This window comes from Enoplosus armatus, chromosome 4, assembly GCF_043641665.1.
Source record: "Enoplosus armatus isolate fEnoArm2 chromosome 4, fEnoArm2.hap1, whole genome shotgun sequence".
NCBI classification, from domain to species: Eukaryota; Metazoa; Chordata; class Actinopteri; order Centrarchiformes; family Enoplosidae; genus Enoplosus; species Enoplosus armatus.
Genome location: NC_092183.1, coordinates 12,317,732 through 12,461,910, shown reverse-complemented (window position 1 = coordinate 12,461,910; position 144,179 = coordinate 12,317,732). Strand labels below are relative to the sequence as shown.

General features: G+C 40.2%; 4 protein-coding genes across 4 annotated transcripts in view; 2 read left to right on the top strand and 2 right to left on the bottom strand.

The window, feature by feature from the left end:
• The window catches only part of golm1 (golgi membrane protein 1), a 3,777-nt gene extending 3,496 nt beyond the window's left edge, over nt 1-281 (top strand). Inside the window, exon 10 of the mRNA XM_070905067.1 lies at nt 185-281. The gene's annotated coding sequence lies outside the window, so the exon portion shown is untranslated. The remainder of the gene's footprint in view (nt 1-184) is intronic.
• A 4,051-nt stretch (nt 282-4,332) lies between these two features.
• naa35 (N-alpha-acetyltransferase 35, NatC auxiliary subunit) lies at nt 4,333-13,249 on the bottom strand. Its single transcript, XM_070904214.1, has 23 exons — nt 13,196-13,249; nt 11,456-11,581; nt 11,297-11,330; nt 10,798-10,912; nt 10,538-10,612; nt 10,078-10,245; nt 9,735-9,801; nt 9,544-9,587; nt 9,395-9,445; nt 8,778-8,861; nt 8,561-8,675; nt 7,922-8,100; nt 7,630-7,689; nt 7,329-7,435; nt 7,090-7,156; nt 6,796-6,894; nt 6,454-6,632; nt 6,220-6,356; nt 6,016-6,083; nt 5,784-5,924; nt 5,471-5,593; nt 5,052-5,132; nt 4,333-4,844 (listed from the first exon to the last, which is right to left on the bottom strand). The coding sequence occupies exons 2-23, from the start codon at nt 11,574-11,576 to the stop codon at nt 4,785-4,787; spliced, it is 2,175 nt and encodes a 724-aa protein (XP_070760315.1). The 5' UTR covers nt 11,577-11,581; nt 13,196-13,249; the 3' UTR covers nt 4,333-4,784.
• Nucleotides 13,250-15,090: 1,841 nt separating this feature from the next.
• agtpbp1 (ATP/GTP binding carboxypeptidase 1) lies at nt 15,091-39,752 on the top strand. Its single transcript, XM_070904464.1, has 26 exons — nt 15,091-15,150; nt 16,469-16,599; nt 21,043-21,110; nt 21,568-21,631; nt 22,086-22,232; nt 22,842-22,973; nt 23,145-23,238; nt 23,399-23,436; nt 23,718-23,926; nt 24,036-24,213; nt 24,439-24,480; nt 26,943-27,043; nt 27,659-27,775; nt 28,081-28,862; nt 29,434-29,517; nt 29,750-29,839; nt 29,938-30,086; nt 30,310-30,397; nt 30,801-30,945; nt 31,550-31,700; nt 32,388-32,568; nt 32,778-32,907; nt 33,612-33,743; nt 34,598-34,774; nt 36,042-36,193; nt 39,572-39,752. The coding sequence occupies exons 1-26, from the start codon at nt 15,119-15,121 to the stop codon at nt 39,750-39,752; spliced, it is 3,795 nt and encodes a 1,264-aa protein (XP_070760565.1). The 5' UTR covers nt 15,091-15,118.
• A 27,695-nt stretch (nt 39,753-67,447) lies between these two features.
• ntrk2a (neurotrophic tyrosine kinase, receptor, type 2a) lies at nt 67,448-141,392 on the bottom strand. Its single transcript, XM_070903932.1, has 19 exons — nt 141,139-141,392; nt 138,072-138,146; nt 135,954-136,025; nt 135,355-135,423; nt 134,131-134,279; nt 125,643-125,776; nt 124,661-124,793; nt 124,362-124,433; nt 123,944-124,178; nt 122,069-122,095; nt 121,986-122,034; nt 121,624-121,723; nt 90,121-90,309; nt 85,224-85,354; nt 80,309-80,481; nt 79,918-80,073; nt 78,337-78,421; nt 70,094-70,252; nt 67,448-67,633 (listed from the first exon to the last, which is right to left on the bottom strand). The coding sequence occupies exons 1-19, from the start codon at nt 141,390-141,392 to the stop codon at nt 67,448-67,450; spliced, it is 2,448 nt and encodes an 815-aa protein (XP_070760033.1).
• Between the last annotated feature and the right edge of the window lie 2,787 nt (nt 141,393-144,179).

Here is a 144,179-nt window from a genome sequence, read left to right as displayed (position 1 = left end):
TTGTAATGTGACGCACCTTTTTGCCTTGAACACAGTGTTTGATTGTATTTATATTTTTGAAAGTTAATGCAACATTTTTAGATTTTTTGTTAGTTTTAATGTAGGCTTGCTATAGACACTGTGGTGGTATGTTGGTAGTAAATATAAACACAGATGTGCTTGTGTTGTTGAATTTTTTTTGCAGGGCTGGAGTTGGAGAAGGAGCCCACACATCACATTAGGAAGCAGGACCCGTTATACCCCTCAGCACAACAGGTTGATGCAGCCCTCCAAACACAGTGGACACAAAACAAACAAAAGAAAGACTTGTGACATTAGGTTGGGCGGTTGATTTCATAAGCATTTACTTCCTGGAATGTCTTTTATTTGTCATCTTTATTGCATTCAGTACATTTGATCTGATTACATGTCGTTAGATATTTTGTCAGTCGGTATCAAGTTTTAGAGTACTATTTCATATGCAAATGACAGCTAAGCGTGTGCACTCACATTTTCCATTCACATGCACATCACTGTGCACATGAAGCCCTGTGGTGCTTTAATGGTGGTGACTGTGTTCACATTCCTTTCAATATGTTTAGGTGATATCAATATACTCAGTACGTCCAAGTACTTTCATGTCGCCTACTTAGTTCTTTGTGCTCTTATGAAAGGGCAAACACAACTCTCAAGACTTTCACCCTTGACACTCCGTGGCTGTAACTTTAATGCAATGTAAGTGATGATAATGTGCAGACCCTTATAGGGTTGTGAGGTGTGAAATACTGTAGTAAGTGGAAATGATCTAAGCGTTCCAGAGAGAGAACTCCTCCATCAGCACAGGCCTCTTCACTCTCACAGGTTCAACAGCTTCTTAAACAATGCCTTAAGTTACTGCTGAGCCCCCTCCATAGAAAGACTTTGGGTCAATGGCCAGGACATTTTGCTCAACAAAATGTCTGTCATTGAATGTAAATGAGGCTTTCCATAACTGCATCAAATGAAGGAAATGTGCTGATTCTTGTTAGACTTCTGAGTCCAATTGTGTCATTTTTATGCTAAACCCAGTCAAATGGGAACATGAAAACAGCCACGTCTTTAGATTCCCAAAAATGCTGTAAAAAGAAAGGTTGGTTTATACATGTCATTTAACAAACGGGAAAAGTCACCTTCTGGATTATACGCTGATGTGACTTTGTCAGGTTTTAAACTGGACATTTTGGATCAATGAGATACCATTTCTGAAGCGTCACTTTGTTGAATTGCTTTGGCATTTTAGTGCCAACAAGGCTTTTATTCTCCACTGTAGTTCAGATCACAAAGTGTCACAGAGTTGAATGTGTGCTGGGATCAGTATGACAGAAAAACAGTTTTAGATTACAATGAAGGGAATAGTTTGTAATGCCTGGATAATAATTGTAGATCAACAATCTCATTTTATTTTGACGCATGCCTTATCAATTCTGTGTACACCAGTTTTTGTCCCAACGGTCAGTTGCCTCTGACACAGTGAAGGTCGGATGTTGAGCCGTGGTACATCATAACTGATTTTGGACTTTGTGAAATCACTTTGTGGATACTGCCTCTGGTCTGCTGAATTGAATGGACTGTATATTTTGTGGAGAGATTTTTGAGAATTGCTTTAACATTATGAAGGACATTTCCTTGAAGCAGGAACAGCGTGTTTAGGGCTCATGCAATCCAGTAGATGTGAACTACTTGGTAGCTGTGCTAAAATGTATTTGTCCATTCAACTTAAAGCTGCACTAAACTGGAAATTGTGTGGGTGATTATTAAATAATATTAGACATCAGAAATAACACAAAGTTAGTTCAATTTTGTGGTGGGATCTTTTGTTGCCTTGTGTTTTATACAGGACAGATGATTTATTTCATTTTCCAGGTCTGCTTCATTTGTAAGTGGTGACTTTGACTACCCATATTTACTCAGTTGTAGTTGTAATTGCCATAATTTCAGAAATGCTTTGACTTGATCAACGGTCCATTCCAAGAATCCTGAGTCATGTAGTGGAAAGTTATCTTCCTAGAGTTTCATGATTTGGTTATCTGAAATCTGTCTTTAATCTCCTACTGTGATTAGTGTAGTAGGTGGTTAAAATACATTGGGTGTGTTATACTGTATATACAGGTCAGAGAGAACTGACATTTGATCACTGAAAAGTCCCTTGTCCATTTTATTTCCAACGTCTTCAGCTAAGGTTGAAGCTGCTCAGCCGCTCCTCTTTCTCAACATGTCTCTACAGAGGTGAAATACACAAGACTTGTAGAGTTTCCCTTTTGATGTAAAAGTTCAGCCATGTAAAAAAATGGTTTTGGCTTAATAATGCCTTACATTAGCTTCAAAGATGCATATATAGAATATATGGAACATCGAAGCACACAGAGAATAATGGGTGAAACGCTTGATCTCTTATTAGCCTCATAATTACAAAAACATCATCCTAACACTGTACAGTCATGCTTATTTTGAGTGAAGTATTCAAAACAAATTACATTTTTTACACCTTTAGCTTCCCACCAAAAGGTAAAATATCATGGCATTGTACACTCTTTTGTATGTTTCCTTTTATAATTTACAAAATGCTTGAACATGTGTTTGTTATATTGGACCCGATGACGAGTCTGTAAAGTATTGGGAACAACATTTCAGTTCAAGTCCTTCATCAGGTAACTTTCTTTTGAGGACCACAAATAAGAAATAGGATTTCAATTTCAGTGAGAGTTGATATTATCAGCTCAAATGTCAGAGATAATTTCACAGCATCGATTTTGTTAAATTATTTTTTTGTTATTATTTTGTTTTGGTTATCGTGTTTCAAAGTAACCATACAAACGCAGAAGAAGAGTGCTGATGACAGATTCATTGTCTGCCTTTTTGTCGATCTTGCAGGGGAAATATTGTTCCTGAGATTTTTTTTCCCATTATGTGTTTTTATTTTCAAAGTTGCTGTTATTTGTTGTCGGTTTTGTTGTCTGACACTGCAAAGCTTGGACAATCATAGCTTTGTTTTGTCAGAAAGCTCTGTCTGCCTATTTGTGTAAAAAGTCCCATTTTCTGAGCTAGAAGTCTGCGTACCTGGAAATTTTAATGAAAATGAAATGATTTTTATAAATTGGATTCACTTTTTTGTTGATTTCATGTGTTTGAATTTGTATTTTATTCTGAACTGCTGAACAAATTTGTGAAAGGTTTAAATAATCATAGACTTTATTGATGATAGAGAATAAAGAATGTTTTTATTACCACTATGAAGACTTGTGGGAATTATTGTTTGGTGTAACCATTAAAACGGGTAAATTACGCGCATGGTCCTACCAGTGATTAGTACAGTTAAGTACATTTGTCAGGTGCTGCAATAGGGGCCCTTGAGATGAGGATTGTTGCGAGTAAGTCCTGTGACAAGGCGGCAGTACCACGTCCAGACAGTCTGTCCAGAGTGTTTGTGTGTGTTGGGGGTTCCTGTGGAGGCTCTCTGATCAACACCTGCTGGGTCATCACTGCTTCTCACTGTGCAGAACAGTAAGAAACATCTCGCATCCCACATAATGAGGTTTTGATGTGATTCAAATTGATTCGCTTTGGCATCGATATTGTAAAATAGTGACCAGAAATTTGCACGAGATATGTTATAGTAGGTATAGCATAGATTGGTTAAAACACATTTGCAATAGGAAAAAATGACCTTGGTAGATTTGCACAATAAACTACAAGTTAATGTGTCTACTGTCCATAGAGGCTTTGGTACCATTAGGTTGCATCAGAAAATTCAATCAAAAACAGGCTTGTGAAAGTGAAGCTTGGCTCAAATGATGATATGTCACAGCATGGTTCTTTCTTGAAAGGATCATCCAAAATGAGCAAGACATTAAAACTGACCAACAGTTTACCTTCAAAGACGAGGACGAGCATTCCCATGGCACCATGCTCAAAGGATGGTTGTGGATGTGTGCCTTTAAATCTGGTGTGGAGGCTTGCTTTCAAAGCAAACTATTTTATTTATTGATTTTTCTAACCTATTTTCTTCATATGTGGAAATTATCTAACTTCTCTCTTCCTGGGTGACGCAGATTCAGCTGTAGGAAGCACTGCAGATGCTGTGAGTTGTGAATTCTGGATTTCTAAAATCTTAACATTTCAGAAAATCAAATTGCCCTATTTTTTTCAAAGTAACATTTTATGTATATCAGATGAATTTCAAAGGGCCTCTGCACATGCAACTTTACTCTGCACTTAGAAGATCAGAAACATTGTGAGTGGTTCTTCTCTGCAGACTGTCACTCACATGAAACTGGTGCTGCACAAGGTATAACAAGATACTGTCGTCTCTTCAAACTCAACGTTTTTATTCAGATAAACATAAATACATAGGTTTCATACGATTGAATGATATGCACCCATTCTTATTACAGCTGTTCTTCTAAAGCCTTCACAAGACCGTTCTGGAGGCAGCTTATAAAAATTTCCATCAGCCAGTTCTTTGCGCAAACGCACCTTGACTTGTGTCTGACTCTCGCACGAACACACACACACACACACACACACTCAAACAAACAGACGTTCACAGAGGCAGATGTGGATATTGTCACTCATTTAGGTCCAGTTGTGGGTTCTCTGGTCAGGTTTCTCATTCTCGCATTCAAGTGAAAAAAAATTGGGTGTATCAAACACTCCTTTACAAACAGCTTTACAGTTAGTTAGTTAGGTGTATCACGCACATTGTTCAGACATGGACTGGATCAGGGCCATTGCACACTTGTTCACTTGATGTCACTCTGGGAGCAGAATCAGATAATCTTGACCACAGGAAAGTACTTGTGAGCTGAGAAGTCAAATTCTGGGAGCACCTGGGGATGCAGAAAAAAGGTTTTCACCATATGGAAAAGCTGTTACAAAGGACAAATTATATGCATTACTCACTTAAAAAAAACCTCTAATTTTGGGACTGGCACGGCAGAGTGGTAGCAAAACCAAAAACAGTTGCTAATTTAACACGCACATTAACGGTATCCACAAAACCAAATGATAATCCAGGGAATGTCATATTGTGTTACCTTGGTCTCCTTCTTGTGCCCTCCAGCCAGGAGCTTCATGACTACAATGTTGGGCTTGGCCACCTTCAGTATACGGTTCACCTGTTGTCAATCATTAACTGGTTATTGATAATTGAGAACATTGGAAAATGTAAAAACTACAAACAAACCACTTTGTTTAGAGTAATACAGCAGAAAAATATTGTAGAACTGAGGCTGTTGTGCTTTTGAATGATGTTTGAATGTTATGCTGTTATACTAATTGATTTAACACAGGTGCAGACAAGAAAACCTTTTCAGAAATAGATTTTGACAACAACTACATTTGTATTTAAGAATCTGGGGACTCGTAGCTCCTTTGCAAATGAAAATCTAACACCATACAACACAAAATAGGTTTCTTTTAAGAGCAGGCATTTATTTTACAATAGTTTCCTGACCTCAGGGTCTGGGCTGGGCACATTTTCTAGGATGAGCTTGGCCTGCTGGAAGTGTTTGCTGGCGGCCATGTAGAGGTCAGCGGAGCCTGGCGGAGGATTGTACTTCTTCAGATCAGACATCTCCTAGAGAGGGTGACAAGGGCAAAGTCAGAGAGAGCAACACAATTGGAGTGCAAGACAGACAAAGTGCAAAAAAGGAAATTATTCAAAAAGAAAAGATAAAAGGTTGTAATAGAAATATGATGAGGAAATTAAAGGAAGTGAAGAGTGGAGGAGGAAGGGCAAGAATAATGGGGAGAGCATGCTCCAGTACCTTGAACTGGATGTAGTGCACAGGTGGGGGGGTGACCACACTGTTGAAGGGGGCGAAGCGATGCTCGTAGCGAACCTGCTCGCTGTCCAACTCAAACTGAGGCTTACGCACCTTCCCGTCCATATCCAAAGCCACCATAGTCTGAAGAGAGAGACAGAGGCAGAGAGAGGATGGATTATACTGCAGTGTGTCAAATAGGAGAGAAGAGGGGTCATCTGAACCGATGTCCTACCTTGTACATGCCAGCACACATGTTCTGGTATGCTTGACTCATTGTAATCTCTTTGCTGAGAGGGCGAACTGCAGAGGAAAGCCAAACATTATATAATTAAGACAAGCACCTACAGGAAGATCGCACTTCCACATTTAATGAGATTTTTGTGCAGATTTTGGTTAGCATGGTGTGGTCCGCCACGGGCGCTATGTTAGATTGTACCTTTTTTCTTCTTCTTGGTCTTTTTGCTGCTGCGTCCTTTCAGCTGCTCCTCCAGAATCCGCTCCTCTGCCATCTGAGAAGAGTCGGCTCTGCTCAGAGTGGACATCAGCCATGCATACAAGAACTCTGACAGGTACCTTAGGTCAAAAACAAACACATATTCGTTTGTTCCTACCAGTTAGAGCCAGCGATGTTTGCGAACAAACAAACAAACAAACGTGTGTGTGCTCTCACCAGTAGATGTAGTAGTACTCATGCATGCTGTACAGCTCCAGTTCAAAGCCACTCAGCAGGTACTGGATCATGATCCTCAGGTTATGGTAGAGGATCCAGGTGCCGAGACAGGCTAGATGCTGTCGCTGAGGCTCAAGTTTCATCAGCAGGCTATGCAGGGCTGCATCCACCTTCTCTGCCTGCAGAGCACAAAAGAAACACTTCGTGGTCGGTTTGTAAATTATAAAATCACAGCTGCCCTCAGAGTGGGTGAAAGAAACCCTCAACAAAGAGATAAGGTCCAACCTGTTAATTAATATGTTAACTAGAATTTTCTTATCAGTATCTCTGTCTAACACTAACCTCATCCTGCAGTGTGGCAAACTCTTCAAGAATGTGACCCAGCTTGTCTCTCTGTCGAGCTCGGTTGTGTCCGTGGATCTGGATCAGACTGCAGAATGGCTGTAGGGAAAATTGACAAGACACACACACACAAATAAACACACAGCTTCGCCCCACATGCCTGTTCATGTCATGGGTTGATTATAGATTAGCTCAAACTTCTGCTGAAGTGAAAGCAGCCCATTAAGTTCCCTAAGGAGGTATGAGAATGCAGAGAGGCACAGAGAATCATTTTTAACAATACAGGTAACATACCCTGGAGCAGTGCGTAACAAAGGAGTCAATGTAGTCCTTGGCCTGGTGGTTGTTGAACAGACAACACCTGAAGAGACACACACACACAGTCACATACACACAAAATAAGCTTGAGACAGCTGATCTCGAGACACAATAAGCTCACTCACAATAAACTAACTTAAATCACTTAAAAACCTGAATAACATTAAATGATTCACATGTTAAGGGTTTAATAATTTAACCAATGGCAGACTTACTTGTAGGAGAGGACAGGTGGGCTGACAAAGTACCTCAGAGCATCTTTAATCATGTCCTGCATCAGGTGGGTCCCAAACACTTTCTTATTGTCGATCAGGAACGTTGTCTGGATTTAGGAGAACAATCCGTTTAGCTCGCTTTTAAACTGATATGTTTTGAATTAAAACATTATGTGATATCATCCAAAAGTTTTATTAATTGCTACATTTATATAAACTACAAAAGCTGTATGCAAATTTCAAGGAATCTCAGACAAAAAGCAGCGACTCTTTAGAATCAAAAAGGCAATCATGAACTCACCTGAAGCAGAGATCTGGAGAGCACACAGGGAGACTGCTCACTGAACTCACAGAAGAAGTCCTGGTAAAACCACAAACACAATATTCATATCGTTTTAATTCATATGCCTTTATCATTTATAATGTACTGGATAGCATGTCTATGTATGGGGTGATAAACCACTTAAGAATATTAAACCGAATACAGGTAACAAATCCTCTGGGGGCTGGGGAGCATGAACATTGAGATAGCAAACGCTGCTTATTTAAGTCCTGGTTGAGACTGTAAAGTAAAGATCTGGAAATGTGTTTACCAGTATGCCATGCAGGTTGGTGGTATTGATCACGTCACAGACAGTCTTGATGCGTTCTATAAGTTTGCCGAAGTAGGCCACCATGTCCTCCCTCTTAATGATCTTGGCATAGCGAGGAAAGGTAGGCGGCAGCAGTCTCTGGTTTACCAGGGGCTCAAAGCCCATCATGATGGGATGGTCTGCACCATACACAGAAACACCCCCCACAAAGGTTAACACAGGTCACATTTTGTAATTATAAAGTAATCTTCCCTAAGAGGCTGCCTTGGCTTAATGTAGTAGAGTGGAGCAAGATCCCATTTTTTAGCTCTGTGTGGAAATTTGTTGAGGTAGAGGAGGTGCATTTATTGTGCACTGTATTGTAACTGTCTAGGTTGCCATGACAACTACATAACTGAATGGCTGGAGAGCAAGAATGCGTATAATGTATGCACAATTTCATGACTTTTCTTCAATTAGTTGTCCTGACTTATTTCCAAACTGAATCCTACGTGTGTGTGTGTGTGTGTGTGTGTGTGAGTGTGTTTATATGTGTGTGGTCCTTTCGCGCTGTTGGTTTGTAAACTCATGCTCAAGCCAAACTATGTGCTTGACTCTATGGCTGAAAGGTGTGTGTATCAGAGTGTGTGTGAATGTTACCTCCTTTAGTGGTGTCATTTTGTGACTGGATGCCGTGCTGAATACTGGAGTGAATGGCTGATAAGATGTCGGCTGCCTGAGCCACGAGCTTCTGGGCCTCGCCCACCGAGCTGGTCTGATAAAAAGACACAACCATAAATAAAAACACTATATAAACAATAAGCCAAAGATGTGGTAGTCATTATCTTATTGTGTGTGTTTATTGTATGTGTATTACCTCTTTCTTCGTAAAGGTGATCAGTGCAGTCAGTAGAAGCCGTGTGAACTTAATTCTATTGAAAAGTGCCAAACACTGCTGATGCTGGAAAAATAAAGTATGAGAACATTAAACAAGCTCACGTGTACATGCAAATCTATTAATACACATACTTCCTAATTAGTCTTTGAAATTCCACATGGAGCAAGAAATCACAAAAGCTGGATTTTAGTTTTGTTTTGACCACCCAGACAAAGTCCATTTTTGGGTCTGATTTTTTCATCCTTCATTATTATTATTATTGTAATGAAACAGCTGGAAATTCCAGAGTAGAGTCTCCAAAGGTCATGTGAGTCCCACACTCTGATAGACAGTAGATGGAAAACAAATTATAGCAGGCAGAGACTGAGAAGGAGAGTTCCAGGTTCAGTTTGTGGCTGAAATGTTGGGATACTAGGCTTAATTAAAACTGAGTTGGTGCAATCTCATATGGTATTTGTGGTCCTATGTATTTAGTCAAAACCAACTAGTGTTTAGCTTCCAGGTGGTCTAAATGTTATTACAAAAACATGCCTTTAACAAAAAAACAAGTCTGCAGCAAAAACTAAACAGACGTGGAAAGGAATGGCCTGACATACCTCCAGCTCAACCTCCGGGTTTCGCTGCTCACCCTGCCGACTGCGTGTGCTCTGAGGCAGTAGGAGAGAAACCAATAAACAATTTAAAACTCTGCACTATCTCATTGATATTTCAAATGTTGTGGCTTTAACTGGCCATGAACAAATACCTTAACTTTCCTCTGTAGTTCATCCTCCACATCTTTCAGCATACCTGATAGGAAGAACGAATGAGAGAGAAAGATGACGTCAGCTACCTTTGTTCCTCTGAATCAGCAGTATTAATCTGTAATCAATTCAGTTGTCCACAGTATACGTGAGGCAGCAGACTTGATGAACCATCACAATACAGTACTTGTACCTGTCACCCGCAGGTCTGTGACATTATTGGCCATCTTGAAACCATAGGTCATGGCCTGGAAATCCTCCTACAGACAAATACGAGGACAATCATCATTCACTGAGTTATCGATTACCTGATTCACAGGGAATATAAAAGCCTAGGCAATAACTCGAATACTGCCACACACATTTGCACATGAAATAATGTCTTCCATTAATTAAAATGTTGTAGTGATGTGTATCTTCCAGCCATCTCAATGTCCCCTTTTCATATTCAAACAGTGCAGTATCACACACACACACACACACACACACACACACACACACACACACACATTGACAGACTGTAGAAAGTTGCTTACCTCCTCGAATACAGCAGCCTTGTTGACTTTCTCTCTGGCGATGTCACACACCTTCAGGATGCCCAGGGCAAAGGCTTTGAGAGCTGGCTCCTCAATCAGGTCGGGGTTATGGACATACAGACAGGTGAACACAGTCTGTGCCAGGGAGTGGCCCTCCAGCCATGTGATCTAGGAATACACACAAACATGCACACATGAATACTGGGTTTCCTGCAGTGGTGCTGATCTAAAATTCAATGGACTTCAATGACTATGTCAAAACACCTTCATGACTTTTTAATTCAGTTTTTGTTTTCGTTGTTTGTCAGAAAAAAAGAAAAAAAGAAAATAGGTTGGTATACACTTCAAATTGGCTTGCCATAGTGATAATTCAATATATAAAACAGTCAAATGCAAACTTCTAGATTCACATTATGCACAAAACCCTCACCGTTGTGCATTGTGAGTAAGTAAAACTCACCAAACAGCAGAAACATGTGTCTATGATCCCGATGAGTTCAGGAAGACTAAGATCTTTCACTTTGATGGCACCTTCCTAGAACGAACACAAGAGAGTAATACAAATGACTTAGACTTAGGTGGGTAATTGTATTGTTTATATTAAACTAGCCAATACAATCAGAGCTGTACATTCATATTTAGGAAATAAGGCTTTCTGTCTTCATTTCCAAAAATTTACTGTTTTCATTGTACGGCAGTGAGAGGACAACAGTACTGTACCTTGATAGCTTGTTCAAAGTTGAGCACTTTCCTGTTGACCTGGTTACCAATCATTCCTGCGTCCATCTTAGGATCCATCATCTCTATGGCTGACATGGCCTCAAACAGACCAAACCTGCCACCATAGCAGAGCGTTTATTGTCTGGTTTGTATGTGTATGTGTGTGTTTACAATGGTTCAACAAATCTTGGATTTTGAAGACTAATACAATGCTGTTGTTTGTGGACTCATCCAAATCTGATACAGATATCGGTAAAATTAAATTCATGTTTATGTCAAAAATTACAAGGATTTGTATTTCATTGCAATTACTCTGTCTTGTCAATGCTATGATGTCTTTCTATACAGTATTTAGACTTTCAGCACTAATCATTTTTTGTGATGGTAAGCAGGCTGACTCACGTACCATACTTAGCGGTGAGTGAAAAATGTGTTTTTGTAATTTGAGCAAACTGACCCTTTAAAGTGTGAGTTTGCAAAAACATTTTGTCCTACTCACAGTTTGTCATGAAGCAACTCTCCAAGGTTCAACTCTGCATAAATAATGGATGAGGACAAGGAAGAAGAAAAGGAGGAACACGTCAGTCCCTTTCATGACTGCACACATCAATTCACACACACACACACACACACACACACACACTAGCAGAGCCTGTACCTTTGCATGCGCCCTTAAACTCGTGTGTAATATCAACCCAGTTGGCATTGTTCTTCATCTTTTCTGGGATGCCCAGCCCCCAGCCAGCATCATCATCCTCAACTGCCGACTTCATCACCATGGTGACTACAAAAGAGAACCAGGGCAAAGTGTTCAGAATATTACAAAGTATCAGCTATTAGAAACATTTTTTAATTTGCAGAAAATGTCAACATATTTTGTGACAGTGTGGGAATCATGGGCCTGACTGCAAAACATTCATTTAGGGTAATTCACTGTTCACACACTTTAAGAAGACCTCTCTCTTATCAGACATTACCATAACAGGAACTGCACAGGTGTAACTAAGAACATTAATGATGACTCTGATCAGTTTGGGTGTGACAGTGACAATAGCTTGTTAATTCATTGTTATCAATTAAACCTGTATTTTAGAAGTCAAACTGTCCACAGTAAGAAAAGAGACAAAACATCTTTGCACTATGATAGAAGTGCAAACCCAGCATTATATGATTGGTTACCGGTCAACATGACTTGAGTCAATGATACAGTCATTTACTACATTCCTTCACCTTCTCCACTTGACTTGAAGGTTAGCTGACAAACACTCTGCTGGTTGATCAAGCTTTAAACATGCAGTGCGACCAGCATGGTCAGGTCACAGGTATGAGATATATATCCTTTGTACACTGAGCAGATGTTGTAATAGTCAAATGTGGTCCAGTGTACCATTTTCAAGGATCAGTCATAAATATAGCTCCTTGCTTCCCAGAATTAAACTCTTATATTACCCTTTTTCCATGAGATCTAAACACTATGCAAAACCATTACATATTATATCCAACAGGCAATGTGAGATAAACAAACTTAAATGGATACAATTTCCTACAGGGAGCTGCTGTATGTTCTTAGAAACTTTTACACAATAATGTTTATACTTGACCTCCAGTCCTGGAAAGCTGGACAGGCGGTTTATTATGATCTAGGGCGACAGTAGAGGATTAACATCAGCCTCTGTGAACTGACTTTAGAAGCTTAAGTTAGAGCCTAAAAAGGTGCAAATTGCACGCCTGAGTGCACTGAAAAGTCTCAAGCCTTTTAAACCAAGAACATGTCAGTACTGTGAGGCTAAGGGGGAGAGAAAAAAATCACCAAATTCTGTAGGTATATTTACATATTAATGTTTATAGCACATCTATCAGATGTGAGTATACAACTGCAGCCAGTGGTATGTGTGTGTGATATGGACACACAGAAGTCGATTTTACCTGATCACATGCAGGTAAAATGATTACAAGTTAAAGAAGATATTGATGTATTTACTTCAGTCTGTCATTGGGTGTCATCTCATAGAGAGAAAAATAACTTAGCTAACAGTTACATGTCAAACAAATACACGAGAGGCTATTTGGCACTATCAACGTAAGTGTAACTAATGAATTAACCTAAACTTGTACAAAAACCACGAACGTTACAAAACCACTAAGAGCAGGGTGCAGTTCGGGCTACTAATGTAGGTAATTAAAGGCTTGACATGCATGAGACATGTTAGCTAGCTATCAACAACGTCAATGTAGCTTGTAATACCGTGTGCTAACAAGCTATTATTGCCAACAGTGATGTTTACTGTTAACAAAGCCTGAATAACGTCATTTTAACAGGTTACCCAGTTTGATCAGGTATACAAAACACGAATACTGCTATCAGAAAGCCATATTTTCGTTGTAAATTAGCACGTACCTTAGTATTTTGTATTAACCATGTAGCTAATAAAGAGCTCTTCAGAGACTGTAATGATTGGCGCATAATTTGAACGTCATAGGCTATTGTCAACCTGGGAAATGTAGTCATTATGTATCATTATAGAGCCCATGTCCCCAATGAACAGTTTATAGCTTAAAATCTGGCCACTGAAGGTGTCAGTCTATATTACTGTTGTATTTTGGTGAAGTTTATGATGCACTTAGCTCATTCACGAGCTTTCCATCCTCGTCCTAACTGCGCCTAAGACCACACAGAGAAACATACTCTCGCGTTGTTCACCGACAGCCCCCTGACAGTTGGGGCTGTTCTCATCACAACATCATCAGGGCGTTTCAGGCAACGCTCATTCACTCAGCAGCAGTCCCTCTTATCTTGGAATTGGTCCTCCCTGAATGGGACAACAGTTCCTTTCCGTACAGGTTCGTAAAATCCTCGTTCTTGTTAGTATTATACAGGCATATTGCTTCAGCTAACATCGCCTGTGTGCTCTTTATTTAGGATTATTTCTTAGCATATTCCTCCGTTAGCTAGCCCGCTGTCGCAGACAGGCGGTCGTTAATGAGTGACTAGTCCAGCAGGTGCAGCGGCCACCAGCCTCAGCTAGGTTATCTAACGTAGCATCTTGTAAAACAGCCATGACTAGCTGTTTGCTTACAATAGCCTAATAACAGTGACTAACCACAAATTATCTGTGGGCTGGCGACGGTCGCTCACCATGTTTTCTAAATGGATTTTGGATTCTGCAGCCCTACGGGGTTATTGTAGCCAGGCCACCATCTGTCCCATGTAAGCTGGCCTCCACAACATGTCAGTTTTACAATTGCTTTGGAGAAAGCTTCAGATAGATTATCCCTAACATAATGAGGCTCTTTATGGTCTGACCTCTAGCTTCATCTATGCTCCTCCTCAGCCCATACCTACCAAGGCGGGAGCTTAGATCCTCAGGTGTGTTCATCTGTTTGCAAGTTACCTGTCTATTTAGAAATAGTGGTGGGCTTTTGTAGTCTGACTCTGCAGGCTTTGGAAAAAGCCTGACTGAGGAGTTAAGGTTAGGCAGGTAGGTAAGGGCTTTCAACATGTTAGCGTTGTGTATTGGTGTTTCTGGCTTTTAACTACATTGTGTGTTTTATTGGTAAAACTATGTCATTGTCATTTGAGCACATTATAACATCATTGTATATGACTAATCTTATCTCTCCCATAAATGCTCCTGTATTGACTGTCTGACCTAATCTGAAACTCTTGGGAGACCTGTGAAAATACAATACACTGAACTGTTGCTGTAGTCAGTCACTTGCAGACTTTTTGCTGAATTGTCCTGTTATTTTCTTTGAAATAAGTTTTGGCCTGTTGTTGTTCGATGTAATGTAGCTGAATGCCAGTATTGCTTTTTTTTTTTCAAACCCTGTGTTCAAATTACCTTGTCTGAGGGTCTTTTGTCTCTAGACATTTGAGATCTGCAGCATGCAGGGCGGCCCCTTTTGTTTTGTGTAAAATCAGTCAGGAGGTTCTGTGTATCTGATAGTAGTTCTGTCCTGGTACAGTCAATATGAGCCATCTATCTGCTGCTGCAGGTTGTCCCAGCACTCACTGCTAGGCAGCTGCACCCTGGACAGTCACTGGTTTGTTACAGGACTAACACTTACGGGCAGATCAACACATTCACAGCTATGGGCAGTTTAGATTTAGGGTCATCTCGTTTTGGCATAGTTGCATGGCTGACTAGAGCCTGAGATTACAACAGAGGGAGTTCAGTGGGATCTCTTTTTGCACATGGGGCAAAGGTTGATTGTGCTCATTTCTAAAATTGTACAGAATGTTTATGCTTGTCCTTTTCTGTCAGTGAGGTCTTTATTTTCTTTCTCTTGCAGACGACATGAAATGTTAATGTGGTAAAAAATGAACAAACCCAAAATGGCCACAGAGAAAGGGTGAGTTGCTTTGCTATTTGAAGACAGACAAATGCAATTTCATATGCATATACAAACAGACTGCAGGCTGTGATATGTGAGCATGTATTTTTGTGTGAAAGCTGCTCTGTCACAACCATCTGTTCACATATTCTCTCTCTCTCTCTCTCTCTCTCTCTCACTGAGTGCTTACCTTTACCCTCCCTGATGTGATCCTGCTCTTGTAATATTCTGCCTTTTTCTGCCTGGTCTATGCACCAGTGTCCCTGCTGCTCTTCGTCTCGTTGCACAGTCTCTGTGTGAAAGAAAGTGTGTTTGTGCAAGACAGCAAATAATTAGTTGGCCTCGCTTGAACTTTCCATATGTATTTGTCATAATGACTAAAAATAACAACACTCATAATTAATGCAGTGGAAAAAGGCTTGGGAAAAAACCTTTCAGTGTCTTTGTCCTCATCAAGTTTGCATATTTATAATTTTTTCATTTTTTAGTTAATCTGTGTTAATCTATGGGATTTATGCAGTGTGTTTACTTAGGTTTTACTTCAGTGTATTCTTTTTTCCATTATTCATTTTTTCTTTTTCTGTCTCCAGCACACACTCACACACACACACACACACACACACACACACACTCTCTCTCTCTCTCTCTCTCTCTCTCTCTCTCTCTCCCTCCCTCTGTCTTTATAAGGACATATGAGAAACTCAGCTCCACTGGGTTCAATCACAGAGTTTTGATTCTCTCTCCCATGTTTGCCGTTGCTGTACCAACAACTGACCTCTAACCTTGTGTTTCCAGCTGAGTGCCACTGGGCTAAGATTATAAGAGGAGGATGGGTCACTATCCCAGAAATAATGAAGCACTAGCTTTAGCTGGCTTGCAAATTTTTTTTAGCACTGCACTATATTACAGAAACTGCTATTTATGTTAGTTGTTACTGTTTTTGGCTAAGACTTGATACTTGACTCACTGTAGGCATATAAGGGCATTTGTGCATATGAGGGGCTGCTTTATGTTCTCCAGTGTCACCCTGCGCTAGCTCACACACTTCTGTGATAAAACTGATCCATCCTTCTCTTATAATCTTAGACATGGAGCAGCAAATCATGACAGATTTCCGCTTACTGTGTTTGTAAATACAGCATCATGACCCATTACGCTGTGTGTGATGCTTATACCGATTTCTGCCCTTCCCAGATGGACTTTTTGAATATGCAATATGCTTTCTTTATTTATCCTTTCTCCAAAATGCCAATACAGGAATGCATTTATACATTAAGTTACCCTGTGACATACAGTCTTCGTAAAGGTAAAAATGGGTGTGTGTGCGTGTTTCCAGTGTTCCCAGTAACTCCAGGGTGCTGATGCTCCTGGGCCAACTGGAGAGGATGAATGCAGAGGCCATGGTGAGGGATGTTGAAACGGCGAGACAGGTCACTGCAAAGATACTTCATCTCATACAGACACAGGGTAAGCGCAGACACACACACACACACACACACAAAATAACATTCAATTTTCTGTACACAAACGGAAACAATAGAAAAGACTAAATAAAGATTTTTTCATGTATTTATGTAGTTGTTCAGAGACCAAGGGGTGATATCTGTATAGTGATGTGATGTTTAGCTACCTCTTGGTACCTGTAATTCAGTAAGCCTGAAATATCTTTGTTGGCAGTGCCTCATACCTGCACAATATTCATGCATTGTTATTAGTTCAAGTGTAAAGAAGTGAACAGTTGTTGTGTTTATTACATATGCAATATACAATAGAATAGAAGGTCAGACATACAGAAACATCTCCCCTCCACACACGCACACCTATCCACATGTCTCCAATAAATATGACATAATATGATATATATCCACTAGTACTCCCCCACGTCTGTAAACTGACTCTGATGTGTAAAATCGGAGGAGTTCCCCTTTAAATCGTCTTGATGCAAAGCTTCAAGTCAGGTCTAGTCAATCAATTCATTAAAAACACGAGTCAAAGTGTGGCTGGATAGATACAGTGTCCCCCAACCAGGTTCTCTGATTACTCTTTGAAAGGAGAGCAGAGAAGAAGATCTGACAGCAGAAGAAGAAGAAGGCATTGTGCCGCATCGCTATGTGAAACAGACTGAAACATGAGTGTGTCTCTGTTAGCAGGGTGCCTTTTTGAGGTGTTGGGATGAATAGAAATCTCTGATGCAAGCATCATTGCTCTTGTGCTTTAACAGTTAGTTGATTAATGGATTTATCAAACTGACAACAAATTACAGCAGTTTTGATACTTGTTTTATGTCATTTATCAAGCAAAAATGTCAAACATTCTCTGGTTACAACTTCTCAAATGTGAGGATTTGTTTGTAAATTTTATATCTTTGTATTTTAGACTGTTGCTCATACAAAACAAGTAATTTGAAGACATGATCTTGGACTGTTTTGCTATTTTACTTTTATAGTTGACACTTAGAGGCCATTACTTAATCAAGATCCAATCTGTGGTTTCACAAAAACACAATCGGCAAAACAAAAACAACACAACATTCTCCAACGGGAATTTAAGACCCTAGTTTGAGGTGTGCAGTTCATTCCATTTAAAAGGTGCATTGTACCTGAAACCAGATCTGCCAACATTAGTGCATACATGAGGGATATCTACAGTTGAGTAGTTAAGGGATTTAATTGAGAGAAGAGGTGTGAGGTAGTTTGGAAGCTTCAACAGCAGAGCTTTATATATATATATGTGTATTTCTTCTTTACTGTAAAGAAGTCCATCCAACCATGTGAATCATTTGTGATAAAGCATTATGCACTATGATACACAGGGTTTATCTGCTAAAGTGTTGCTGGGGCAGCATGACAATACAGAATATCTCCATAATCAAGGACAGACATGAAGGTTGACTGCACAATAGTTTTACGTTCGTAAGAACACAGACATCATTTAATCCTGCACAAGAAGCCTAGTTTGATTTTAAATTTTCGGGTCGAATGTTGAATATGAATCTTGAATGATAGTCTGCTGTCAAGCCAAAATCCTGACTCAGCAAGAATAGTGTGAGTGTCATTTAAAGTTTTAATGGTAGGATAGTCAGGCCTTGTCTCTGTTGTGGATGGCATTGGAGAGAATTAAAAACAGATTCAGTCCTTGGTTCGCCCCCCAACTATGTTTTAGTGACATGTCTGTCAGCAATAACATTAAATGATTGTGAAAAGTTTTCCAGTGACAGGATCAGTAATAAAGAAAAAGAAAATATTGTCAATGTCAGAGATTGACACATTTTTAAAAATCCTATAATTTCTTGTGGTGATAATTTGAGATTGAGATTTAGGGATTTTAGTGTCTCTGACACAGGCGACGGGACAATGATCACTAACGTCAACGGCAGGGTGTGTGTTGTCGGTTAGTAAGTTTGATATCAATTAATGTGGAGTTAAGAGGACTCTGAACTTGCTTTGAACTTCTTCCCTCTCACTTTTCAATTTTGTCTTTCCTCTGCCCATAATTTGTTGCTTCCCACTTCAAAGGGAACTCGTAGTTAATCCATCATGACTGATGGCCACAGCGGAAATGCTTCTGTCTGTGACCCTGTCAATCTTGATATCAGCTGTTCCTCTCTCATCTGCTGCTTGGCTGTCGGTCACACCCCGCCTCAACTTGAAATGTGTACGAGTGTGACGTTGGTTTGGGGGAAGTAGGGGGTCTGTGACCCTGTTCACAGTAACTATACACCAGAGGACGGACTTTGCTGTACTCTTGTCTCATGTTCAGAGTCTTAGGAGCTTAGGAGGCAGTCAAGAGATACCAAGAGAAAGAACGAAGATGATATTGAGAAAGGAAAGTCAGGAGTTGCAAGGGGTAGCCAAAAACTCATATATCTGATTAAAAAGAAACGAATATAAACAATCGCTCCACAGACCATAGCAGTTTTGGTTTGGTTTAGTGGAGAATAAATTCAGTCTTAGAGGCAATAGCTCTCTTTTTTGCAGTCTCATTTTCAGTCAGAAATTCAGAAATTTTTAGAGCATTGCAGCTCTCCTTTTCCTCAGTGCTGAGTAGGAAAAAGGAGGGAGGCAAGAGAAAGAGGAGAGGACACATGAAGAGAAGTATCCTGTACAGTCTTCTATAGGAGCAGTCGGTGGTTTAGTTTCTGGTAGCGTGGAAAGGGTGGTGGTGGGGTTCTGATTACTACTATAGGTTCATAGTGTCCTGCCTCTAAGCTCAGCGTGTTGGTACACACTGAGATTTGGAGGATTGACCACTTGAGCTGTTCACTTTTAGCCTTAGAGGGATGGAGAAATACCAGTGAAAGTGCCTTTACGCTTCATATAGACTATCAAACTCTTCAGATTCACAGCAGACCTGCACTGCAAACCTGGGATTTTGGAATATAGGACGTCTTTTACCCCAGAACTCTGAGACCTTTTGTTATAAAATGGAGTACCGCTACACCAGGAGATACTGTCAATCTGTGGCCTCCCCAGACCCACCAGGTAGGGTCCAGAATGATGAAAATATAGTAGAAAAGTGTTGTAACTTGTTGAGGTTTAACTCCAACATATAGATGTCCACAATAGTATTATCTATGATGGCAATTCACAGGAACTTGTGTTACATATTTTAAGTATTTCACTTTGCTTGGATCAGATGAGGATGGGAAGTGAAATTAAAACGACTCTGACATCATGTGCAGTACGTTCAGCAGTCAACCTTAGCTGAATAGTAACTACAATCACTAGAAAAGACATAAATGATGGTTAAATTGAAGATAAGATTAAACGTCTGCAATAAATCATTTTTACTTTTTATATACTGTATTTTTCAGTGATGCTCCTGTGTGTAACCCATGGTGGTTTTGTTTTTGAGGATTAGTGTTGAAATGCCATTTTGTTTTGGAGAGCTTTAAAAAGTCTGGCATGACAGAAATGATTTAAGAGGTCTCTGCTCTCCAAGGCGTACGTGTGTGTGTGTGTGTGTGTGTGTGTGTGTGTTCACATGCTCAGATATGCACACAGCTGTGCAAGTGTGGAAAGTGTGTGTGTGTGTGTGTACTGTAACTTTCACCTGCTTTTTTGTGAGAGCTCATTAATCATGAAAGCTGCATGTTGACACCTTTCATTTCCATATTCACCTGCTGTTATGATGCGTTCCTCATCAGTGACAGCGTGTAATGACAGGTAGCTCACAGATCATCACCAAGTAATTTAACTCTGTATTTTGGGTATTTGTGATATGAAGTGAGCACATTTCTGACACAAAATGCTGAGACATCTAAGAGCATTGTTAATATGAAAGTGAAGTCTTTGTAGTATTTTATGTATTTATTTATTTATAGAATCATGTTTCTCTATAATTCTGTGTAAACTGTAATGTCTGTTTCAATAAGTCATATTTAAAGGCTGAAGGACTTCATTAACTGTTACCTACTCTCAGTCCTGTGTTTGTGTTTGGAGAGATTGCATTTGTTTCAGGACAGGAGAGGACAGGACCACTCACTGAGGCCTCTTTAAAGAGGTGGGGAATCTGTCAGCTCCTAAATCACAGGGCAAACACAGGGTCGCTTAAAGAGGTGGGGAGGTGGAGAAAGAGAGAAAGAAAAGAGAGGCCGTAGCAGTTGTAGCAAAACTACCTAACCTTTCATGTCTTGTTGAGTAAGACAGTTTCTGAGAGGAGAAAAATAAAGCTGATGTATGCAGAAGCAAGTATTTGACAAAGTGTACTAATGTGCTGAATGTGATGAAGTATCTATTTATTGTGGTCTTCACACGTTCCAAGATGGTCCTCTGCGATGTTGTCTTTGACCCAAAATATACATGACAACCTGCCCTCATTTTGCTTTGCTCGCGTGTGCAGTTGTTTTGCACAAATGTAGAACTGTTTATTCTCACATTTCTAAAATTTTGACTTTGCTGTGTGTTACAGAGAAGACCGGAAAAGAGGTGATGTCCAAAGGCTCCAGTGGCATGGAGGTCATCCTGGTTTCACTGGAGGTCAGCTCACTACATGACAAAACTTTTACCCTGAGCTTACTCTGTATTTATTATTTCATGTTTGCACAAATGCATAGAGTGGTTTCAGCCGCTGCAAGAAAGCATATTTCCCAAAATGTCAAACTATTACTTTAAGAAGGTGTATTTCCCTCCCTTTGAGTCATCCTTCTTAAACCCAATAGACATCCATGATGTGAGCTTTGCCGGAATTAGCTCACTGTTGCATATAAGAAATGCATCCATGCCTTCTGTATGAGCAGCTGTGGGAAACCCTGCAGCAGATGTCATATTGACGCATTGTTTGATTTGAGATTAAACTGCACACCTAGAACAGAGAACCTCAAGTTCAATAGCGTCTGTCTCTTTGAGAGAAAGAAAAGGTAATTGCACACATGTCTCTAATTCACTATATACACTTTTATATTGTTTTAACAAGTGTACTGTGTGGCTTCGACAGAACTCCCGGGATGTCCAGACCACTCTGAACATTTTGTATATTCTCAGTGAGCTGCTGACTGTGGGTGAGAAGAGTTTTCTCTTTTTTTGATTCAAAATTGATATTGATGAGCAGTTCATGCCCTGATTTTGAGAGCTGATAACAACATTTACTTCCTCGCTGGATAATCACTTAGTGAGCAATTTAACTGTCATTTCTAATTTAGAACAATACATTATTTGGGGGTACATGAAAAGTGTTTACTTTTTCATGACTGTGAGAAGTATTTAACACACTCTAAAAGCATGAAAAATTCATTGTGCCACTCTGATAAATGGTAAAGTGGAAGCAAATTGTAAATTTAGCTGGGATCAATAATGTAGCGATTTTTTTAAGGTTTGTGTTTTCCAGGATTTCATATTCATGGCTGCCTACAGTACCTTAAGGCAATTTATTCTTCTGGCCCCATTTCTGAGATCCCATCATAAATTATGTTTTATCACATCTAATACTGTTTTATCGGTTGTTTTCTGTCTTAGGCAGAGGTCGCAGGGTGGGAGTATTTGTGTCTAAAGGAGGAACAGGGGTATTATTCCAGATTCTGATCACTGCCAGTAAAGAGTTGCCTCCCAGTGAGGAACTCATGCTGCAGCTTCACTCACTGCTGGCCAAGGTTGGCCCAAAAGGTAGGCTTAATGTCACAGTTTAACAAAAACACTCACACAGTACACCAGTGTACACATCGGTGAAGCAACTAATGTTTGTTTTCCTTGAGATTTTATTGAGTTTGCTTTTGTCTCTGTTCTCCACATTTGACTCCTCATTAAGTACGGTCTGTGCTATTAAAGGTGCCCTGTTGAGTTTCTTGTATTTCTCACCAAAACAAATGAGGTCTAACAAACATGTTGAGTGCATTTCCTTCCACATGAAACATTTGCAAAGCTGATTTTTAACCCTAACCCTTGCTATCGGTCTTCTTCACTGCCTTTGCAGTGATGTTGCCATTGCTACATTTCTTTGTGCATTACAGCCACCTGTAGATCAGTGTAACAGTGCAAAACCATTGGATCACACCACCTGTGTGCTTGCATGCAAGCGTGTCCTTGTGCGTGTGTGCAATAAAAACGGCGACTCCTAATAATATTGCTATGTAGTGCTACTTGTAGTCATAAACTCTACAAGTGCCCTGAAGACTGTATTGTTGTTAAGTGTTTTGCAGAAAACACAAGAGACGAAAACTCAAAATCTGACTATGCTCTGCATAGTTAGCGACCTTACAATTTCTGTGTGTTCAGACAGAAAGTTTGGAGTGAAGGCACGTTTGAGCGGAGCTCTGAACGTCACAGTCAACTTAATGAAACAGAACCTACAGAATACCAAACTGCTTCTGCCCTGCCTGCAGGTGCTCAGGGTTTACTCTACAAACTGTAAGTCATCTTAAACTTTGAAGTACACTTCTCAAAAAGGGAGTTCTGGGAGTTCAAGCAGATTAGTACCAAGAAATACAGTAGAATCTCAAACTGATAAAAATCCTGTCTGCACTGTCTATTTGTACTTTTGCCTGATATATCCTCATTTATGTGTCTGTTTTTGTGAAGCGGTGAATGCTATTTCTTTGGGAAAGAACGGAGTGGTGGAACTCATGTTCAAGGTTGTCTCTCCATACACCAAGAAGAACACCAGCCTGCACAAGTAAGCTGTTGATTGTGTTAATGAGCCAGCATGAAGGTTGTGTTGTAACATCCACAGGCTGCATCTTCTTTACGTCTTTCAGACAGAGTTTTTTAACATCTGTCATTGACGTTTGTTCAGCAGACCATGTAACCCGTTCGCCTTGTTTCTAAATCAACAGGGTAGCTCTGGACGCACTGGGAGCACTGCTCAAATCCAGTGAGTAATTTGCTTTGTAGCATTGACTTGTGATTCTTAATTAGTGTTTTTGTCCATGCAGTATTGCTCCTCTCTCACCTCCATCATCATTAACCCTTTGCCTTTCCTTACCGATTCTGTGTTCTGCACTGAAGTAAACACAGTAAATGATCAATTCAACATGACCTCCAACTTACCCTTTCTATACTTTGCTTTCCTTTTACCTTCTTCCATACTTCTCTTCATCCCATCCCACATTCATAATGTACCAATGATCAGTGCTATTCCACTTCCCTGTGCAGAAACGAATGCTCGCCGTGCGGTGGATGGTGGACATGTACCCGTATTGCTAGCTGTGTACCTGGACTGGCATCGCAATGACACACGACATCGCCACATGCTGATTCGCAAAGGGCTGCTGGTCTGCCTCAGGAACATCACCAACATCAAGCTCGGCAGGAAAGCATTCATCGAGGCTGACGGCATGAGGGTCCTCTACAACTCATCCACTGTGAGTGAGAATGTGACATACGCATGGCAAACAATTAAAGCATGCAACTCATATGTACTGCACACACACACTCACCTACTCTCTACTTTCTGCGTGGTTTTATTTCTAGGAATGTCTCCCTGTGCGAACTCTGGATCCTCTCATCAACACTTCCAGTCTCATCATGAGGAAGTGTTTTCCTAAGAACCGTCTTCCTCTGCCCACCATCAAATCAGCCTTCCACTACCAGCTGCCACATGTACCTGCCGCAGGGCCTGTGGCGCAGCTGTACAGCCAGCCACTTGGGGGTGAGAACACAGGACACACTCACACACACACTTCACTAGAGTGTGCCCCGCCTTATCACAGCGTATGCGCACACCTTTCGTTGATGATTATGTACAGACGGACACTTTATTTTTATCGCTACAAGATTCAGCCCTGCATACCACACATAAGAAAATAATGTTTTTAAATCCCTGGAACAACTAAATGGTTAATGGCAACACTGCTGCACACAATGTGCCTTACAGGAAGAAAAATTCATCAGCTCTGCAACAAGCCTTTAAAGAAGGGTAAGACGTACGTAAGACGCAACTCCATCCTCAGAATACAGACTCACTCGCCGCTGCTTTCTTATTCACCTCATGTCACAAACTAACTTCACTAAACTAACACGTGACATGTGTTGGTAATAAAGATGCCCGCTCACTAGTAGACTTACAGTGCATCCGGAAAGTATTCACAGCGCTTCACTTTTTCCACATTTTGTTATGTTGCAGCCTTATACCAAAATGGATTAAATTCATTTTTTTCCTCAAAATTCTACACACAACACCCCATAATGACAACGTGAAAAAAGTTTATTTGAGATTTTTGCAAATTTATTAAAAATAAAAAACCTGAGAAATCACATGTACATAAGTATTCACAGCCTTTGCTCAATACTTTGTTGATGCACCTTTGGCAGCAATTACAGCCTCAAGTCTTTTTGAATATGATGCCACAAGCTTGGCACACCTATCTTTGGGCAGTTTCACCCATTCCTCTTTGCAGCACCTCTCAAGCTCCATCAGGTTGGATGGGAAGCGTCGGTGCACAGCCATTTTCAGATCTCTCCAGAGATGTTCAATCGGATTCAAGTCTGGGCTCTGGCCGGGCCACTCAAGGACATTCACAGAGTTGTCCTGAAGCCACTCCTTTGATATCTTGGCTGTGTGCTTAGGGTCGTTGTCCTGCTGAAAGATAAACCATCGCCCCAGTCTGAGGTCAAGAGCGCTCTGGAGCAGGTTTTCATCCAGGATGTCTCTGTACTTTGCTGCATTCATCTTTCCCTCTATCCTGACTAGTCTCCAAGTTCCTGCCGCTGAAAAACATCCCCACAGCATGATGCTGCCACCACCATGCTTCACTGTAGGGATGGTATTGGCCTGGTGATGAGCGGTGCCTGGTTTCCTCCAAACGTGACGCCTGGCATTCACACCAAAGAGTTCAATCTTTGTCTCATCAGACCAGAGAATTTTGTTTCTCATGGTCTGAGAGTCCTTCAGTTGCCTTTTGGCAAACTCCAGGCGGGCTGCTATGTGCCTTTTACTAAGGAGTGGCTTCCGTCTGGCCACTCTACCATACAGGCCTGATTGGTGGATTGCTGCAGAGATGGTTGTCCTTCTGGAAGGTTCTCCTCTCTCCACAGAGGAACTCTGGAGCTCTGACAGAGTGACCATCGGGTTCTTGGTCACCTCCCTGACTAAGGCCCTTCTCCCCCGATTACTCAGTTTAGATGGCCGGCCAGCTCTAGGAAGAGTCCTGGTGGTTCCGAACTTCTTCCACTTACGGATGATGGAGGCCACTGTGCTCATTGGGACCTTCAAAGCAGCAGAAATTTTTCTGTAACCTTCCAGATTTGTGCCTCGAGACAATCCTGTCTCGGAGGTCTACAGACAATTCCTTTGACTTCATGCTTGGTTTGTGCTCTGACGTGCACTGTCAACTGTGGGACCTTATATAGACAGGTGTGTGCCTTTCCAAATCATGTCCAATCAACTGAATTTACCACAGGTGGACTCCAATTAAGCTGCAGAAACATCTCAAGGATGATCAGTGGAAACAGGATGCACCTGAGCTCAATTTTGAGCTTCATGGCAAAGGCTGTGAATACTTATGTACATGTGATTTCTTAGTTTTTTATTTTTAATAAATTTGCAAAAATTTCAAAAAAACTTTTTTCACATTGTCATTATGGGGTGTTGTGTGTAGAATTTTGAGGAAAAAAATTAATTTAATCCATTTTGGAATAAGGGTGTAACATAACAAAATGTGGAAAAAGTGAAGCGCCGTGAATACTTTCCGGATGCACTGTATGTACTTGCACTGTACTCAACTTTGCTTCCTTGCGTCCATAGGCTGTCTGGTGAAATATTTGAGCCCCTTTGTTTTTCCCTTAATCTGATCTAAAAATAAAACCCGTCCGATCAAATTCGTATTTTTTATGAAGCACTACTGTGTGCTTAATTGAATCTGCTTGATGATGAACATGTTCACACATTTTAGTTAATTTCCTCCTTTTCATGTTTTGCAGAGTTCACAGCTCTAATTGGCAACAGCCGCCCAGTAATTGCCTCAGCCTCAGTGCAAACTCGTGTTGACTCATCTGTATTCCCAAAAACATGTCAGTGATGTCAGTAACCCAACCATGGAGAACAGTATAACAAGCTACTAGACTTGTCAGTGAGATCACCAGCTCGATGTATTTGAAGAAATCTACTCAAAATTTCTTCTGTCCTCTGGATCATGGCTGTTCACATCTTTTTTTTTTTTTTTTTTTTTTTTCTTCATTTTTAAATGTTTTTACATTGTCTCTGTTCCTGTCATTGCAATGACACTCAATGACCAAAATCCGTTGAGTTCTGCCAGTCTGGTTATGTGCCAGCCTTACACACACTTTGGAAGATAATACACTCCCAGCTTGGTAAATATAAGCTAAGTAAGGACAGTCACTTACTAACTTCTATGTGTGTGTGTGTGTGTGTGTACCCAGTGGATGATGTGGTGGATGAAAGTGACGATAACGAGGAGACAGACGCAGACACGGAGAACGATACTGACAATGAAGAAGATGAGAAGGATCAGCGCTCTGCGGTAATACTCTGCACTCACATGCACACTCCATATTTCACATGGCAACATTACGTGTTGCACTCACTGTTTGAAATATTTATTTCTCTGTATGACTGTGGTGTTATGGAGACATCTTAAACATTTGTGCACCATGATTGAACTTCACAAAGGTTCGTGAGATAATATAATTGGCAAAAGGATGTTAATTCATAAATAGGTCACAATTACTTAAATCATTACATTAGCATACCATTATCAAAATTTGGGAAGTTTTGCATCACATAATACTAAATATGTATAGATTGTGTCATTTGTGGACAGAATTTCTCATAGCTGTGTCAGAGTTTCATGTGGAGCTGATGTTGCAATCAAGTTGCATTCTTCTAAATGTCCAACAGAGGGCAGTTATAACTCAGCAGACAGTACCAAACACTCACTGGTATGGTAACTGGTAACAACACTGGTATCACTATGTCAAACATGTCAACCATGTCTCATATGCATTTACAATTACTGTTTTAATGAAAGAGTAAGCAATCCAGAGAGACACTCAAAATGCAAAAATAAGTTTGTACACTCCCACATTTGTTATTTTATCATTAGCTCTCATCAGTCCCTTTGTGTCTCTTTAATCAGAATGATGACATAGAGACGGACCTTAACAAGCTGAATCCCAAAAAGAGCCCTGGACGTCCTTTTGAGGAGTTGAGAGTCTATGAGAGGTTCTTCTTGGAGCTTTCTGAAGACTTCCAGGTCAGTATTTTGTGCACGTTGGCACAATTTCACAGTGAAAAATATTACCAAAACATAATTTTAAACCAACATGAATTCAAGCTGAATTGGTGTATTGACAGTATTAGACGGTGTGTTTGTGCAATACTTTCAGTTATGTAGATATGTTTTTAACATGCACTATTAAAACCTAGTATGAGACATACATTGTCCCCAACATGACCACATAGAAAAATGTTAATAAATGTTAATAAACCTTATATTTTATGAGTTGAGTGTGCATTGCCTCTACCACAACATCTGATCAACATCTCTTATTCCTACAGGGTTATAACTTTGAATGCTCAAAGAGTGCCTCGACCACATCTTCATCATCCTTCTCCTCATCATCATCAGCCTCAATTCAATCCACTCGGCCAATCATAGTGCCCACAGCTCAAGCCCTGTCCCCAAAGCACGTCCCCATACCGAGCTCTCGGGAGGATTGTAACCCTACCAAAGGAAAACACACCCTGCCGTCTCCTTCTGCGCCCACTCCACCTGCTCCTCTAACGCCCCTAGAACTGGACACCATCCACCTCACCAAGGACCAAGACAAGAAAGAGGAGGCCCACATTCCTTCCCCTGACACACATACAACATTGTCCTCCCTCACCAGGCCTCCTTCTCAGGGGCAGATGATCGAACAGGAACTAGCTCATGTGTTGGATTGTGTCTCTCTCGAAGAGGCGGGGCTTCTGAATGCAGAAGGAGGAGGAGGAAGGGGAGTCAAACAAGAAGGATCTCCTCTCAATGCCAGGAGACACATACAGTCTCCTCTGCTCTTGGGGGGTATCGCTACTCGTCGTGTAGGAGGAGGAGGAGGCAGCAACTGGGGTTCAGATTGTGGCTCAGAGGGTGCTGAGGATGAGGGAGGGGAAGGAGCAGTTCTGGAGGTGCCAGACACGGCGCTGCTCCTCCCGCTGCATGACCCCGACCTTTACGTGGAGATGGTGAAGGGAACACACTCTGTACCGCAGTATGCTGAAGTGGCTTACCCAGACTACTTTGGTCATGTCGCCCCAACATTTAGGGAACCCCTTGTGGAGAGAGTTTACGGTGTACAGAGGTGAGATATTTTCAGGGAAACTCATTCAACATACAAACTAAAGAGGGTATTCAGATTATAAAAACTAAGGTACAAATGAGAAACCATGCAATTAAAAGGAATAGAATACAACTGAAAAAGGGGATTAAATACAGTACTGTAGTGTTTTCCATGCCAGGTGAAAATTTAGCAAATATTTTGTATTTAGAATATTTTTAAACTTTTCTAAATCTTTGACTTACACTAATTAAGACCTGACCTGTGTGGCTCCAGACAGACATATTTGGGCCTCAGTAATAGTTTGTTTTAGTAAATGTTTTTTCCAAGGACAAGTCAAGTTCCTGGCACAATTTGGAAAACGTTAAATGCAATCATGTGCATGGTAGTTCAAATTGACTTGAGTCAGTCTCAGTCTTCGTCACAGAATGTGATCTACAGTTTACACTTTCAACTTTGCTCTGTGTGGAAGATTATGGTGACGGGAAAAGGCATTTCTTTTAGCGTATTGTATTCATCCTTGTTAATAGACAATATATTTAATGGAAAACATATTGTGTTAACCATGCGTTTGTTTGTGGTTCTAACCCTGCAGGTCTAAGATATTCCAGGACATTGAGAGGTTGATTCATCCTAATGATATCCTGGATAAAGTAGTTTATGACCTGGACCTTCCCAGGTGAGTTCCTCTTACTGAGCTTGCTAACCTAAAGCATCACATTACATCATTCAGGCTAAATGGAGTTAAAAGAATGACTTTTGCTTCAGTGTTTGTGCTATCCCAGTGACAAAACTCTGATAATGTTAAGAGCTGTGACATTCACAAAGCAGATTAGCTAATTTATCATCCATATACTGAGAAAGGTATAATGTGTCTCTCCTAAATACTGTTGTGTTTTGTTGTGTTTCAGTTGTCCTGTGATTGAAGACAATGGCGAATCACTGAAGTTCAACTCTCAGTTTGAGTCTGGCAACCTCAGGAAGGCAGTTCAAGTTAGGAAGTAAGTATTTATTGTCGCATCAGTTGCAGGAGAATGAGTAAGAGTTCCACAATTAGATGTGCAGTTTTAATTAAATCACATTTTGTGTGTTTCTCCAGATATGAGTATGACCTTGTGCTGAATTCAGACATCAACAGTAATCACTACCACCAGTGGTTCTACTTTGAGATGAGCGGCATGCGTGTTGGGACTACCTACCGCTTCAACATCATCAACTGTGAGAAGTCAAACAGCCAGTTCAACTATGGTGAGATGCACAACAACATGTGGATAAACACAAACGTGTGAAACACCCAACAGTTTGTCATTCTCCATCTGTTTTTCTTTCTCCTGTGTGTGTGTGTGTGTGTGTGTGTGTGTGTGTGTGTGTGTGTGTGTGTGTGTGTGTGTGTGTGTGTGTGTGTGTGTGTGTGTGTGTGTGTGTGTGTGTGTGTGTGTGTGTGTGTGTGTGTGTGTGTGTGTGTGTGTAGGCATGCAGGTGCTGATGTACTCTGTGCAGGAGGCGATCAGTGGCCGACCTCGCTGGGTCAGAACAGGAACAGACATCTGTTACTACAAGTAGGTACACTCAGAATGCCGTGGTCCTATCATACTGTAGTGTATTATATAATGATATATAATTATGTAGATAATACCTTGTATCTTTATACATTTTCTATAGCTATGAAACACTCTCTTGACAACTTTCATAGACAAAGTTATTATGAGCTGCTATTAAAGTACTGCAACGTGGTGCATGTATGATGTTACATACATACACTCAGTGGCCATTTTATTTGACACCTGCACAATATAATGTAATTTGATACAACTGTTCTGCTTTTATGATGCCTGTAATGTTCCGTTTACGTTGACATTGTCATAGAGGTGTCCTCCCTGTTTACATACATACTGCACCTTTTAATATTCCCTCAGTAATAAACATATAATTGACTCAAGAAATATGCCTCCTTCTCCATAGGAATCATTTTGCGAGGAGTTCCATTGCAGCTGGTGGTCAGAAAGGAAAGTCCTATTATACAATGACCTTCAGCACAAGCTTCAGCCACAAGGATGATGTCTGCTACTTTGCCTATCATTACCCTTATACATACTCCACTCTTAAGGTAGTATTATAATACCACTGTTTGCTGTAATCAAGAGAGCATTAACATTTAGCAGTGTGTGTGTGTGTGTGGTAATATATATATATATATAAATAACCATATTGTTAGTTGTATTGGTTTTGGTCCCTTCAAAAAAATGTACATATTCGACATACTCTCTGAATAAGGAAGACCTTTTTGTGATGATCTTGTGGTTCTACTTCATACTGTGTGTTTGCATGTGCTCTTACAGTCATTATTACTTTATTCTCCTTACGGAGAACCCCCAGTGTGGCCCCAGATGCACCTGTTCCACTGTTTTGTTTCAAGTGCTTTTTCATTTATATGTCCTTCAAATTTGAGCTCGGATAACTACTGTACCCTCATCACGTCAATAGTTATTATTAATTACGTTTTGTCTGCTTTCATTTGGAGTGATTATGCAAAATTGTTTATACAAGCAACAATAGTGAAGCCCATTCTGAATCACTTAATTACAAGTGGCTTGATGAACAGCCAGCAGATGTTGAAAGAGGCACCGGGGCTTAAATGGAAATTGTACATAACAATGTTAGTAAGTGAAATGTAAACACTGTAATTTGTTGTTGTGTCATTGCATCCTCAGATGCACCTGTCCAAACTGGAGGCTTTGAGGACCCCTCAGATCTACCTGAGACAGGATGTCCTGTGTGAAACCCTAGGGGGAAACAGCTGTCCCCTTCTCACCATCACTGCCATGCCGGAGTCCAACTCTAATGATCACATCTGTCAGTTTAGTAAGTAAACTGATGTAGGTCTGCGAGCATTTGTCTTTTTATTTGCTCGCTATCACTCTCATACCTGAGCAGAAAAATCTCAGCTGCAGGATTTTTGTATATCCTGGAAAAACTGGAAAATCTATGTAGCTTCAGCAATCACGGTACTGTATGGTATATTATATATTTTTTGTACTCTAATACTCAGTATTGATACTGAATGGATTATCCTGCTGAAAAGAAGTGAATTGAAATTGAATTTAAAAATTTGAAATCAGATTTTAAAGGTCCCACATATTCATCTCATTGACTTCATCCGCAAATTGAGCTCTTTCAGGGCAAACAGTTATTAAGTGCACCTTTTGATTTTTGCAAATAATCTGTAGTTAGTTAAAGCTTCTCTGGGTCTATAATATTTGTGATTCCTCGCTTTTTTCCTGGATAGTTCTCCAAAATGTCCTCTGACAGAAATGTTGCTTCCTCACTAATGCTTGCAAGAACATTAGGATGAATATTACTACATGAGAACAGCCTTGGTTTATCAGGGCATACCAGTACTTCTAAAATAGCTTTATCGTTCTCTGTAGTTCACTGGTGCTGTTTCTCAGCTGTGAAAAACTTTAAATTGAAGACTCTTTTTCTTTTTTTCTTATTCCATCTTCCTGTGTTTGTGTTTGTGCTGTGCTCTCCCTTTTCCTCCCTCTTCAGGGAACCGTCCATTGATCTTCCTGTCGGCCCGAGTGCACCCCGGAGAGACCAACGCCAGCTGGGTAATGAAGGGCACGCTGGAGTTCCTGATGGGCACCAGCGCACTTGCAGCCAGCCTGAGAGAGGCCTACATCTTCAAGATAGTCCCCATGCTCAACCCTGATGGAGTTGTAAATGGAAAGTGAGTAAAAAAGAATCTAGAGAAGTGAACACACATTCACAGCTTTCAAGTATACACACTGAAGATGCACACATCTGCCGAACCTGGGCCTGCACGTTGGTCACAGCTTCTCTTAACACACACAAAATCTTGAAGGATTCTCTAGCTGTTGCTCTGTTCTCCTCCACTCTGTCTCCTTCCCCTCTTCTGCCGTCTCCTTTCTGCTGTAGTCACCGTTGTTCTCTGAGTGGAGAGGATTTGAATCGCCAGTGGCAGAGCCCCAATCCTGAGCTCCACCCCACCATCTACCACACTAAGAGCCTGCTGCAGTACCTTGCACACATACAAAGGGCACCACTGGTATGACCTCTAAGTAACTGGACTTACATTTTGCTTGTTGCTGCATCATCTTTCATTTGGGAAGTACAAAGAATCTCTCCTCACTTCTTGTTAATGGTGGTGCCATTTCTCCTGTTCAGCTGCGTACTCTGTTTGGCCGCATGTCCACTAAATTTCACATCAATAAATCACCACATTAGTTTTAACACATTAATGCAGTGTCCATAAACAACACCCTCTATTGGCCTCTGCACTACGCTTGTGTGTCAGCAAGTTAGATATAATGGGATATTGCTTTTATGGGAGATTTGTTCACTGTACAAAGGGTGATGACTTTACGACCCAAAGCAAGGTGAGGCCGCTGTCCTTCCTCTGAAAACAGACCGAAGAAAATGTCTTTTGAGAAATATGAACAATAACACTGACGCAAGTCACCTTGATAGTGTCATTTATTTACAGCAATTTTAACACAGTATCACAGATAATTTGATGATGATACAGTGAATTTATTTGAGGTATTTTAACTGTCTCTGCTAACAACCCGCCCTATTTGTTAATTTGTATTTTTGTATTTATTATTTTTACATAGCCACTTAAGTAAACACGTTTGTGAAAATAGATGAAGAGGAGATGAAGTCAATTTTGGTTCACTGTGTTTTACTGAAAAATATTTTCCTCTCTCTTATTTCCTGTGTGTGTGTGTGTGTGTGTGTGTCTACGCGCAGGTGTTTTGCGATTACCACGGTCATTCCAGAAAGAAGAATGTGTTCATGTACGGCTGCAGCGTGAAGGAGACAGTCTGGCAGTCCAATATCAGTGCTACGTCCAGTGACTTACAGGAGGACCTTGGATACAGGGTGAACAAACACCCCCACCCCCCCACACACACCCCCACACTAACCCCCACACTTACACACAAATGTGCTGTTCCTATAACACACACACACAAGTAAATACTCACCCTCACCGCTCTCTCAGTCTTCCCCTCTGTTTCAGATCACTGTTCTCACATCACTGAATATTGCTTTATTAAGTGGTTGACTTGTAGCAACATTTTACATTACCTTGCAATATTTTAGCTTTGCACTTTAAAACCGACAGTATCACTTTCTCTCTATTCGTAAATATCCTAACTTATCTTAAAATATCCTGTTTTTAAGTTACCTGCTTCCTGTTTATCTTTCCCTCTGTGTCATTGCTATGGATTTCCTTATTCTGTTTATCTTAATCCCTCTTTATATCTATGATACCTAACCTGTTGGATTTTTTTATGCTGTCAGTAACATGTGTTTCAATACCAGCTCTTATCTGACAAATATGTTAAAATTCTAGTAATTCACCTTGAATGTTACTCTGCAGTGAGGAAGGACTTTTTCTTTCCATTCACCAGTCAAGCTGGTCAGGCCTAGTTTGTTGTTTATCTCTGCATTTGGGAATGCAAAAAAAACATTTTCACTGAGCAGAATGCTAATAAAGACGCCAGTTCAATACAGAGTTTCCTAGTGGACGTGTAGCTTCAGGCTACAAGCCCACAGCAAACATTTTGGATTGCAGCAGTCAATACTGCCGCTTTCCCAAGCAACTGCTCTGTACATAAGCCCGTCTTTGTTGAACACAGTTATTTGTCCCTACTATAAAATGTACTTCATCATCTGCCCACACACTTACACAAAAACACTCAGACATCTCAAACATTTCATGTGTTTTTCAGGCGCTTCCTAAGATCCTGTCCCAGATAGCTCCAGCCTTCAGCATGGCGAGCTGTAGTTTTGTTGTGGAGCGCTCCAAAGAGTCAACCGCCCGCGTTGTTGTGTGGAGAGAGATAGGAGTACAACGCAGCTACACCATGGAGAGCACGCTCTGCGGCTGTGACCAGGGCAAATATAAGGTAAGCTTGTATTTTAGTTTGTTTACAGGGTATGGACAAAAAAAAGACCTGCCCAATGTTCTGCAGTTCAGTACAATAACCTGGAGTTAAATACTCCCTCTGTGCAGCTTCTAATGTTAATTAATATATTTGGGCATTTTGTGCCTTTTTATTATAGAGACAGTAGAGAGAAATTACAGGAACTGAGGGGAGAGAGAGACTGGAAATGACATTCAACAAAGATCAATGGAGAAGATGAACTTGAACCGGTCGTTGTGGTTCATGGTCGGCTAGCAGAGCACCCCAGAGGTGTTATTATTTGCGTATATGCTATTTAATGAGCTGCAGTATGGGAAAGGGGGCAAATTGTCCAGAGATCTTTTCCTTTCTGACAAAATCTCAAGTAACATTATGCCGAGAGTTAATTGCTCGGCTAATGTTTCATGTTTTATCACATTGTACAGGTGTTTTATTGTATCCACCCCCTGTGAGTGAGAGGGAGGTGACCCTATAAATCTCCAAATGTCCACCAGGTGGAGATGCAGTCCTTTTTTCCACTTTCTCTTTGCTTTGTCTTTTCTCCTCCTTTCTTTTGACCCCTTTACCTCCCTTTCTTCTCTCTCCCTCTCTGTCTTGTTGCGTATTTCCTTCCCATTAAATACTGCCAATGTCAACATCTTACAAATCCAGAGGCAGTCTAGGGATGCCATTTTGGCACTGATTAGCCCCCCCACTGGTTTGCATTGAAGTATTTGTCCAGATGTGCAGGAACTAATGTTTACTGAATTTGGGCTGCATATCTCTGTGGCCAGGCCAAGTTTAGATGTTCCTAGCTCCGCTTCGGGGAAAAGGAACATGAAAGTTTTTCGGTTGAGTTGGGGGTAAGCTCTGTGTGTGTGTGTCCCTCAGTGAGTATTCATTTACTTGTTTGATTGTACAGCTCTGAGAAGACTTTGTTAGGGTTGCAGGTGTAAGTGCAAATGTGTTTGAATGAGTGCCTCCTGCAAATGAAATATATTCTCATGTTTCTACATGAAAAGTTTCCTCAGCGAGTGCTTTCCAGCATTGATAATTGGGGCGTTTGAAGATGGACAACGGCTCCATCTCCAGGCTCCAGAACTGCTATAAAAAACCACAGCAGCCATTTTAAAGTAGATTTCTGTTAGACCTTTGAAATAATTTTTTCAATTTAGCTATACATGCACATTTGTGTGATTGCAATGTTTTTGTGTGTGACAGTTCCTACTGGTGAACACATTTGAATTCTCTTTGATCTCTTTCTCTTCAGGGTCTTCAGATCGGCACCAGAGAGCTGGAAGAGATGGGAGCTCAGTTCTGCGTGGCCCTGCTGAGGCTGAAGAGGCTGACGGGGCTCCGCAACCACCAGCACCTGCTGGATTTGGAGAGTGATATCATTGGGACACAGTCTAAAGTGGTCAGGTTAGTAAAGTGGAGCGTGCTGCAAAGTCACACACACACACACACACAAACCACAACACACTGTTCATGCACACAGATGCTGTGAGACTATTTAGAGATTGAGAGCGTTGCTTTAAAGGTGAGAAACACTGCTCACAAACAAACCATACACACTTGAGGAATATAGTCTGTGATCTCATAGAAACAAGAATAATTTCAGGCTAATTTCAGAGCTGCTGTCGTCACACAACCTTCCCAACATATCTGAGATCATACCTGGAAAACAGTAAAACGGTTACAGACTGATTTCTTTTTTTATGTGCACAAAAACACCCTCCTTACTGCCAGACACATTCCCCCTTGGCACTGATACTCAACGGTGTGACTGTCACCCTGGATCTCCTCTGAAGCACTACTCAAGGAACAAATGAACGCCTGCATTTATACAGGGCTGCTTTGAGCATCATTGAAATGCTATCAATGTACGATGAATATAATGAAAACTCTGGAGTGAGAGGGGAATGGGTATGAATAATTGTCAACAGTGTCATTATTTCTCTAAGAGACTGTAAAACAGCCACAAGATTTTTTTTTTTTTTTTTGATAAAACCATTTACACCTACACAGTAGAGTTTTTTTCTGGGCCACTGTGTGCAGTGGAGGGCACAGGATGGTACTGTGTGGATTAAATGCACATGGAACATGCAAACTGCACAGTGGCTGGAAGATAGAATATATTAGCACAAAGTAGGAAAGGAATATATTAAAGTGGTCAGTGTCTGAGCATGTCCTCATCCATTTAAGTGCCAGTGCATTCAAGGGATGGCATTGAATATGTTCAACTCTAATCTCACCAGTCAAACCAGTACAATGTATCATCATATTGTGTATACCTCTTGTCACACCATGTACAAGAGTATTAGCAGTGATTCATCAGAGCGTTCATCTTGATTGTTGTCTTGGAGTTCACAGCTTAATGCTCTGGTCTCTCTTCTTCTCTCTTCACGTAGTGCAGACGACTCTTAGACAAACCAAAAGTAACTTTATTTTTATTTCCTGTGTTTAGTGTGCTGTGTGTGTAGTAATAATAATACTAATAATTGCAAAATTAACCAATTTTTGCCCTTCACATTAGTGCTGAAAAGATTAGTTTGTTAATCATTCATCAATTTTGGTATTTATCTTTCTCTTACATCTTTGGGTTTTAGACTGTTGTTGGGATAAGATGTCATTTTAGGCTCTGGGAAATTAATAATACTTGATAGATTATTCAATACTGAAATGAATCATTTCTTGCAGCCCTATTTGAAATATGTTTTTTTCTAATTTTATTAAAATTCAATTCAAAGTCAATAAATGGAAAAGTATTGAAGTCATAACCCTCACCTTTGCTAAACAGTGCACTTGCTAAAGAATCAAGTTGATAAACCAAACAGAACGTACAATAAGTGTTAAAAGATAAATGAGGCAATGAGGTTTTAGTCATAAAATCTGAATACAGACTCTTGAAACTTTAGTGCAACTATCATTTTTGTATGAGTCTTCATCAATATTTTAAGAAATGGCTTCAAACTCTGAGCCAGTGCCACTCTTGAACATCTTAACAAATGACCACAAAGTTTTACTGTATATCAAATCAACTCTATTAAAATTCCCTCTTTGGAAATATGAGGTCATCACAGATTAGACTGTACTTAAGTTCAATGCCACAAATAAATTATTAAACTTGGCCAAACCCAAGTTGTGACCACCAAGGTTATCTTAATTTCTTTTTTTCTATTTTTTAGTGTAAGCGTTCGCTCCTCCACAGATTTGTTAAAGCAGTTGATTTGAAAAAATGGCTTTAAACTCAAAACCACTTAATGCTTACGTCTCTCTGTCTCTGTCTGTCTGTCTGTCTCTCTCTGTCTCTCTCTGTCTCTCTCTGTGTCTCTCTCTCTCTCTCTCTCATATTGATATATTCATTCATCATTTATGTGTCTGATCATTAAGGGACTCCAAAAGTGTTCTGGTGTTTGCGTGAGTATCCTCTGGGATTTGGTTGCTCTCCATCCCGGGTTTATGGTTTTTATGCATGGGGCTTGGTATGGTACCACTTACCATTTAATAGGTCATCACAACAATGATATTGTGGCCACTGGAAGGCATCTGCAAATAACTGGGTGGATACGGGCATGGGTGTGTTTTTGTTTGAGTGTAAAGAGGACAGAAAGAGATGTACATATGTGAGGGTTTGGAGATGTGGAGGTTTATCCACATGAGAATGAGGGTAATTTGGGTTTTTAATGTGCATACATGGATCTATGTATTAAGATCGACTGTATATAGAGATGATGGCAGAAAATGTAACCCAAAGAAAGGAGACATTGGGTTTGATTCTTCTATAATGGCCTGTAATGGTTCAATTCTCATTATCTGTTTGGACAGTATTCTGTCCATCCACATCATTATACACACACACACACACACACACACACACACACACACACACACACACACACACACTTACTGTACATATACTGACAGTAAACAGTCTCTCTCTCTTGCACTCACATTGGTGAGCTTGGTGGGAGATCATTGTCTGAGACCACTGATCGACTGTCTCACTGGGATCACATTTCAGACCATTAACACCATTAAAAACCCACTAAAGCCACTAAAACCTCAAAGAACCAGCAACCATTTAACCATTAAAACCCACAATAAAAAAAAAACAGCCTCACCAGTCAGAGCACACAAGCACAGTTTGTTTCCAGCTTTGATTTTGTTATGATTTTAAAATATATTTTAATATGTATAAAATTGTAGTAGAAGCTTTTTTTTACTAAAATGTTTGTATTTTATTTTAGAGATGAAACAATTACTCAATTAATAGATCAACCGAAAATGAATCTGCAACAATTCTGATCATCGATTAATTGTCATTTATTAAGCAAAGATGCCAAACGTTAGCTGGTTCCAGCTTCTCAAAATGAAGGATTTTCTGCTTTTCACTGTTCTGTAAACTGATCATCTACTATATTTTTTTGTTAGTCAGACAAAACAAGAAATTTGACACCTCAGGCTCTTGGGAATTTGTGATGGGCATTTGTCACATTTAGTCACCTCCAGTGACTCCGAGTGAAGGAGAGTAACATGACAGTTATGTGATATGCAGTATATGTAGGCAAAGATTTGTATATGTTTTTAGTGCTATAGAAATGTTTATCATTTATTATAGTTTCTCAGGATAATCATACAGAAATACATTTTGTAATTTAATATATCTGTAGGCATCAGTGGTGCAATGTGCCAGCTTTTCTCAAGTCCTGAAAAGCTGACATGATGAAGGCTTATTCACAGTTTACAGAGAAATGTCCATCATCCGTAACACCTGTGATACTTTGTTGTGTTATCCAGCAGCAGCCCCACCACCTATGTGATGGAGGAGGACGAGCCGTCCTTTCTGGAGGCGATAGACTACAGCGCAGAGAGCAACGATGAGGACGCCGAGCCTGAAAATGAGCACGGCAGCGAAGTCCATGAGATTCCCGATCACCTCGATCAGCTGTCGGACTCTGAGACAAATCACCGGGACTAACCCTGAGTGTTTACGTCCTCTGTGCCTGGCAATTAGAGCTTATGACCAGCCAGTGCTTGAATTGTTAGCTGATCTAAAGATTTCACAGGCAAAATAGTCAAAACCCACAATTCTCACTTTGACTGGTGAATAAATAGCTTAGATTTACACCGTACCCTGTTATATAGACACTTTATGATGGTACGTAGGCTACGTTGGTACCTCTCAGGTGCCCTTTTCCCAACTGTGTTGCTCCTGAAGGTGTGTGCTTCTCCTGCCTTTCACTTCAGATAGGCTGATAATAGCCCTCAGTAAGAATCAGGGTGGCTTTCAGTGAATGTTTTCACCTTTCACCATCATACTATAACCTACATGAACTGTAACCCCTGACCTCAGACACCATATAGCCTCTGAGATTCACATATAGCTAGCCAGAGCAGCAAACAGCAGGCACCGCCGATCCTTAACTTGAACCCTTTTTTTTCCCACAGCCGATCTCACACCGAAGCTACCTGACAAGGCTGTGGTAGTGTAATAGAGCCAGTGGCTTCTCTAGGTACTGTAGGTTTTTGAAACCCCTCTCTCACCTGTGTTTGATTAAAACACTTCTGGTGATGGAGGAAAACTGGATCTCCCCCACTGACCAGCTTACAGATTCAACCAACCTGCCTTCTTATTTCCTTTCTCCTTCCTGTCTTTAGTCTCACCCTGCACTTTAACTTTTTACTCCTTTCGTTGGTTTGAGCCTTCCTTGTGTCCTTCCTTGCTTGTCTCCTTCCTCCCTTCCTTTTTTTCCCGACAAGCCAAGGTGTCTAAGTGGGATGCAGGGATGACCAAACAGCTCCGTATCATAGCTTAGCTGCAGGTTAACGTCCCGAGTGTCTCATGTAGAAAAGCCTACTCAGATGTAACTACACTTGAGTTGTGACCTCACTTCCTCTCGTCTGTAACCCCTCCCTCTTCGGCCGCAGTGCACGTGGTCCGATCGTCCACGTGCTGTTTGCCTTGCTTTATCCAAAACTGAAACTATTTATATCACTCAAACGTAGAATGTTCACGTCTTTATCAAGACAAACCTTGTACAAAACATGAAATGCAGATATAATCACATACCACAAACTAACTAACACAGGTTTGGTTTCTTGGTCAGCAGTAAAAAAACAAAAACAAAGATGGAATGTAAAATGTCCACATGCACTGTTGGTGTTCTCATTGTTTTTAATAATAGACAGTATTATAATGTTAGACAAAGCAGTAAAGAAGAAGATGAGCATGAGCTGCAGAGAGCAGAAAACCCTTTTGCACTTTGGATATATACACACTATACACGCAAAATAAAGAGACACGAACTGGCTGAGAGTGAAACATCACTTTACAACATGTTCGTAAACTTCACCTCATTAGTTTGAAGTTCTCAGAGTCCAGCCCAAAGCTGACGGTAGTGTTGCTGTGATGTTTTAAAGAATTATACTGGAATTTTCCTTTTTTATCCTTTCCTCCCATCTGTGTGTACATTTTGAGGATTTGCTTAGGAGAGACCCTTGCATTAAAAACAGATGGTGCTTCGTATTGAGAGTATAAAGTAGTTTGTTGGATTATTTCTTTATTTGTTTATGGAGATGAGGTACGTTTCTGATGTACAGCTAGCGCATGGCTATTTTCTCTTGTTTTTATTTTGTAATTTATTATTAAAGTATTGTTTCTGGGATGCAACCTGTATGTATATGAGGCATTTTGAGTGTATGAGTGTGAGTGTGTGTGCAGGAGTTTTAAGTTATTCCATTATTCAGCTCCGCTAATACTCTTAGTGTGTTTTTTCTTTCAATTTTATTATCCTCTCTCCCTCCTTCAGTCCCTCGTTTTCTACCTTTCTCTTGGCTCTACTTTCTTTCAAATTTTACTCACGGACATCTGACAAACCCAGGGAGGTCCTTGTTCCGCGTGTGTGTGTGTGACGCATATATGATGTGAAATAACGTCGGTACCCTCTGAGAATTGTGTGTGCTGTTATATCTTTGTTCATCTGTAGCAGTTTATGTCGACACAATGCTGAGCTGTTTGTATGTTTGTTTTTTTTAGGTTTGGGAGGTAGTCAAGCAGAGATAGCAGCTCATTTTAAGTTGATTGTAATGCAGAAAACTGAAGCTAAGAGTGAATATGGGAAATAAAATGTGAATGTGGTAAACTGTCTGCTCTATTTAATTTTTCTTACCTGCAGCGTGAGTTCAGAACATTATATGCTTTGCGAGGTTGCATTGTTTTTCAGGCTCAACTGAATGAACATTAAATTCACATTTCAGCATTTGCCCTCATGAAGACCTTTCTCTCAGACTTGGTAAAGTAACTGTAATGGATCCTAACTGAGTTATGGGGAGAAGTGCTATGATTGGCAGAGCAAACCAAAAACATAACGGGGGAAAAATGTTTTTCTTACAACCTGGGTCTTATTTTCATAGTTGATGTTGGTTTAGATAATTGGATTAAACTGGAGTTGTTTAAACAATCACTCATGATTTCAGTGCCCCGTGCACTCCATCGTAAGGCTGTCTAGTCTTTCTGTTATGGAGCTGTTTCTCTGAGGAAAATGTTTGCATAACTGGGATGAATGAACTATGAAAATAATAATTTACAAATACTTTTTCTTTAGGTGTAAAGGGAACATGGTTATATTTGGATACAGTATAAGCAACGTTACTTAAGTTACATCTTTTGGATGCTTAAGTTGCTTAAAGTGTAAAGTGTAGTGTTAAAAAACAAGGGACTTTGTTATGTGACCTTTTTAAGGTGGAATCTTTAATAATGCATATCTTAAAGGATAGGTTTACATTACTCATGTGCACATATGTACATTTGAAGCACTGCCCTTTTAATATAAATGACGGGAGACAAATTCCACGATCCTCAATCTATGTAAACATTTATTTCAAAGTTTAACCAAAGCTAATATGAAGCTTCAGCAGTTTGAGTTACAGTCGGTGTGTTACTATCCCTCCACCACTGCTCAGCAAGGAAACAATGTCTCTGGAAACAGGAAATTTGATACTAAAAGCATGGCAACTTTGGAAGACATTCACTGGATTTTAACTAATTAATTGTTATTATTAATTATTTTTAGTAATATTAATTGATACTAACTCAGACATCTGGCCAGTAGGAACAATAGAAGTGGCCACTTCATGGCGTCATCAGTGGATGTCTCTCTATAACACTATAACACAGAGGGAAACTTTCACATCCACAGATCTCTACAGCGAGATCAGCAACAAGAAGATTTTCTTCTTTTTTCTTCTTCCACTGTATCGCTTGCTTTTTAACTTTTTCTTCCTAGATCAACATGGATTCTTCCCAGTTATAACATTTTTCTCACCAGCTTAACTTTAGAGACTGTGCAGTCATCGCAAACATGATGAACTGTTATTTAAAACTGGGGTGAAACTGAAGGTGAAATGCAAACGAGACCCAGTTTGGAAGATTTCTTTTTTCCTGATGTATATCATGTACTATATTTCTTGGTTTTTAACTTTAACTTTAATCCTCGATCCATACTTTATATATTTCTATTTTCCATCTGCAGACACGAAAAAATCCTTCTGTAGGCAGATATATTTTGAGGGTGATGAAAAGATCGTTTTTGAGGCAAATGCTGCAGTTAAATCTAAAAAGAAGAGGCTTCTGATGAAAATCTGATGATGTAATGCTTTATCCTCAATCAACCTTTCGGTGCGCAGCAGCTCGAAAATGATTATATTTTTTGTCAGTAGTGGTAAAACTGTCTCCTATCAAAACTATGACATGAACCCGACTGAAACAACTAACACCCCAGGTATCAGCGCGGCTACCTGGTGAAGTCTACTAAACACTGTCTGGGTTTGGTTTGAGCTGATTTATTTCGGGGCTAATAGAGCATGAGTAGATACTCAATCACTTCATGTCAGTGGCACAGTTGTATAAGCATTTGTTTAGCAATGTACCTCCGCTGCCTAAGGGCCCCGAGTAACATAATCTTTTGCTTCTGAGGAAATGAACAAGGCGAGAGGAGGGCGACAAAAAGGCAGCACAAATGTCTTTAAAAGAAGCATTGTATGATGCTGAATGTAAATGGATATAAATGGACAGATGGATGCAGAGGAGGGGGAGAGTAAGACATGGCACAGAGAAGAGAGAGTGAGAGAGAGTGAAAGCAGGAAGGGAGAAAAAAGCAGAGAGGAGGACGAGAGGAATTTGGAGAGGTGGAGGAGAATGTTAATCTGAGGAAGGCAGCGTAGAGAGAAAAGCTCTTTTCCTCTCTAAGCCCCACGCCCTCACTTCCTGTCCCTGCTGTCAATCAGAGCAGCTGAAGTGCATCAGACAAAAGACCCCCCATTTACCCTCGTACCGTCCAATCACCACCACAAACAGCAACCAACCAATTAACTGCTCTGGTCAGAGGACGGAAAATGTGTGTGTGTGTGTGTGTTGCAGGATGGAGGGTTTTGAACTGCTCCTGTATGTTTCTCATGTTCATCAGAGACCCCTAATTAGAAATCTCTCTCCCTCTGTCTCTGCCCGTCTCACACAGGCACCGTGCCCAGCCTCCATCCTCACACTGACGAGCTCATTTCTGTAGTCTAAGTGTGGCTCTGTGGGCCTCTAATAGCGTAGCCAATTAGTGCCAGTGTCCGACTTGGCTGCTTCTCTAACTCACTGGTGGTCCCACTGAGGGACAGAATGGCTCCTCTGAAAAGGTACAAGTCCACAAAGAACAGCCTGACAAAGACGTGTGTGTATAGGCTGCATGTCACTGCAGCACACAAGACTGGAAAAACTGTGTGTGTATGTGTGTGTGTGTGTGTGTGTGTGTTTGATCTCATTGTAATTCAGCATCAGAAGTCTTCAATAAAGAGTTAACCAGTATAAGCTGTTACACATTATGATAGGCAGAAGTGCTTTTGAAGATGCTTGAAAGGTTAAAAATGGTGCCACTAACGGTGCGATATTCAAACCCATACAGACGGTGTTCAGCCCGAAACCAGCCACTGTATCTTTTTTTCTTACATCCAATCCTACAATATGTATATATTTATATTTCCCTTATAATTATAATAATAATAATAATAATGATAACCTTTATTTGTACAGCACCTTTAAAAGCAAGGTTATGAAACAGACAAAAAATGTATTTGTTTTTGTTTTCCCCTCATTTTTCACTTTATGTAACCAGGTCAAAGTCTCTAAAAATCCCTTTCATGAGAGAAATAAATACAAACAACATAAACAGGTAAGACAACTGTCACACACCAGTTAAGATGAGTAGGTATGAGTTTACCAAAATAATCAAAAAGTAAAAACAATGAATTTAGAAGCAAATAAATTTACTGTCCAGACACTTTAAAACTGACCTTAATTCACTAAAATAATCACCTCTGACAATTGTTCTGTTCGTTGTTCCAGGAGGAAGGGGCAGCATATTTGAAAGCTTTTTTTGACCGACTGTTTCAGCCCATCTCCCAAAAAACCACATGCCAAAACAATAAAATAAAGAAATTATTGGAAGAATGCAGACAGGAGGTTTGGTCTGTAAAGATAACACAAAACCATCAAAGGAGTCCAAAGAGTCAGGGCACAGAAAGACTAGGCAATGCAGAGATGTAAGTTTATGGAAATGAGTTTTTAGTAAAAGATTAAAAGGAAGTCACTGAAGTAGCAACATACATTTCAACAGAGAGGCTTTTTCAGAGTTTGAGGTCCTGACAGCAAATGCACAATCTTCTTTAGTTTTGAATCTAGACTGGGGAAATGCAAGTGGAGTTTTTTTTTTTTGTTGAATGCAAAGCTGACTGGGGTTCAATATGCTGGAGCCAGACCACAGCGTGCTCCAAAAGTAAAACCTGAACATCTAAAATCAACTGGAAACCAATGCAAAGAGGCTTATTTCTCTTGTTTTAATATACCAACTGTATGTCTGTATAGACATTAAAGGAGTACTCCTGCAATTTAGTATTGCAAGTCCATATAGTTGGGGGACTCACAAGAGACAGATTTAAAAAAAACAAAAAAAACAACTTGAAGCAGTCGACACTGAGATGATCCTGACTTTTAGTCTCTCGTATGGGTCAAGGTCAAAAAAAGACTAGATCCTACAATTCCCATCATGTAACTCAATAGCATCTTTCATTATACTCTCCCTGCCCTCGACCCTTCCTGTATGTAACGCAGGCTTTCTATAAAATAAGTGTAAAATCATTGGAGTGTCCCTTTAATATTTAACCAACAATTACTCTCTTAAGAAGAGTCAAAGGCCAGTTGACTGATGAAAAAGACTCAAGGGTCCGGTACATCCTAATGTTTTTTACTCATTTATTTTGCCTAAATACGGGTGAATTAAATCTGACAAACATCAAATCAAAATATAAATCTGAGAGAACAGTGTGTCATAGACATCATCTCTCACTAGGGGGAGCCACTTCTGGTTGTGTTCCTGTAAAGCCTTTCTGTGCAGCTTTTTGTAAACAGTCTACGAACACAACAGCGCGAACATGGTGGGTTTTGTGCACTTGTGTGTGTGTGTGTGTGAGTATGTATGTATGTGTGTGTGTAGAGGACAGAAAACTGTGGCTGCTGATAATCTGAGAGAAGACAGCTTCACACAGAAAACATGCAAACACACCACGTTAAAATCAAATGCCCTGCAAACATTTCACAGAAGCTCACATGGAGCCACTCTCTCTTTTGCATATCAATAGCCCTAGATAGTAGATACACTCTCTCTCTCACACACACACACACACACACACACACACACACACACACACACACACACACACACACACACAGACATAATTGGTTACGTAGGGAGCAGAGCCAACTTGCACCTCTCGTTGCCGTGGTAACCAGAGAGACTGATTTTTCTAGAAGCACTTACTCACATCCCGTCTGTTATTCACTTGTTTGTTCATTCATTCCTCCTTTTAGCCTTTCTTTATACAACACTCTCCCTCTCCCTCTCTTTCCCTCTCTGGGTGCTTTTCAACCCATTTCCATTCCCACCTCTCCTCCAATAAGATGCCCTCTTAGCATGCATATGCAAATGAGGCAGACTTGAAATCAATTAAAAATAATTGAATAACGAACGTCACTGTGTCCTCAGCGGTTGGACACAGAGATAGTGGCTCAAGACCCACTGACACAACATCAGAGCAGTTACAATGTCAGTGAAGCAAAAGGACCTGGAAATCAGGATGTGATCAGCGTCTCATCAAAGAGCTGCTGCTTGTTTTATCAGCACAGTGGAGACTGATTTCATCTGTATAGATAGATTTTTTTTTTTTTTTACTGACAACCCAAATGCAGCGTTGCTTTACTCCCCTTCTCATTCCACTCCTTTCCTATCTCATCCTCTTTTCCTCGACTTCCCCCCCTCAGCCCTCTCCAGGGTGTATCAGGTTATGATCCAACAAAGCAGGAAACGGGAAACATATATTGCTCCATAGACAGAACTATGGAGATACTACACGGACGGACAAACACATACAAACACGTCCTGCACACACACACTTGTACATCCAAGAGCCCTGCTTTTTTGGAGCATGAATGTTTGTCTGCAAAAAAGGGAAGTCCAGGATCATTCAGGATCAGCTTGCTTTCAATTATTTAGACAGCGAGTATAATAAGGAATATATTTCTCAATCGCAGTGAACTGCCTGATAGAGTGCCTGGAGACCTGCATCTCATTTACACACAAGGCAAAATTTGTTGGAAATTAAATTAATGGCACAGCAGAGGATAATACAGCAAATAGATGAGTATACAAATATATGGGAATTTAGAGAGAAATAAAGGTGTAAAGACGGGGGAAACAAATCAACAGGAACAAGGATGCTGACAATGAGAGAAGGAAGGAAGGGACAGCTCTATACTCTTGTGTCAGCTTTCTGACACAGAGAGAGAGAGAGACAAAGAGACAGCCAGCTCTAATAGTCCTGTGTCAGCGTCCAGTCAGACCCCAGACCAAGGCGACTTGGGGACGTCAATGAATGGACGCCAGCAAGGCCATAACCATCAAGTTAACACACTAAACACACAGTGCACATGTATGCATAAAACACACAGACACACTTAACATAAAGCATAAAGAATGAGAAGTTCATGGGACGCCAGCGTAGAGAGACAGCACAGTACACAAGGTACTAATGAACGAGGGTGAGTGGTGATGATAGATCCAGAGAGACACAGACACAGACAGACCGGCACACACACTGTCTCAGGAGTGTAATTAATAAGTAAGTTAAAGTACGTCTGCTATAGATATGAGTATACTATGGTGGCCCTGAGAGCTCAATGCACTGCAACTAAAGAACACACGTGCACGACAGAACCAACACCTTCACACACATATGAAGCATCACAAAAAACGCAAATACGTAAATATAGAAAACACAAACAAATATAGAAACATACTAAAAATTCAGACAACACAAGCAAATACTAAATGCTCACAGAACAAAACAGAACTAAGCAATAAACAAAGATTCCAGGGGACACTAAAAACGAATGTTTTAGTTACTCACTCCATTGACATTGTGTGACACAGGCGATGTTAACTTCTGCCCCATTCAGGACTCAGGGAAGCGGCTGTGCTTGTAAAATCGAAGAATATTGTTTGAAAACACTCACTTCGATAAATCATGAATGTCACCTTTGTGTTGCGTGTTGAAGTTTGTTTTCAAGTGTGGGGCTTATTGTTGCCTCTTGTGGCTGTTGCGGAAAAAAACAGTCACTACAGCTGCCAGCCGTCAACCGTCCAGCTTCAGGGGGCAGTAAGGAACCCATTACAGTATGCCGCACCTGTTGCGGCTATGTGCTGTTTGTCCCTTTTCCTCCTCTCTAGCTCTACCCAGGTGTGCTATATCACGATTGCCCATTGAGGTGCACCTGGCCTGGGAATGAAGTGCTGCAAAGCTCCAGCATCAGGAGGGAGGCTTCTGCCGTGGGGACTGCTGGTCTTGCTGCCTCTCTGCCTGGGATTTTGTGTTTGTGTTTTGACTTTGTGCCTCCCATGGCTTTTGTGGTTTTAAAGGTGTTTCTCTGCGGTTGATTGGGTCAGTAGTGGAGTGTTTGTTCGCCCTATAGGGCCCCCTAAGGGTGGGGCATAACACACCACAATGAGGCAAAGAAGATGCCGCTCATTAGAAAAATCAGCAGCCACTTCCCTTTTCTATGGGACCCTCCAGGACTGTCTCATTCGCTGCGTGGGAGACGAGGCTATATAAGCCTGTACACTTTATTCACTTACTTTGAATGAGGTGTACAGCCGATATCTGCAATAATATCTGAATTATGTATTCGGGATGTTAAAACGGACATAAACTCAGATCATTAGCTCATTTTCTACCTGTTGACTATCAGTAGTGAACTTCAGTAAGAGTCTGTATTTGATTATGTTGTCATATGTGCTGTCAAAGTTGCAGTGTAATGTGCTTTCAGGTCCACTATCCTTTCCTGTATGTATGCATCGAAACTGTTAATTTAATAGTGCATACAAAAATAATTATGTATTATTAATTATTAGTCAGTTTTTACAACATCCTTCATCTGTGTGTGCATGTGCTTTTATCTCTCCTTCTTTAATTGACAATGGTGAATGTCAAAGGCGAGATGGATGATGAAGGAATCTTAAACAGACGATCGTTCAGCAGCAACAAAGAGTCTGTTGGGAATTCAGGTGTGTGACAGGTGACAGACAGGCTTGTTTAAGACCTGAGAATCCCTGACCTGACCAATCAATCAAAAACGCCTTTTCAGAGTCTGAACACATACTTTTTTTTCAGATCTGACACGACTGTAGATACGCAAGTGAATTATGGTTTCCTCCAGTGTTTTTTCTGAAAACAATAGGGATGTATGACATCATTCCTGCTAATGCTATGTCTTCTCCCCCTAGCTGCCAATCAAAACATCTCTAATCCCACAAAGGCTAAAATATGTGACCTCCTGCGTGACCCCGAAGGCTGACAGAGTGACTGTCAAGGTAATAGGTAACTTCCAATCCCATGAGCAAAGAAAAAGCAGTCGTGTGACCCTCCTCCAAGATTTAGGAGGTAATTTAAGGATTGAGGCGGGCAGCCAGGACTCGTCTGCCACAACTGACAGGAGAGTTGTTATCGATGCAGAAGGCAGAGATGGGATGAGGGGTGAATTCCTGACCGAAAGAGCTTCAAAGCACTTTGGTATGTTAAGAGCAAAGACTCACAGGAGCCACAATACATCAGAGTGTGTGCACAATACAACAAGCTCCGCTGAACACGAAATACAATACCTAACAATGAACCTGACAACATATGCAGAGCTGGATCACAGTTTATTGGCTTCATTCACTTGAATTTTGGTTACATATTTAAAAAGAGTTATTTTGTTAGATATATTGTTAATTTGTCGAATGAGGAAAAGTGCTTATATAAAATTAACCAGAGTTCTTGTGCTGTTTAGGGTTAGGGTTATATTTATTCAAATATTTGCTTTCTTTTCCAAAAGTGGGATGAGAAGATTGATTCCACTTTAGTTTTAGCTTAGCTTAGCATGACTGAAAGCATAGGGAAACAGTCTGGTTCTCTCAAAAGTTCAAAAATACGCCTACCAGCACCTGTAAAGCTTATTAATTAACACATTTAATCTAGTTTGTTTAATCTGTACAGAAATACAAATGTCAAAATGACAAGTTCTGGTTTTATGGGAAGTTACAGTCAACAAAAAACGACTCTAACTATTCCTTGATGAACAATTGCCGGTCACAATTGACTTGAGTGATGTTTAGACAACCAGCATTAGCTTATAGTCTGAGACACAGAACTGCTGGGCACATTTATAAACTCATATTTAAAGCACGTAACTACATTTATCTTTGAGAACACATTAAACAAACAAAATATATGAATGTGCCGAGCTTGGCTAATCACCTCTGAGCTCCAGCTCTGTACTTGATGCAGACACATTAGATTGATACCAATCATCTCATCTCCCTCTTGGAAAGAAAGCAAACTATTACTCTTAATATACCTAAACACATTTTTTTGAGGCCACTTTGGGGCAGCAGAATCAAGTTGTAATCAGTTCTTTTTATTTTAAAACAGATATATTTTTAATATATATATAATTATTTTAATTGTAAATTTCTTGACTTGCGGTATTTGTTGTTTTTAAAAAATCTTTTCTCTTACTATGTTAATTTAGACCGTTATGCACCAAAATACCTCAGCAAATTCCTTGTATGTTGAAAACCTACTTGGCACTAAACCGGATTCTGATTTTGACATTTTCATTGTGTTTCTGGCTGTAATTCATTCTCCTTTAAGCTCTGCTTTGGTCTCCACTAGCTGCTAAATGCTCCAGTTAGATGCTATCTTTAGCATACATTGGTTTAAATCACAGCTCTTATTTGTCTGTAAAAATTGGTTTATGAGAGCTGTGAGACTGAACTGAAACATTAATACTGTGGGCCGTGAAAAAAAAAGCAATACACTGAAAGACGCTAAAACATTCTGTAGAGCTGAGGGGAACTGCAGAGTTACACAACCGTAGTCTTTTTTTCATGCAGCTTTAAAGTGAACTATTGTAGAAGCAGCAAATGTTCTTTATCTTTACAGAGTCAACCCCAAGCATTAAACGAAATGATGCAATCAATGATAAATGATACAATGAGTGACTGTAACATGAAAACATTTAATTGCACCCACTGCATTAATGTTACTCACAACCTTTTCAGGAGCTTCGAAGGACCTCTGTTCTTCACAGAACCGGATCTGGAAAGTTTGTTTTCACTGGACACATGTAGCAAGTACATTGTTTTGCAAATAGGTCACTTTTCTGTTTCCACACTAACAGGTTAGATGAGGACAATCTCGCTTTAGAGGTTGAGAAATGTAAAGAGAGAGAAAAACATGTTTAGGTGGAGAGACAGATGGAGAGAGCAGGAATAACCAGAAAGGCATGCGTCCCTGCAGAGATTCCTTCATACTCGTTTGTGGATCAAAGACTTAAAGGTATATGAATCACCAGACCATCACCATAAATGAGTAAAATCCTACTGAAGTCGTGTGACGTAGCATGCTATGTGTTTGTTTACCCTTTTGCACCTGTGGCTTAGTCATTCTAATTACATCCATTGATGACTCCCTTTTGCTGCTTCACCAGAAATGAGAGTTAAGGGTTTAATTAGTCCTCCATGACCCTCATCAGAGCCAGTCTACCTCAATAACACTCGCCTCAATCAAAGGCAACAATGAGCACATGCAGGTGCACACAAATGCAAATGGGTGGGCCCTTCTAAGGGGGTGTACGCATGCGCACTCACACACTCACACACACAAGCTGACACACACACCCATATACTCGCTGGGGGCAGAGGTCCCCTCAGGATTAGTCAATTATTAAGCGGTCTATCCCTCTAAGAAAGAGTGTTATTGATTGATTATCACTATAGGTTTAATAATTTAGTTGTTTTAATAGCAGAGATATGGAAAGAGAGGAGAAGATGAACAGTCAGGGACAGGGGTGGAGCCAGAGGAGGAGGAGGAGGAGGAGGAGGAAGAGGAGAAAGGGGACAAATGGAGACGACGTAATGGAAAAGGAAAGGAAGAAAAGCAGGAGAGCAGTGAAAAGATGAGGGGTGGAAAAGAAGAGCTGAATGGTAATGAGCCTGTGGACACTGAAAGAAACTCTGGAGGGAGGGAATGAAAGAGTAATTCCCATTTTTCCTTCAGCATCTTCTGTTGATGTTCCCTTGTGCAAGTCACTACATCCCTTTTCAGTGGAGCTGCCGCAGTATATGAATGTATCCCTTCCTTCCCTGAGCGAGAGGGACATTTGTGATTTGTTCTCAATCAGAAGAATATAATAAGCGTCAGTGCAGCAGCAGAAAATGATAGCCGAGGGTCTCACAAAAGAAACAGTCAAAAAAGAATACATCTAGGGCTGCAACTTATGCCAATTATTTTCGTGACTAATCGATTGAATGGTTCGGTCTATGAAATGACAAAAGATATCTGACAAAAGTCTATGTGACCAAAAGTTACAGGTGCAAAGACGATAAATGTGCACACATTTTGATCTTTTGTCATTGTTGTTTTTTTTCCATCCAGCAGCTTCTTGTTTTGTGTTGACGCGCAGTCGTTTGATGTCAGAAAATAAGGAATAATCTCTATCACAAGGCCAAGAAGACATCTTCAAATGTCTTGTTTAGTCTGACCAAAAGCACCTAAAAATATTCAGTTTACTATTAAATAAAACACAAAAGCAGCAAATCATCATCTTGAAAAATGACTTTAACTATTAAATCAATGTTCAAGATAGCTGTCAATTAATTTCATTCGATTCATTAGTTCAGCTCTAAATACATCCTCGGGTATCAGTATTAGTGGCATAGAAATTTGGATTTGCTTCATTAGCGATATTAAAAATAAAAAATCAAGTTGTTCAGCAATTAGAGCCTAATCACACTGTCGTCATGATATCATCTGCATGCTATTAGCTTCTGCTATAATCAGCGCCCCTGAAATTAATGTCAACATGGCTTAAAGTTCAAGTCAAGTCAAGGAGTTCACGGAAATCATTACACACACTGGCTGTTTCAGTGTAATTTTACCAAACCAATACTCTATATCTCTCTAACTCTAATCTATAATTTGTCTTGTGTTGACACTGAATAGAGGATGTTGTGGGTATGCATCCTCCCTCTCTCTGTTTTGTCCTCCATGCTCATCTTTCGACTCTCCATTTCAATTCCTCTTATGATTCATCACTGGCTCCCGGGTCAGGCTGTGTGAAAAAGGTTTGTGTGAATTGTGAAAATAGTAAGACACCAGGTCAGACACCCTTATGCCAGCACTTTAAATCTGTGGCATTTTGTCCGGTGTGTTTCTCCTTGTTAAAAATGCATGTACCGACAGTACGGGAGAGGCCCTTCAGCCCCGAGAAGCACCACTTGTCTGAAAAATTCATGAAAAAGCGTTTTTACCCCCCACTGCTTTGTAGAGGTGAAGAAGAAGAAGAGATTGTGGTCCGATGTTGTTCATCCCTGACCCCCTTAGTCCTGGGCAAAAACATGTTGGCCCTTAATCATACGTGCACACATACAGGCATGTTAAAACACACACAGACTTTTTGTTTTATTCACCCATTGTTCTGTAATATCATCTCCATCAAGTCCTCATGGGTTTATCCTCAAGACAAAGAGAGAAAGCAAGAGAGAGACTTGTAGGATAATTCTGCTATATGACCACTTTATCTTTGTAGCAATGTAAAAACATTGTATTCAGCAAATTAATTGCTAAAACTTTGGAACAAGGCAGCATCACAAAAGTCTAGGATAGCATGCGGGCTAACCTGTGGAGGTTCTGAAGTTTGTATAGAAGCTTTTAAGAGCTTCAGAGATTGAAGTCTGTCCTCCCAAGAAAAGCAAATGTTTCAGCAAATTCCCCAAAAATGAGTGACAAGTCCTCTAGCGGCAATAGGAGTTACAGTCCATTGTAGTTCACAGTTCACAGACCTGGGTTAACACTGACTGATGGTACTAACACAGTTTTCTGGTGCAATGAGGGATTATAACTTTCTTTCAGTTTTACCTCCAAATAAAGTGGTTTCGATAATCGGCTGTTGGCTTGTTTACAACCTGTCTGATCCAAGCACCAACCTCTGGGTCTGAAAAGTGAAGCCGGTGCTAAAGAGCCTTAGACATGCATTCTTTCTAATGTCCAGCAGGGGGTGACTCCACTGGTTGCAAAAAGAAGTCCGATTGTATAGAAGTCTATGAGAAAATGACCCTACTTCTTACCTCAGTAAACATTTTCCTAATGAGTTTATGGTCTCAGTCGCTGGTTTCAAGTCTTCTTCAATATAGCATGATGTTCTTTTTGTAAAGTATGGTCCCATTTAGAGTAAAATAGAAGATAAAGCAGGGTATGTTTTAGGGCCTCCGTCCAGCACATTCGTCCTCCCTTGGTATCCTTGTGATTGATAAGTTACTACCACGGTGACCTGTCAATCAGCAAAGAGGCATATGGTTGCGCTAAAAGACGCTCTCGGAGTTGGCTGTTCTTTTTTTCCAGTAAATACATTTACAGGCTAACTTTGTCAGTAGAGACTTTGTACGGCATAGCCAGGAGCCAGGTACAGTCAGGTTGCTCCACCCTATTGTCCTCTTCTGGCTCCAAAAAAAACCAAGATGGCTACGGCCATCAAAATGGTAGTCCACAAACCAATGGGTGACATCATTGTGGCTACGTCCACTTCTTTTATACTTCTTTATCTATGGTCTGATCATCTGCCGTGAAACCCAGGTTGGCAGCTTTTCTTTGTTCAACATCACACAAAGCCGTTATTAAATGAAGCTTTTAAGTCTCTTCTCCCCTGTCAGCGAGCGCTGTTTTAAAGTCTTGGTGGTTTAGCCACGGAGCAGTGAGTCAAGTCAACTAACTGTCCCACTGAGGCCACCGAGGTTCAAACCCCAAACACACCATCGCTCCACTCTGCTCTCCTCCCCTGACCACAACTCCCAGCTGCCTCAACACCACTCACACACACACACACAAATAAGATGCATCCACAAGTCCTACAATTCATGAACCAGGTATCAGTTTGGCCCTTAACATTGGCCACACTCACACATGCATCTATACAAACAAACACACACGCACGCACCAGCACATCCGTCCTCCCTTGGCAGTACAGGAGAGTCACTGGTGTGATTGCATTATTGATTGCCCTGGATATGTTTTTTTTTCTTCCTTCTTAAAAGCATTTAGCAATCTGGCAATTAGTTAGAGCTTAATGTAGGATGTCAAAACAGTGCTATTGATCCAACGGGCCAAGGAGGAAAGATTGATCAGTCAACTCATTACGTTGCTGGCGCTGCCTCGTCATAAACACTCCAGATGAGACTCCATCAAAAGCCCATCCCTTGTTCACTGGATCTCTTCTGCTGCTTGCTGTGTCGCTCTCTCTGCATCAGGCTCCCCAGTGTTTTCTGTTGTTGGCTCCTGATGCTTGATTGCACTGTCTGCACCTGGTTCGAATTCTGTCTTATTTTTTGTCCTGCTTTTTATTGCTCTCTTGCTATTTGTCCTTTATTCGATGGATTGTTTTCTCTGTTGCTCCCTCCTTTCTTTGTCTTTCTGTCATCAATGTGTTTATTGTAACCTGTTGACAAACAATTTATTTCTATCTTTTCTCCCTGTGTTTCAGTTTCTCCCCTCCATCTCTCCTCTCATTATATTTCTTTCTCTGTTTCCTTGTCACCACGGCTCCAACACTGCCTCTAAAATCCAATGTGTGCAAGAGGAAATATACAAGCAGTTATCATTAAAATCTCAGAAAGAGCAAATGAAGCTGATTTAGTTTAGTTTGCGTCACTTACATCAATTCATTAGTCAATCATATGAAAATCAGGCAGTTGCAGACACACTTGATTCAATTTGCAGAAACACACGACTCAGCAGTCATTTTAGTGTCGTTTTGTCCAGTGGACAGACGCTATAAGCTCATTAAAGGTGGCACAAGCTGCAAAATAATGAGGGCTGGCATTTAAGCACTAACACCGTTTGAATTTTGAGTAAAGTTTTTTTCACATCAACACAATTAAATATTCAGCAGATCTCTACAGAACAGGTGGATTAGAGTTAAGAAGATCAGGACACTGCTCCAACAAAGGTATGGACATGACAAATGTTTAGTTAGCTTACTGGGCATAATGTATAATTTGTATCTTTCATGTACATATGACATTAACGGAATAGTTTAACATTTTGTGAAATATATTTATTATTTGTCTCAATATTTGCACTTAGATTGAAGCAGAGTTTCAGTGGCCGCTGACAGACTGCAGGCTGCTGAAATATATGTTAAAACAAAGTTGATAGATGATTCAATTAAACGTGAAACTGACAAACCAATTACACTGATTAAATGTTAAAAGAAGTATAACGGAGTCTGGTGTAAAGTAAACCTGGAGTGAGCTCAGAAGGAAGGTTTTCTTGCACTCCACAACTGCAGAACACAAGTCAACTAGACTTTCTCAGTTTGTAATGAATAACATCACAGAAACTTGACTTATCAATACTCGCTCACCATTGTCGAGGCAAGAAATTTGAGTGGTTTCTTGGCATAAAATATTTATTTCTAACTCCTATCAATTTGTATTCCCTGTTTATGCCAAAGAACATAACTTGGCATTTTCACAGTGTGCGATGCTGTAGGTGTATATGGTCAGAAGTGTGCTCTGTTGCCCCTGTGACCACACACAACAGTGATGCCTGGCTTTGTCCAGTTCAAAAATACTCCTACCAACAACTCTAAACCTGACTAATCATCATGTGCTATCTCAGGGTTCATTCTGGACCTCGGAAACAGCAAACAAAACAAGAAAGTCTCACTCAAGGTCCATTTAGCACTTTAAAGGAGTTGAAACTGGTGCAACAAAAAACGAACAATGTATTTTCATGCGAATACTTAAGGTCATTTCTTATTTCTGCTAACATTACTGTCATAGTACAACATACTTTACTACTGTAAAAAGAATACACATATAACATCAACAGCAAGTTAATGAAAACACAAGTTATCAGCTTTATGTAGCCTACATCTTAATATTTTGGAAGGACAATAAAGCATGAATACTTTTACCTCCACTTGATACCTGCACATCCTGTAAGTGTACTCTACTCTGTTTTGGCCTGAAAGCTGACACTAATACTTAAAACTCGACATACTCAATAACTCGAAAAACTTGAACTTTTGATATATTTAGAGGTCTGATCCCGGGTGTACAGAGGCATCATACAGTAACACTCAAACTTAGTTGAAATTTTAAAAGTTAAAACTTTTAAGCCAACATCTGTAATTCCACAACATCTGACTACTAAAGATCATTTGACTAAGATCTCCAGATCAGCTACTAAATAAGCCTTGAGGTGAGTTGTGTTTTGTCTCATTTGTAACCCGTACATTGTCAAGAAATGTCTCCAACTTTCAACTCCTCCTAAAATCATAATCAAAAGTGTATTTTTTTACAATTCTGCTCTCATCCAGGTTAAACAAACAAGATTCACCTACCTTTTCAATAGGTGAGCTTTAGAGGTGTTAGTATGTATGTATTTTACACTTTACAGGCTAGCGGTTTCCCACTGCCTCAAGTCTTTATGCTAAGCTAAGCTAAATGCCGCTTGGCTTCAGCTCTGTACTATCGATCTACTCATATCACTGTTAGTACTATATTACTTTAAAGACTGTGTATTTTATCTGCTCCTGAACCTTTCGACCTCGCTCCTCTTGTGATCCAGTAGCGACATGCCACCGCGCTGGTGTGATTAGTGTACTGTTTGTGTCTCAGCTCGCTGTCTTTCATGTGTGTGTTATTGTTGTTTTTCTTGAGGAAATATGAACGCATCATCAGGATGGGTCGTGTAATGTAACAGCTGTGGCTGATGGACTTTGAGATTCACCTCATTTTCCATTTGTCTCTGGTCCATTCAGCCCTTTATCTCTGCTACACTTCTGTTTGTTTTTGGAGCGTTTTTCTTGATAACAGCTTTCAAATGGGATGTCAGCACATTTAGAGAGGAAAACAGCAGGAGCATAAGATGAGATTTCTTTTTTTTTTGGATCAAGTCTAGACATCCATTCTCACCAGAATCCCTCTATCTCCCTCTGTTTGTCTTCCTGTTTTTCTGTCACTCACTCTCCTCTTTCTCCCTGTCTTCTCCAGCCGGCATCGTCTCTTTCTTTCTCTCTTTCTCTCTCCTCCTGCTCCCCCTCCTCTCCCACCTCCCCTTGTGCCCCAACAAGTGTCTTATATTTCCAATGATGATTTAGCTCATAAATCTTGATAAAGCCACTGGCTGTTCCGTTTCGGTGGAACAGGAAACTCTTGCAGGAGCAGGAGGAGACAGAAGATGAGGAATGGCTCTCGTTCATGAGGTTGTCCTGTCTTTCTTTGTTTTCCATTTTGATGGTGTCGTCCTTCAGGGAACGTTTTTTTGTGTATTTAGAGCGCCTTTTTCATTGGAATTCACTGGAGGGATCTGCAGAGGCGTTGATAGTAATCATATCTGTGTTTGTTCAGCCACCCTAATATTTGTATCTGTATCTAATCCATTTTGTTTTTGTTATAAGTGAGCCATTACTTGTAGTCATTTTCCAACCACCTCATGCGTTTACCTGAAATAATTAAACAATCCAACAGAAAACCTGTGAAAAAGAAAATCTCTCTCCATTATGGCCCCGGCAGACTGGCGGGGGAACAAAAATCAGACCTCAAAATTACGTGTATATACTACTAATTTGTTTTGTAGGAAATGTAGTTTCTGCAGCAACTTTTTTTTTTCAAGAAAAGGAAGCTCTACATTTTTGGACCGCAACCATGTGAGGGAGGCGATCGGGGTGGAGGATGGTCATACAAGCACTTTGGTTAAGGTTAGGGAAAGATAATGCTTTTGATTAAATGTTAATGAAGTAACCATGTCATGACTTGTGCCACAAGTCACTGTTGACTTTTTCAGTCTTGAAGCGAGACTACGTATCTTTTGAAAGAAGAAATAACACAATTCTCCTCTTAGAACTTGGTCTAGTATGACCACTAGCTTATGGTGGCTAATGCCAGCTAATGTCTGCAAACTTTAGATATTGTTGTGTAACTGACATGACTTTGTTACTCTTCTATGTGTGCTTCACTTTTGTTTTAACGTGTTAAACATTTCAACTGTTTTATCACAGACGTAAAACAAGCAACTGACTCAAGAGATCGAAAATTAAGTGTTGTCTTCTAATTGCCACTTATGCCACAGTTACATAAGTCCATCCACATTTTCCAAAAAAAGCTGCAAAAGAAAATGTGAATTTATGCACGTTTCCATTTGCATTTGTTGCTATCTACACAACTTTTCTACATCAGCCAAGCGTGAAAACTTTTTTTTCTGCAATATTTTGACTTTTTTCCCCCAGCGTTTCCTTGCAGTTTTGTTTAAGCGCAAAATGAAAATGCACATAAAGACAGGTGGATGGAAACCCACTTACAGTATCGTCTCTCAGACATACACTTCACCTCCTCTTGAAAAGAAAAAACAGTCAAGTTATTTTCATTTGAATACCGTTACAAGAAAATAACAATATTCAGAGGGAACAAAAACACATTCATTATGCTTTATAATGCTACTTGCAGCGGGAGACAACCATCATCACTCACAAACTGTATACACATGCATGCTCCTCCCTGTGGTGGCGATGATGTCACCACACAGGTGCAGTGGTGAAGGATAAACCACTAATGACCGCCTGTCAGTCCCTTCAAAATCTCTAATTGGTCCACGTCATTATGAGGCAGCTTCGGTTCGCCTCGTCTTTGTCTCCACTGAAACGTCGTTCTGTTGTGTGTTTCCTCTCTAAGCCTGTGTTTCTGTAACAATGACACATTTCCTCCGAGCTACAGTTGCTCTTCCCCGCTGCTTTTAGATCCTCTGAAATGAGGTTACTGCTAATAGTATAGTATTAAGACAGAGGCAGGCTATAGTTAGTAACGGCATTACCAAGGCTTTGATGTACAGCACGCTTGATAGAGACACTAAGCCCTGGCTCGACGGCCATTATTTCCTTGGCTGGAAAGTGTCGAAAAGGGCTGAGATATTGTCTTTGCAGGGTTTCAGCCACTTTGGTCAGGTGATATATCACCTTTTCAGATGTCTCACCACTCATGTGAGAGGCTTTGTCAGGCTTTGAACTCCATCTTGAATGTTTTTAGGCGCAATTTTCAGGCAGTGGAAGCTTTTCTGCTGTTAGAATACAAGCTCTATTATTTTCTGTGACAAAAACATTTCTATGACTTTTCCTCCCTCCTGGCTTCTCCTAAGTGTCTCTGCACCAGCTGTCATTCCTGTCACGACCTTGTTGATGCTACCGACAATGTTCTGTCTATTTTTGTTTATGTTCATTATCAATGTTTACTCATTGTTTACCTGCTGTGCGCATGCCTGGCCATCTCTGTCGGTGAAGCAAGGTCTCTTTCTCTTCTATAATGAGGTTTCGTAGGAGTACATCAACTTTTCTCCTACGTTGGAGTTGTCATTTACACTTATAATTTACATGTTCGCACTGTGCAGCCTTTTGACACTATAATGATGAAGTGCTTTACAAGTAAATAAATAAATTACTTGATTTTTTGTATGTTTGACCAAAGTGTGTGCAGAGTCTGACACCAGAAGGCTGTTTTCACGTTCATCTGCTGAAAGTTTCTCTGTGCTCACCTTAAAACTCAGTTGAAGATGTGTATGTATAAGTACGATTTTGTGACTTTACAACTAGTTTGGAAGCCAATGGTGGTCCAGTATGCAACTTACACAAGTGAGATGTAGAAATGTAAAACCTCCAGTGCACACGCGGTGAGAACAGACTTTTCCATGAAGCAGGAGACACTTTGTGTCCAGCAAACATTTCACAGATTTTGAATTCTTCAATGAGGGAGAAGGAGCTGAACTCATTAGCTGAACTTTTTTTGACACAATTTCATATTCAAACTGAACATTTTTATATGTCTGGGGGGGATCTTGGAGGTCAAGCCCTATTTACAGTCAAGTTCAGACCCCCTGAATCCAAAACCTCAGTCCTTTACAGGCTGCCAAAACCATCTGCCAGAAAGCAAATTAGTATAACTGAAATACTTAAAGCAAATCTGTTTTAATGAATTAGAATTGCTAAAGGAAACTACTTATATACTCTTGTGGAGTCCTCTGGTCCCGCCTACAGTACCTTTTTTCCAGTTTTAGACCACTATTATTGAGGTTAAGCATGTATTAATTGGGATCAAGTGTGCAGTAATTCTGTCCTGAGGCAGAAAGACGGGGAGGAGCTGTGACAAAGATGTTTAGCTGGATTTAAAAGGCCGGACATTTTGGTTACATGTTCTACAATCTCTGCGACTGAACCACTGAGATGTCCTTCAGTCTTGCGAGAGCGGCAGCAGTTCTTCTGTGTTTGTCTTACAAGGAGATACAGTAGATCAGCTTTTACAGCCCCCCTCATCCTCACAACTCGTGTGTGTGTGTGTGTGTGTGTGTGTCCGTTGATTAAAAGTGTTATTTATGAGGTTGAGGTGCTGAGTACAGGAATTCTCCACTGTACACCAAGGAGAGCACTACTACCACTCGCTTCCTTAATGCTCATACACGCAAACACACACACACACACACTCTTAACACCAAGGTGAATTTTGTGCCGCCTTGTGCATTTCTCATTTCCTTTCCAATGACGTTTTTATTAAAAGATAAATTGTAGACAGAGCTCTGTGTAAAAAGAACATATTAATTCAGCTGTTGCTTAATTGCATCAGGGATTTAGACGTACTCTCCCATCCAATTTGCTTGTACAATTCCCTGCAAAAGCCCTCAGCTTGCTCCTAATCTGCAAACCAAGCAAGTGTTTTTTTTCTTAAAAGACACTGGATTTATATTGGGATTAATAGAATGGGAGAGATACAGCAACACCCAAACACTCCAGCTCTATCATTGAATTCAATTTAGCATATTTTTCTGTTTCTCTCACATCGCCCTGAGCATGCCTGAGTACGTCTTCTTCTGTTTCTTACGAAGTCCCTCGCTTTCTTTTTCATTTCATTTGCTGGCTGTCTCTCTCTCTCTCTCTCTCTCTCTCTCTCTCTCTCTCTCACACACACACACACACACACACACACTTAACTTTTATTATTAGTATATTCACTTGCAGGAGCTTTGATGTGACATAACACTTTTTATTAATTACATTGTATCATGACAGACTGGTCCACGTTCAGAGAGAAATCATATCATCATCATCATCATCATCATCATCACCATCAGCGTGACTCACTGTGATCATTTCCACCACGCAACTGCATGACTGTACAAGTTCCCTCTGGTGTGTGTTTGTGTGTGTGTGTGTGTTTGCCACCAGAGCACTTCTGCTTTACTGTACCAAATAACAACCTGTTTGCAAAGACAGACATTTGTTGCGTCAATCAGAATATTTCCAGCTTTTAATCACCTTGTGTGCTTTGCAATACAGATGTTTCTTACATTTCGAAGAGCAATTTTAGGCATAGAAATAACATTTTAACGTCTCTTTCATACACCAACCTTACAGCGCTTTGTCCGCTGTCCTATTTTAAGCCTCTTACAATCCAAACAGCCACAAAACATCCAAAATCCTCCTTTTTTTCCTACCACAGTGGCAGCAGCGAAACCGTCGAAACACAGGAACAAATAGCACAGAACCCCCCCAAAAAAACAACTGATACTGAAAAACAGAGATACTGCATATAGCAAATCACAGTTTCATTTTTTCAATTTTTTTCAATTTTTTTTAAGAGAAGCAGTTTTTGTGGTATTACATTCTTCAGGGCTCAGAAGCATCCAAGCACAAAGGTAATCTTAAAGATGACCTTTATGATATTTCAGCTCTATTAGCTTAGATTGTGATGTGAGGGGTTGTGTGTGTGAGGGAGAGGGGGGATTATACGTGATATGGATCAGAACACACTCAAAGTCAGGATGTGCATCTGTATGAATATGCCTCAGTTCACTGAGTCGCGTGGTTTTAGCCCAAACTCAGCCCAGTATTTATGTCATAGCGAGGCAATTGGCAGAAAGAAAATATCCATTAATATTGCTGATATACTTCTGTGAAACCCAGGCTTTTAGTAAGTTGTGTCCAGAAGAAGGCTGATTTTGGAGACATAAATAAAGCAATTGAGTGATTCCATAAATCTTAGCTGCCATAATACCAACCTCAGTCCAACACGACTGGGTAAAGTCTTTTATCATGAATTGGTGAACAGCGACAACAAATCAATTCCTGATTCCTCCGTTGAATCTCATTGCATTTGAACTAGGATTTGGCTAGAGTCTGGATCCCTCCTGACTTCACCCCAGCATCAATCAGCCTTCTCCACACACACACACACACACACACACACACAATGAGCAAACACCGCTCTGCATCCCCGGGGGCTGCTGTATGTCATTTAGTGTATTTGTGAGTCCCATGTAGCTACCCGTCTCTCTGCCCTCCGCTTCTAAGACAAAAGAAGAAAACAGTACAATCTACATACTGACACAGTCTCGGACACAGCGGTGTGTGACGCTTGTTTCTTTCAGCAGCTTATTCACATTTGTACATGTATTTTTGTTCATTCCTCTCGCTGTTATTTCATTTTACAAAAAGAAAAAGGAAAAAAGTAGCACTTTTAGAGACCAAAGTTTAAGACTATCACGTACAGTATAGGCAGCATAGAAGAGGAAAGTTGGTTGAATAGTCTATTTTACAGTAGGTCACTTGAAGAAGAGAGAGAAAGAGAGAAGTCTGTGATTGTCAGTCCCTCCTTTTCTGAGGTGTCCATTCATACAGCAGTTGTTGTTTTTCCTCCCTTTTGTTTCCCTTTGTTTGACCAATATCTTTTGATCTGAGGCATCGATGCGAAGACGGCCGATCTTCAGCCAAAGTTTCACAGAACGCTCCTGCGTCGTCTTCATCACAACAAACACCCCTCCTCTCGAAGCCTCTTCCTATCTGTCAAAACATCACTGCTGTCCAACTTGACACAGTTCATTATTTTTTTTAAAAAAAAGGGAACACAGCAGGTACGTACACACACAGTGCACCCAGCTGGAACGTTGCTTCGACCTACTCTACTCTTTTGACATCCGAGGCATTCGTAGTTTTGTTTCCCGCCATTTGTTTCCAGCTCACACACATGCCCTCACACACCTCTGCCCTCTGTTATTGCACGGAGTTATTGTGTGGCAAGTTTTTGAATCGTGTTGAGTGTGCTCACTCAATGCAAACTCCACTTGACTATACAGCAGGGATGGATTTTGAGGACCTTGTTAGCCTGCCTCGTCAGTGCTGCAGCCATTAACCCCTCGCATTCATGCTCTGACAGGTGACAATAAATCTGCAATGTGTCAAACTAAATCTGCAAATGTGGCCGACTGGTGAAACATCCACCCCTGTTGTAGAGCACACTGTACAAGAGGATAGGCTGGGTAGCTGTTCAGAGGGGGAGCCTGACATAAAAATACATTTACACTCAAGATTTATCTTTGCTAAAACATTTGCTAAAACATAATTCAACCAGTGATCAATTTCAGTCCGTTTGTTGTTGCAAAAGGCAACCTTAGATATAGAAAGAAATGTACAAAATGCTTCTTAATTTATAAATAATAATACTATAAATCAATAAAATCAACATTTTCAAGTTCACAAACATCAATACCATCAAGTGCTGCTGTTAATAAACAAATAAGACTTATAATTCCAGATTGATGTTTCACATCTAATTAAAATGGCTGTTAGTGAAACTGCAGTGATTATGACTTTTCTAATATGTCTGTAAAGACTAAAATATGTCCCCAGTAAAATGCCAAAACAAACATTAAATGTGTTTTCCTTGCATGCATGTGAGCTGTTGTATATATACAGTGTGTCTGTTCGCATTTTGACCAGATATGTGAGCTGTAAGTGAGTGAAGTGGTTCTCAATAATGGGGATGTGTGGTGCATTATTGAGTTTATTTTCAGTGTAAGCTGTTGGTGGGTTGCCAGTAAAATGTGTGTGTGTATGTGTGTGTGGTTGAGGCCAGGAATGTGATGGGAGCGTGAAGTTGAAGTTGTGGCTTATAGAACATCTGCAGGCCACAGTGATGATGGATGCTCACTTTCACTTTCTCCCTGAGGACATTCACACCTCCTCTCTTCCCCCATTTTTTCACTCCTCTATCTTTTCTTTTTCCTTCATCTTTTCTCCACATGATCCATTCGTACCTTTCCTTTCTACTCCATTGCTTCCCTTCTGAACCCTCTCCCTTCCTCTCCATTTCTTCCCAATATGCATTATTACCCCTCCTCTTATTTCTCCTCTCCTCATTCCAGGGCCCCTCTCTTTCTGTTTTCTTCCCCTTCACCTCTCCATCCCTCCATCCTTCCTTACTTCTCAGCCATAAAACAATAAGTCTTGAATGTCTGTGAGGAGACTGTGCTAATGGAGCCCATTAGGCTCTAATGAAATATACATTACACCATTACAGTGGACGGGGCCTGGCTAAAGCACTGCACCGCTCAAATAATAAAACATGCACAATTCAATTTCCTTCTCGGCCCGTTTTGAGTGTCTTTTCAGTGTGTGTGTGTGTGTGTAGATGGAGGGATGACGGGATAAGGTATACAGTGTGTGTGTGTGTGTGTGTTGTTGTGTGCATCCCCTCTAGCACAGATGTGGTTTTCAAGGATGTCTGAGTGCTGAGAGCCTTGATGATTTAATATGGGTTGACCAAATGAACCACACCTTCTAAAGCGCAGCTACCCACACATCTGACCGTGATCTGACCATTCAAAACCCAGCCTCCCTTAGCAACCCCCCCCCCCACACCAAGACCTCACGATTGTCGGACAGCTGCGGACAAATGAATCAATTGACCTCCGACACGAGCGCTCGACATCACAAGTGAAGCATCTGTCACTTCGAGGAGGGAAAAAAGAAAAAAGCGGTCATCATGTTACCATGTGCTGTATGACAGTGCAGTCTGAGGCCTGAGCAAAATAAATATGTCACAGAAAACAGTGCAGTATGCAGATATGAGTGCATATATCCTTATAATCATATATATCAGTCTGTTGCATGAGGAGATATTGTAGATCAGTGCCAGATAGATCAAGCTTTTTTACATTTCTAGTATCACAGTTACAGTATAGTAGAATACCTCAGCCTTCCTCCTGAAGTATTTTTTTCCACCACAGCAGTTCAGTTCAGCTTCAGCAGGCACTGTATTGTTAGTGATGATCAGTGAAATCAGCCAACCAGAAATCATCTTGTGTCATCCGGCAGGCAGAAGACCGGATTGTGTTTACTTTTCCATCATTTTTCTGGTCATTATTCAGTCTACTTACTGTATGTGTACCAGTGTGTTAGTCATCGCCTGTGTAGTCTTTTCCGCAGGCCATTTTGTATGAATGCTGACATTAATACTCATGTAGAGACAGACGGAAAGACAGACAGACAGGCAGACAGACAGACAGACAGACAGGGCGAGGAAAACACAGTGTCTTTATGGCTCGACGTCGCACAGAGCCATCTCCTCTAAAACGTCTCACCATCTCATATTTACACGCAAAGGATCGAAGCTTCCGGAAATCCTCCCCACGCTGCGCCTCCTTGAAATTTCCGGCTGTTCAGACGAGTCCTGTTGTCCGACAGGCAGCGAGGGATGAGTCCTGTTAATCAGGTTTCATCAATTTAGTCCCAGTCAGTTTAAAGCATTTGAAAAGAAGTGAGAAGCTTTTTTTTCCCTCTTCCAAAGTTAAATTACTCTTCGTAAATGTCTCTTCGGGAAGGAAGGAGGGAAGGAGTGGAGATGCACAAAGGAGAGGAAATTGGCAGGAAGGAAAGAGGCGATTGGGGATGAGTTTGAGGAATTTTTTGATTGCCTTTAGTTTGATAATAGCTTCACATCCTGTACAGCGGTGCCTCACACGCACACACTTGCACGAGCATCGCACACTTCATACACAGGTGTCACCACCCTAGCACACACACACACACACACACACTCACACATGCATGCAACCTCAAATGCACATACACACTTAGATACAGTAACCACACACACACACACACACACACACACACACACACACACACACATCCAAAACTCTCCTCCGTTCCTCCTCCTGTGTTCAGCCCAGTATATCCAGGTATACAGGAGAGGCCTTGGCCAGATTGAGGAGCAGACCGTGGATTTCTTTGATGTTGAGTCTCATGTGCGGCTCTCTCTGCCAGCAGCCCAGCATCAGGTCGTATACTTCTTTAGGACAGGTCCTGGGGCGCTGCAGCACCCTGCCCTGGGTTATACACTCTATCACCTGCAGAGGAAGAAAGACAGACAATCAAGTTTAATGTCAGCGGGTAGCCTTGGCCCTACTGTTACAAAACAAACAGCAACATCCTCCATCAATTCAAGCTGAAATTCGCAACTTCCTGCGAGTTCAAACTCCAGTGACGATGATGGAGCATCGGCTTGGTGAAGTCGTTTCACCTCGCTGCAGCGGCAGACAGTGAAAATGTCACTGTGAATAAATTATTTACTGAAGACATGAAGTTACAGTGGAGTGGTCAACCAGACAAATCCAACTCAACTTCTCAATAGCAGTGTAAGAGGAAATTTTGTTATTTGACTTTTAAATTCATTTAAAAAATAAAGGTTTTAGCTTTAAATCAACTTCAGGACGAGCGTTTGTGGATCAAGGAAAGGAGACTTTTTGAAAGTACTATATACATAAGAGAGCTCTCCTCAGTATATCATTCTCTGGCTGCGGTTTGGAGAATGTCTATACTGTGATATAATTACGTTTTTTATAATTTCCTCAGCCATTAAATACACCCTGCTGTGTGCGTGGAATGAATACCAATTAATGGCTTCTATTAAGCTCCAAAAAAAACAGTTGTGTGTCTTCCAAATTGCCGTATATCCATTTCAAATAATACCTGGAGATTATGATTCAGTATCTCTAAATGATCGAGACTCCAGTTTGTAAGAGTGTAATCATTTCTGCTAATCAAGCAGTTACCTACTCCCCCTCACTCTGTGATTGTTATCAGTTTGTAAGAGTAGATAAATAATGAATATCTCATTTTGGAACAAAACTCCAATATCCTGTGTAAAAAGATATCTTTAGCATCAGATTTGGGTCAGAAGGTGAGTGAACTGCGAATCAAGAGAGATTTAATAGATGTAAACGGGAAAAGAAGACCGCGGAAAGGGGCTAAAGGTTAATTTTGAGTGTAACCAGAGTGAGTCAGGAGAAAAGGGGCTGCTGACATGGTCTGAAAGCTGTAACCAGAGTTGAGGACATCATATGGTTGTTGAGGTGAAGGGTTGAAGGGCTCCGATACAGCTTTGTTTTCCGGAAACTGGGTCAAGACCCAGAGTGCAGCAAAGGCAAGATTTGTGAGAGTTATTAATTATTCAGAAAAAAACAGACAATTGCTTGCTTATTTATTTATTTGTTTACTAGTTTTTTTTTTTTTTTGATGATAAAGAACAGATCATCTTAATCTACACTTAGATGCAGACATTTTGGACTGGCGTGTATTTAATACAGTACATTAAACGAGGGATTTGCTATCCTGTTATGTCAGTGATTTGAGTTTAATAAAGCTGACATTATTTTATAAAAATGATTTTTTGTTTCCCTTTTTGCAGTTTTAAAATTGTTAAAATAATCTTATTCCACACTGTCTGACAGTATCACAGATATTGTCTGTCAGTCTGATCCAGCTGTTCTTTGAAGCTATGTGATGTTTGCAGTGAAAACCAAGAATGCATGTTTTTTATTGGTTGCAACACTCTCGATATATATTGTGCATCATTTTGGCACATTTCTCATGAGCTTCAGCCCAACGTATTTGATAACTCCGGGATCTCCCCTGGAATTTAAAAGTTCTGTGGGTTTAAAAAACGTTTGGCTGCATGGCACGAGTCTGTTTCAGCTAATCCGCAGGCAGGCCGCTGCTTGTTGAGGGGTTTAAACAGCAGCTATCTTGATTAATTGTTTAAGTCATTTATTAAGTAAAAATGCCAAACATTCTCTGGTTCCAGCTCCTCAAATGTGAGGATTTGCTGTTTTTCTCTGTTTAATATATTATTGTAAATCAAACAGCTTTAGTTTAGGTCTGTTTGTTAGAATAAGCAATCTGGAGATGTCACTTTGGGCTTTAGGAAATTTGGCATTTCTCACTACTTTTTTTAGTGGCTGTGTCACTGTATGCTGGAGGAGAAAAGTACTTAGAGAACAGAGTTTAAGTCCTGAACCAAAAAAAACGCAAAATGCAGTGTGATTCAGATCCATGCCAAGAAATATGGGACATTTTGTGAGCCCTTTTGAAAAACAGGGCTTAAAAATTCCTTTCCACTCAAAACGCGAGTCACATCTGCTCGCTCCGAGCTCCACAGCTCTGTGTCGTACCTCACAATTAATTCAAGACACGATGAAATGATAAACAACTCACTGAGTTCCTAAACTATCTATGTTATATAATGCGATGACTCGGGCAAAAGGATTCACACAACGTATACCTATGAGAAACTAGCACACAAAACTGATCAAATATTTACCTTTATTTCTGACTGAGGGGCTGTTTTCTCATATCTTGGGGCTGCGACATCTTGTTTGCCATCACTTACTAAGCTAATAATAATAATGTTCTTCCATGGTTACATTTACATAAAGTTATGTTGTTTTGTACTTTTGACTTCAGTTGTTTTGTCACACCAAGTTGTGATCGAATGTGAGATTTTGTGTCTGCTGGTGAGTTCACTGTACCTCATTGTTGGAGAGCTGGTACCACGGCTGCTTTCCATAGGTGAAGATCTCCCAGAGAACAACTCCTAGACTCCAAACATCACTCTCCGTGGTGAACTTTCTGTACATGATGCTTTCAGGGGGCATCCAGCGGATTGGCAGCATGGTGTGACCTCCAACCTTTGAACACAACACAAAGAGAGTATAAAGTCAGAGTCGTGTACCGTGAGCGTGAGAAAAAATTTAGATTTAGAGAGGTGTTAAACATCATCATCCTCTGACAGACGCTCTATATTAGGTTCTCTTCTTTTCAGAATCAGAAATACTTTATTGATCCCCGGGGGAAATTAAACAAATACATAATGTATTTCATATATGGTTATGGGTAAACAAAATACTTTCAAGAAGATTTGGGGAACATTTTTGGATTTTGTTGAGCAAAGTAATGTGAAATACTGACTAATGAGAGGAACTCTGGGTAATTTACTATTCTTTGTGTGCATGTGGAGTGGTGGTGAGAGATATCTGCATTGGCTTGTGGCGCTGTGTTTCATCTGAAATATGTCCTAAATATGTCCTATCCTATTGAATCAGACCGCTATAAAAGGTCATTTTGTTTGTTTTATGATTCTGTAACACTTCTGTTTTGTTTGTGCTGTTTCATTATCATTAATTCATTTATTTTTGTTTTCTTGTTGCTGTGGTTACTACCACTTGTTTGTCTTTTGCTGCTGTAATATGCCACTTCAACATTTCTTGTTAAAAGAAAAATCAATAAACATATTGTTTGAAGTTCTCTTCTTTTCAGTTCTCCTCTATTCTGCGACATCATGCATTTCGAATGCATGGTCACACGGCTTTTCACATTTATGACAAGGGTTCACTCAGGAATTTCAATACATTTTAAAGTAGCGCTGCAAACATTTCACTCCTCCCAACTACTGCCCAATGTGTTTGTTGAGGTTTGCTGGTACGGCACAGTAGATTGCATCATCTCCGTGACTGTAGCACACTTCTCACTCCTGATCAGTGTATAATGTTATTTCACTGAAGGGTATACTGCTTTATATCCCCTCAAACAAAGAGGGTATGTACATATATGAGCATTGAGCTCACGGGGAAGACACTAATTAATTGGCCACCGATCACAATAAGAGGATAAATGAGAAAAACAAATTGTTTGTGATCAGCCAAACGATCAAAAACAGATGAATAAAAGTTGCTGGATCAGGTAAACAGTCAAATGTTTGCTGGAAAATGTATGAGCCAGTTTGTGTGAGTCAGCAAATTGTTAGCAGCCATCCATTATAAATAAATATCTGATTGAGTATAAACTATTGCAGTATGTGAGTACGTGCGCTGCTCGTGTTCCCATGTGGGTCAAATTGAATTATTCAAAATATTATTTAATTAGACCTTAAAAAATAGCATTGCACAGCTGAGTGAGTTCCAGTGATTCTCAGAAAGCAGAAATCACCAGCTTACCCCACACAAGAACTCACAGGCACTCTGAGAGACATTTGGTCATTTCATTAAGCTCTAATCTGAACGGAGCCTTTGGAGCCTTTTCGATTGTTGTATTCATTTGCTGTTTATTTATTTATTTATTTTTACTGCTCATAAACACCGACTGTTCATTTCTGTTCAGACTCTCACAGACTGTGACGCTGCGCAGGCTTAATCTTTGAGGTTGGAGCGTGAAAAACTTCTCCATGCTTCACCAGTGACAAAAGGTAAGAGAGCCCCTTCAGCACACACTAACATGTAATTACAGTATTATGTTTGGATAGAAGCTATAATGATGTTCATATTCATTTATTAGGCACCCAGCCGTAACAACAAACTGATCCTCCTTTTAAACATGTTAGATTTCCCAGCCAGCTCGAAGTGAAAGTGAATGAAACCCTGATGTTGTTCTCCCCTCTCCCTTTACTCCCCCTCCGAACATGAATCTACAGACCGATCTGCGCTCCATTGCTCCACACAGATAGCACAATCCATTTTCTGAGGTTTATGTCTGTTATTAATGGCTTGGTACCCACACTTGGCCTGTTTCTTTGTTAGTCAGTGGGTTATTTTATGGAGTAATAAAATGTGCACGGTCACATAGATAGCCATCAGGTTTGCTGGTACGCCTGGGGGAAACATATCTGCCTCCATCTCTGCAGCCCTTACTCTTCATAACCAGGCCCTCCTCGCCTTTCTCCCTGTAAATCCGTGTCTTGCTGCTGGTTTTTGTCTGTTTCTTATTTGCATTTCTCTCTCTGTCTCTGTCAAATTCAAATGTGCTTTATTGGCAGGGTCATAATGCCAAAGCAGTGTGTTACAAAGGTGACAATGTAGGAATGATAATATGGAATACAATAAAAAAGACAGCAAATGGTTTTCACATTACATTATATACACTACAACACACTATGCAACACTATTTATACTACAACAAACATGTTTTCTTCATCTTTGGATATCAGAATTATAATGCTCTGTTCTCAAATGTAAATATACTGTCCGAGACCACTCCACAATTCACTTCTCCCTATATCATACAGTAGATACTCCATAGTGACTGTTCTTCAGTTCACTGTAATGTTAGGGTTTTTACCAAGTGAAGATTTGTGCATCACTAAATTAAAATGGGTTGCACCACACAAACTAAACTTCTTATGGAGAGAATAGTTGTTGCTAAATATTTACACCCAGAAACTGGCAGGTTTAACTGTTGCGTAGCTAACTGAATCAACTCATTAAGCTAATGTTAGCTTAACTTGCTAATAAAGTTTAGATTGAAGGGTAAGAAAGCTAGTGGAATATGGTAGACATATCTGACCGGACACACAGAATGCTGTTTAATAAGGAGAAATGGGAAGATTTAGTCTGAATTAAAATAAAATGACAGTAAATGTAGTGCACTATATAGTGAATAATATTAGATTAGTTGTAGTGAAAGTGATTTTGGACACAGCCATTGTTTGTTCTATTCTATAGATAGTTTTCTGACTCTACACTATTTATTCACTGATGTGTCTGAACCTGATCATAGACATTAGTCTTTTTGTTTTATTCATCATGGCTGATCTTTTCCCCTGATGGTCTGAAATATTAATGCTGGGCTCTTGAACTGCTGGGCTTCATTTTTTTAATGTTTGTTAACTGACTGAGCGAGTGTGCTTTGAGACTGAGGGAGAATGAGGAGAGAGGAGAACGGCAGTCTTTTCAAAAAGGCTCTAACAAGGCTGAACTGAAAGAGGAAACAAGAGGAAAGAAAACAAATGAAGGAGCAGGAAGGGAAAGATGAAATCCTCTTGTCATTGGGCAGGAGGGGGCATCGAATATTAAGAAAGTCACGTTTACAGAAGAAAGAGCGAACATTTTTAAGATTCTCAGTGAAGTATAGACGGTGCATCTCTCTCTGTCAGCAGCTCTTTCCCTGTTTTATCTTTGCTGTCAGTACCTTCGTCGTCAGTCTTTGTCTCCTCTGCTCCCCCCTCTCTCTCTCTCTCTCTCTCATCCTCAATCTCTCTCACTCGTTCTCACCTTCCCTCACCGTCTTTAAGCCCGCCTGTCTGTCTCTGTCCCTCTCCCTCTTATAAATATGCATCGTTTCAGCGAGACAGACCGCTGCCTGAGTGTTCCAGGAAAAGCCGAACACAAAAAGGACTAAAAACTAAAGCAGAGGAGGGCTGTGGGATCTCTGTAGTGACCTCCTGGAGGCTGTGGTATCCATGGCAACTGGACTGGTTACAAAGGAAAGCATTATGGGATGTGGTGTAGGAGGGGCTTACGTGACTAACTCCGCCCACTCTTTGTTACACACTACCTTAATTGCCCTCTGTGTTGCTATGGAAACAGAAACTCTTTCCAAGAATGCTGCTGTCTGTGTGTGTGTGTGTGTGTGTGTGTGTGTGTGTGTGTTTTATTTGTTTTCTTTGGAGAAAAGAGCTTGTTCTTCTGCCCGGCCCAGATACAGTAAAGTGGTTGACATGTCAGTTTACACAACATGCTGTTGTTTATTTTAGTGATGCTGCCACAAAAAATTTTTTTTGGACTTTCAAAGCACTTAATTGCCAAGTTAAAAACAATATGAATTCTTCCAGAAGCTGCTGTTAATATTGTGGCAACTTTTTTTCGCACCATTGTCTCATTACTGGTTCAGTATGTTACAATATTTACTAGTATTCAAAGTATTCAAATAACATGGTGGGGTGAAAAATGAATTCGTGTTCATCACTCAAATGTTTTTCTGAAAATTGAAAAATAATTTAAGTCAAAAACATCATCAAAAAAAGACCTTCATCCAGTAAAACCTTCAAAGGCCAACTGCTGTCTTGTTTGAAGATGTGTATCTAGCTGGCTGCATAGCTGTGCATCTACAGCACATAATGAGGGCAGACTAAAAGTTGTGTTAATAAAAGCACATGTGAAATTCATGTTTTAGCTGTGAAGTATTATATTACACAAGCGATATATACAAAAACGAGATGAATTCATGCTTCAACATTTTGTTTTGTTTGTTTTTCTATGGGTTTGTCTCTATGGTACGGCAGGTTTATGTGTTTCTTTATGTCATTTTGATATGTGGTCTTGTTGTCTTGTGGTTTTGCATTTACATAAAAATAATAATAATGGAAAAGGTACAATAAGATTATACATAGAGATGAATAAAGTCGTTAAATTTTAGTTTTTCACAATGTGATAGACTTTAATATGTGTCGACTGTATCATCTTTGTGTTGATGTGTATCTTGTCACACAGACAGCAGTGTTTTGTCTGTCCGCTCGCTCCTGCACAGATAACTGCTCCACTCCAGCCTCTCCAGGTAATCCATTAAGATGCTGTTTGTCTGTGTTGGTTGGGACCCAGAGATGGATTGTAAAAAACAAAAAAAAGACAACAACACGCAAGCCAAATTACTCTGCAGAGATTGTTTAGCTCTGCTTTGTTGCAGAGTGTTTTCCTACAGTCTGTGTCTGCAGCGTAAAACAGTCAGGCTCGAAACATCAAAACCCAAGCAGACATTTCTCTTTCATTCTACACATTTGGGCATGAAATCTGTTTAGGGAGAAAAGGAATAAATGTGCTGTATATTGTGTGTTCACCCTCCCCAACTCTACCCCACCCACTCGCCCACACAAACACACAAAGACTAAAAAAAAAACAGGCTTCATGGAGAGGCTCAAGGTTTGAATCGAGGCATCGTGTCTGTCTTCTTCTGTCAGGTTCATTGTGTAACAGGGGATTCAATGACGTCACCACAGCCCCTTTTAGTCCTACGCCTCTGCTTCTGCTTCCCTACACACGCATAAGCAATGGTGGGAGGGTGGGGGGGCTCCAATTCCTCTATGACTCATCTTTGCTCTTGTCTGACGCAAGAGCATGACTGGGTCCTTACACCACCACCACCACCACCCCCCCACCACACACGCACCATCTCTGTCTCCACTGGATGCTGAAACATGGCTGGATCACTGTGTTTTACCTCCCACCGTGCTGCACCTCTCCTCTGCTTTGCTGTCTGTCTACCTCTCTGTGCTTTTCTGTCACTTCTTGCTGCTTCTCTCTGTCTCTGATACGCTGCTCTGTGGCTGTCTAAAGCTGCAGTATATGTGTTGTTATTGACAATCCTGTAGCACTGTACACAGGCTGCCTCTCCTGCAGACCTCTCCTCTGCCACCTCGGCATGTGTATGTTCCTTTATCGCTCTATTACTGCCTTTTCTCCTTTTGTATATTTATTTGCGTCTTGTTTTCTCCCTCCCTGGCCTCCCACCCCGTTTTTCCTCCGTCTCTCTCCTTCTCCAGCTCTTTCTCTCCTTTCATCTCTTTGCCACCCTCCTGCCTCCGTCTCCCACACTTCCATCTCTCTCCCTCTCCCCCTCTCCTTCTCTAGTACTGCCTCAGCATACTAAACAGAAGTTCTCTGATTACTTTTCTTCCTGAGAAACGTTGGATACAACTCTGAGGCTCACCGCCACTGCCTTCGCCCGTTGCCATGACTACAGCCTCGCCGCTTAGCTTTATGGAGGAGGGGTGAAAGGAAGGAGGAGGAGGAGGAGGAGCAGGAGGAGGAGGAGGAGATGGGGGGGGGGGTTGCTGTGTCGTCACACACAGATAGTACAAAAGAAAGCCACAGAGGAGAAGCCTTAATCTTTTTTACATCTTTAATTTGATGCCATGCACAACTAGTTATTCCAAATTTAATCTCCGCAGTGTTCAGAAAAAGACCAGTGAAAAGAATTTTCCATGCGCTTAGAATACAGATTGATTGTGGCCATGTGGATCTTGTATTTCTGACCTTTTCAACATTGTGGTTTAGCTCTGGGGTCGTGAGAGGTTGTCTTCATGTGGGGAAACTAAGCGAAATGTGATTAACAGTAAAATAACAGCAAACAGGAATTTCTACTCTAGATAAAGTCTCTTTCTAATCATGAGAGAAAGGAAAAATATACCTGGAATTTTCTTATATTGGCATGCTACTGTCATGTGTCTGCATTATAATTTCTATTGAACTATATATATTTTTTAATATACTTGTAATTGTGTATATTAAATGTAAGAAAAGAGAACTAAATCTGGAAAACAGTTTTTCCTATATATTGTACTGAGCTTTTTTTTCCAGACTAATTATTGTAGCGGTTAGGGTTAAATAAAATGTATCAATCAATGCTAATGCTGAATTATAAATCCATCAAATGGCCTACAGATCATAGTTATCTTTAATGTTATAGTTAAAGTTATTGTTTGTCATTGAATGGCTGCTCCTCCTCCTCCTCCTCAGTTCTCTGTCACTGTCACTCACGTCAGTCTGTCACAGTGGACGAGAGAAAGGGCAGGAAAAATGGACAGTCACTCTCAATCAATCAGTACGATTTATTACATTTGGGCCTTTTGGAAAGGTGACAGATTGCTGTACGGACGGAAAGAAAAACACACACACACTCTGAGCTGCCTTTCGTATCTTGACACTCATAGCAGAGCTGCTAAATGTCCCTGCAACACACAAACATACACACCCATTCAGACAACATGGATATTTTTTTTTATAAATGCGGCTGCATTTCCTCTCCCTGTCCTTTTTGCAGAGTAGCCCTTTCTACCCTGGCCGTGAGATGTGTGTGTGTGTGTGTGTGTGTGTGTGTGTGTGTGTGTGTGTGTTACATCCCATTGATCTACACTTCCCGCAGTCTGAATAGATCTGTTGTACTGTTGTATACATGTTTGGTGCTGTAGTCTGCATTATAGAGAATATACAGATTATATCAGACTCAACATGTTTTCATTAAAAAAAACAATCTTATAATGCTGTGGTTTAGACTTTGATTGAGACCAAAAAATATGTTTACTGAATCACAAATTCACTTTATTGAACTTAATTAATAACTTTTTAGAAATGTTTGATGATTTCTCAAAAGGGATCCAATAGATTTTTTGGTGTCTATTTCAATGTCACAAATTAAGCATTTTGAGGCAAAAGATTTTCAAAAAACAGCAGATTCAACTTGTCTTGAAACCTGCCTGCAGGTTAATATTTAATATTTAATTGGCAAAATCTCCAGTAAAGAAAATAGGATGCACACATCACAGAAGTATTGCCTTTCTTATGAAAAATTGTGTACTAAAATAACAATCTGATTTAATGGGTAGTCTTATAAATAAATATTGTTTAATACACTTTATTATTTTACATACATAATATTTCAAAAAGATAGAATGTTGTTACCCTGCCATTCAAAAAACATAACATATTATCAATATGGCTTCGTTTAGGGAGTTTCTGGTTATATTCTTGTAATTTTAATAAATACTTTTCATCAGGTGAGTGTATTAAAGTGTATCATTGCTTGTCATGCAGCTATCTGCTTGGTAGGTCTCTGGTGAACGGCAGATTCCTAAATTTAAGATGAACACCTGCTTAATAAAAGAACAGTGAATAAATTATACTGTAAAAAAAACTTTACAACAACTGGCGTGTCTTGGCCCTCAGTGGCAGAAAATGCTGCAGTGATTATCCAAACGAAACGAAAGCATGCTAATTACCCCCTCTATTTAGTCCATTTAATTATATACAGTTTGGCACACAGCTACATGTATGTTTAATTTCACTGCACTGCACTCAGTTAGTTGACCTACCACACCAAGCTTCTGACTGTAACTCTGCCTGAGTCCGTCAGTCATGCCCATGCAGGGGAGGAGCAGAGAGGGACCCATGCAGCAGGGAGGAGGGAGGCTAAAAGAAGGGCCAGAAAAGATCTCGACACATACACCTACCCTGTAGTAGTCAGTGCTGTAGACGTCTCTGGACATGCCAAAGTCTCCAATCTTTACCAGCAGGTTCTCACCCACCAGGCAGTTCCTGTTAGAAAACAAACACAAACTAAGTACAGCGAAATAACAAACATACATATATATTATTATACCTGACAAAAGTTTCGATGTCGGTGAAGAAATTGCACTTTTATTTTATTTTACTAGAAACATATAATGAATGTAAGTCAAGTATGTTTGAACATTTATAAACATCAAGAGACGGAAAGTTTTCAGTAATTATTTAAGATAGTTACATTTTCAAAATGTATTATTATGGTGCATATTTTTGGAATAGATACGGCATATACAGCTTATGTTGTTTCATTGCATGTGAATCATTCCCTCATCATGGAAATCAATCAACCAGTCAATCTACAGACCACAGATATCTGCTGTTTTATAGAACATCTACTCATGTTGTTTCTACTTTCTCTTTTGACTCTTTCAGCTGCTATTTGCCATATATTGGACTGTATATTTACACAGTCATCAAGCTGGCCACTATGAATGGGACTGTACTGCTTTGTGTTTTCCAAATTACTAAATTTGTCAAGTGTAGTCGAACCACATACAGAAATCTCAAGGACGACCAAAGGAAACATGATTCATCAACAGGTATTTCTATTTCATGTTTCGGGTTCTCACTTTGTCATTATTGGGTACTCCATAAAATGTGTTCCCTGTATAACAGGGGTATTCAACTAAAGTTCAAAGAGGTCCAGTTAGAGAAAATGACCTCAAGCTAAGGTCCGGAACGTCATAATGTCTAACTTGCGTTGTGATTTAGTGTGATATATATTGAAGTAGCCTAGTAGTTGTATCAACGTCTGCATGTAATCAACAACTGAACAACTGTCAAATCAAATAAAGAAAGTACAATTCAAAAACATTTTGACAATATTTATTGTCACTTAACATTGAACTGTACAGATATATAATACTGTCGATGCGTATAATGTTCTCCTCTCATTAAGTAAAAGAAGGGCTGCATTTAAAAATAAAATAGAGAAAATAAATAAAATTGCTTTAGAAAAATTGTGCATCTTGAAATAAAGTGCTTGATTTTAGAAAAACAAAATAAAGTGTAGCAGCAGCTTGAGTTTCCCTTTTTCTTTGTTAACTGTTTCACATCTTGACTTAACAGTCTCTCTCCCTGTGTCGTTCACTCGTCTTATCATCTGTCACTCGCCTCTCACCTCTCTCGTCTGTCTGTATTCAGAGCCGCCAGTTTATCGCCTGGAATGCACAGATTTGATTGGCTGAGTAGCGTCACGTGGGCTGGCGTAACTCGTATGCAATTGGTCTGTGAGAATCTTGAGCCGCTAAACCAGTGCTGTACAGACTAGAAAAGCTACACCGGTTAAAATAGGAGCACCTCGTCAAAATTTAAAATCCCTTATTAATTTCTTGATTATAGGTCTGGGTCCGTATAGGATGGCGCCTGGGTCCGGACTCGGACCGCAGTCCGCCTGTTAGTGACCCATGCTGTATAATGTTCATTAAGATCACACAAATAAGCACAGAGTGTAGTAAGTGACAAACCTGGTGGCCAGGTCGCGGTGCACAAAGTGCTGTGATGCGAGGTAGACCATGCCAGATGCTATCTGCTGGGCGATGTGCAGCATCTGAGACTGGGTCAGCTCCACAGGTCTGGTGGTCTGGCCCTCTGCCATCAGAACTGCATCTGGGCCGTGAGCCCTGTGATGGAACAGGTGGACATTTGTCATGTGAGTCTGGTTATTTTGTGTTTCCTGTGCAGTGTTTCTAGCTGTCAGACTTGTATCAACCACGTCAGAGAGAATTTAGAAGATTAAGCCGGATCTTTTCTATTGATCCGTCTGTTTTCAGGACGACATCTTAGAGAAATGCTAATTTCTCAACATAACAGCTGTCATTTTGATGACATTTTGTATAATAAAGAAAAGAGCCATGCCTGAGGAACTTGTTGAGGTCTCCATGTTTCATGTACTCAAACACCATGATGAGCGGGTCGCTCTCCACACAGACTCCATAGAAAGTGACAATGTGTTCATGTTGAAGGTTGGTCAGCAGCTCAGCCTCACGGTGGAAATCCTTCCTGGCATTTTCACTGGCCTCTTTAAGCGTCTGCACACACACACACACACACACACACACACGCAAGTGACATTTTAATAAACTGACAAATGAAAAACTCACACATTATGCCACGTACACTATTGCCAATTAGTCATATTCACAGTGCACCCAGTCTGCTCCAATTTATTTGGCTGATGTCCACAAAAAAAAAAATGTAAGTGTCTTGCCTTGTAAAGTGAGTTACAGCAACTCGGCACACACACTGTGAAATTACTGGCACAGAGCAAGCAAGGGCTGATACAATGGCATAGCAGGAAAGAAATGAGGGACATTTTATATTAATGTATGCCATTACAAAGTACAACACTGTTTACAGTCATTATATTCCATTATGGCTCCTTTTGAAACTAATTTTTGCCTCCTTTCCATGAATCAGGAAACCTGTCAGAAGGGTTGTGTATCACAAGCAGAGTGAGAGAGAGAGAGAGAGAGAGAGAGTGAGAGAGAGAGAGAGAGAGAGTGAGAGAGAGAGTGAGAGAGAGAGAGTGAGAGAGAGAGAGAGAGAGAGAGAGAGAGAGTGAGAGAGAGAGAGAGAGTGAGAGAGAGAGTGAGAGAGAGAGACAGAGAGAGAGAGAGTGAGAGAGAGAGAGAGAGAGAGCGTTGCAGGAAATGAAAGTGATACGGGTCTCTATTCATTTCACATCAAAAGAAGAAAAATATAGAAAATTCCACTTGTCCTACATGAATAATTGATTGTCTTCCTACAGTATATGACATGGATATACACTCACTTTCTACTTGTGCGTATGTGTGTTTGTTTGTCTGTCTGTGTACCAACATTGCAGACAGAAGCTTCTATTACAAATATAGGTTTAAAGGTCAAGGCGAAGTCACAAAGAAAGCTCAGGAAGAAGGAAACGACCCACAACCTTCCAGCTAGAACGCTGAGACACCAGAAAATGTGAGACGGAATCTAACCCCACCCACTTACATTCAACCAATCATGTCTCACGAATCAAAGGCTTGGTCATGTACATTACAGACTGTAATGTGATATTACATGATGATTATATATTACAGTATGGATACTGTATGAAAGCCTCATGCTGCAATCTCAGTTTGAAATGTGATATCGGACATGTGTGGGAAATCTGGGTTGACTTTCCTCTGATGAGTTACATGAGTCACATGCTGATAGTGATAGCTTATCTTAGTTAGACCTTTGTGTTTCACTTTGTGTGCCTAAATCTTTTGTTTGGTTTCCAAAAAAGCAAGAGAACCCTCTTGATCCAGGATGTGTATGATAATGATTATAAAAACATTGATCCCACTTTTATAAAGGGTTTAAATGTAAATCATTTAGTGATGCTATAAAGGTCAGCTAAAGAACATAAAAAAAAATGTGTTTATCCATTGTATTTTGTAACAAGGCAGTTATAAATGTTGATAAACTGTTAATAAAGTTCTTTGTTCAGAGGATGAGAGGTCAAATAATCGATTGGAGTGGTCTTCTCGACCAACTACAAAGCTAAAAAGACAGAGCGAGTGTCATACTGGAGGAGGGTAAACACCAGCCACATCCTGGCAACCGAGACTTTGTTCTTATGATAGTTTATCTGTAAAGCATTAGTAAATGATTTATTAACTATTAACTCACATATTTGACTTATGAATACTGTACATGTACTGTATGTAGCGTACACTGTGTGCTCCTGGTAAATGGAAATCTGGGATCCAAAATTTGATTAAAGAAAGAATAAAAATCTTTCCTGACAAACACATGTATCGCATCACTGGGCTCAATCAGCTAACTGAAGTGTGCAATGTATCAAATGACCACTGTAACAAATATTCATCACTGTATCGAGCAAATCATATTAAAGTTGAATTCAGGAAAGTTACAACAGAGCCTGCGAGCCAGAAACGTCTACATATGAACTATCACGTTCTGAGTCTCTGAACTCAATGCTGCATTAATTCCCAGGCTAAAAGCCATAATATTGCACTGTTAGTCATCCAGTCTGCGCACATTCAGGTCCCTGGGCAAATAAAAAGCAATCAACAACCTCCAGCTCGAGAATGTAGTGACTCACATTTACATGTGTGAAGGCAACATTATTGAAAGTGCTAGGTGTTTATGATTGATGGCATGCAGGAAGTGTGAGTGTGTATGCACAGGCTCATGTTTATCTGTGTGTGTATCTGCACGTGTTCAAGTGTGTCTGTGATCTATGGCACCTCAGTGTGTACAGTAATACACAGGAACAGTAAAACATGCTCCTGTGTTATGGCTGACTGGCTGATTGATAGTCGACTCTACAACCAGGACCATTAAGCTCTATTAGCGAGTGTAGGTTATTGTAATGTGGTGTACATGTAGCATGCATGACAGAGTGCAACATAAGTACGGCATGTACGTGAGGAACAATGTTCTCATGAGCGAGGGGGTATATTCAAAGGGAAATTACCGCTACACACTTGAAAATACTGTATGTTGAACAGCTCAACATGTTAATGCCCAACAGAGGAGAAACATGCTGAAATGATGATGATTAAATTGCACTGCCAAATCTTGAAGCTGCTTCACGTACGGTACATTAATATATTTCCAATCCAAATGGTGCACAAATTTTAAGCTAACTTCCAGAAAGTCAGCAGAAGAAAATGCAAATCAGTGTGCAACAAGATTTCATAATCAAAGCGTCAGTATCAGTTTTAGAGTCTTCTATAATAAGGCATTTAAATTACTTTAATTAATTTGTGTTCACATTGTCTATGAGAATGGGCATTGCCAAAAGTTAAAGGGTCAGTACACCCAAATCACAGTTTTGGTTTTAGATATGTGACCAAGGAGAGAGCCATGCCTGAGGAACTTTCTTCTTGACTTACCTCTATTTCACGAAACTCAAACATCATTTTTTTTTATTTTAGTTTTCTACGTCTTGAAAAATCTGTCTGGGGAAATCTGCTTCCAGAAACAATGTCTCAGTTATTCAGGATTATCCAGAGACCTCACTGTGAACCGTTATCATTTGAACTACTGTACTTTCTACCAAAGAAATAGCCCCTTTTGGTTTTGTTTTGTGACTTGGGGTGAACCGACCCTTTAAGCAAGGAGAAGCGAAGACAATGTCATCATTTATTTGAAAAATCTTTTTTTTTTCCACCAGCTTTCATCACATCATCTCTTTGTTGATGCAGCAACAAGGAAGAGGAAAAGACAACTGGAGAGAAATGGTGAGTCATGCAAATTGACAAAAAGACGAGGGCGAGATGAGCAGGGAGAGTGTACTATAAGCAGGTGGTACATTAGCTAATTGAAAAAAAGATCTAAAGAACTGAGAGAGTTAAATCAATGAAGCGACTCTAATGATTAAATGATCTACATCACGTCTACAAGGAACCACGCCTATTCTAGTTTGAGAAATACAATTTATTCTTAGTTAAGTGCTGATTATATAATGTTTTACCAGATATGACATGCAGTCAGCAACATCTTGTTCTACAACCAAGAACTCTGCTTCCTGGGATTTTCAGGTGCATATTTTACAGAGTGCTCAGACTGAGCTGAAGCTAAGCTGGCAGCAAACATCAGCGGGCCAGCAAGCGGTTTAGAGCTAAGCTGGAAGGAAAACAGGAGGTGTGGGAAGGGAAAAGAAGGTGGAGGATTTGAGAAGAGGAAAGTAGCAGGATGAAGAACTGCAGGGGAGAGAGAAAAAAAGTACTGCAGGTGAGAGTTAGAGGTGAGGAAGAGAGGAAGAGAGAGAGGAAGTGGGGGGAGGGGGTGTAAAACAGGACAGGAGGAAAGGGGGGGTCTCTCACAGGTCATGTATTGTTAATGACAAGTTCTTCACCAATCAGATCCTGTTTCACCGCAGACCAGGAGAGAGAGCCTCCTTGATGGAGAGATGGATGTGATGGGAGGATGCTCCCTGGGAAACCATTCAATTTGACCCCCGGAAGTCAGCGGTTTGAGTGTAATTCCACCTTCTGCTTAAAGAGAAACTCTTGAGGGGAGCGACTTTCTAACAATAGCAGAGGAAATGGAGATGAGGAGGTGGCGAACGAGGAGACTAAATACTGTACAAACGCATATATGAGGGGGGGTTTCATTTCAAAATGCCATGTATCCATTTCAGGAACACAAGATTATCTGCTGTAAACGGTTCAATATTTCAAATGTATTTCAGGCATTAGATCTGATTGCAAAATATAGTGGAGAAAGCAATAACTTCACCTTCAATAATGACATTAGGGGCTTTATTTTGGTGCCACCAATCATTCTGCAGGGGTTTTCAAAATATCTCATCATGAAACCAGGCTCCTCATGTCTTTAAATACCTTCTTTATAATGCAGACTGGATGGTGTTTTATTTCTTTTTACAAAGACAATCCGTCCTTCTATGTCTGGTCTTTGTTTTATAATAGCTAGAAAAAACAAAGGTTGTGTTTTGTTCAATTAAGCGATTGACACGAATGGTCACAGATGTTTTGTTTCTTCAATCCCCTAAACACTTGGACTGTATAATCTTACATTTTAAAGGACAAAGACTATTAAAACATATTCTGGATCTTGTTATAATGTAGAAAACAATGTCTCTGCCATGTCTGGATTAAAATCAATGAAAATGTCTACAATCACAATTATTCTGACTTTAGGCTGTCCAGGTTTTCACTGGGACTTTTTGAACAGTACAAAAAACAGTTACACAGAATACTTTCTCTACTTTTGAAATGTGTTTCTCAGGAGGCTGCGGTAAAAAATGTGAAAATGAAGACCATTAGATTACCTTGACAGCCACCAGTATCTTCTCCTGGTCAGGTGAGAGGTTGTAACACTCAGCCAGAAAGACTTTCCCGAAGGCTCCCTCTCCCAGCTCTCTCTTCAGCACGATGTTGTGTCTCTTAATATGCTGGACGACTGTTGAAAGGAGGAAAGAGTAATCCACTTTAATCGCCACCATGATGGTTTAGAAACAGTACTTATGTTAGTTCATATGAGCTGAGATGTTGTAATATTATGACAAATAAACTGTACATAATCTCAATTATTCATCAATCAGTTCAATTCATGTATTTGCCTCTTTGTCTGTACTGTCTTTAGCACAGTACATAAGCAAATTCACTGTTTTGTCGTATACTAATTTAACCGCCGTGTAAATATAAAACAAACGTGTCTCTCTGTCTGTTTCATGTACGTCATCTTTCTCTGCCTTCTGTTGGATCATAGTTGACAAACCTGCTTTCTGTTGCTAAGTAACTCGTGATTCCATGCCAGCTGGATTTTTTTAGAAAATTTGGCATCTCACCATAATGATGATACAAGGTTTTATTCTACAGAATGGTGCCCTCACGATTACCTTGCTAAGCCCCGTCTTTTTGACTGCGGGCCAGATGTGCGACTGTCTGCATGCAAGGAAACACGTATTATCCTATAATACATGCACTTGGGTACTTCTTGAACACACACACACACACACACACACACACACAAATACAGAGAGAGGACACCAAGAGCTGAGATTTATCTGTGATGTGATTAAGAGGCGCATTTGAAGAAAAGCTGTCCACTCAGAATATCACATTAAAGCCCAGCTAGACTCTCAGAAGATGCATCGATCTACACTGTAAGCTATTGAGGTCCACCATAACCCAATATTGTACAGACTGAGAGAGAGACACACACACAGAGAGAGAGAGAGAGAGAGAGAGAGAGAGAGAGAGAGAAGAAACACTGCTGGTCTACATCAGATATTCAAAAGCATCTAATTCTCAGTGTAAGATTGTAGTGGAAAACACACCCACCATGTGTGCCTCTGTAGGCTTTGCACACCTTCAGTATACATGTATAAGTATAAGCGTCAACCCTGTCTCCTAGAAATGATGTCGACTAACTTGTTTGCCAAATACATTTTGGGATAAAATGATTTATGTTCCGTGGAAGCAAATGTTTTTGTTCCACACAGAAGTCATACAGAGGTGGTCGTGGTGGATGGTGAGTGTGTGAGAGCGAGGCTTTGATACTGGAGATCGGAGTTTGCATCCGTGTGTCTCGTGGTCAGGTTTAGGCGACAAAAGCACTTTGGTCACAGTTAGGGAAATATTGTAGTTTGGGTTAAATATTGATAAACTAAACAAGTCTGTCAATTTCTCATTCTTCAAGTCACAGATGACTTTTTTTACCTAAACATCCAGCTTTACTGTAGTTGTAGTTGTAGTTGTAGTAGGAAAACAAATGAAATACGTTGTCACTAAATAATTTGCAGATATGTATGAACATTTTAAGATTTGGCAACCACATTCGTTAAAACGCTGGACACGTTAAAAATCATTCAAGTGTTATGTTTCTTTTTGCTGCAAAGGATCCCTATATGAACACAATGTTTAAAGGAGACAGGGTTGAGTATGTGGAAATGTCTTTGTGGCTAAAAGTTTTTATATATATTATCTATTCATCATGACATGATTGTCTTCAGTTCAAAAACAACAGTAGCAGTTCACAGATCTCAGTGTACCCACAATTCCCCGTGCAGCAGCAGCAGCACACATTAAACCAACATCCCCACAAGACTCTACCCACCATTTAACCAGCTAATAACCTCACCGCACCATTTCCTACTGTGGTTGTGTAATAAGCATTCACCCATGAAAACCCCTCGCACCACTTCTCCTTAATTAACACCCTCAAATAGCAAATAAATTGATGTGCGCAGACCAACCCTTCCCTTTTTTTCTCTTGGCAGGAAGATTTGGTGTTTTTCTTTCAGCCTTTCCTGCCGTTTCTTAAAATGTGTCTTTATCGTTAGATTTATAAAGTGTCTTTGCAACTAATTTTGCATTCATATATTCAAGAATTTTTCATAATTGCTGAGGCAATGGCAATCAAGAACTTTCAAAATTAAGTTATTTTATTTTTTATGGCCTTATATCACTCATGAATTCTGCTTTCCAGCTGTCTGCCTTTGTCAATTTTACACTCCTTCTTCCACCCTGCTTTCATTATTAAACTGTATGTGCAGTGCTACACATCACCCCTCTTCTCCTCAATCAGTATCCTTAATTAAGATCTACAGAAATATTATTCCCCATTTACAAAACTTTACGCTCTTATTCTCTGATGTTTTTCTTAATTAGTACCCGTTTTCCACGCTTATCGTATTCGCTCAATTTCCCTCATTTAGCATCGCTCCATCCAGTCTCATTATCTTACTCTCTCTCCATTATTTATTTCTCTCTATTGCCATTCCCCTCAGCTGCTAAAGCTATCACTTTTTAATCAACATCCTCTAAACATTAATATCACGGCACATGTTCTTCCCCATTCTGATGTCTTTTTCCATCACTTGTTTATGACAGTGCTTACAACAATAACATCAAGAGGAATAATATTTCCCATCAACCACCTCATCTCCCAGCTTTTTCCATCTGTCCTTTTCCTCCGTCCTCCGATCTCTCCACACCTCCCTATAAAGCCGCCTCTCACACCTTTCCTCTTTAATCAGCTTCTTATTAACAACCAAAGAATTGAACGTCTCAGGACATAATTATTCTCTGTTTGCCATCTGCCCCTTCTTCCGTTCCTCCATCTCTCATCTGCCCAAAATCTTTCCATGACCCTGGATGCTGACGTAAAACAGCTTGGAAATTGTGTGTTTGGTAGTTTGAACCAAGGAATGTGACAGGTCACAGTCACAATCATGTTTGACAGATGCTCTGAAAACAGGACCAACTGAGACCTTTTTCTCCATCAAATTCCTCATGCCATTAATGTCATGACTCTAATTTTTCCACAACACCTCCTTCCAGTCAGCCACTGCTCCAAACTATATGCCCTCTTATCAGGAGGTGTGGCTAATTGTGACCTAAATTTTCATAAGCTTAGCGTGTATGGGTGTGTCTGTGTAAATGGGTGTTTTCAAACACTGTACGCACGTGTTGACTTGATGAATAATATTTTCCAGAATAATGTTAATCCTCATTCCCTAGATACAACAAAATACAAAACCCCAAAAGATCTGCTGGTATGGGAACTGTGGTTAAATTGAGAGATACTGCATATAAAGCCAGGAGGAAGGTGTAACATAACAAAGGCGAAGAAAGAAAAATCTCTTTTAGCACTTATTTCAAAACACCTAGAATTCTTCAGTTCTACAATGAAAAACATATACATAGTTTGACATTTTGGGAACTATAAGTACCATCTAGTTAGATGAAAGGATCGATATCACTCCCATGTCTGTACTGTACATTTGTAGCTGGAGCTTAGCTTAGCTACAACAGTAGTTACCACCTATGCATAGGTCCATGGGTGGTTTACTGTAACTCTTTAATAATGCACGTGACACTTTTCCAGCAATGCTAACTCCTCTGTTGTGTAATTGTTAATGAGGTGTTCACCTCAGAGGCAAGCTTTGTAACACAGCTAACAGTTCCCGTAATTACACACGGATCCATCATCTCTGCAGAGTAATTGTTGATTTATTGCTGCCAGGAAGAAGCCTGTGCCATCTTTTAAGTAGAAACGTGTACTCGTCACTGATTCCTGTATTCAACATTACAGGCCACAAGCTAGTTAAGGCCACAGTTTAAAAAGAGTTCAGTTCTTGGCATGTAACCTGGTGCCACTTTGCCAAACTGTCTCCATCAAAGGCTGTTGTACGGCTCTGAAAAGGCAAAGTGCCAAATAATCGGTCAGATACTTTCAGTATTTATGCTGCCTGTCTAGGAGTCAAAGACGCACACAGAGTAATAGTTGTAATGGCTGTAATATATTAAAAACACACACGCAGGCTCGTACACATGCACAGCAGTGCGCATTGACTTTCATTGATTCTCAGCACTTTCATTCTTGTCTTTAGGCTGTAAATCCCAGTCTATCTTTTAGTTATATCGCACGCTGAAGAGGTCAACCCCCAATCCCCCATCATTATACCTCCTCAACCTTGTCCTCAACAGAAAGAGCCTGATGGTGCGCGCACACACACACACACACACACACACGCCATTCCATGATTTACTGCAACACAAGGCCGAAGCCTGGAGAAGCTTTTATTACTTGCCAATAATCATAATGTCATGTTGATGGACCGGGTCAATATCCTGGTGTACTCTCTGTCTGTCTATGTGACTGTTGTTCTCTCTCTGTCCCCTTCTGTCCTCCTCATGTTTCTCTTTTCATCTATTTCTGTTTGTCTCTTTCTCCTTCCCACTTTCTATGCCCTTCTGTCGCTTGCTTTGTTGAATATGTGCTGCATACATGTCGTAAAATGAATCAGGGAAGGTCACCCTCAGAAAAAAATAACTCTACCTGTAGTGGCTCACAGACTCTTGTATGTTTTGCTACCTTTCGGCTCTGGTAATGTGTGTGTATGAGTCACACATGGATGTCTCGGATTTATGAATGGATTTGTGACTAACATATGCTGGGGCACACACACACACACACACACACACACACACACTTGCATATAAATGGACTTTCTATTTCCCTCTTCTCGCTCAGAATTGACAGCTTATCATCAGCAGCTCCAAGGTCATGGCCATGACAGCGGAAAAGATGTTTCCATGGTAACCTCCGTGTATCACACAAGCACAGCTGAACTTAAATACTGAGTATAGCTCATAATGGACTGAAAAACTTTTCTAACATTTGGGTACACATTAAAGATGGCTGAGATTTTCACTCACACGTGTCAGTTTTGAGCAGGCTGTTTGTGCTCCTGAAGTACTGAGGGTTTTCTATCACTGGGATCTTGGTCATGCCGATGATGACCGCGTCAGGGCCCATCTCGGAGGAGGAAGGAGTGTTGCTGCCGTTGGAAACGTGGTGAAGAGGAGAGGCCGAGTCATCGTCGTTGCTGATCACTGAAGAGGGTCCTGAGAAAGAGAGAGAGAGAGAGAGAGAGAGAGAGAGAGAGATGGGGGGATGAGTTCATTTGGTTCATCTCAAGAAATCTCTCAAGAGTCTTGCGAGCGAGATGGAAAAACATTTCAGCACCGATGCCAGCAATGTTAATAGTATGAGGACACAAGAGAATTAATTAAGTTGTTAAGCTGTTATTAGCGGAGACTGAAGAGATGAGATAAAGTGGGGAGGTTAAGATGTTATTATTGATCACAATAGACATCTAAGAGACGGAGAGAGAGAGAGACGTCAGCTATATTTCATGACATTAGTTCTTTGGTCACTGTCAGAGTCACAGGATAGAAATGAGAAATCTCAACTCAGTCAACTTGTTCTGCAGCTTTTGCAAGTTATTATCATTTTTTTGTCCTGAGCAGTAGGGCTCACCTTCCCTGAGTGTAAGCTAATGAAATGGCAAAGAGATGCTCCAAATGTAATCATAGAACTAGAGTTATATTTGTTAATACCATTTTATTGACACAGGCTTCACTGTTAAATAGGGCACTAAAGAGTTAAGGGATGAGTATGCTTAGAGCAAAGTGCTTGCCCCCCCCCTATATTATAATATGTGTGGGAATTTTTGTAACTTCCTGAAAGTGACAATCCGACAAGCACATCCATATTTTTGCCTTTATTTAATAGTGACAGATTGGAGAAAGACAGGAAATGCGGGAGAGAGAGAAGTAAGGATGCAGTAAGGACTCAGCCTATATGGTACACGCTCTACCCAGTGGGCGCCCCCGACAAGCACATCCACTTAACACAGCAATTGGCCAGGTGTGTCTTCACACAGCAACTTCCTTCTATCTTTTGTAAAATGACTGCAATACCACTCGCCTCTGAGAAAAGATTGCACGAAAGTGTAGGCCATTATCCCCATTTGAACGATTAAAGCCTGATGACTACACCTCCTACCACGACAGTGACATGAGCAAGTAGTCACGTCAGGACTGACATGCCACGCCCCCGCTATCCCTCTAGCAAAACTAGGGGGAGGTAGAGAGATAAGAGAAAAGACTATAGGCAGCAGCTCCCATAGTGTTGACTTGGGTCATCTTGTTTGGATGAGCACAAATTTGCAAATTTCCGTGAGTGGAAAATGAGCCTGTAAGAGTCCCATTAGAAGGCCAAGTCTGTAGCACTAGGTACTTTGTCACTGTGGTTGTTTTCATGTTTGACTGCTGGGTTATTTTTTAGGTCAGGCTCTGCAGCATTTAATGATGAAGTCAAGGAAAGAGAGAGATGAAAGTGTATTTCTACAAAGCTGAAGGGTAACCGAGGGAATTAATGTATGCCTTCAAAAAGACAAATGCCAGTAATCTAGGAACCTGGTGGAGTAAAAACCAAGAAGTAGGAAATCCACATTCGGTGCTCTCAGTTGTTATACCGCTATTATGTGGTGAAAATATCTCCGGAGAATCCGAAGATTTTTATATATCAAAACTCAGAATACTGTCACTCTCTCAGTCCAAGATAGAAAACTCTGGATATTAAAATGCATGTACAACAGACATTTTTGAAATCAAACATGCAGTAACAGCATGAAGCAAGACACTGCCAACAGACAAGAGGTGGGATGAGTCATGAGTCAGCCACTGAGCCCAAACCTTTTATAGAAAAATGGTTTGTTTTGGCAACAGAATGGAGGTGTTATTAGTTTCTAATTAAGACAGTGAAAACAGTGCATGAAGCTGATTCCACGTTCGCAAGTTTGTCAGTCGCAGCACACCTTCATGACACTGCTGCTAATTTTCTTGTCTTTAGGTTGAGTGCCAAAGCAAACAATATCAGCTTTTCTCCTCGCACAGACTGTATCACTAAATAGCAGCTACATTTGCAAGTGCATACAGGCACACATCGATGCCCACTCCCTCTCATGTAGGAATACATATACACACATTCACACAGAAATAAATATAGCTACTAAACACTTTACAACATAACTGTGTGGGTTTTCATCACCTTTAACCCCAAATTGTAACCTCCCCTCTACTTCATACTCACAACCTTAAAGGGGACCTATTATGCTCATTTCCAGCTCTATATCTTTATTCTTTGACTCCACTAGAGTAGCTTTGCATGATTCACAGTTCAAAAAAGTACTTATTTATCTTATACTGGCTCTTCATACAACAACACAGAAAACAACTTTGTGTTTGTGCATGTAAGAGTAAGAGTGCATGTGGATGTGCTTCTGCTCTGAGAGCAAACAAGCTCACAAGGTTACAAAGATGGGAAAAACTTGCCAAAGTGGTGACATTTTAACAGTCCCAAAGGGCCGGAGTTAAAAAGGATGCAGGCTCACGACTCCTGTGACTTTTTCACTGCCTTTATTTCTTGTTTTTTCTCAATTATCAATTTATGTATTTGTGTAGGTCTGTCATCATGATGTCATCTGACATTACTCTCAGCAGATGATAAAATCATAGGAGAAAGAGCTTCAAATGCTAATGTGACTTAATGATAACCGGTAATGCTTGTAAATTATCTCAATCACTCGGGTACATGGAGGGATAGCAAATTACTGCTTTTCAGTGCATTGTCCTACAAGTACTGTAATAAAAGCTTGTGAGTGATTGTCTATTTCGTGCTTCAAACAAATCTTATTTATGCATTCTTCTGTGATTAAGGGGTGTGAACGAGAAAACGTGTGTGTGTGCATATGTGTGTGATTGTGCATGAGGCTCTCTTAAAGAGCATAATTGGATGCTTCCATCTAGTCTTGGTCTTTCATCAGCTCTTCACCGTGTGTCAGTTGAAGAAAAATAACACCAGAGACAAGTTAGAGCACGGGTTTAGACTGGGAAGCGTTATTCAGAGTTATACACATACACACACACACATCCAGGGAGCGAACACAAAGCATAGACCTCTAGACCTCTTCAAGACACGAGCATAAGCCTGCAAACATTGTATTATGAGTTGAGATTGATTTCCCATGAGCACAAAATACAGTAGATGTATTCCCTCTCATGTGGTCGGTTCTGCTGAATTATAACACTGGTTGACATCGTTCATTTCCTCTGTCCCTGGCCTCATATCAGGCTCTAGTGCTGCTGACAGGGCTTGATTGAGAGGGAGAAACTGAGAGAGTTTGTTTGTATGTGAGGATGTGTGTGTGTGTATGTGTGTGTAAACCAGCTGGTATGTGTGTATGTGTGTGTGTGTGTGTGTGTGTGTGTGTGCTGGTGACTCATGTGAGGATTGAAAAGGCCTTGAGAGAGAAAAGGAATGAGAGCGAGAGCACAATAGTTTGTTTTTTGTGTGCGGAGATGTGCGCGCTCTTACGTGGTGTAAATTTGTGTGTGTGTGTGTGCGTGTTTGTGCATTTGTGTGTTGGGCTGTAATGTATTCCAGTATCTCTCTGTGTTCAGGATAAGACTTGTATGCTAATGGTTCATTTTCAAAAATGGACCCTAAAGAGTGATGATGGGGGGGGGTGAAAGATGAATACCAAACAAGTTCTGGGGTGAATAAAAAAATATTCTAAAACTGTTTGCTTTGGACCAAATGCATTTTATTTATAAATGCTGTGCAATTTTATGATATAACTCACTTAACAAATAATTGCTGCCTCACGAAAATCATGTCAGCCCCTCTTCAAAATGTAAAACCTTGGTAGTAGCAGTAGTAGCAGTATGTGGATCTTTTTGTTTGCCTTGTAATATGTAATATAATGTACTTCCTTATTTATTTATGTTGTGTAATTAAGGGAAAAGTAAAGCAATACAAATTTGGTTTGTTTTAAGCTTTGTGATAATGAAGTTTTCTTTAATTTCCTAGATAATATTCAAGACATTTCAATAATTGTTTTAAGCCTAAAATGAAGATAAATTCAGGATTTTGTCAACCCATAAAGGTAAATTTAATCCACGAGTTTCTCTGAAAACGTATAAATCACTTGATATAGAGATAATTGTTTTGCCAAAATGTGAAAAGAGAACAAAATACTTGTTTCATATTGAAAATACACAGAAGATTATTATAGTCAGAGACACATTGACCGGAGCTGTTTTGTTAAGCCACTCAAAACAAAAGTACAAAGTATAGCTTTGAACAGAACTTATTGTTACCATCAGTTAGATAGTTAGTTCAATAAGAGACAGCTGCTACTATTCCTAAATGCTGTGAGAGTAGTACATTTAATTTGTTTTCTTATATGAAGGAAGCTTTTTGTTTCCCCTCAAATTGAGATGTAAACAGTATCAGCATTACTAAATGGGAGGCAGCCATTTTGCAGTGTTACAGCTGACAATCCTACACAACGTGTTGTTCAAAGAGGACATGGTTTCCAAATTTCTCTCACCAGAGAAATTCTTCATTTAAGAAATGTTACTTAGATGTTAGTTTTTGGCTGTTCAAGTTGTCTTAACTACTTGCTTTGTTTACCACTCTGAGTTTATCTCAACGTAACAAAGGGAAGAAACAAACATGACGCACATGAGAGCGCAGGTTATTGTCTGTCAGCATGTGTGTGTGTTTGTGTTGGGAGGGGCTGAAGATCATTAACACAGAGAGGTCTCAGGGTCAGATCGTTATAAATACCATTAAGCTGAGGGGCAACAAGAGCCTGCTTGCATGTGTGTGTGTGTGTATGAGAAAGAGAGGTGGTGGAGGGTCCACAGGGATTGACTTGGTAAAAAGAGGGGATGAAAAGATGCAGAGCTGAGAGGTGGAGGGGGGAAGAGAGAGATGGACAGGAGAGGTGAAGGTATAAGTGGGGTCAGGTCACGACCCAACACTGTTAATAGACATGGAACCGATGTTTAAACTGGTGGAGACTGGAGCTCGTTGCAGTCTGGTGGAGAGAAGCCCTGGTCAACAGTCAATAAAACTCTTTTGCCTTGCTTTCATAGAGGTGGGTGGCAGGAGGATGAGCATTAAAAACACTGGTTGTGTCATTGTTTTAAAGTGTATTTGTCTTTTTTATTACAGGTAAAGACACTGTTGTGATCGTTTGGTGTTTGACATCAATGTAGTGGAATGAATGGAGTGAATTTACTATAAATTGTGGATTTTGTGGGGAAAAAAGGTAATTTAAAGGAACATTTTAGTTAATTACGCTTTGTGTCTTCTTTGCTAAGTTCGGCCAACACTGTACTCAGCAAAGTAGATTTGAACATGGCAACATCGCTACAACAAAATCAGACAGGGCAGGAAAATAGGGATTGGACGATCGATAGAAATATACAGAAGAGCAGCGTGGCCGGATTATCTTAACCACTTTTAGAGTGTGAATGACAATGTGAAAGGGGTCACTCGTAGTGATGAACCCACAGAGAATCATCCTCAGAATCTGCAGCTTCCCTCTGCTTTACGGAGCTTTATAGTTTGTTTATAAATATATATATCATTGTTTAGCTGTCTGTCCTGCATCTTCATTGTTTTGGTTCATTCTCACCACTCTCATAGAGTTGTTTTCTGCTGCAGCAATCAGCAGACCAACACAGTTAGCAACTAGCTGGTGAACATAGTGGAGCATTTAGCTGCTTAAGAGCCAGATATTTCCCTCAGGAGTTGGTAGAGACCAAAAACAGAGCTAAAAGAGAGTGATTATTGGACTTAGATTCACCAGGTGGTCAGAAACACGGCTCCAAGTGAATGATAATGTTGCTCTGTAACTGCAGGAAGTGTAAATAAGCAACTGTTTGCTACTTGGTAGGAGAAATGACGACCAGAAGTATGAAACTCAAATCCAAGTCGCATGAAACTGGAATTAAGTGTGACAATAGTCATTGCTTCAGCAATTTCTTTAAATTTCGATGAAACAGCACCATTTGAACGAGCCTTCCAAGGACTGCCAATAGCGTAGGTGTGATTCTGGCTCAGGTTTGTGTACCGCCACAAACGGCCCGTGTCTGGTTGAACAGCTGTTCTGTTAAAGCAGGGTGGGCAATACAGCCGCCCAATCAGAGTACAGCTCATGAATAATGACATTGTTAAATTAATGGCCCCTAGACCACACGGCCTGCCTCATTAGAGGTTTTATGTTGAGTGCTGGGAGTTAGACATTTGGAGAAACTGAGCAGATGTATTTCGTCGACATACAGTAGTTACACAACCTTGTCAAGAAAGTAGGAAAATCTCTCCACTTTGAATGTCAAGGGGATAATAGAAACTTAAGTGCTGTAGTGTAAAAAACAGGCGTTGATGTTTTTGGACAGCTGTCTACAGTGTTTCTAACTCATTGAAGAGAAATGCAGCTGATACTCGTCCCACTACTTGCCAGCAGGATATACTGTAGCAGGATTGGGGTGCTGGAGATTAAATCAACTGTAATTCAGTCAAAATGCAACCCTGAGACATTCTGCAGACATTCAGAGATATTACATTCATTTAAAGGAAAAATGGGTGATGGTAGAGCTACAGGAGCAACAGGAGCTACAGATACAACACACCAGTGATTGTGAGTCTCAAACAGTGCTACACAGCAATGAATATGTCCACGTGGAGAGCCCATTCTTTAGCTCTTTAAGTTGCTGCTGTGACACCAGTGTTGCTGTGAGAGCCCGAGGGTTTAGGATCTGGAGTGGAGCAGGAGTGTTAGGGCAGGAGCCTACACTGGAGCTGAGTTAAAACAATGACTGTGAGTGACTGTATTGATCTCTTTTAGGCTCTCTGGGTACACCTCAGACAAACTGAAGCCATTTACTGCTGCACATTGCCCAGGGCGATGGATGTAGAGAGGCTTTTATGGGATTTAAGGACATCAGGGCCTGTCAGTCAGTCTCTTAAAACAGCTTGGTTGTCTTATGCCCAGAAAGGAACAGCGAGATCAGTTATTAGCAGACAATAGTGGATTTCGTGATTTGAGATTACTTTATAGGCGGTAGTCAGTGATGTCAGAGTGTAAGATTGGTTGAAATATGGAGTTCAGAAACGCTTCAGAGGTGTTGATGGACAACCTAGATATCAGGTACAAGTTGACAAAAACAACGGATTGAGGCTCTTGTTTGTTCATTATAGTTTTAGCCATTTTACTGCAACCATCTTGGCTCCAGCTACTGAAACTGATCTATTTTTGAGACATTCTCAACAATTTCACAGGCACAAATGTAGAAACTTTGGCTGCCATACAGTAATTTTGCCTTTTGATGAAGACTAACTGACTGCAAATCAAAAAGGCAAGAAATTCCTTCATGTAAACCCTCTAATTCTGCCTCCTTCGGATGTTTTATCCAAGCAGTCAGTGGAGCAGTCACTCAGGCTTCAGGGAAAACACAGGACTGCTGCCACTGTTGACCCCGAAGGTCGCAGTGACCCCTTAAGCCCATCACAATACGTACAATCACAGACACACACTCACAGATGACTTGTAACATGAACCCCGTGGTCTCTAAACTGTGCTGTCAACCCGATGAACACAGGAAGTAATCTATCGATCTGATGCAGGGATGCAGGGAGAGAGCGACAGACACAGGAGGAGAGACAGCAGAAATAAAAGATGGGAAGAGTTAAAAAGAGATTTAAGAGCTGCAGATTTGCTGAGTGGCTGGTCGACAGACAGATGGATAAATAGAGGGGAAAAAACACAGGGAAAGAAGAAAAAATGCAAATGAGATTTTAGATTTTTAAAGCCTGAAAAGATGAACATGAACACACAGTTTTCTGCCAGTTTACTACAGTTTGGGTTATTTCACACGAGAGATTTCTATATTTGTGTTTGTATTTGTCTGAGTTCTGTTCACTGGTTTAAGTGAGGCAGGGGTCAGCTGGAGAAGGGTTAGAGCTGCAGCTAATGGTTATTTTCATTATTTGATTAATCGTTTAGTCTTCATCAAAATAGTGAAAAAATGCTAACCACAAATTTCCAGAGCCCCAGGTGACGTCTTAAAATGTCTTGTTTTGTTCAACCAACAGTCCAAAACCCAAACACATCAAGTTTTCAATGATATATGATAAAAGAAAAGTAACAAATTCTCTCATGTGAGAAGCTGGAACCAGAGAATGTTGAGAATGCTAACACCGATTAATCGATTATTTTTCTGTTGATCAACTAATCGATTAACCATTTCAGCTCTACATTTTATTATACAATATTTTAGGTAAGTAGCAAGTTCTACCTCATCACTGTACAGAGCATTTATGTTTCATTTAAGAGACAAGTGGCAGCTTGTGACAGCAAATAACTTTGAAATAAATGTCTAATTTTGAGTCCAAAGTGGGTCCCTGCCATGAGAAAGATGACAATGGCAAAGGCATAACAGTTATACATAAAACAGCCAACTATTTAAAAGAGAAACAACGCAAATACGGATGCAGAATAGATAACATGAGGCATGGATAGATGAAAAAGGGCTAGGAAGAAGAAAAGACAGATAAATAGTGGGATGGATCCAGTAGACCGGTAGAATTTCCTCAACGCTGCAGTTAGGTAAATGTCCGTATGAATCTGCCTGTGTAAGCCAAAAATCCTCCCCCTCTTTGCCCTAATGTAGAGGCCTATCACATTCCCCTTTTCTCTGTACCAACCACTGGTAAAAATAGACATTTCCTCTTCTCTCTCTGTCTCCCTGCGTCTGCCTCGCGTCGTGTATCTCCTTTCTCATCTCCATGCATGTGTCTACCGCCCCGCTTTCTTTCGTCATCCTCCCTTTTTTTTCCCACATCCTCCTCTCTTCCTCTCTCTCTTTCTTCCTTGTAGCCCCCTCAGTCTGATCTTTTCTATTTTTAATATTCAACCCACATTCACCTTCTCAGATGACACACTGGAAGACCAGTTCCTCCTACTTAGAGCATTCTGAGGTGGTCATAGATGTGAAAATGAAGAAGCAGGGGAGAAAGTGACAGTGAAAAAAAAAATGAAAGTGTGAAAAAGGACTGTGGGTTGTTGTGTTTCCAGTTATCTAATATCAGGCTTTTATAGCAGGGACATGGCCCCCAAGCAACTGTTCAATATGGAGAAAGAATCGTGAATCCAAATAAAAAGACTTTTATAAAACTGAATAAACTTTTCATCTAATATTACCGAACTCTTTAACCTTTAACTCCTTAAGTCTTGAACCTGACACTTAAATTAATGGTAAATTTAAACAAAGTACATTTAGTACAAACATACTTCACTTTAGTATTTACATTTTATACCACTTTATACTTCTGACTCCGCCACATTCATTTAACAGCTACAGCTTCTTTTTATAAAATATGACACACTGATACAGATTTAACTACCTTTTGGCGGCTTTTGGCCGCTCGGAAAACAACAAAAAAAACTTTTGCCTTCTGACGTGGTCAGGTGACAAATTGTACAAACTATTTCGTTTCAAGCATAACCTTATTTTAATACCATTTTTGCATTGAATACTGTTACAATTGATACTTTAAGTACACTTTGCTAATATTACTTGCATACTTTTACTGGGTTCTGTACATGACTTTTACATGAGTATCTTTGTGTGGTATTGTTACTTTTGCTTGAGTAAAGGATCTGAATCCTTCCTCCACACTTCCCATCAATACTTGGTGTTCAAGCCAAACCCATCCCACTATATTAAAACTCTTAAATTCTATGACTGTAAAAGAAAAAAAAGGTTTGTACTGTAATTAGACAGTCGGAGCACGTCACTGACAACGACACTTAACACAGTCAAGAAGTAAAAAAGGAAAAGCTTGGATGACTTGAAACATTATTGCTGCCTACGGTTAAGAGATGGACCGAGTCAAAGAGAAACGGAAGGAAAAGTTGATTTACAGAAAAGAGAAAGTACAATGAAAGAGGATTTGGATGTGGCATTGATTTCAAAGCAGGAATGGCCGCAGATATATTCGGTTTCATTTATTGTGTCTGACTGAGCCTTTTGTACTGATAAATACAGGAACGCTCAGTACAAAATATGCAGTGACACACAGACGCACACCTAAAAGCTCTTGCACTTTCAGATGAAAAAGACACATTTACACACAAGGGACACCAACAAATGATTTATTTTATTGAAAAGAAAAAAACGCTGTCTTTCTTCTGAAGAAGGGAATATCTTTTTCAAATGAGCCTTTTAAGCAATTATACAGAACAGCCTCTTGAACGCAGCTTTAATGCCACAATACACGATTTATGGAAGGGGTTCATGGCCAAAAAGTCTTTGCTGCTCAAAATGTAGCTATTTTTTTTCTGCTCAGCTTTGCCTTTATGCTGAATATGACATGACTTAAAACAAGCTCAGACATACTTGTTGTATTCTGATGGTGGAGGTATAAAGGTCGTCATTGTGCAGTTACTTAAATGTATTGTTTTTTTAAACTGAGACTTTAGGGACTGTGCTGCAGTCAGGGGACATACCGCTGATGGAGACATTTTTAGGTATGGTAATGTCACAAACACATGAGGGTAAAACAGGCACTTGATAACAGTTCAGTTATAAAACAATAATATCGTGTATCAGAATGTACAAAGGAAATAAAAAGGACAAATAAAATAAACAAAACATAAGATGACATTCACTTCCAGTTCAAAACCTATTATACTGTACTGTCATATTTCCCAGTGTTAGCATTTTTTTCAATTTTTAGCTTAAACATCTTCAAAACGTTTCCAAGAAAATCTAAATTATGCAATTTACAATGGTCAAACATAAAATATGTACAATTATGTGCAAAACAATCTAAGGAATTTAACCCTAAAATGAGCCTAGCACCCTGTCTATAATAGGAACTGTAACGGTTTACAGGAAAATAGCTTCTGAACGGCGTTGTACTAATTTTGTTTAATCATACAGAGGAACATTGGTTATCCAGACCACAAGTTGAAGAATAAAAATTCCTGAAATATTCAGTTTGTTGAAATACAAAAAAATACTGGACCATGGTTAGCTTAAAAAATGGACCAAATATTTCTCATGTAGCTCCCAGTGGAGCAAATCCTGACTTAACGTGAATGTTAACATTTGTTTTTCTTCCCTTTTTTTTTTTTATTATTAGTTTGACATTTTGGGAAACACGCTTTTTTGCTTTCTGGGATGAGAAGGTCGATACCACTCTTGTGTTTGGCTACAGCCAACAGCTGGTTAGCTTAGCTTAGCACAAAGACTGGAAACAGGGAGAAACAGCTAGCCTGGCCCTGTCGAACAGTAACAAAATCCACCTACCAGCACCTGTAAAGCTCACTAATTAACACATTGGATCTTGTTTGTTTAAACTGTCCAAAAAAATGAAGTGAATTTCACAAAATGTTGGACTTTCACTTTAAGTTGTGGACGCAATAGAGGTCATTTTTACTCTTTTTCTATCTTCCCATAAACCTGGTGTTTAGGCCTCTGCATGTTCATTCAAGTCCATTCTCTGTTTTCATCAGTAAAGTTTAAATACTGGTCATTTCACATTTGGTAGTCCGATATGGCTGTCCAATGGTTGACTCCACTTTGCACTAAACAGTAATGACTACATTCCCAAAACATTATCACTGTAAATGATCAGGTTTTAATATATGTACTATATTCTTATGTAAAAAATAAACATAGCTTTAGTTTAAATGCAAGTTCACACTTGTAGCAACAGACACATATCTTGACTGTGAAAAAGTTACATTCATGTTGCTGATGAAGCTATAATTTTTGAATAATTCAGATACATACTCATAATGTGTCTGGTTGAAGTTTTCTCTCCATAATAGAAAACACAATCTTTCTTTCTTTCTTAGTCTATCTTTCTTATAAACACACACATACTGATGCATACACAAACACAAACAAAGACACCCACACTCTCCAATCTTCCCCCTCCATTCACTTTGACTTCTATCACTAATTGCTTCGGGGCTGCTTTAATTGATTTTATTCACCTTTTGTTTTTATTTGTTCATTTTGTTGTATTTTTTAAACATTCTTCACTCTGATGGGTTTTTGATGTCATTTGGTTTTTGACGCCTAATTAGTACTTTGGCAGATTGATTATTTTTCTCTTTTTCTAAGCCCCAAAGGGATTGTAATGTGGGGTTTTTCTTGTAATTATGAGCATTTTTAATCCCTTTGTATGAATACACAAGTGAACTAAACCTACAAACTACAAAGTAAAGACTATGAAAGTTCAACCAATCAAATGTTCCCTTTTCTCTATTTAATTCAGTCAATCTCACACTGCAAAGGCTTCAGATAGTGTATCAGGTAGTGTTAGTGGGAAAAACCACCACCATAATAGAAGTGCTTCACAGACACTTTCAAAATCGCTCCAACAGTAAAGAAATTAACCCTTAAACTGAAGTGCATGTAAAGTATGAACACTAAGTGCAGTTTGAACAGCTAGCATAGCACAGTATGGTCAATGAACACCACTGTGAAATGTGAATTTCTATACATCAGTAAAAGTGCACAGCCCCTTTTTTTCTTATTAATGGATGCAGAGGCTACTCAAGTGCACACTCTTAAGATAATGAGATTTAAAAACATCAGCCATCTGAAAAGCATAACATGGTGGGGTTTTTTTTCTTTTTCCAGATTAAATTTGGTCTGGGGTTTTGGGATAAACAAGGTTGTATTCTATTACACTTCAAAAAATCTTCCCTCACACCAGCTAGTGTCTGTGTGTTTTTTTTTTTTTTGTTTTTTTTAACCCTGTAGCCCTCTTAATCAAATATTCCCCATGCATCTGCCCTGACCTCAATCTCAGCCAGCACTGCCTCTCTCCGTGTGTGTGTGTGTGTGTGTGTGAGAGAGAGAGAGACAGAGAGAGAGAGAGAGTCATCCCACATACTGACTCGACATGTGCACATATGGTGGACTGTATGCTGTAAAATTCTACCTACAGTACATGTGGACGTGCCGTGCATATGTGATACACTTAAGCACTTGACATGTGCATGTAATTATTAATTTATGTGTGCATTTGTGAATAGAAGCATTTATGTGTCTCCATAATGTAACTGAGACGTGGAGCATTTTATATGTCCATGTACCAAAAATGAACATTGAAAAAAGTCTATTAAGATTGTACATGTTCATAAAAGTCCCAGACTATTAAGGTTTTCTATGTACAGCATAAATGTTATTGTGTCTTTTTCTTAACTGTGTGCACGTGTGACCTGTTACAGACAGATGTGCATGCATGACTGCATCTGTCTTTCAGAGAGGAAAGGTGGGTGAAAGGCAACCTATGATTCATTTAACAGGGAGACTTAAATTTATGATCTTGTGTGTGTCAGTGTGTGTCTGCATTGGATACTGATGAGGTGTCTGTTCCCTAATGAGTTACAGACAAGGCATGTACAGTATATCTAAAAAATGTTTTCTCTAAAATACACGGTCAACATCCAGATTTATAGAGCCACTAATTTCCCACTATAACAGAGCTGTTGGCAGGGGAGGGGGAGGAAAAGAAATCTGTTTTGCGGCAGATGTGCTGGATGTTTTGACAGGTGTGGTGAATACCTGCAAAACTAATTTGACGGTTATGCAGCAGTTTGAGAGCACAGTGCCTCCCAAACAGTCAGGTAGCGTGCTCTGCCACTCCTGGTGTTAACAGTCTGTAGTAGAGACTGGCTAAGACTTTCAGAAACCTGCCCAACTCATCATGTAGGTATCCTTTTAAGCATTTATTGCACACAAGATCGAGGCAATTGGAAGTGAAGCTCAATGCATTCCCATTTCTCTGATCACTTTTATTACTTGCTCTAACTGTGACTTGCAGCAGTGCAGGCTACTCTAACAGAAAGCTGCTGCCAAATTCAAACAAAATCACTTTTTTTCTTCAAAGCCACTTTCTTTTTCCCCTCCCAAGTCTGCAAAGTAGTCTTGTTTTTGTCAATCTAATGAGGCTGAAAACTTATTCCGCACTGTTCTTTCAGTTCAGCAGGTTCACAGAGAGCCAGTGCAGTGGCTGAACGTCTGGGTGTTTGGATGTGGGATTATTACACAGGATCTAAACAGCGAAGATGGTCTAAATTTAAACAAGAACCTGAACACAGCGTTGTTTACAAAGTTATATTTGTGTGTGCGTGTGTGTGTGTGAGAAGGGCTTGTGTTAATGTGCATGAAGAAGTATTAGGGTGAGCTTAGGTGCCTAAATCTGCATTAATGTCTGTGAGTGTGTGTTTGTTTGTGTATGCAGAGGGTTGGGTGTGTATGGAGGTGCGAGGCATGTGTGTATTTGGGGAAGATGTAGGTTAATGGCTTTCTCTGTCCCTCTGATCTGAATAATTCATCCAATGGGAGGCTTTTATGTGTCTCTGAAGGCTTCATCTGATTGGTTGATCAGGCTGCTGCATCGTTCTACCTGGTTCTTCTACCTTTAGAGGTTGATAATGGACACCATGCACCTGATCGTGTCTGTTAGTATGTGTGTGTGTATATTTGCACACACATATATTTGTAACCCCCTACAGGGTCCCTTCATTTCTTATACATTATTTTTTTGTTTTGTTGGTTGGATATGTGGATGTCCCCTCTACTCATCTTCCCCCATTTTCCATTTTCTCTCCCTCCCTCATCCCTCTCTCTCTCACAAACACACACTCTCTTTCTCTCTCTCTCACAAACACACACACACAAGCAATCTTTCTCTCTTTCTTTTAGTCTCTTGTGTGTCCGTCTCCATTAGCGTGAGACCACCTCCACTGGGATGTTCTGAAACAACGCACAGCCTGAAGGGAAACACAAAAAACATAAACAATAACAAAAAAAGAAAACAACACAACTGTAAAAGGAAGTGATAATAATAATAATAATAATAATAATACTACAAGTTTTTATCACAAACAGCATTTACGAGAGAGCGGACTAGTTGCTGGTAGTGTCAGTACAGTTTTTTTTTTGCTTAGTATTTGTTATAAAAGTTGTTTTTGTTATGTTGTACTGTAGGATGGAGAAAGAACACAAGGCTTTTTGCAATATGCTTGAAAACTGTCATTTAATGCAAAGGAAAGCAATGTTCATTGAGGGTTTTATTCCAATCGTTCAAATGGAACTATATGTTAATATCCTTGTATTGTTTTTCCACCCTTCATATAGCGATGAATTTTCAAGGTTAAAACATCTAGTATTAGACATAGAGTATTAGTAAATTAACATAACATAATGTTATTCACAACACAGCAGCACCAGACTTGTAGTCAGTATGCTTGGCAATATAACATCCTGGCTAAGTAGGCCTCAGTAGTTATTTTAAACCATTGGTCAGACCCACCAACAGCAGCAGCGCAATTACCTGTTTTTGAATGCAAAGCTGTGTTGGTGTTACTGACAAAGTCGGAGACGTGGTGGATCACCACTGTACATCTGATAGGGAGTGCAATTTAGTGTACCTTCATACTGTGAGTTTTTCAAAAAATGAATGGACAAAACTACATTCAGGTAGACCAAAAGAGCACATGGTAGGAAACAAACAGGCACACAACAACAGCCCGCACCACCCCCCATCGACGGATTAACCTAATTAATCAAGCCGAGTGGCAGCAACATGAGAAATCGCAAATTAAACTGGACAATGATATATTTTGAACATTTTCAGCACCCATGAAGCCTGCTGTAAGCTCTGTTTTGGGGGTGGGGGGGGGTATTTTGAAAATCATGCATACTCCAGAGACCCCTGGTAAGCAGAAGGAAAGGAGTTGAAATAGTAGTTACAGTTAAATATGCTTGTAAATAACACCTGTGTCGTGTTACCTTGAAGCTGCTGTGAGATACAGTATGTAGCAGGAGTTTCACAGAAATGTCAAGTGGTTGGTAAATGCCAGAGATCAGAGAGGCAGTCTAATTAGTTCATCTCAATCAGATGTGTGTACCCAACTGCAATTAATGGTTGCTATGGTGATGGTAACTGCTGAGTGAATCCTGGGTCAGACAGTTCCTTTAACAGAGATTAAGCTGAAAGGCACCTCTCAAACTTACTCAGCTTTATTACTCAAAGATCATAATTCCTGTCTCCTTTTCACATCGAGAGAGAGAGGGGACTCTTCTGAATGTGTTGCTGTAAAATATGTGTTCATGGTGTGAAAGATGTGGGAAATAGAGAGAGCTAAAAAAATATCTGGTTTAAGTTAACATTGGAGTAAATAGGGCAGTTGGATGGCACTCCTGAAACTTTGAGACTCATCGGGCAAAAAGTGTAACTTTGTTTGCTTAGATATTTACATGGTTTGAAAGAGGACAAGTGTTAGCATGCTAATATTTGCTAATTAGCACTAAACACAAAGTAAAGCTGAGGTTGATGGGAATGTCATTAGTTTGGTCATAGGTTTTAGGTCATTAACTAAAGTATTGGACAAATGTTGATCTGCTGGTGGCGCTAGATAAAAAGTGGTTTCAAAAGTGTGATTATCAAAGTTGGTAGGATTCATCCTCTGGGGACCATGAATGTCTTTAGTAAATTCCATCCATCCAATAGTTGTTGAGATATTTCAGTCAAGTCAACTATAAAGTGTGACTAACTAGCACCCTAGATTAACCTCCTCTCCAAACAAACATCAGGATTGTGTACCTTTTTGTGCATAGGTAAGTCCAGTAGTTTGACTGGTGTGCACACACTCGTCACACACCGTCTCTGTGTGTGATAATGTCGAGTATATTTATTTATCAATTACGCAGCAAAGGTCACAGTCACTCTGATATTTCATACGAATGCACAGCAGAGCAGCTTCCCAGTAAAGTGCTTATTTACTGGGAAGCTTATTTATAAAAAAATAACAATTTACTCACAGCAGGAGCGAAGTGACCTTTTACCAAAACATGAACAATAAACTCATTGATCGTACACACTTTATAGCCTTCAACCTTCCCACTGTGCTCCAATCAATGGATACACTCATACCTACTTACATTGCTACCTCGTACCAGAGGGCACAGTGGGCTGTTATATATATCCAACTTTTTCAACTTTTTGTCACGTCCGTGCATGCAAACACACACACACACACACACACATAAATCATAAAAGATAATCAGCTGCATGTGTCTTTGTTGAAGTACAGGCTCATACCAACACCTGGCATGTCACTGGTGGAGTCCGTGCCAACCAAACATAACAGCCTTATCTGTGTTGGAGGATTACGTGTACATTACCAACCTGTCAGTTTACGACAGAGGCTGAGCCAGCCAAAAGAAATAAAACCCCTCTGCTGGATGTGGCATTAAGGCTCAAATGCATACCAAGTATCTGAGAGAAAATGAGAAATGTCACCAAGAAACCTGTGGCCAGAGTTTGTGTGTGAGAAAACTCTTGGAGATAGAACATCAAACAGACGAGAGGAGAGAGATCGAGATGCTGAAATGCAAGTGAGAGAGAGTGTCAAATCACTTTTTTTCTACTTTAAAATCTGATAATACCAGTGCATTATTCTGTACCTATTTTTGAAAAATTAATGGTAGAGGTTTGGGTGGCCTAAAAGCCAAACTATGACAGAAATACAGGATGCAGAGCATTATGAATATGAGATAAAAAAAAAAAAAAACATCATCAGACAAGAACGGACGATTCTGCAAAATGACAATTACAATTTGAATGATTAGTCGATTAATCGATTGTCAGAAAAGTAATCTGCAACAATTTCGATAATCAATTGATCTTTTTAGATATTTTTGAAACATAAATGGAAAACTTTCTTGGTTCCAGCGTCTAAAATTTGAGGATTTGCTGCTTTTCTCAGTTTCATGTTATTGTAAACTGAATATCTTTGGGTTTTGGGGTTGGTTGCACTAAAGTAAGACATTAGAAGACGTCACTCTGGGCTCTAGAAAGCACTTTTCAGATTAATCAATAATAAAAAAGAATCGTTAGTTGCAGCCCTAATGCCAATATTTGTTTTACACATCTAATGCCATTGTTTTTAAACCTCTAGCTTTCGACAATATCTCTGCACCGGTATGATTAAGGTTTGGAAAAAGTCATGGTTACGGTTAATAAAGAGGGAGCGTAAACTGCAGGGCTGTCTCCTGCTACATGCCCAACTACCACCACAACCTTCACTCCATTACTTTCTGCCTTGCTACATGAAGAGTACACTACCTTGCTTCCTCAATGCACACCAAGCGTTAAGGTTACAATTAAATCTTGCGGTGCGGATATAATATATGGATGTAATTCTTCATGGGCTGGGGATAAAGTCCTTAAACTGGACTCAAATAATTAGTGTAGAAGCTACAGTGTAACTCCTGTAGCTCTTATCCAAAAACTAATGAGTGCCAGGGGTTAGGAGAGTCTGGGATAGTGGTGATACTCATCCTCTATTAGCATGTCTGTTTGCTTAAACTGAAAAACAGCACTAATGAATGCGGTATACATCCAGATTGTGTATAATCATGCAGTTAACTGCAAACATGCTTGTTACGTCCTGTCCCAAAACAATATCTCCACTACTGCTGCAGGTCTGAGGAAGAAGGATGTGTAATTAGGGGGCTTGTGCAGTGGAAATAAAGTAAGACCAGCCAAGTAATGGCTGAGACGTCTGTCAGGACGGGAATGTAAAGGAGAAAACCATTCTAGCCAGCTGACACTTTATGATAAAGGACAGGGTGAGGCGAGCCAAAAACAACAACCTGCTTTCTGCCTTCAGCTGGGTTTGTCATTTCAGTTTTGTAGGGGGAAAAAAAACCCAACAAACTTGTCTCTAACACTCACTTTACTACAACCAGGCAGTGACCACGAAGACAAAAACCCCACATTATGTCTCCCTTGAGGGAAGTTTCTTGAGATTCCTCGCTGTCCTGCTGTCACACTGTCATCTAATAACAATCCACCAGAGACACTTGGGGCTCTCATTTGTACCTTCACTGTAAGATACAATGATTCAGATGAATTCTTGTGTAGGTGTGCAGTAGAAGTTTAGTAGATTAACAATCCCAGGAAACAGCAGAGGAATGTAACATCAGAGGGGTTTATTGGTATCGCAGAAGGTTTCCATGTGATGGTTTATGCATTTAGCAAAGCCAGAACTGGATCAGGGCCCAACTACTCAACTGCAAAAATACCTTTATCGGTCCAGAAAGGTTACAGCTTTAAACTAGAACACACAGTAAAATGTATGTATTTACTTATTGTACATGGCACAACAGAAGATAAAAAGTCTCTGTGTGTCACTGATTTGACAGATATAGAATATGATACCATTACTTGTTTGTTAACTTGTCATTTACTTTCTGACCCCTTAACTTGGTGGTTTATATATAAATATGAGCTATAGTTCCTACACAGTTGGCCTGTAAACGTCCTCAAATTAAACCAGATACAGTTATGGTTGTATTACTGCAGGTTCGGGGGACTGTGTCATCACAAAGAAATCACTGCCCTAATACTTTCTGCCTTCCACGTTCAAATACATGAAATACTGGTGTGTTATGTGGTGTGTTGTTGATCAGTTGTGTAAATCCAGTGGTGTCAGTTATCAAATATAATCAAATGTACAGTCGCATTGGTCACAGTGTGCAGACATTTTTTCCTCCATACTTCTATTTATAGACCAGCACCTGTTACATTGTTTATACCAGCAGCTGCCTGCTGTTTGACTTGCTGTTAAATATTTCAAAAGAAATATATTTTGGCACTTGATGCGTCACGTTTTTTGATGTGCAGTATATAGAAGCAGCACACCACCCAGACTCAAAGTTACAATTTCAACCTGAAAAAATCCATATCAATGTCATGTTTGGCTGCCAATCATCGTCGGTCCTTGTAGTCCTTGTCACCCTATGACTCACTTCATAAACAAAGCCAGTAAATGGGGGAAAAGATCTCTCGGCTTGAGGCAGCACTGCAGTAATGAACTCTTTTTGGCTTTACGATTTGACATCTTTTGTCTGCTCCCATCTCAGTGTCGACTGCTGACTTTAGTCGGTCCCCGGTGACGCTTCATGTCTCCTCGTGTGTGTTCGTGTGCGTCTGAAGGCAGTGATTCACTCTCCTCCCAGACTCAGCTAGTGATAATGATTTAGTTTTGGAGCAGCGCGCGTTGGCAATGACGCAGGTTGCTGTGGCAACAGCATGCATTGGGCAACGGAAGTCGACCATGTCACGCTACAGACCTTCTGACAACTACACGCAGACACACACATGCTCATATACATATAACCCTAACAGTGAATATTTGCTGGTTTCCTAAATATCTTTGGGTTTTGTATTGTTGTATTACCACCTTGGGCTCTGGGATATTTTCAGACATCTAATAAACCAAATTAATCGATTAATCAAGAAAATAATGGACAGATTGATAATGAAAATAATTATTAGTTTCAGCCTCCTTGGTTTGCACATACCTGGACTCAATCCAACTGATTTCAATGTGTGTGATACAGCACCTACTTCACTCATATTGATCAATAAAGATTACTCATACATACATACGTATTCTGGGCCCCATCTGTCTGTTTAATGTCAGTATTTTCTCAGGACATACGTTTGTTTTTCTGTGCACGTCAGCTTCAGACTGCTTCTCGCTTGCTTGTGTGTGTTTTTCATCAGTTGTCTTATGTCAGCTAAGAAACCCATGGACAGCTCAGCAAAACGTTAAGTCTTGGCACTGAACCAGGGACTGGACTTCAAGAAACACGGTAATAAATCCAAGTGGCTGCTCTCTGAGGCTGCTCACATACAGTATGTGCTGTAGCATCAGGATGGTTTGGTTGTTCTGAAAATTAACACTCGGTGGGACATCAGACAGGTATGAACATGAGCTTGTGCATCAGGAAAAACAATCAGGACTCTGATTGACAGTCTGCCTTCTGACTCTCTCAGACACACAAACACACGCAAACTGACAGCTTTCTTTCTACTTTTCACATTTTCTTTCACTGTCTGTCACATTCATTGTTGCTCTTTTTCTCCATCCTTCACACGCCGAGATTTACCCTCCCGCTCACACACAGTCATGCGCCCACTTCATCTTCATCTTCGTCTTCCAGCAGTGTTGTGAATTTCAAATTTGAATCCTTTTCTCTCAAATGTGACATTTGAATGTGTTAATCTAATGAAAACAATCAGCTGTTTAAACATTTAAGAAAATAAAAGAAACAGAAATAAAGTGGACAGCGACGCTTATTGCCCAATAACTAAAATCACATTTGGAGAAAAATTCAATAAAAGAAATGAATAAACAAGCACGCTCTGGTCTCACATATTCAATATAGCTACTCAAAAGTAAGCATTATTAACTTTGCAAGATTGGTCGACTTGTTACTTTAAGTACTGAATAATTTTCCAATTTAACAGGCTTGGATTAATTCTGTAATTATCATCAGCGATAGTATTACCTCGATCTCCTGTCGAACATAAAGTTGGCAGATTATGGCCAAAAAAATCTAACCTGTATGAGACAACACCTACTGAGAGGCGCTTTTATTCAAGATACACAAAAAACCTGCTTTTTGTCGTCGTTTTGATTGTGTTCTAAGTAACATCTGTCTGTTGAATCAGCGTGTTCTCAGGAAATACATCTCTGTCAGCTTTGTGCTGCTTCTGGTTTGGACTGCACTTTAACAAACAGTGATAAATCCAACTGGTTTCATGTGTCTCTGGAGCTTCAAGCACATGTTCTGTAGTATAAAGAATGCAGGTATGAACATGTACTTATGTATGAGGAAAAACAAAAACATGATTGACAGTCTGGACTTGCTTTCTTTCAATTTCTCACATTTTCTGCCTCTTTCTCTTTTTGACATTTTTTGTTTGTTATTCTCTCTCCATCCTTCACACACCTACTCTTACCCTGTCGCTCACACACATGTGCTCCCCGCCCCCATCACCCATCTCCCTTCCACACACACACACACACACACACACACACTGCAGAGCAGAGCTGCTGAACGTAGCATTAGGCAGTGATGGGAAGACAGGGCCAAGAAGAGACAGAGGCATCCTGGCTCAGTCTGGACAGGCAAGCAATCAATTGATCAATCAATAAAGCTCTATCTGTTATAGTGCTGCTCCCAATCGCTCAGCACTGCTGCTCTCTCTCTCTCTTCCCCCTGCTCCCTGCTGTGCAGAAAATGCTGCACAGACACACAAATATATACAACACAAAAGCAGCCAGACACAGTAAATGATATTGGCATGCATCTTTGCCAACTCTCATACATATTCAGGAAAACTGGGGACTTTGTCTCTTGGCCGCTTGAGTATCTGCCTGAGTGCAGCAGGACGAGGTGTTGATCGATAGCTAAGGCCTCATTAACATAGATCCTATCATATAGACATTCACTGTACTGCCAAGAAAAAGGCACATTGATGCAGCATGTACACACTCTCTGGCAGCAGTGACATTTACTGAGCGTTCAGCAGGACCTTGAACAACAACACACTGTCATACTGTCTGAGGAATAAATCACACTGACATGATGTACACATATACGAAGTATAAATACACAAATACCAGAGGTAGTGGACTCACATGACTGAAGTTGACAAAATCAAAAACTCGACTTTGACTTTGACACCAGTGGCTTCACTTGGACTTTAGCCTGTTGGCTTGCAATGACTTGATAATGTTAACTCCACATTTAAGAGGTGAAAATTGAACCTGGTACTGCACTGCATTTATATTTAAAGCTTTAGTTACTAGTTACTTTGCATGTTCAGATTATTATCAAGTATAATCAACAAATAAATTATGATGCATAATTACTACTACCCAGCAGTATATAAAGTAGTTAAAAGTAGCCCAACTTTTATTAGCTGCAACATTAAAGTAATGCATTCATTAATCCATAAATAGTTATAATTCAATAATATAATATATATTATTATGAATTGAGTGTATAATGAGTACTATTGGTACTTTAAGTATATTTTTATGCTAATGTGTTTGTACTTCTACAACTGCATTTGGACATTAAAACATTCAGGTAAGCGAGACGATCCAGCTGCTTCATGTCAGTTTTACTTATTGGAATCTCTCATATCATATTAATATTTCATGACGAGCAGGTAATTGTCTGAATAAGATGTGCCAAGTAAATGGTAAATCTGCCAGATACATTTAATCAACATGTCACAACTTCTGCTGCGTATATCATTTTCAGGTTTTATCTTGTGACCAACTTTTACGCTGCCACTCAAGCGTGCAGTGCTTCTGTCTTCTCAGCAACAAAAAGTACAGCTCTCATGTAATTCTTTGCATTTTAGTTATTTTTAACTTTTGTTACACATGTTGAAAGCTGAAGACAAATGCATCCAATAAGGGATTCAAAACTACATATTTGATTAAATGCAGTAAAACTTCCAGGCACATCTGATCATTTTGCTATAAAATGTATTTGAAAGTAATGCATACAAAATGTAAATTTTACTTCTGTAAATGTACTACAGTAACTGTTACACTGTGTAAACATTGGCACATACTGTAATGTTGTTTAGGACTTGACTCAGGACTTGTTGGACTTGACTCAGGACATCATAGCCAAGACTAACCTGTGATTTGCAAATCAATGCCTTGTATGTGCGGATGAAAGTTATTTTCTTGCTTTTGTTAGATGGAATCTCATGATAAAACCGCGGGCCGCCATGTAAACACTGGCAGAACCTGTTTGCGTTTCTGATTTGTTTTCATTATCATATTTATTAATGTTATTTTTTCTAGGTGGATCGCTGAGTTAAATGGTGTTTAGTGGAAACAGTGGCACCGATATTATTAGCTGTGCTGCCAAGAGAATATCAGGATACACTTAAGTAACATCCCTGCAGATGTTTTTTTATAAAATACTTTCCAACAATTAAATATAAGCCCTCATTTTTTGGCAAATCGTGGTGATGTTTATGTAGTCATTTCATGACAGTCAACCCATTCTTTCTAGTTTTATCTATGCTCAGGGGCAAAACAACCATCTGAAAATAACATTAAAGGAAAATGATTTCCATTAATAAATTATAGCTGCCGCCAGAAAACCTCACATCCCAGACTTTAGTATCTTTAATGTCCTAAATATGAAGATAAATATGTAGACAGTGCATGTGCATGACTCAGCTTCATGAGCCCCTGGTTTCCTTGTATGACCATTTAAAGTCCATTTATGTTCTCTGATATGCACGAGGGTCGTCAATGGGAAAATCAAATGAGGTCACACTGAACATTTCAAAGTGCTTCCTTTTTGAAGTGGAGAGTAATCAAATTTAAAAACCCCTCGTATTTCAAAATGGAAACAAATTCTAACTCCTCCGCTGCTCTGTAATATCCATCTGTGCCCCGCACAAATAGTACGTATGCATAATGTCCTGTTCCCACACTGCACTCCCAGTTTCAGCTATCTAATTTTTCACTGCTCTGACTGCTCGTAAAGGTCAGGCTGACCAATAGAAGACAGGAAATGATATACGGCCTCACAATGGACTCTCTGACAAAAGACGAGAAGAGAGAGATGGTCACTATCTTCATGTTCTCTGGCTCTGACCACCAACATTTCCCCTTCTCAAAATAGACCATTAAGGCTTTTGATTGTTCTCTCTCTCGCTCTCTGATTTCACACATGGGTGATTTCACATCGTCTAAAAATGATAGAAAACGAAATCACGGGGAGCAGTTTAGACGACGATTAAAGCTAGTTGAGGACTATTTCAACTAGGTTTCATTTCCTCTCATCAGTTTATTCAGAGACCAATTTCTGCAGAAATGTGACATTTCCAAAAAACAGATGCCATGTTTTTCCAGTTTGATAACCTGAAGCAAAGACCAGTGACAGCGCAGTGAGCGGTGTGTTTGTCCAGTCAGGTGTAAAACGGCTTAAAGTCAGACAGATTAGAGCACTTGTCATCACAATGATTGAAATTACACCTGTTGAGTAGCAACAAATGCAACTGGGTCTTCACATTGTAATAAACACAGATTTTGTCTGAAATAATCAAATCAAAAATCTGACTTTAAAATATGTCCCGCTCAAAATGAGTGCGCCGCACCAGAAATCAATGTGAAAAAAGCACTAAAAAACAATCTCTTATAAAGTGCAATGTGTACAAAAAAAGAAAAGCTGCACAGACAAGGACTTCAGGCAATGTTTCACTTTGGAAAAGAGCAGTTTCCATTTTCAGAGCACTTCAAACAATCACTGCCCTCAGGATCCGCCATAGGCATTTAGTCTTTCCTTCCTCCAGCTCTCAACGCTAAAATCTGCAAACAAACAAAACCGCTCCTTGAAAAACTCAATTCAGTGAAATAATAAACACTATCAGAGCTAGGCTTTCTTTTGTATCCATCTATCCATCCATTTATGTTATATACCCGGGGGGTCACATCAGCATGTAGTGAGCAGGAAACGCAGCACAGGGGTTCACAGTTTTCCTTTGTCATAGGATTACCATTTTTTAATTAAAAAATGAAAGTATGAAAGTATTATTGATTACTACAGTGAGTACTACTGCATTAAAGATAATTAAAACTACGGTTTTTATTGTATGTATATTATTATTCTACTGTCTGGATGCAGTTGACTTCATCCTCCCACTTTACATTTGTTGAGTTGAAGCTTATTATCATGCGTGAATAAGAACTTGCTGTAAAACATCAGTACAACAATCGGATGTAGCCGTCTTCTCTTTCAGTCAATCTATATATGTTTTGTCTAATTTTCTTTTGCACGCAGCTTGTCAGGTGCACAATGATGGTGCATTAAAGTGCATGGCAGTTGAAGTATCTATAGTGTCAATGCATGTTTCAGTGACTCAGACTACTTGCAGCTTCGAGCCACTTACCTCAAATAACCCACTGACCTGCAAAGAAGTTGTTGTGGTTTCTCAGGAAACATTTAAAAGAAAGATGGTTTTACCCTGGCAGGCATCATTCAGACTTCCTAACCAACTGACCTTTAAACATGTTCTTCTTATTTATGATTGGCTGGAAAGACATGAGGGATGTTGTTGTCTGATAGTGTTGAAGCTTACATGGTGGTGGCACCATGAGGTTGACATCAGCTCCACCTTCAAGGTCGGAATTTCTGCTTATCAAATATCAAATACCTGCAAAGCTAATGGCCTTCCTACCAGCCTCAACTGTACTTTGTGGTTATCGCTTATATGCAAATGTTAGCATGCTAACACAGTAAACCAACATGTACCTGCTCAACGTCAACATGCTAGCATAGCATTATCACTGTGAGCATGTTAGCATGCTGACATGAGCATTTTGCTCAAAGCACTGCTGTGCTCAAGCCACTAGCATGGCTATAGACTCTTTGTCTTTTTCTACAATTTATTCTTTTTGTTTAACAATACCGAGCCAAATATATCAATGCATACATCCCATACAAGAACTCTGCCTGAATAAAATACATCTAAGATAATCCTTTTAGATTATTTATTAGTCCATTGGTTAATCAATATTATTATTTTAATTAAGACATTTTCAGAGAGTAAGAGTAACAAGACAAAGACTCTGTCCAGGCTGTTGATACCACAGTGGTACTGACACATTTCGGTCAGTGCTCTAAAAGTATTGAGGTTTGATACTCATGCCTAGTCTAAATACAGAGTCATAGTTTGCTTTTTTCACTTTGTGCTTCAACTCATTCAGTTTTTGCTTCCTTTGCAAAAGTTTAGTGGGTGAGTAGTGTTTGTCAAAAACCTCAAGAGCTGGAGGTAAAAGCTGCTTTCCTGCAGGGAGAGGAAGAAGAGGAGGAGGAGGAGGTGGTGGTGGTGGGTACGCTGAGCATGCTCGGTAGTGCCTCCGGCCTAGAATAGAGCTCTGCTGACCTTGAGGGTGTCATATCGATCGATCGACAGAGAGGAGCTGTGTGTGCATGTGAGAGAGAGAGAGGGAGAGAGAGAGAGATGGAGGCGTGTAACTCCACCAAACAAGGAGAAAACTGAAACCTGCACTGATGATGAATCATTGATAAGTGGACAAGAGAGGACTTTCTCCTTACAGCTCTCTCTCTTTTTCTCAGTTTCTCTTTGCCTCGCTCTATCTCAGCTTTAAAACAGCTACCTTCTAGGTATGGCGTCATCTTCTTTCTCTCTTGCTTTCTCTCTGTTTTTCTCACTCTCGCTTCTCGTCAAATGTCAATTTTAGCATTCGCTCTCTCTTCCCCTACGTCGGTCTCTCACTTTCTCCTCTTCACATTTACTGCTTCACTTTCAATCACTCTTTTTATTCCCCCGTCTTGACATTTCTGTCTTGTTCCTGCATCTGAACTCGTGTTTATGTTACACTTCCCTCCCTACAGGTGCTTCGAGGGCATGAACACATATAGATGCTGCTGCGTCCTTCCCCTTCTGCCTGCACCGTCTGATCTGTTTTCTCTTTCAGCTGAGAGTCTGCAGTCAGTTTGGGAGGGTCGTTATGTGTCATTTTGTGGAAACTGTTAGGCTTCTAGCAGGCCCATTTCAGCCAGCCTGCCATCACTCTTTCTGTTCATCAGGGTGCAAAAATCATTTCTGCAGTCTGCAACAATCGCACACAATTTATACTTAAAATACATCTTAATTTAAATTAGACTTCCTGAATAAATAACTAACATCTTTCACTCGTCCAGGCACTTCATGCACTACTGATATAACAAACCTCCAATACTCCAATAACAGCTGCTGGCACATGAACTTCACAATATCACCATCCCTGTGAGCCAACTTGTGGCAAAGGGGACTCATCCAGGATACAACTCCAAACTTTGTTAAGTGAAATGTAGCCTTGGTGCGGTATTTCAGATACCGGATTCGGATTTATAGCTGCTTCCTCCTGTTTCAGACCAAGCAGGTAGTCTCACCAAACCTGATTTGCTTTCTCTCCCAGAATGGAAGGCTGTATTGATCGGATGGGTTTAGCCTAATTTGTGAGCAAGTTGGATCTTAAACGATACTGACATCCCACCCACTAAAAGTGCGAGAGAAACTTCAGGTTTAAATCCAAATACTATAATTCGCTTTAACTTTTAAGCAGCTATTAAATTGTTTGGTTTCTGGTCTTATTGGCTGCACTGAGAACATGGATTCAAGCAACATGTCTATAAGGATCCATCTAGAAGTAACCACTACTAATAGTTCACTGTGAGATCTTAGGAATGTTCAGAGTAACTGGGACAAACAGAAGTTTCTGGAAAAAGACATAGTTGTTAAGTTTTTGAAATGTGTGATTTTTCAATGTTGTGGGCACCACAAATGAAATTCCCTTCAGCCCCATTGCATAAGGGTCGTGGAAGAAGTCATTTTTTTTGCTACTGCGCCACAATTTTCACCTCTTTAAAATCAACAATTGATGAAATGATTGCAGTTCACTCTCACCGCTCTCATCACCAACATTTCCAGTCGCAGCAGCTGTTTTCTGTCAAACAGACAAAGTCAGCGACTAGCTGGTGAACATAGTGGAGCATTTAGCAGCTAAAGAGACAGATGTTTCCCTCAGGAGTTAGTGGAGACCAAAATAGAGTTAGAAGGACGGTGTGTGTTGAACTCACATCCATCAGGTGGCCACATACATGACTCTAAATAAATGCTAATGTTGTTGTTGTGTCTGCTGGATTTATAAATAGGCATCTCTTTGCCAACAAGTTGTCAGTGTTGTGTTGACAGCTTGTTGCCCCCAAGTGGCCAAAAAATCAGATAATGCAGGCTTAACAAATCAAGAGGAAAGACAAACAAGATAGTATTTCAGCTTTGCTAAATATACATTCACTCTCTCTATCACTATCCACATGGTAAATCTTACATTAAACCATATTTAGTTGCTCCCATCTGCGAACACAAGAGTACACGCAACTATATACAGTATTTAAAATCGCCATCCTGTCTGTGTGTGTCAGGAAGCAGCGAGGAGGTCGTGAGAAGTAACCTGCACCAAATGTTGTCCATGTTTATTGATGAGACAGAAGCAGAATAATGCAGTCAATATAAATAATGTAAAACAGCTACCAGTTTCTTCTCGACTCTCAGAAAGAGACGGACAGAGATTCATCCAGAGTCAGTGAGGCGAGCGGAGCTATTCTCATGCACACCTGTTCAATATGGTACAAGGCCTCTTTACACTTTCTGATCACAAGTTCATCATCATCGTCACCACTGACTGTGCTCATGTGGGGGTGTGTCCGTGCGTCTGCGAGCACGTGTTTGTGATTTGGAAAACCACGTTGCCATGACAAAGTGCTGTTTGCTTTCGATTGGCGCTGGTGGTGCGCTGCCATCTGCGGTTATATTTCTGCTGTTCAAATGAACTTTGGGCATAGGTCTGGTATAGGAAATATGCGGAGGTTTTCGAACAAACAGCGGTTATGTGGGCACAACTGTTGCTGTGGATTACTCACAGCTCTCTGACTCTCCGTCTGACTCTGCTGTTCATACTGACGCCACTGTCTCTCTCCCACCACGCTCACCTCCATGTCGACATGCTGCAGGGCACATACATCTGGATGTATAAGGACGGGGCCGCATGGGGAGAGGAAGTCGGCAGTGGAAAGAGAGAAGGATGAAGACTCAAGGGGAGCAATCAGAAGGACAAAACTGTAACGTGACCTAATATCCTACACATGAATAGGAGCGCATACACGTGCAAAAATGCTTAGACTTAAAGGAAAACATACACACACACACACACACACTCAAATACAGATATATATAGGGGATGCTAAGAGGCTAAGATTAGAGAGCTCATTTCCTTCAGAGAAACCTCATTCACCTCTCCTGGAGAAAGAGGAAACCACACACAACACCATAAATACAAACACACATACACACACATGCACACAATGTATATAGTAGCTGCTCCATCTGTCTTTCACTGTTCCTCTCTGGGGGGCCATAAATCAATCACTGCCAAAATACTGCACTTCAACACACACACACACACACATGTGCAGGCACATACACTTTTATTAAGTCAGTGTCTACATTTGCATTCACTCTTTGGTTTGGTCATTTGAATGTCAGTTGTGGACCTTCACTGCTGCGTCAAATGTGAATGGTTCAAGCGACGCCAAAAACTTATTTACTCCTAAAACAACTGTCTTTAAACAGCACAAAATTACTTCATCCAACGGTTGAATTCTTGTGTTGCTTATCATGAATGCTTTTTCAACCAAACTGAATTAATCTAAAGGCAACTGAAAGCAAGGCACAGAAAACAGTCCCTGCACCCGGCTTGTATTGTATGTATTTTGGGATTTTCACACAGCTAAATCTACTCAATTTGAGTCACTTTTACAACAAACAATGTCTGCTTACAGTTCTTTAGCTGCACATTGAACATGTCGATATTAGAAAAAACAGCATAACCACCGCTATGTATGTAGAAAAGGGAGGACTGATGGAAGTGTTGTTCGGTGGTTATTGTTAGTTCACAAAGAATGAGAAAAATATCAGCCAAGCATCAAAATGAGCAAAACAGAGATGAATCAGTTCTTCAAGTCAGTATGACAAATACAACAAGAGAAAATAAATTAGTTACACTTGTAGCCATTGCAGAAGTCACATATTGTTCTGAAAACACTTATTTGAAAAATGCATGAATGTGTGTGTGTGTGTGTGTGTGTGTGAATGGGGAGGGGGGGTTCAACAATGGGTACCACAGTAGTTTTACATCAACATGACACAAAGACTACAAGAGTTCAGTTTAGTCAGCATGCGTGTTATTCACCAGCAGCACTGAGACCCGGTGAACCTCCTTCAAACAGCAACTATCTCCACCTGAACAGGATGGTTTCATGGATACGTGATGATCTGCATATCAAATGAGATCTAGATGGAGCCCCGAGCCCATAGCATGTAGCTATCCCATCTTCAACTCAGGCTTCAGCCCCAGATTATCACCTTTGAGCTAAAATAACCACTTCGAGGAAAATGTCAAATATATCCCCAATAATGTGTACTGTACGAGTATAACCATGTGTCCCGCAAGTGAGACTAAATCTGGATTAATACTTCTGCGTTAAAGGGCTACATATCAATACCTATGCCATAGCTACCTTCAGCGGGACTCCTGTTAACCCCTTGTGTCATTTATAAATCCTGGCAACAATTAAAAAACAAAACATAAAGCAAAATTGTTGTAATCCAAGAAAGATTATTTTTCATAATGCAGTTGAAGGTCCAATCTATAGTTTAGGTAAACTGACATGTATCATCAAAAAGTTAGATTAAAAATCAGCATCATGTGTGCTACATGTTGCTCAAGTGATTATAAGTAATAAAATAAAGATCAGTTTCATTGTTTAACAACTAATTAACTTAATAACTTCCATGTCAATTTGGAAGTGAGATCAGGTTCCACTTTTTGATTTTGCTGTTTTGTGTTTTTGATGTATCCATGAAGCCATCCATGTTACACTTTAATAGGCCAAAGCTTTGATTTAGACATCCACAAACAGCAAATTAGACAAATCCCAAATAATTTGGGGATTCATTCTGTATTGTTTATCCTCTCCCACAGGATGGAAACCACCAAAGCAGATAAAAGTCAGGAGTCTTACCTTTGATGCCAAACTTGGAGTTTCCTCCAAACTTGAGAATAACCAACATTAGAAGGAAACCAGTGAAGGCAACAGCAGCAATGCCGACCACCACGTACACCTGCACAATGAGAACAAATAACAAAGAGTTACACACCTCCTATGCTGAACACACACACAATACACACCACACCAGACGATATAGACCACAGGCACTACTGCTGTGTCTTTGTATTGCGTTGGGTTCATTCAATTACTTCTAACATTGAAAAATAGATTCAGCTCAGGTGTTTCTAGACCGGTAACACAAATAAATAGAAAAGAAAATGGCACAAACAGTCAACAACTGACAGAGGAGGCAATCAGCAAATGACATGACTTACAGCGACTCTGTCTTCAGGTGGGTCTAGAGGGGGGCCCTCTGTTGATGAAGGAGAGAGAGAGAGAGAGGGGGAGAGAGAGGAATAAATAGAGAAGAAGAGCAACTCCAGAACTGATTTGTGGTCGAGTGAAGGACAGCGTTACATTCACTTTCAAACTTTCTTGAGTAAATATGCATAAAATATGATTGAGTGGTCATCTGCTTTTGTTAACAGCTAACAGCTTGTTCAGTGGGTGGATTTAGTTTAAGGGTGTTAGCATTTTGCACTTAATGCAGTTAATTCACCGTTTACTAAACCCATCAGCTATTGCCCAACAATAGTTTAGCAACTGTCTGTAACTAGGCACGGCAGGCCGCTCATGCTGTGTGCATGGGGCTGTAATAAGAGCGATACTTGGCATTTAAAGAGTTTGGATGGTGGCTTTTTTTTACCTTCTCCAAAACCAAAAAACACATGAGGCAAAATGTAATGAATGGTTTCTGCTGTAACGTTGGCTGCAAGCATTAGCATGGCCGGCTTACTAGATTACTACCTACACTAACCTAACCCAGCAGGAGTTCACACTCCTGAAACCCCAGCCTCATTATCTGAGATTTGGTTCACACATCACATGACACATCGGTTGGTCGTCATCCTCAAAGCCTTTTCTCTTGTAATGTTAAAAGTGAAACAAGTTTAAATAACTGTTAACGTTCAAACAATTAAGCATAAATCTATCGTCTTGCTTGTCCGAGAGGTTAAGCAGCTTAACAGGGTCAAGAAAGCTGTTTCTATATTTCCAAACTGGTGAGGAGCTTCAGCCTCAGTGTTTTAGCGTGATATCATGTACGAAGCCATCAAGTTCATAATGAAGACCCTTTCACAGAGTTCTCATTTTGAAAAGAGTCAGCTGGAAACAGGGGACTTAGCCATTGGTTAATCAATTTTGCTGTGATGTTTGTAATTGGGAGTGAGCAAATAAAAGGCATGGCAGTACCTGTGGTTTGATCTGCAGGGGAGAGGAGGTGTTGGAGAGAGAGGACGAAAGAGACAACAAAGACAATTTAGGTTCCAAAGATATCAACATAATTCAACTGTGAATTCTTTGACATGCAATAATGCTGTCAGTCATGCCTGTTCTCTGAGCTTCTTTCAAAAACATGACAAAAACACAAACACAAAACGCAAACAACAAACAACATATGTTTAACGTGCACGACATCAGAAATGAAAAAGCATCAGAGTGAAAAAAGACATAACAAACAACCCTAATCCCAAGCTGCAAGGATGTGTAGGTATGTAACTCACCCTCAGCAACTTGAGAGAAAAAAAAGGAGAAAGATTTCTAAAATGAAATTTGTGTTAATTGACGAGGATGAAAATGTTAAACAGAAAAGACATTGATCTAAAAACACTGACACTATGAGCACACGATGGATCTAAATGAGGATGAGTTAGAGTTACAACTTTTACATTTGATACAAACATTTGTAGTTACGAATATACATTTCACTCACCATAATAGTAAGGATCCGTCTCAGTTCCTGCACATAAAGACAACAACAAGCTTTGATGAAATGTTCCCTTTGATTAAATATTTCACAGACACAAGATGAATGCTTTATTTTAGAATATATCAGCTGATGTGGGATAGAAATGTCCAATAAAGTTTTAGGGGCTTTATTCCAATGTGCAGATACTCTCAGTTAAAAAATTACATCAAAGTGGTGTGATCAATCGATCAATCATTTGGTCTAAAAAATGTAAGAAAATGGTAAAAAAAAAAATTGATTATAAAATAGTTGGCGATACATTTTCTGTCTGATTGACCAATCAATTAATCGTCTGTACCATTTAATAAAAGTAAAAGCTTGATTTTTACAGCAACTATCTGTTTGTTTTGCACATCAGCGTAATAATGTGTTAGATATGTCGATCATAGTGATGTAAAAACAGAAAATGAAACACTGCATTGTCACTGCTCACCATCCCAGGGCCTGCGCATGAAGTGAGCCTCCACCTCCTTTTGGTCTTTCCCGAATTTGTTCGTAACCACCAGCGTGTACAGGCCGTTGTTGAGGTGTGTGGGGCTGTCCAGCTGCAGGCAGCCGTGGTACTCTCTCTCTGTGATGTCATGGATCAGGGACTTGATGAAGCCCCCCTCTTTCACCACTTCACCATTCCGATACCACTGTAGTTGTGGCTCTGGGTTTCCTGGAAAAAGTCATGAAGACAATACAAGAGACTCTGTGATTTTCATTGATTTCATACTCTTTAATTATCCGTCCGTATTCTTTGTTAATATAATCTGTGACACTATTCAAGATTTCAAGATTTCTCATGCTGGGATAGAAGATTTGGAATCACTAAAGGACGTTACGTGGATGTCTCTCTTACCTGACACGCTGAAGGGGATGCACCAGTGATGGTCTGGGATTGCGTCACTCAGTTTGGTGATTTTGGGAGGAACTAAGTGTCGTAGAGACAATAAAGAGTTTAAGAGCAACAGTGTGAGATACAAACAGAAAAGAAGGAAAGCAAGGTAAGACCAAAGAGGCCAGTCAGAGGAAATCTAGAGAAGCAAGCAAAAACATTGATTAGAAGATGAGAGGAGCAGTAGTCTTCTCCAGCTTTTAATTCTATACTACACTGACGAACACTTTGACACAACGATCTACATTGAATAAATTACGTACAAAGTATATCCAGCTGCAGCGCAGATTCTTTCTCTCCAACAATGTTCTCAGCTGTGCAGCTGATCTTGCTGTTGTGGTCCAGCGACGACAGGTTGGACAGTTTCAGCACCGAAATCTGTCCTGAGGTCTCGATCTGAGTGAGGAAACACATTCATATATCAGCATGAAGATTCAGATTGCTTATCTCATGATCACACAACACATGCTGATTGACGATTGCCATGACAAATCTCTCAAGGTCTGACAGCTGCAGGAATCAGATTTGGCCTTTAAATCTAAGCAGATGTAGATAGGGTACGAGACTAAGATAAAGTTGAATATTGTTCAGGATATGTGACAAAGCACGGGCAGCAAATCAGGTTTACATTACTGATATCAAATTGGATCCTAAACTAAAGTGATAGTAACAAGTACAAGCATACTTAAAGGGATCCTTTAGATTGGGGGGAATTTTAGTAGTCAGTTTTTTTTGTCATTGATTCATTTTTTTGTATGTATTTGCAGGGAGTTTGTAAGTGTACTGACAACATATAGTTCAGTTACCAAATGTCCATGAGATCAAGGATCTGTTAAGCATTTGGGACCACAAATTGTGTTTATTTTTATCAAATCAAATCATTATCAATTTTATTGAATTATCAATGAATGGATTTTCCTTTTTTTCTGTAAATGCCAGAAAATAGTGAAATTCTGGAGCGCAAGGTGACTTTTTCAGAGGGCTTGTTTTATCAACACTCTAAAACCCCAAAGATATTCAGTTTAAAATCCTATATGACAAAAAAAATCCTCACATTTGAGAACCTGAAACAAGCAAATATTTTCAAATATGACTGGAATCAATTTTTTATCAAAATATTATTTTTCTTAAGAGATTATTTAACATATTGTTGCTTAAATATTTTGACAATTTTCACAAGTAATGTGATATGACGTGCGTAATCTAAACATATCTGAGTGTGTGTGTGTGTGCGTGTGACCTGACCTCATAGTTGGAGACCAATGTCATGTTCCATATCAGCTCAGGTGAGGGCACCCCAGAGGTCGTACAGGATAGCCGCAGGTTTTCCCCCTCCATTAATGTCACTTTGGATGGGTTCAACGTTGCCATGGGAACCTCTACATACAACCAGAGAGTGGGATGGAGGAGAAGCAGAGGAGGAGGGTACAGAGAGAGGAGAGGGGAGGAGAGGAGGGGAGAGAGAAGGAAGGAAGCAAACTTAGGATTCATGGCCAACTCTTGTCTCTTCAGTTGAAACACAAGGCACGTAACAACCTCGACAATAAGAGTGGAAGAGCAGGCAAACACACACCCACTACCACAGAGTGAAAAGAAAGACACATAAAGAAAGACCTCGAATTCAATCTCCCTCCTTCCCTCTCTCTCTCTCTCTCTCTCTCTCTCTTTCTCTCTCTCCCTCTTTCATTTAAGCACACTCACCCCAATCAAACAGTCAGACAAAGAGACAGAGTTCAAACACAGTGATGGTTACACTGATTACCCGTGCATGTCTTCAGCAGCCCAAGTACTAAATTGATTGGACACAGTCTGAAGCCTCTGTCAAAGCAAAGACACTGGTGACTGCGTGTGTGTGTGTGTGTGTGTGTGTGTGTGTGTGTGTGTGTGTGTGTGTGTGTACAGTGCTGACCAGGAGGTGACCCAAGTATGACCAATCAGACTCAATCAGAGTCTTGCCACCCTTGTCCCCTGTCCAAAAACATCCTTGCTGAAAAAAGGAGAGAAGAAGAAGAGATGAGAGGAGAAGAAAAATAAGAGAAGAAGACGAGGACAAAAAGATGAGAAGAAGAGAAGTAAGAGAATAAGACTAGAACAAAGCGGGCAGAAGAGAAGCAAAAGAAAAGAAGAGGAGACAAGACGAGAACCAATGGGGGAAGAGAAGATGAGAACAGAGAGAAGAGAAGAAAAGAAAAAGAGAAGAGAACAAAAAGAAGAGAAGAAGATGAAAACCAAAAGAAAAGAAGAGAACAAAAAGAAGAGGAGAAGATGAAAACCGAAAGAAAAGAAGAGAACAAAAAGAAGAGGAGAAGAAACGAGTGTCGCCAGCTACTGCAGATAAAACTGGACAGATTTCTTATCGAACCTCCCCCCCCCCCTCCACCTCTTCTGTCCGTTGGCAGAATGCTTATCACCAGGGCAACCCACTTATCACTACGGCAACCCACTCAATCACCATGAGACGCACAAAAAAACAGTCATTTCAGTGGTGGCAGGCCAACTGCCATATCAGAACCACATATCTTAACAGGCTCTCAGTAAATCAGCTTTCTACTGCGACCACAGCTAATGCAGGTCACATTACACACACACACACACACACACATACACACACAAAGCTATACCCCACAGAGCCCAGAAATCAGAATAAAACTTCTGGAAACCTCCCTGGCTTTGATGTGAGTGCAGTTGTCATGACCTGTCAGTACACAGAAAATTATTTCCATGTTCAATTATCTACGAGCGCCTCTTTGGTAGTCAAACCATCCATGACATTCTGTGTGATTGTAATCCTGTAGCTTCTCCGATGTGTTCAGAATCAACAAGTAGGATTGGAGGAGGAATTCACCGTAATTAGCAGCCTGTGTCTGTGACAACACATGAGTCATTACGTGGAAACATTTCATGTGCTTCAGCGTTTGGCCCGTGTTACAGCCCACCTGCAGACAGTTGTAAACATATGGAAAATACTGGCAATCAAGTGTCTGCAGATGGTAGAATCGACAACACAATAGTGTCCCAGTTATGGAATGTAACTACGTTTACTCAAGTACTTAAGTACAAATTCAAAGTACTTGTACCTTACTTGAGTATTTCCATGTTATTCAACGTTATACTTCTACTCCACTACATCTCAGAGGCAAATACTGTACTTGTTACTCCACCACATTTATCTGAGATTATAATTTTCAAACCCTTACTGTCCAGCAAAAACCATCCAAATTTGGTGATTCTGAATTTGAATGTTTTTGATAAACTTAAGTAGTAAATGTTCCTTAACAGGTTGAGAAAATTACCCTAGTTCTTAAGCTAAATGAACTATTTAAACCCGCTTGGATAAGATGGAAAACGTGTTGTTACAAAACTGAAAACACGGCTGTTATTTTGAGCTCATGAAAAGTTGACTTTTTAGAGACACAAGGTTCTCACAGGACAGCGACCCTACAAATATGTCACTGTAGATTAATCTACCCAACAGTATACAAAGTAGTTCATTTTTTTGCTGATAATACTTTTAATTTAGTTTTTTGACAAAACAATCCCAGCTCAAGGTTCACTTACTAGCCCTCAGCCGCAACACTTAATCATGCTCTGTAGGAAAGCTGGAAAATCAAAACCATACTCTGCTCTGTTGTGTGGAAGTGATCCAGTTACTCAGAGCTACCAGAGCTTCTTAATGATCAACACAAGTCCAGTCAGAGCTGTGAGGAAATGCCAGGTGCAAAACAAACACTCACTGTCAATTATGGAAGTGCATTTGACTAACTCTTGAAACTGAGAACACTTGTTACATCTTATTATGTGTGCTATGTTTGTGTGAAGTAATAACATTAAAAATATGTTACTGGCATAAACAGTAAACAGAAAATATTTCAACAAAGCGTACAGTACACATGGTCAGTTATTAATGTGTGGAGATTGGCCTGAGCTGACGTTAGATCCCCAGCCTGGATTACACTGGACCTTGAGTTGTTTTGCCAGACTACTATTTCCCAAGTCAAGAATGAACTTTTGTGTTTAACTTTGAGCCATTACAGATAATAAGTCCTAAAAGTGCTACGAATGAAATCCTAACAGCTACTGAGCTCACATGTCAACAGATTCATCAGGATCCATGTCCGTGTGAAACGGTTGAATGCTCTGAAAAAACACAGTACAGTAAGTGGACCGTGACTTGATTGTTTTCTAAAACTACCATTTACAAACCATTAAATGACTCCTCATGGTCAGTATGGAAGCATCTGCATTTATTCATGTTTCCCAACTGATTCATTCAGGTGTTTCCTTTTATTTGTCCCCCGTCTTCTACTTTAAACTCACTTACAGAAACAACATGGTTTACAATGCCACTCTAGATTTAGCATGTGGCTCTAAGATGGAGGAGTTTTAATTGTGAAGCAACTCATGAAACCAAAAAGTATCTTCTCTCACATTCCCATAATTCATTCTATTCATTCACTATCTGCCTCCTGGTGTTTTTGAGAGATGTGGAAATGTCTACAAGTGACACACTGAAGCAGTGTTACTCATGAGCTTCACGTCTGTGACATGGTGTGTCCTTGGAAATAATGCACTTCTGGTTGACTATAGTTACTATATTTACTATAGTTACTATAGTCAACCAGGTTAATTTCAGGTTAATTTCAACTGGTACTTAGGCCTAATTATTTTCATAAAAAGGGCCTTCTTTTCTGTAAACAACAGGTAAAGAAAATTGTCACAATGACATCAGCACTGCGTATATGCCAGTCCTTGACACACTTTGACTCCTTGAACCCAGATTGCATTCATTCACCAGGAGCATGCACTATGAATGGGCTTTGAATTACGAGCATAGCATCAGGGATATGCCCCGGTGATGTGGAGCTGAATAGCTGCACACAGCTCATATTAAAACATCCACTGCTCCCTGGATTGAAACCTCTACACAATACGCCACAGCATACTTCATTGTTGAAGGAGTCATTGTTGTCAGCTGTTGTTATGGGCCACAATAGGCACGTCCACATCAGTGTTCACATATATTATGTAAGGCTGCAGCCTTTCACCACGAAGATGTGGTGATTTCTGATGAGAGGCAGAAGCAGGCGTGAGAGAGAGAAATCTTTGACAAAATATACAACAGGGAGGGAAGGAAATGTGCTGGAAAGTGACACAACACAATATCCATCCCAGAGTTTGCCTCCATAATGTCGTTCAAGCACATAGAAGACTGTCAATGCATTATGAGAGGGATTCACAAAATGATTTCTGCTCAAAGAATGCAGAGAAATAGGGAGGAGAATTGGAGGCAGGACGGCTGAGCAGCTTCGAAAACCCAGAATCTGTCATAGATTATTGATTCTCTGTCTAAAACTACTGTCAGTCAAGTTGTCAGCTGGCCTGCTCTGACTCTGACATCAGATCATTTGTGCTACATTTCTATTATTATGGCAAGTGATTTAGCATTTATGTTTACAACAATTTACATTTTAACACATTTATCCTGTTTCCCCCTGGTTACAAGGTAACTTCTTGTATTTAATTGAATTACATTTTGATGTCTGATTGGCTCAACCCTATCGCCAGACAAGAATGTTGATACTGGACGATTTTGCAAAGATTACGTTGAGTTAAAACATTTTTTTATGTCCAATGCCAACATTTTTATAATTCTCACTTTCTACTATAACAGCACAAAGCAACTATTGTGGCTAGGGTTAGGGAAACATTGTATTTAGATAAATTAAGGTTAAGGTTGAACTTGGTTAAAGTTAGGGAAACATCATAATGGTTAATAAAAATGTCAAACTTTGGTCTCCTGCATGTAAAGCCCATCCACTACCTCAACCTCCACACCCTTACTCTCCACCCCTCTACATTAAGTACTTCCTGCATTTGTATTGGATGTATATCATAAGGTGTGGAAATCCGTCTAACATGGACATAAATCCTAGTAATGCTGAGCTGGTTCAGCTATGCATCCTTCTTGCCAGATGAAGGACCACTGAAAAATAAAAAAAAACAATCAAAACTGCACACTATTCTATCTTTACACAACAACTTTCCCTGCCCATTCAACATTCTTGGCAGTTTCTTCCTTTTCCCGTAGAGATAATTTACTGAATTGTTTTGACCAGCTATGCTCCTTTGTTTTTTTAAACCCCCTTGAATCCTTCTGTGAGCAAAACCTCACTGCTAAATGACAGCAGCATGGCCTAAAAAGGAATGCAGAAGGGCCAAACGTAGGTGGGATGGCACTAAACATCATGTCGATTACCTTTTAAAAGACTTAACAACCTTGTTAAACATCAGGGCTTCAAGACATGAATACCATCCTAATCTGTTTCTGTCAAAGTGCTCTTTGTGTTTTCTAACTTCCATGTTGATTTTAAGTTTGGTGTTACAGCTTTTGTGTTTTGCGGTTTAATTCCTTGTTATCTAACAAGTAAGTGAGTGGTCTCCCTGCCTGACTATAGGACATTCACACATGTGAATAGCATCTACTGCCCACAGACACAGGAGCCATCTGGCCTTTTTGGTTGGTCTGCACTGCCATTTACTGCTCGAGTCTGTGCCTGCGTGCTGCGTCTGTGTTTCACATACAACTGTAAGAGCAGAGACAGTGTGACACCCATACAGATGTATAGTTACACTGTGCAGTATATTTGTACATTAGGCAAGGAGACAGACGTTAGAGACGGAAAGATGAGAGAAGAGGCTAAAAGACAAGAAGAAAGGGAGGAAAAAGGGAAATACAACCTGATAGACAGTCATTCTAGCCAAAAAGACGGACAGATGAAGACAGACTACGCCAGCGCTGTGATGTGACCAGCAGAGGTCTGGTAATCCATCTGCTGTCATTTCCCGCACAACACATGGAAAGAAATCGCCTTTTCACAGGACAGCTGGTTTCAATTATTAACATTTGTACACTTGGATCATTTAGCAGATAGCAGATTATACAGAAACTGAAGGTGTAATGTGTGCAATAGTAGAAAAAGCCAACATTTCTTGATCTTCACTTTTACAGGCATGGCCCTAAAGTAATCTTACAACTTAAGGAAGAGTTGTAAAAGGGAATTAAACAAGAGTGGAGAGTTTAAAGGTTTTATAAGGTTTTTTTATTGTCTTATCATCCTATTAACAAACAACTGAGTGGTAGTGTTTTAATACCTGAAGCTGTTTCAAACCCAACATTTTTGCTGAGTGACACAGCTGACTTTGCGCAAGCATGGGACTGCAGTAATTTTTGGTAAAGTTTTGTATAGGTCAGCAGTGGGAACAGGCTGCCAGCCTTTTCCAGCAGAGCTCCAGCAGTAAACAGTCCACAGACGCAAGCACAGAGAGAGAGACATATGCGGGTGGCCTGAGAGATCAGTGTCAGCCCGAGGGCATCGTTGGGCACTTCCTCTGCTTTGTGCCCTCCTCATATGTCACTGAGAAATGTTCAGACAGTAGGACAGACAGTCATACATGCAAGCAGACAGACAGATGGAAAATTAGTAATAAAGAGGAGGAAAGACAGCCTGAGAGAGGGAGAGTCAAAAGATAGCGATAAATAACGACAGAGAGAGCAAAAGGCCAGCAGTTCGGCCAAACTGAGGGGTCTTTTGGTGTATCACTGTTAGCCCTGGGGCATTATTTGGCACCCCTGCTCCACCATGTCCTCCTCCTCATATGTCACTCTGCCAGGGGGTCCCCTGCCCACCCCTCCAGGGGCCCTGCTGTAACTGTGCTAATGCCAAAAATAACCTCCGCTAATGGAGGGGAGGCAGAGGGGACGGATCAATAGGAGTTATCAATGACATTGTTAGCTTCCTGCAAGCTAACTTATTGTTTACGTCCTGTGCATCCCGACTGCCCCGAGCTATTTTTGACCAGATCACTTACTCTGTCAACAACAGAGAATACAAAGGACTTTGAGATTCATGTTCTGGTTTATTAGGGGAAAAATTAGATTACTTTTCAATTGAGGCTTATAAAGCTTTCCTGACTGCTATTATTATGTGTTTTATAAATTCAAATCAGACATGAAGATTCCTTTATGTTCTCACTTTACAGTTACAAACTGGATCTGACTGGATTTATTACCCCAAAGGCTGCAACAATCGGCGTTTCATTTGTTTACTTGGGTCAAGCTCAAGCTCTAAATTAATACTGAATGTCAATTTTAGCCAGATTTGCGCTTATAAAAACAAACAAACAAATCCAGGCTGAGTTTGGACAGATGTTTCTTCAGAGACTGGTCAACCTGTGATCTGACCCTGTTTATGAAAAGAAGTCACAAAGCGTCAATTAACAGCTGAAATGTATACATTCAAGCTTGATAAACACTCCCATAAGCAAGTACATAACATGTTTGTGGTCTGTGGCAGCTTGCTGGTTGGCTTGATATTACACTTGCATGCACTGTTGCATAGGTTTCAACGTATTTTTGGATTTGTAAACGCATTTATTTTCTCATTGCTTTTTCACATTTAAATCTGTGAAAAAAGTATTTTATTGCTCATAAAAATGTGATTATTGTTGTAGCAGTGTATTTATTGCAGTTTTCCACAAATCCAGAAATAATTCTTTCCTAGACGATCGAAACATGATGATTCAGAGAAAAGGGAAATGAAATCTGCTGCGTGACAGCAGGTCAGCGGTGCTATAGGACATAGTGCAGATGGTCTTTATAACACTTCATTTTACTGTGGTACATGCAGTGAATTTGCTCCACTCAGCATCTTTGGGACTCACTGATGTCATCTGTGTGTTGAGTCACACAAATGTTCCCTCTTGTTATAATATCTTTCTGTTTCTATAATGTCCCACACAGTGACCTTTCTACACCTACGAGCAAATGTCTCGGATGACTGCAACCAGTCTATAAGACGGCGTGACCTCTCACATGGCACACACAAACACGACTCTGCATGTCACACATTTCGCTCCCCTTCATCTGGCAGCTAATCTTTGCATCATATGAGAAAAATCCCTACAACACTGAGATAATGTCAGCCTGCTTAGTGTCGGTGACTTTTTAGTGGCACCCAGCAAAAACAAAACTACAGTTTTAAACCCTCTATGAAAGCGGGGCTGCGAGTGTGCATGCATGCGTTCATACGGTCATTTGTTTGCTTGCTCATGTGTAAGACATTGTAGCTTTTTGCACTGCACAGTGTCTAGGGAAATTATAAAATACAGGCTAAGCAGAGCCCTGCGTAAATGAAATACAGCACGTGCAGCATCCTCGCTGTCGCCTGAGGAAGTTCACACACCGGCAGGTATATATTACTGATTACTGCAGTGACTAATTACTGTGGTTAATGCATGAATTGTATTTTCATTCTCATTTTAACAACAAACTTCACTTTCGCCAGTTGTTCCTCCCCTGAGAACCGACAAAACACTTGGCAAGTTTGTTATTGTAATAGGACATTTTAAACATTATACGTCCTGCACTTAAACACATACACATTTATGCAAACTCACACTCACATAACCATGCACTTACATAAAAACAGATGTGTCAGACACGTACAAAACACATGAGCACACACAATCAAAACGAAGATTTGGAAAAATCTTTGTAGAGGAAACCATTAGGATTACTGTTTTCCTCCAGGTGCTTCAACACTTAACCCTCTGCTCCAGCTTGTGAATGTCTTTTCCAGCTCCTTACACCTCCTGTGTGTGTGTGTGTGTGTGTGTGTGTGTGTGTGTGTGTGTGTGTGTGTGTGTGTGTGTGTATACGTGTGCATGTCCTCACCACAGTTAGGTAGTGTCAGTCCAGACAGCAGCTTGCGTCCTCCTCCATCCTCAATGCAGCGCAGCTCCTGAGTGTCTGCTTCCTCTCCTAACCACAGCTTGATCCACATGTTCTCACAGGAGCAGTGCAGAGGGTTCCCCGACAGGATCCTACACACACACACACACAAAGTGAAGAACTGTCAAGAACAGTGAGTAGTAGAGTGAGAGAGTAACTGAAAAATTAAAAAAACAAAGCAATAGCTGACACAGCACAATGTCACAGCACAGTACTTAAAAGATATGGTTCAACATTTTGTGAAATATGCTTATGTGCTTTCTTGCTGAGAGTTAAAGGATTCAGATTGACACAACTCTCATGTCTGTCCATGAAATGTGGAGCTACGGCCAGCAGCCGGTTAGCTTAGTTTAGACCTAGAAAAACCTGGAAACAAGCAAACAGCAAGCCTGGATCTATCGAACGGTTACCAAATCTGCTTACCAACATCTCTTAAACTCACTAATTAACACATTACATGTTACGTTTGTGTAATCCGTACCCAAGAAACAAAGTGTAAAAACAACAAGTTGTGTTGTTATGTGCTCGACTATTTCTTGGCCGCGAGTAGTAACTTCCTGGAACTAAATCACATCATCACTGGGAGATTGTCAGGCAACCAATGGAGACTACGGAAAGCCACTACTCCCGGCCAAGAAATAGTCCGGTACACAACCCCTCTGTAAAAAACAGCAACTTTTTTACACTTAAGTTTATTATACAAATTAAACATGGTGGTAAGCCTAGCTGTGTCCCCCTGTTTCCAGTCTTTATGCTTCGCTAAGATAACCATCTCTTGGCTTTGGCTTCATATTTAACGGACAGATGTGAGAGTGGTATCGGTCTTCTCATTTAACTCTTAGCAGTAAGATGCAGTTCCAATCACACTGAGCCCTGGTGGTCTATTGCCTAATCTAATCTCAACTAATCTCAGTCTCCACCCTGTTACCTAAATCAAAATTAAAAACATAATAATTTCTGGCTCCAGGAAAATCCCCAAGCTTGCAGGCAGCAGTAAACCAAACTCCAAGCTTCAAAACATCTATAGATGACACTGAATATGCTATATTATGATTATCTACAGACTGTGATGATAACTGGGAGGTAAACCAGAGAGAGAGCCAGGAACAGATAGACAGAAAGACATGAAGATGGACAGACTGATAGAGAAGGCTGCACTGAACTCACAGATAAGAGATGTTGAGGTGTCTGAATATCCTCCAGGACAGTGACGACAGGTTGTTATCTTTCAGATTCCTGGAAATGAAGTTAAACGTCAGGGAATGAGATTGTAAGACCACAACAAAATATCGTTACAGTTACCTTACAGCAACGGATGGCACATTTTCTACGTGCACCAATAAGCCTGCATTATTTTTCTCATTAAAAGTGTTCCCCTCTAAGGAATTTGACAATTAACCTTAAATGACACATTTCATCAGCGTAATAAGTATCAAGCTTTAATTATGTTGACAAGTTATAAATCCTGTTCAGTCTGAACTTGAACTGGTCTTCATTTTCCATCAATCTCTCAGCCATCATTTTTCTTTGGATTAATTTTCTCTTGATAATGTTACAAATAAATCTTCTTTACATTATGATATACATTTTGTGTTCAACAATGAATAATAGAATAAATGAATAAAACTGAAACATAGCTATACATTTTAGAAGATAACACATTCTGAACAGTTTTGTCCTCAACTGAGTCAAACAAATAAATAAATCTGCACAGTGGCTGTCATGTCATAGAAAGCGAGGAATACATAGCATGAGTTGTCACTTACAGGTACTGTAACTTGATGTTGTTTTGAAAGGCCAGCTTCGATACATATGTTAGCCTGCTGTTAGTCACCGTTCTGACACAAAAACAAATACAACAGCATTGTTGTCATCGTCATCATGAACAGCACAATTGTCAACAAGAACTGCAACATCAACAGCATGAATTCAGGTTCCTGATCAGCTCCATAAAGTCTGAGGAAATATATTTGGTGCTAGTTTCCAATAAGTCATGCTAGAGGAGGATATACACCAGCAAAATCACTTTTTCACCACCTGGCAACCCAAGTTGTGTTCTTATTAATGCCATATCACTAATCTATAAAGCGATAGTAGATTACTTATTAACATTAACAATCCAAATTATAAATGGTTTATAAAGCACATCTTTTTTAGAAAGTTGAACCACACAGTTTAAGTTTCACAAGCTAAAACTAAGTATGGACTTTTAGAACTTGTTGGGCACATATATTATTGTCCTAAATATAGCATCTGAATACTTTATTAGCAACTATATGTGAGTATAATAGGTCTAATGTGTGTGGTGAAAGAAACTGACAGACACAGAAAGGTTGTTGTTCACATTGAAAGAAACCAATTATTAGCTGATCTGGTTTGCCATTAAGGTGACATTTAAACGTTTGATGACACCAAAAACTGTATCAATCTGAAGATAATATACATAATCTGGATATATTCGTTATTTATTGTTACATGGACTTATACAACACCAAAACATACGCTTGCAGTGGTGAAACATGAGCATAACTCACATAACTCCTTCAGAGACACCAGTAAACCTGCCTGTAGATTACCTAATGGTAAATTACCTAATGGTAATCTACCTGAATGCAGTTGTGCACACAGAGATCTTTGACTTTTGACTGAATTCTGCTTCATCTTTCCTTTAACACCAGTAACAATTTGTGCTGAGAATCATGAATATTACACTGTAATTTCTAAAATAAATAATAAATCAATCAATCATACAAAATAAAGATTTCACCTCACTAATCCAGACAAAATGTCCCACTTAAAGATCTTTCTAGAGAGCTGCTGTTCAGGCATATTCACAAGTCGTTGAGTTGTATTTGTCTTTTCCTTTGTAAAAATGCGACAGATGTCTCAATAGAAATGTACATGTGTTATACATCTGTTTCAAGAGTCAGGTGCCTTCAATATTCCTACATACTGCACATTACACAGCACTATTAAAACCAGGTGCAGCGAGTGAGTGCCCTTCATCAGCTAAGGTGAGGCTGTGATGATCTGTGACTGATTGATCTCATCTGACATGACACTTGACAAATGATTACTGTAAAAGTATTAAAACTGTGAAATAGTATCATCATATTGGTATCAAGACCTTTTCTACAAAATAATAACTCTGCACAGAGTGTAATTGTGTATAAAGTATTGCTCAGACACATGGGACATTTGTCCTTGGTTGTGGCTCAAACATTCATCCTGTCTGCACTCAGACTTTCTTTCCCACTGGATCCAACCACAATTAAAAGCACATACACTTGCAGCCGTAACGTGCATTATACTAATCTTTCTACCAAATGGGATATTGGCTGGAAAATTAGGTAGTGTCCACTTAACAAATTATTATGTTGCAAGAAAGTGCAGCTTGGTAGACAACTCTGTTTTAGATTAAGAAATAAAATGAGACGCAGATGCAGAGCACAGTAACTACAAAACACCCTGGGACACGGCCATAAACACAGCAGGATTTTGAAGCAACAGCCGTGGACAATACATTGCCTTCAGCGAAGAAGGAGAATTATCAATTAAGTCAGAGTAAATCAATATTTCTCATATAGTGGACTAAAACAAGCCAAAACAAGTGTAGAAATACTGTTGAAATGTCATTAAAATGTGGTGAAATTCCTTTCTGCCTTAAAATGCTGCCTATATTTGGGCCCATTGTGTACAGCACTGGAACATTTTTACACAGTTGGTGATGTGGTTAACAGAACAGCCACAGAATATAAGAATATATGACATAAAACACTGTGTGCAATAATTTCTTTCAGCACATTTGTCTACTGAAGGTAGCTCTGAATGTGTGCTCTGGGCTAGAGTGTTTGTCTTGGTAATAAGAGCCATAAAAGACTTACAGGTTCCTGAGGTTCTTGTAGTAGTGCAGGTCTTTGTCGTTGATGGAGGAGAAGCTGCTCTGGTTGGCGATGTAACTGTCAGGAGATACAAGTGTGTGTCAGAAGGCTCATTTGTTAACGGAGGGAAGCATAAACACAAACATTTCAACAAGACAAAGGAACATAATAAGCCAATATCATTAGGGTTCAAAATTAAAAAATGAAATCCTGAAGGATTACAGCTGATAAATGGCACCCAGGCGTGAGCTGGTAGTTTTTAAAAGTACAGAAACAAGCACAGCTCTCTCTTCTCTTTTTCCTCAGCTGCATTTGAGCAAGGCACTTGACCCGTTTAAGAGCCCACAGGAGATGAATGTGGGCAGCTCCCTCGTGTGAATGAGTAACTGTGTGAACAGGTTCTGAAAAACATATATGTGTTTCAAATATCACAGCTCTGGGATCAGACGTCTGAGAACGTTTAGGGCTGAACAAAACCTCCAGAGTGAACTGAGTACAATGTCAGGGAACTGTTGGACTGCTGTAACAGTCTCAACAGAGCTCCAGAAGCCCTCCGTCTCACTGTTGCTCAGATTGTTCGGCTAAATCACAAGGTCTTTAAGCAATGCTTTTCATGTGGTAGACATACAGCGTCTGACTGGGGAAAAAAACATCTCTAATTAGATTTATTGATTTCCAAGATCATTACATGGCTTTAGTGGTGAAGGGCCTTCGATCTAAGATTTGTTTTGTTGTTAATCATTTTAAATACAACATGATGAGTTGTACTTCACCTCTCTCGCCTCTGAATTTATGTAAAAATAATTACATTTTAGTCAATGCAAGTCAAAAGATGATTAGTGAGGATCAACAAGACAAAACCCTATAAAAGATATTTGGTGACCAAGGGTTTCTAGGACGCTGTACCACACCGCACACCATGTTATTGCAACGTGCCCGGTTTGCGTCTGGCAGGAGACTTTTGTTGCAGATCATATCTCCTCTCTCTCCCCTCATTTCCTGTCAGCTCTCTGCCGTCACTATCAAATAAAGTCAAAATGCCTGAAAAAAAATACTGTAGAAAAAATAGGAATGCAATTTGATATGCCTTTCAATAATTAAAGAAGCTGAGCCAGAGAGTCAACGTTTTTCAGTGATTTAAACACTAAAAGATAAATTAAAGCCATTCTTTGAAAAGCAGCATCTTCAACACAGTTTGAAACTGCATGACAATAGTGACACACGACTAAAATTAAATTCTGACTAAATGTTTTTGACAATCGTATTTGTAATCTACAATAAATCACCAATTACACCTTGAACGTCAGCCGATAAGTATCTGTAAATCAGCTATAAAGTCAAAAGCAGACCGTGTTCCAGGCCAAGTCAGATTTCTGAATAATAACGCCAAATATTACGAGCGTGCACTTAAATCAGTTTTTAAATCAGATTTGATGAACCCTTCACTGCATGTTGGTCTATAGTGTGCAGAGAGGAGTTCAGCTTGGAGTTACTACACCCACATTTGCCTAAATACTATGATTGCCTGTGGGCAATATATCAGTATTGTGATACAAAAGTAGATATTTTCTGAAATTTTTGTTATAGGTTAAATGTTATCTATTTCATCTTTATTAGCGACTGCATTGCCAAAAACACTTTTTGTATTGTTTCTCTGTGTTAACAAAGACACACACATACACAACATATCACCAATATTGTCAATGTTGAGGTTACTAGGTTTACTGGAGGATATTTTCTTAGCAGATGGGAACTAATTATTTGTTTGACTCCGCTTATACACTAAACACATCCATACAGAAATACCAGAAATGACACATCAACACAAAGTAAAGGAACTGTATTTGAGTTTTTACACCCGTTTAGGAATTCACACTGACACTGAAAGCCCATTATGTTGTTTTCAGTGCAGATGTCATAAAATCAGGATGTTTAGACACTTAACACAGACATGGGACACAATAACCTATCTCCCCGGGTTTTTTTTTGGCAAGGTCGTTTGGAATTAGTCGTCGCACGGCCATTAGTAATTTGTCTGTTTACATTAGCCAAGCACTCAGTGAATGCTTTTCACCAGATTGCTGGCTCATTTTAACAAGAGTCCAAGGCTTCTTCTCCAAGTTCATATCTGACAAGTCGTTATCAACAAGGCCGTTTATCTTTGCCAAGAAAGATATTGCAGCAATTAAACATTTGTAATCTCCTGTTTAATTGCTCTCAGATAGAAATGCTCAGACATGTCTCAATTTATTTCTAGGCCAGATGACGTTTTATGAAATGACTGTGAAACAAAAAAAGGGGGGGGGGGGGGGGTACAGTAGCCTACATTTAAAATGCACACTGAGATTTTGTGTCATCTTGAATTATCACCCAGCTGCCCGAAAAGGAGGGTCCAGTCTTCAAATACAAGCAAAATGTTGACTCTGAACAGAAAAATGTCGCTTTTTTCTTGAACATCGATTTTCATCGCTTCTGTGGTTCATTTAAATACACTCATATAAGCCATCTTGGGAAGTGTCTGTGCTAATATTTAGACATTGGTGTCTGGTGTGTGCGTGTCTCCGTCCACACACACACACACACACACAAGTAGGCACATGCACGCTAACACGCACGCGCCCGCACACAAACTGGGCATTGTCTGATTGTCAGAATAAAGTCTATCAACACGCTGGTGTTGAAAGACTGATGTGCCCCATGATGGCAATGAGTCTGTTATGTAATGTAGGTTGCACACGATGTGTGTCTGAGCCGAACCCGCGCCGAATAAATGAATAGGACTTCAGTTTACATGTGAACTGGTAAATATGTGAATTCGCCTTAAATTCATGCATCACATTAAGATTCATTGCAAAAAACAGACAGAATCTGGACCGGTTCTGGCTCTTTTCTTGCGGACTGTGTCTGTCAGTTCCAGACACAACTGGCAGAGGAGGGATTAAGGATGACATTCTTTTATTTGAGTGTTTGGAAATACAGCCACCTTGATACAAGTGGGATAGGTTATGAAGATTTAGGGAGCACTTATGAATCCGACATCTAATTTGATCTGATTATGAGAGACACTCACATGTCGGTGATGTTCTCCATCTCCGCCTCGTTCTGCAGGACTGGGAAAGCATTGATACCCCGCTCCGGGTCCACGCAGGAGATCCTGCTGCTGCTGCAGGAGCAAGATGACGGGCATGCCTCCGCGGACATCCACGGGTCTCCCGTGCCCACCGCCACCCCGACTATCACAACCCACCACCACCACCACCGCCACGACCCAGACCCGCTCCCCGGCGAGGAGAGAGCCCCGCTCCCGGGTCTCAAGGCGCTCATCTCGGGTGCCAACTTCAGCTATAAGGCTCGCTGAACAGCCCCACGGCCCGGCCCAGGTTGGCTGGGATCAGCCCCGGTTCAGCCAATCAAGGAGGGGAGAAATAAAGTAAAATCCGATGCTGAGGATGATACAGGCGGCGCAGCTAGAAAACCATCAGCAGTGACAACAGACAAGACAGCGAGAAGGAAAAAAGAAAACAGGAGAATGTGTGTCGATCCTCTCCAGTGTGTTTCCTCCAGAATCCCCCGTCAGTCAGCCAGTCAGTCAAAATCACACTGCCACACTGACGGGTGTGTGCCAAGGAGGATCTCTCTCTCTCTCTCTCTCTCTCTCTCTCTTTCTCTCTCTCCCTCTCTCTCTCTCCCTCTCTCTCTCTCTCTCTCCCTCTCTCTCTCTTTCTCTCTCTCTCTCTCTCTCTCTCTTTCTCTCCCCCCCTCTCTTTCTCTCTCTCTCTCCCTCTCTCTCTCTTTCTCTCTCTCTCCCTCTCTCTCCCTCTCTCTCTCTTTCTCTCTCTCTCTCTCTCTTTCTCTCCCCCCCTCTCTTTCTTTATCTCTATCCCTCTTTCACTCCCCCCCTCTCTCTCTTTCTTTCTCTCTCTCTCTCTCTCTCTCTCAGCTGACACGCTCCGGCCGGAGCCTCCTCTACACAATGTTCTCTGTGTGTGGATGATTCTCGACAGAGAGACGGGTGGTGGTGGTGGTGGTGGTTGGTTGGTTGGGTGGGTGGATATAGAATAAATGACAGCCAGGATCAGGATGGGGGGGCCGTGCGGTGGCTCACAGCGATGAAGGCTGCGATGAGGAGGGAGAACAGGAAAGGAAGAGGACGGGTAGCAGCATCAAAGCTGATCATGTAGGCCTATAACGTGATACATCATTGATCCCCCTTAGGTGCTGAGCAGAAGGGGTCTCTTAATCAAGGGCACCTCAGCGAGGCGTATGCATTCGACACAGCTGCGTGAACTCGTGTTTTCTGGTTTATCATCAACCCCTGCTCATCTATTTTAATTTTTGGGACGTCAGGGGTTAAAGGTACTCCCGGAGCGCGCGGTCCCTGACAGGCTTTACCGGCCTTGCATTGAGTTGTGAACGAGGTGTGAGCGTCCTATTCTGACGGAGAGATATGAGGAGAGAGCAGAGGTGGAAGAGGCTTCTGCTTTGAAGAGGTTATTCAATTTATCTGCTAGCTGGCTTCAGATTATGTGGGTAAATTAGATATAAGGGGCTATCAATTTACAGACTCTAATTGCCATAATCATTGTCATCATCACCGCCGTTGTCATTATAATCATCATTATCATCTGGTTGTTATGCCGGGCGTTTCTTAAGTAGACCTGTATACAGTTCATCAATGAAAAACAAAACTGTAGCTGAAGGAGAGGAAGTGCCACATTTCCAGTTTTATACTAACATGTTATCATATTTAATTAATCAGCATATTTAATGCTATAGGCCTTTTTGAATGGCAAGTGGACAAGAGGTGGATGTAAAGGTCACATGAGAGAGAGTGAGAGACCAAGAGAGAGAGAGAAGGAGCAATCACCAATCATCAAGTCTTTAGCTGGCATGTACTAGTGGAAGCGTCACCTTATTAAATCATTAGCCCATATTTCATAATCATATGGGGCTCCCAGCCAAACCAGGCCTGAATCAATAGTCTGTCATCTTAGAGTGGCTATAGGCTGCGTGCCAGTCACTCTGCTGCTATAGCTCTCCTCCTGCCGGATGCATTTCTAACACAAGAGTTGATCTGTCTTTTATGCCATTCAGCCATTGAAGAACAGAGCTACGTCTCCTCAATCTTTCACCTTGTATGTGAGAGGCAGCACATCTGCCTGTGAGCAGCCCCAACACACCACAGCTGTGAGGAGTGCTCTCCTCTCTGCTCTCTTCTCCTCTTCCCTCTCCTCTCTCTCCAATGTCCTGTCCCCATGTGCAGCTCTGATATGACGTTTGTGCTGACGCACGGGCAGTGCTACTGAATAGAAAAGTGTAATTATGGAGTTCTGTCTGTGTCTGAACCAATCTGGTGGATGCCTGCCTCAGAAACCGAGGTGTACACATTCTGCACAGAACAGAGTGGGCGTACCAATTAAAACATCGTCTCACAAACATAATATTACAAATACTCTTATTGTTCTTTTCAACATTTGACAGAGTTTGTAACCCGCGTTAAAGGTCTTTGACAATTTAAACATGTAATCACCCCCTTGAACCATCTGTCATCCACAGACAAAGCATCAGTCACAATGTGTTTTATCCAACACTGTGAGCATATTATAGTATGCCATGCACATTTAGCTTCACTTATGCAGCATGTTTGATGTGTTAATTTCCAGTTGCTTTAACTGTACATTTATAGAATGGATGCTAAAGGTGTCCCTAATGAGGACGTTAACAACGTTTTTTGGTATTTATTTTTTAACTGACTTAGCATCAAAGTCCCTTGTTAATTGCCATGGATATCTGATGTAAGACAAGAAGTGTCATATCGGGAAAAGGTTGTAAAGTAAAGTCTTCAAGCATAAACAAGTGGCTCCTGAAAAAACCCAGGACCAGATGCTTACCTGGAGTTGGTCCACTGACAATGAATTGTAAAAGTTGGTTTGAGAGGTTTGCATTTAAAATGTGTTTTCATCACTCTTATATATCAAAAACCATATTAATGCTGTTGGTCAGATGGCTGGTGTATATTTGTTTGTCAGTCAGCTCCCCCAGCAACATAACATCGTACCGTAAAGATCTTTGCCTCTGGCTGTGTGATCACTGTTCCTTTATGTCTGATCA

Bases quoted from the DNA above. Each gene is read 5' to 3' on its own strand.
- naa35 (XM_070904214.1), bottom strand. From the start codon at position 11,576: ATGGTGATGAAGTCGGCAGTTGAGGATGATGATGCTGGCTGGGGGCTG. The intron at 9,446-9,543 runs GTATTTGTTCAT...CTACTGCCTCAG, and splicing joins AACTACAGAGGAAAGTTAAG to AGCACACGCAGTCGGCAGGG. The intron at 7,690-7,921 runs GTAAACACATTT...TGGTTTTACCAG, and splicing joins CCAACCTGCATGGCATACTG to GACTTCTTCTGTGAGTTCAG.
- agtpbp1 (XM_070904464.1), top strand. From the start codon at position 15,119: ATGAACAAACCCAAAATGGCCACAGAGAAAGG. The intron at 21,632-22,085 runs GTGAGAAGAGTT...TTTCTGTCTTAG, and splicing joins CAGTGAGCTGCTGACTGTGG to GCAGAGGTCGCAGGGTGGGA. The intron at 30,087-30,309 runs GTGAGATGCACA...GTGTGTGTGTAG, and splicing joins AAACAGCCAGTTCAACTATG to GCATGCAGGTGCTGATGTAC.
- ntrk2a (XM_070903932.1), bottom strand. From the start codon at position 141,392: ATGAGCGCCTTGAGACCCGGGAGCGGGGCTCTCTCCTCGCCGGGGAGC. The intron at 122,096-123,943 runs GTGACAATGCAG...ACCACAAATCAG, and splicing joins AGGCCCTGGGATGGTGAGCA to TTCTGGAGTTGCTCTTCTTC. The intron at 78,422-79,917 runs GTTTGTCACTTA...GTTTTCTAACAG, and splicing joins CACCGCGACCTGGCCACCAG to GAACTGCCTGGTGGGTGAGA.